At 35.9% G+C, this 115,000-nt stretch overlaps 5 protein-coding genes across 12 annotated transcripts in view; 4 read left to right on the forward strand and 1 right to left on the reverse strand.

Moving 5' to 3' along the window:
• The first annotated feature begins 8,366 nt into the window (after positions 1-8,366).
• On the forward strand, positions 8,367-20,751 carry LOC125659521 (P2R1A-PPP2R2A-interacting phosphatase regulator 1-like). 2 transcript variants are annotated; one of them, XM_048891204.2, is made up of 9 exons: positions 8,367-8,994; positions 11,065-11,155; positions 12,138-12,220; positions 12,397-12,448; positions 12,926-13,063; positions 14,635-14,726; positions 15,243-15,292; positions 16,662-16,758; positions 18,016-20,751. In XM_048891204.2, the coding sequence occupies exons 1-9, from the start codon at positions 8,741-8,743 to the stop codon at positions 18,278-18,280; spliced, it is 1,122 nt and encodes a 373-aa protein (XP_048747161.2). In that variant the 5' UTR covers positions 8,367-8,740; the 3' UTR covers positions 18,281-20,751. The 2 variants fall into 2 exon arrangements, with proteins under 2 accessions (XP_048747161.2, XP_048747162.2); XM_048891205.2 differs by having other exon boundaries at positions 8,425-8,994; positions 18,019-20,751.
• Positions 20,752-23,804: 3,053 nt separating this feature from the next.
• Positions 23,805-27,206, reverse strand: LOC125659522 (BTB/POZ domain-containing protein 6-like). The gene is made up of 2 exons (XM_048891206.2): positions 27,048-27,206; positions 23,805-26,661 (listed from the first exon to the last, which is right to left on the reverse strand). Exons 1-2 carry the CDS (start codon positions 27,062-27,064, stop codon positions 25,590-25,592), a joined length of 1,089 nt encoding a protein of 362 aa, XP_048747163.2. The 5' UTR covers positions 27,065-27,206; the 3' UTR covers positions 23,805-25,589.
• An 18-nt stretch (positions 27,207-27,224) lies between these two features.
• Positions 27,225-57,713, forward strand: LOC125659526 (NACHT domain- and WD repeat-containing protein 1-like). Its single transcript, XM_056148976.1, has 17 exons — positions 27,225-27,636; positions 28,706-28,791; positions 30,224-30,340; positions 33,221-33,448; positions 35,240-35,360; positions 37,100-37,210; positions 38,404-39,789; positions 40,305-40,540; positions 40,639-41,106; positions 41,953-42,136; positions 43,015-43,201; positions 43,811-43,944; positions 45,152-46,088; positions 48,298-48,488; positions 49,214-49,339; positions 49,996-50,066; positions 53,240-57,713. The coding sequence occupies exons 1-17, from the start codon at positions 27,537-27,539 to the stop codon at positions 53,921-53,923; spliced, it is 5,367 nt and encodes a 1,788-aa protein (XP_056004951.1). The 5' UTR covers positions 27,225-27,536; the 3' UTR covers positions 53,924-57,713.
• A 2,359-nt stretch (positions 57,714-60,072) lies between these two features.
• On the forward strand, positions 60,073-89,815 carry LOC125659519 (kelch-like protein 26). 7 transcript variants are annotated; one of them, XM_056148989.1, is made up of 5 exons: positions 60,073-60,106; positions 61,944-62,472; positions 79,659-79,701; positions 87,206-87,353; positions 88,155-89,815. In XM_056148989.1, the coding sequence occupies exons 3-5, from the start codon at positions 79,667-79,669 to the stop codon at positions 89,784-89,786; spliced, it is 1,815 nt and encodes a 604-aa protein (XP_056004964.1). In that variant the 5' UTR covers positions 60,073-60,106; positions 61,944-62,472; positions 79,659-79,666; the 3' UTR covers positions 89,787-89,815. The 7 variants fall into 7 exon arrangements, with proteins under 7 accessions (XP_056004964.1, XP_056004966.1, XP_056004963.1 ...); XM_056148991.1 differs by lacking the exon at positions 61,944-62,472 and having other exon boundaries at positions 60,090-60,106; XM_056148988.1 differs by lacking the exons at positions 60,073-60,106; positions 61,944-62,472 and adding an exon at positions 62,630-67,782.
• A 14,017-nt stretch (positions 89,816-103,832) lies between these two features.
• Positions 103,833-115,000, forward strand: part of LOC125659520 (uncharacterized) — a 12,480-nt gene continuing 1,312 nt past the window's right edge. Inside the window, exons 1-3 of the mRNA XM_048891203.2 lie at positions 103,833-104,631; positions 104,861-104,955; positions 111,534-115,000. The exon at positions 111,534-115,000 is cut by the window's right edge and continues 1,312 nt beyond it. Coding sequence (XP_048747160.2) covers positions 111,541-113,481 — 1,941 coding nt within the window. The 5' untranslated portion in view covers positions 103,833-104,631; positions 104,861-104,955; positions 111,534-111,540 and the 3' untranslated portion in view covers positions 113,482-115,000. The remainder of the gene's footprint in view (positions 104,632-104,860; positions 104,956-111,533) is intronic.

Below are 115,000 nucleotides of genomic sequence, written 5' to 3' on the forward strand. Positions count from 1 at the left end.
CAATGTATAATTATACCTGAGCCACTCATATATGTAACGGGACATGGTGGATGGCCGTTTTAAACTGAAAATTAATATCGATAAATATCAAGTTTTGTATTAGTACCATTATAGATAACGAATAGTGATTTACGTTACTACACTGCCAAATTGTACATATTTACAATATACATGAGTGTAAAGAAAAGTGCAAAATTCTTTTTGAAAATTGGTATACGGCACAGGTTTGTGATCAGCTGAGCACGTCCTCAGAGGTGAAGTTCGATTTATCTCACCCGGATGAAGCCACTCGGAGCGAAATGGCTGACAAAGCTCTATGATTACATGCGAACAAATCCCGAATTCAGAGAAGTAGGAATATCATCCACATTGCGATTTGATTATAATTGCGACAGTAACTCAGAAATCCTGTAAATCGTTTCATTGACTGAATTTTTGCATAAAAAATTAAGAGTTATACGTACAAATGCTGGCTTTTCCCCAAATCCTTCATAATTTTGAATAATCGTGAAATATATTTTCGCTATGGCTTTGAAATAGTGAAAATTTGATTCGCGTAAATTTAAAATATACTGTTTTCGGTTGTCATTCGCGGAAAAAAACATGACGCGGAAAAAAAAACTATTATACGGTATACGGTAAAACACTACATGTATATTATTGCTCAGCGATTGAATTCAATTCCTGCTCTTTTGGAGGGAAAACTTGTCCTCATTAAATTACATGTTAGGCATTAGATGAATTGCATTCGGATGTTCTGGTCTCCATGGCCACTGTCCGGCTTAGTAATCCCGCTTGGTATGCGTTGCTCATTTAATGTATTGCGATATCTACTTTCTCCCTCCTTCAGACACTAGAAACGACTCCTGTAAGATTAATTAGAAATTGCATCTAACAATAGTTCATACGGCCTTCACCTAATACATAATTGTAATCTTTAGTCACCTTGTATAAGTAATTTAAAAGTTTTATCTAAAGTCGGCACTATAACACACTGAACAAGTCAACACAAGCTCTGTAGAGCTTATATCAAAGGCAAGAGACACATAACATGCAGATATATATATAGATATATATATATATATATATATATATCAAAGATTATGGCGTGTAAAACGTTGCAATATTCTACAAATCTTGATTTATATGCGAAAATATTTGACTTATTTTCGATAATCCTGATATTTATTTGCGAAAAGTTTGATCTATATTCGATAATCTTGATATTCAGAGGCGACAATTTTGATTTATATGCGATAATGCTGATATCTATATGCGATAGATCTTGATTTATGTGCAGTAAATATTGTTATATATATATATATATATATATATATATATATATATATATATATATTTGAAAATCTTGTATATTCGATAAAATCTTGATTTATATTCATAGAAACAAAATTATCGAATATGAATAACAAGATTATCGAAAGTAAATCAAGATTTATCGAATTACAAATTATCGAATATAAATAACACGATTATTCAATATAGATTAAGATTTATTGCATATAAATCAAATTTACGGCATATCGATATCAAGATTATCGAATATGAATTAAACTTTTAGCATATACATACCAAGACAATGGTATATAAATCAGGATTTTTGCATATACGAGGACTGTTTGATATGTAATGTGTATTGTACCACAGCGCGATCACGCTTTGCACGATTTCATGGATGATGATACTCTTGAATAGCGCTATTCAATACCTTTCCAACGGTATAATCACGAGCCTTCAGCTCCATTTAGTCATTTCAGTAGAGCCAGTCGTTGACCACTGTTGTAAAAATGGTTGGGAAACGGGTTGAGAATATTGAAAGAAAAAAAAATAGGGCTTATATAAAAGTTCGCACAAAACTCGGTCATTCGGTTATGCAGATTTTTACTGAATTGGGGGAAATTTATTGGTTTGATAAGGTATCTTATGAGATAGTTCGTAGGTGGAGAAAAAAAATTGTGACTGGCACAGAGTCCGTCAAAGATGCAGCAAAATCTGACCGACCTGTGACTGTAACAGGCAAGGCAAATGCCTCAAAAGTCAGGGTAATAATTGAAAGTGATGGCAGATACACGATTCGTGATGTTGCCAAAGCTGTTGGCATATCGCTGTCGCGGGTGCATTTCATTTTGAAGCGTATTTGAAAGTACGAAAGATTTCAGATGGATACCGCATACATTGACAAATTACCAAAAACCGGGTACGAGTACAAACCGCTAAGCAATTGCTCAAAATTCAATCAAAGACATTTTGCAAACATTGTTACTGGTGACGAAACATGGGTTCACTATTTCGAACCAGTAAGAAAAATTGGAAACAAAATATGGCTAACTAAACACGGTAGAAGGCCTATAGTTGCCAGAAAGAACCATAAGCACAAAGAAGGTTCTTTATTGCATATTCTTATCATGTGATATGGTATAGCCGTACAAATTCCAGTGTCGAAGAACAAAAGTGTTACAGTTCAGTATTACCGATATGTTATACTAAAAAAGACTTCAGAAATATTATCATAAACGACGCCCTGTGTCAGGATTTGGGCATGTTCGTCTACTTCATGTTAATACTCCACCACTTACATCTGAGCTTGTGAAGCAATTTTTGAAGTCGGAGAAGGTTACCGTTAATTGCCACACCCACCATACTCTCCAGATCTAGCCCCATGCGACTTTTTCCTTTTCCCAAAACTTAAAAAGTTCATATCTGGTCCTCGTTACAAGTCCCGACAAGCCCCTGGCTCAGCCATCAGGCAGTGCCTCAGAGGTCTACGTACCTAAATCAGCGTACCGTGACACATTTCAGAAATGGATTCAGAGATTGAAATTATGAATTTCGAACTGCGGAGAATACTCTGAAGGGATGTAATGTTCATTTCACTATTTGAGTCAAATGCTTTAGAGATATCGTACAATACACATTACATATCGAACAACCCTGGTATAAATCAAGATGTGTGTAATATTGCAATGTTAAAAATACACGCCAAAATTAATAAAAACAAATCAAAAATCATGCACCATTTACACTATATTATACAAACAACTCACTAGCTGCCTAAAATATACCTAAACAGCAGATGCTAATACATTATAAACCGGTACATACAATGCAGGAGGAGACTTTTAGGATGGGGTATCAGAGCGCCCCTCCCGTGTCCGATCCCCTTCATACAGTAAGTCGGAAAGTAAATCGTTTATCATAGTGGCATGTGCATAAAATTTTACATAATACATAATCACATACAGTATATGATAATTAAATCAACCCAGCCCATTTGACTTGTAAGTCACTCTTATATTTCAATTTATATATACATACATATCAAATTATTTATACTTATGCTGTTTTTGTGCTAAAAACAATACAAAAAGAAATGTTGTGGTTTGTCTTTGATAATAACTTGCATTAAAATGTTTAGATTGATATTTACTTGTACATTTTTGTCTGCACTTATATACATACAAGTACATTTAATTAAATATTACATTCTATAGATAGGATGTAGAAACTGCATGTATTCTTAATCATGCAACTTTACTAACCTTCGTCCGAGTCTTATCCGGATTTAATATAGAAATTATATGCGCATGTCCGCCTATATTCTCCGTAAATTTATTGAATATATTACCTTACATCCTGAACGGTATATATATGATTGTTTAACGAATTATACTTCAAGCAGTTCATAAAATTTATATATGTAAATCAATTATCCAAAGTCATGTTGGTATAAACTTTAATCATACAAGTACACGCAGAGCGTTATAAATATAGAGTCAATGCAAAATATACTCCGAACTATAGTACAGAAAGCACCATATTTAGCGAGGACAAATAGGGATACGATTAAATACTTCGCAATCGCTTGCAAAATATATGAACCATTGCCTTCATCTTGTTCCATGCAGAGAAGGGCGACAATGTTCGGTTGGAATCTGTCAGTATAACATTGGGTTGGTAATTGTCGGTACAACATTTGGTCGGTATCTGTAGGTACAACATTTCTGTCGGTACAATATTTGGTTGGTATCTGTCGGTACAATATTTGGTTGGTATCTGTTGGTACAATATTTTGTCGATATCTGTCGGTACAACATTTGGTTGGTATCTGTATTTGGTTGGAATCTGTCGGTACAAAATTAGGTTGGTATCTGTCGGTACAACATTTGGTTGGTATCTGTCGGTACAATATTTGGTTGGTATCTGTTGGTACAACATTTGGTTGGTATCTGCATTTGGTTGGAATCTGTCGGTACAAAATTTGGTTGGTATCTGTCGGTACAACATTTGGTTGGTATCTGTCGGTACAACATTTGGTTGGTATCTGTTGGTACAATATTTGATCGGTATCTGTCGGTACAACATTTGATCGGTATATGTCGGTACAACATTTGATCGGTATATGTCGGTACAACATTTGGTTGGTATATGTCGGTACAACATTTGGTTGGTATCTGTCGGTACAACATTTGATCGGTATCTGTTAGTACAATTTTTATTTTAGGTCTATGGTCTGCCAGATCCCCGTCCTTTGCTGCTAATCCCCCATGTCCAGACACATTTTAAGCAATGTAAAGGGTTGTTGCATGGTGCCTTCTGACGCGCGCGCGCACACACACACACACAAACCCCAAACGCTCTTTTCTATTTCGTTAAATTTTGGAACACGAGGAGGTGAATTAAACTTTTTCAACAATTTTTGAATTTTCAAGCCACTATATTTGGGACTGAAAGATACCATGCATAAGCAAATTTGTGTTTAGAACATATCGGTATCTAAGATAACTCTCCTAAGATATATACCAATAAAGAATACCAAAACATGTAGTGTTGAGTTCAGTCTAGAAACAATTTATTTTTTCTGCACTTGATAAGTAATATACTACGAAAGCCGGATAAGCTCATTTTTGAAAAGTAAAAATAAAATAAAATCTAACTCGTTATAACGAGTTAGTATCTCGTTATAACGAGTTAGTTATCTCGTTATAACGAGATAGTTATCTCGTTATAACGAGATAGTTAACTCGTTATAACGACTTAATTATCTCGTTATAACGAGTTAGTATCTCGTTATAACGACTTAAATATATCCGTTATAACGAGTTAGTATCTCGTTATAACGAGTTAATTATCTCGTTATAACGAATTAGTATCTCATTATAACGAGTTAATTATCTCGTTATAACGAGTTATTTATCTCTTTATAACGAGTTAATTATCTCGTTATAACGAGATAATATGTCGTTATAACGAGATAATTATCTCGTTATAACGAGATAATTAACTCGTTATAACGAGTTAGTATCTCATTATAACGAGATAATTAACTCGTTATATAGAGATAATGAACGCGTTATAACGAGATAATGAACTTGCAATATCAAGATATATTATGGAAACTTTGTAGGTCCTTCTCAAGATTGTTCCTGAAATCTAAGATTAGTTTTTAAACAAGTCGTTGCAATAATACAATTAAATGTACTTAAAGAAATAAAAATTAACTATTAAGAGAATCTGAAATGTGTTCTTAATCTAGATTTTTCAGAGTTAAAAACACATATCAACTTTGTAAATGTTGGTAAAAATGCGTGTATGCTGTAAAAGTAAATCACCACAGTACCCTGTATATTAATTTACCGATGTTTGTAAGTAAATATATTACTTATCGGTTATACCTTTTTATGGTGATATAACATAAATAAATCCAAGCTGCTGTTGGCTTGGGTCTATTAAAAGCATGAATTTAAAGTACATGTAGTATTAATTTTCTTTGCAAGACAGGTGTGTCCTGCTACCTGCTCTATCTTCATGAAAAGGTGAAGATAACGAACAATGATCAATCTCATAACTCCTATAAGGAATACAAATTTTAAAAATGGGCAAACACGGACCCCTGCATATACCACAGGTGGGATCAGGTGCCTAGGAGGAGTAAGCACCCCCTGCCGACCGGTCACATCCGCCAAGAGCACTATATCTTGACCAGGTAAACGGAGTAATCCGTAGTCAGAATCCACGCGTCAAGAATAACCTAACAATTGGTATGAAACACATCAGACAGCATTTGACCCATGAATGATTCTATTATTTATTGGTGGATTGATACTTCAAGCACGTAGAACTGTTTTCAAAGTGAGAGAAGTGATCGGGGAAATCTTCTGAGAAGTTGACGTCACAATTGTCTATACATGTTATTCTTGACAAGCAAAATCAAATAAAAAAGAATGAAAATCCAAACTTTAAAATCCGGGATAGGGTGGGGGCAAGTGAAAGCACACCCACAATATTGTAAACAGAGGGGATGGGGGCGGGGTTTAGCAAGTATTCGTCCTTTTCTACATAAGTTCAATTCATTATATCAATTGGTAGGACGTTCTTTACATAGTAATTTCAACCACGGATTACTTGTTTACCTGATCATTAAAACATTGTTGTGAGGTTAGTTTTTTGTCTTGACAGTACTTTATTTTTCATACTGTACTGAACATAGTCCAGTATTATTAAGAGCAGGCCAATATTATGAGAAGTACTGTTTTAGAATAGATAGAACAATATTTTAAGTAAGATACAAGACTCCGATAGTCTATTATGTCAGATACGGGACTGATCACTCGCCGCTACGCGGATCGTGCCAGTCCCGTATCTGACATGATAGACCATCGGAGTCTTGTATCTCTTACAGATATAGGGTTCACGGCTGTGTGACCGTCAACGTTCGTTACCTCTACTTGTTCAAGCCTACATACTCGATACTACTTTGAAAAAAGGAAATAAAGGGAGAATAACCCAAACTATCTTACTTTGGATTGCAAAGAAAGTTTTTAATGTAGAAAATAACGGTAAATCAACGCTGTTAAAAAGGGGGAAGGGGACTTTAGTTCTTGTACTAACAAGCTTGCATAAGATGTATAAATATATCTATATTCTCAAAAGAATCATCAGCATCTAGGCTGGCTGATTTTTGCTCAAATATGAAATTAGCTCAAACATTTTGCCCACAGGGGCTAAGCCCGTTTTGGGCCCGAACTCTGTGATACCATAAATATATAAATCTATATTTATGGCATCACAGAGTTCGGGCCCAAAACGGGCTTAGCCCCTGTGATTTTGCCAAAGCATTGTTGTATTTACTCGACTTGTTATCAAAACGACACAATTTACATTTATTCTTGACAAGGGAAAGTAGGTATTTTTGTTGAATAGAAAAAAAATGAATCATCACATGTTAATTTGTTTGAAGCAATTATAAACTAACATTTTATTGTCATCTTTACGACAAATAAAATCTTGTACAATAGTCATTATGAAATAATCATATGCAATTCAGATAATTTCTAATCAGTTTGTCGAAATTTTGGAAAGTACAGGCCCTCCATAAATACTAATTCGTTAAAACAAGACACTTAACTCATAATAACGAGATAACTAACTCGTTATAACGAGATAATTATTTCGTTATAACGAGATACTTAACTCATTATAACGAGATACTGAACTCGTTATATAACGAAATACTAACTCGTTATAACGAGATACTAACTCGTTATAACGAGATACTAACTCGTTATAACGAGATAATTAACTCGTAATAACGAGATAATTAACTCGTTATAACGAGATATTAAATCGTTATTACGAGATACTAACTCGTTATAACGAGTTATTTATAATTTTTTTTTTTTACTTTTTCAAATATGAGACTAGATTCTATCCGGCTTTCGTACTATACTAATCAGGACATTTTTTAAAGATGAGGAATCCTCGAAAAATATGAACTTGTCCACAGCCATAAATAGCTAATCTTAATCCTCTTCCTTTTCTTCCATCGTTGAATGAATGCCTATTAGAGTGGACGTGTGAGTAAATGGTAGATAAAATATCCGGTACCCCCTAGTCAGGTGGGTTTGTAAGGGCATGATGTTAAAACCCTGACTGTCATTACGTGAATAAATGTTGTGTGAACCTGAAAAAAAGCAAATCTTGTAAGTAGAATTATATCAATAGCTCGGTGTGTTATTCAAACGGTGTATTAAAAATTTATACATGTAACGTACCTTACCAAATCGTGTCGACATCTTTATCAAAACTGCATGATACTTCAAAGGCGATTCTAATTTTATCTATTTATTTTATTTTCCACAACCCGGAAGACAAGTCCCTGTGCTGAAGTACATGTAGCAGGTGTCATGCAAAATTTTCTTGATATCCTTGATAAAATGATCAAAAAGCTCTAAAAGATTTCTTGATGTTATTGATAGTGATTCGTGGTCACAACGAATAAGGAATTGGACGATTTAATGAGATAATTTCTGGAACTAAACATGGGTTTCATTGGTTTATTGGAGCACTTCCGTTTATGTAATAAATTGATATTCATTGTGAATTTCTTATATTCTTTGAATTTATATAATGAAAGTGTCAAAGTTTTATTTTATTACCACCAGAAATTTGCGACATAAAGTGTCCTTTGAAAATGATTTTTAGATGAAACGCTGACTTTACTCTTGTCACGGAGTAGGCTATTGGCCAATAAGAATCTAGCTTATGTCGAGAGACGTTGTTTTCTCGCTTGACTAACTATTTATTGGAGCGTGCAATACAGCCGCAAAACGAGCAAGATGGGGAATTTAGGACTACATACTGCAACATCTGTACCTATTTTATCGTTTGGAAGGATGTAAATCATGTTCCTTCGTTCCGAAACTAGGACACTGCGTCTTTGTTGATGCTTTTACTGACTGGTAAAGAACAGAAGCTGCATGTTCAAACGTCATATGGGTATCTTTCCTCAACAGCTGATTTTTTACTCTATCTTTCACGAATGACTATGGCTTCTTTGCAACGTGAACACAGCATGGAAGTGGACCCACCATCGTCAGGGCCAGCTAACCACCCAGTTTCTACAGCAAGTGGCGGCTCCCTGAAGCGGTCCAACAGTGCTCCTATGATCAATGTCTTAGTCTCCCAGCCAGAAATTAGGTACATTCTACAGTTTCGCTTTATCTAGATGTCAATGCATCTTACAAAGGGCAGTCACCAGTGTATGTTTAGTTGTATATAAAGTATTGTTTAAAATCCATGCTGCTTAAATGAAGTTGACATGTTTTACAAACTATACATGTCTTGCAGCTGCAGAACAGTTTGTTCTTTGGAAGAAAATTTTGATAAACCATAATTTCTGTGGAAACGAAGAGGTGATTTATAATCAGTCTCTCCTGCCCCCGTCATTTCTGTTCTGTAAGTATAAAGTATGTGGGAAATGTATACCGCATTAGTCGTGCTTCAGTTTGATATTATTTCAGGTTACATTCGATATGAATTGTCCAAGAACTTGCCTAAATCAATCTCTGAATGGTTTTTCCACAAATAAATCCAATTGACACTATTCAATTCCACATTTAATCAATGAGAATCGTTGACATTTCATATAATAAATCTTGACTTTTGTGCAAGCGTCAAATTATTTTGCAATTTTCCAGATATATATTATTTGAAATGACAATGTTTATCTTTGATTTAGAGTGGATTTGAATAGTGTCAGTTGAATTTATTTGTGGAAAAATTATTTGGAGACTGATTTAGGCAAGTTTTCGGACAATTTATATAAAGTGTAACCTGGAATAATATCGAACTGAAGCGTAGCTGATGCAGTAAACATTTTGATCGCACATACTTGGGCAGAAACAAAGGGGACAGGAGAGATCAAATAGAAATTACCCCCTTGTTTTCACAAAAATTAGATAATCCAGAGAGCTACTCTTCCATATTTTATACAAAGCTATGATTTCTCTGTGTTTTTACATTGCCACATAAAATTCTTGAAAACTTTTGAAGCAGGCCACTAGCTTTAGACCTCGCACTGAATTGAGAATTGTAAACTTTCAGAATCTATGATACATTTATATGCAAAACAGAAACTTAAGAAGTTGAAACAAAATATTAAGAAGGGTCAGAATATTGAAGAAAATGACTCTTGAAGATCCCTATGACTGATGATAATAAGAATTTTGACAGCCCTAGAATCACATCTCTGATATTCATAAGAATTTTTGTGGGCGTCAACTTGTCAAGATTTTGATATTAAAGGATGCCTAATATATTTTCCCACTGCGTTTGTGTCGTCAAGACATTTAATAATAGATTGAAACCCCATAGGAATTATAAATGTTCGCATCACTGCAATTAATTCTGTCTGTTTATAAAGTAGCTATGTTAGGTTGCAAGTCAATCTGAACCCCATTAATTTCCATAAGATTTGTTGATTTCGATGCTCTCTTTACATATGCGGGTAACTAAAGTCTATGGCTGGGACATTACCACACACCTGAACTATATATAAAATTAATATTTACAGTAATTAAAAATGTGATACCTTATCAAATTGTTTGTATTATAGGGATGGCCAAATTTTAGTAACTGTAAACAAAGTCTGTTAGATTTATTGATACGGGATATCCTTTGGTCTATGTTAACTATTTTCTCATATGAAATTTTTTTCGTTTAGGTATTTTAGGTGAAATAATTCCAGTTTGGTTAAAAAAAAAAGGGTCATTGCATAAAGAGGTATATATATTGATTAAAGCCCATTTCCCCCCGAGGAGCCTCAGTTCTGCAGCTTACTACCCCAAACACAGTTCTCAGAAATCGGCCTCCACCAGCCAGGTTCTCCAAATTACTGAGTGCAAACGTCCTGATGCATTTTGAATTTTAATGCCTCCGAGTTTTCTGTCATTACCCACATGCTTTTAAAACCAATCTGTTCCGTTCTGATTGAAGGCCAAAATTTCTATAAAATTTTACTGAAATCCACTCACAACTTTTGATAATTTCTTGCAGAAATTAACGAAGAAGACGAAATTTTAATTCCTAAATGGAGGATAAATTTCACTCAAGCATTTGCAAGTGTAGAATAATTGTGTCTGTGTTCATGTATTTATTACAAGTTTTATGAAAAGGACTTATCGTGCTTAAGATATAATGTTTGTTGGTTAAACTTAGTACCCTTAGGGTGCAGTTTTTAAAAAACTCTTTGTACATGTCTTTTGTTAGCCCTCCAACCAACACTTTCAAAGTGTCTGAGAGCTCAAGACTCCGGAGATTCAGCTCCAGCTCGATGTCGCTGAACCAGCCTGGACCAAGTGTAAGAAAAAACTCAATTCAGTGTTTTACATTTCTTTCATACCACAGCCAACCTTCTCACTATTTTCCCCTGGAGCTTTGATAGAGGATGGTGGTATGTACAGATTTTTAGATTTAGAATACAGAGCTGAAATTTGATACAGAACTGTGGTTTCTGAAAATTTGGTATCCTCAGTTGAGAAACATACTTTTGATACTATTTAGCCCAATTCAACACTGCTTAGATGTTAAACTAATTACTTTGGTATCCAAGAAAAGAATTAGTGAATATAATCCAAAGAACATGAGTGATCAATTTATTATTAGTACAAAACCAGAAATATATAATTGATCAATTACAGGGAATGAAAATTGCTTTGCTGTAAGCATAAATTCATTATAAGCATGTTCGCAGTAACCATAGTAACCATGTTTTACTGTATGTTATTGATTGATTTAAACATTTATTGGTGATGCTAAATTATAGTACATCTACAAATTGAAAAAAGTCCAGTAATTACTCAGGAAAATGAGTAGGACTTGATAAACATTAAACAAGATGCATATAGTAAAGAATTTGTCTTGAGGGAGATTTTAATATTTGGGTCATCTGTTGGGGAAAATACAGGTGAAAATAACAAAGCGACGAGTGCAAATGTTGAGCACTATCATTGTAACAATGATATTATTCGATCACCAAATGTTGGTGAATATAACTAATTTTGTTTGCTTAGATAAAACTGACGAAACAAAGTCTTTGAATCGTTATGAAGTTACATACATTGAAAAAGAAATTCTTAAAGCCTTGTCAAAAATGTTGTCTAATTATATAGAACAAAACAGGTTGGTATCCTGGTGAGAAATTTAGAATAAAACCATGAGGTACCTGAATGTTGTTGAATTTGAAACCCTGCAATGCAAAACCCATATATCTATCCTTATTGACTGGTACATATATCATGATATATATGAAAACATTAAGATACCTGTGTTGCAATTTTCAGACACCTGTAAAAATCCCGGACAGAGTCAACAGGTTGAAAGATGAAGAAATTCACATTGTGGAGAAGGAAAAAGAACATGAGAGGTACGACAGAGTGCCTCAGATATTGGTTATTTGAAATTTTGCCTTTACAAGGACATTGTGGTCCATTTTGGGGTCCGTATCACTGGAATATGTCTGAAAAGTCTCTGATTGTCTGTAAACTGTTTCCATGACTATGTACATGTATTTATCTTATAAATGAAAAATCTTTTTTACAGAGATGTCAGTTCAGCAATAAAGATGTCCAGTTCCTGGCAGGATTTCACCCTGGTAAGTACAGGCCCTTAAGCTTGCTGCTACACCTCCAATGCGTTCTAAGCTTCAGGGTACTAAGTAGGTCTGATAACTCAAGAGTTATAGTTACCTCTGGCTCCAAACATGAACACAATTATTTCTTTTGGGTTTGTTCCCTTGTGTGTGTGTGTTTGAGGTACACAAACATGAATGTGAGTATTCTTTTAGGTTCGTTCCCATGTATGTGTTTTTGAGGTCCACATACAGAAGTAGTAAATATTCATAAACAAGTGGGTTAGGAAACAAAGTTTAGCTACTATGTAAAGGTAGTTTTTCGACTGAAATTATACATCCTGTAAGTTACATATTATTCCTTTAAATTATTGAGTATTAATGTACCTCATAAAGAAAGAACGATTATTGACTTGCACGTGTTTACTACGTGTTTTGTAGGAAAACTTTTTAAAATTGAACTTATTTATCTTTAAATGTCCTTGACCCTGGTTTTTTCAGGAGGACCCCCATGAGGCCATGTTGCCTGATCCCCACAGAAGGCCCCGTTCCTTCAGCGAGTCTCTCCATATCAATGTCTTTCCTCAGCCGACCATGCTGGTTGGAATGCCTTCTCCCACGAGAGTTGTACACCGTAAGGTAGGCACAATGGCAGAAGGTGTGGTAGAAAATAGTCATCTGTGAATTCATGTCTCCGGGTCCAAGATACTCTTGGATATGGGTTACAGGTACTCCTGCATTAAGAAGTTTCAGTTGCCATTGGTAATATTTTTTATGTCAAGGGGTCTGCTCTGAGTTCTTTTTTAGCTCACCTGAGCCTTCAAGTTTGTTCAAATGAAGGACCATGTTTCAAAGGGGAGATAATCACAAAAATGCAAAAATAGTGTAGGGTCATTTAAAAATCTTCTCAAGAACCACTGGGCCAGAAAAGCTAAGATTTACATGAAAGCTTCCTTATATAGTGCAGATTCAAGGTTGTTCAAACTTGTCCAACGGGGGTTGGATGGGGTCACAATAGGGGATCAAAGTTTTACATACAAATATATGATAAATCTTTAAAAATCTTCTTCTCAAGAACCACTGAGCCAGAAAAATTGAGATTTACATGAAAGCTTCCTGACATAATGCAGATTCAAGTTTGTTAAAATCATGGCCCCCGGGGGTTGGATGGGGCCACAATAGGGGATCAAAGTTTTACATGCAAATATACAGAAAAAATCTTTGAATATCTTCTTCTCAAGAACCACTGAGCCAGAAAAGCTGATGTTTACATGAAAGCTTCCTGACATAATGCAGATTCAAGTTGGTTCAAATCATGGCCCCTGGGGGTATGATGGGGCCACAATAGGGGATCAAAGTTTTACATACAAATATATAAGGAAAATCTTTAAAAATCTTCTCAAGAACCACTGAGCGAGAAAAGCTGATATTTACATGAAAGCTTTCTGACAGATTTCAGTTTGTTTAAATCATGGCCTCCAGGGGAGGATGGGGTCAGAAGGGGGGGGGGGGGGGGGGTATCAAAGATATGCATACAAATATATAGGGAAAATCTTTAAATATGAGCCAAGTGACTCAGGTGAGCGATGTGGCCCTTGGGCCTCTTGTCTTAAAATTGTAGCACAAATTACACATGCATTCATTTTGATTGTTTATTTACAATGGTTAATTGAAATCATCAATTCACCTTTCCTCTCGACTGATTATTGATACACCAAAATTTCTTAGTTGCTAAAAGGCTTGCAGTGGTAAAGGATATATAATTTGATTCGCATAGGAAAAAATCTTTTCAAGAACAAGGTAGCAATCTGTCAAAGCTAAAGGCATTATGCTACAAAGATAATCATGATATGATATTGTAGATCCAGATATGTTCAAAGTCGATTCTCAGGGTCAGGATTGAACCAAAGTAGTGCCCAGTTTCACATACATTAGGATTGTATACAAATAATCTTCTTTAGGTACAAGAAAATTACACATGTACAGTTAGTGGAATCAATATGAATATATTTTCATTAGTTTTTGTCTGAATCTCAATGTCTAAAAGTGATAGGAAGACATCCTTCTTTTATGTAGGTTTGTTTTTAAGAAAAAAGAAATTTTGCATCATGATTGTACATGAAATCGATTAGATGAGATGTTGAGGCCCCTAGAGGTGTGTAAATTTTTATTGTGCAGTCATTGACTCTGATGAGTTTCTTTTTTTACAGCAATGTTTCTCACCCTCCATGCAGATGCCAGTGAAGAGTAATTCCTTTACTCCTAGTCCCTCACCAAGCCCAACCAGGAAGTCATTTATGAGGTAAGAACTCATTATCTTAACCCCAAGTCCATCACCTAGTCCAACCAGGACGTCATTTATGAGGCAAGTATCCATTATATCTTCACCCCTAGTCCATAACCAAACCAAACAAGGAAGTCATTCACAAGGGAAGGATTCATTATATCTTCACCCCTGTTCCCTCATCAAGCCCAACCAGGAAGTCTATTCTTCACCCCGTTCTGCTCTTGAACCCCTATCCTCATCACCCAGTCTAATGTAGTGTAGACTGATGAACTGAGTTATAGAAATGGATAGCACTACGATGCAATACCTTGGCTTTATGTTACAATTGATGTTCATGTTTGAAGTTGTGTATACTCCTCATAACATTTATAATTATCTATCAGTGTTCATGTAAATATCACTTTGAAGATAAAAACTATAGGAGCTGGCCTCAAATGTACAAGAGATTAAACATTAATATGATTATTGCTGATGACAGAATTATAATTAATGAATTGGTCTTCTTGTTCATTCATTGGATCTTTTTTCCAGGAGTTTGAGCCCCATTGCTGTTCGTCCGAGCCCAGTGGGAAAAAGAAAATGTAAGTAACTGTGAAGGGAATTCCAGTAAAATTTACTTTATACAGAGATAACTTCAGGCTTTTTATTAAGAATGGTAGCTTACTTAAATGTTTTGTTTTTATGCACATTTATGATATAAAACGTTCTGAAGCTTATATTTTGGAGAGAGTCACATTCTAAGGAATTTTCGTTGAAGAGTAGTAATGGTTTGTGGAGTAGTGGTGGTTTGTGGAGTATTGGTGACAAATTTTCCTTCACCTTTTTACTACTTCATAAACCACCAATTCTATTTGAACTACTGCCATACAATCCACCACTACTCCACAAACTACAACCACACCACTGACCACCACTACTCTACAAATCACCACTAATCCACAAACCACCACTAATCCACAAACTACAACCACACCACTGACCACCACTACTCTACAAACCACCACTAATCCACAAACCACCACTAATCCACAAACTACAACCACACCACTGACCACCACTACTCTACAAACCACCACTACTCCAAAAACCACCACTAGTCCACAAACTACAACCACATCACTAACCACCACTACTACATAATCCACCACTACTCTACAAACCACCACTACTCTACAAATCACCACTAACCACCACTACTACACAAACACCACTACTACACAAACCACCACTACTACACAAACCACCACTACTCCACAAACAACCACTACTCCAAAACCTACCACCACACCTCTGACCACCACTACTCTACAAACCACCACTACTCCACTAACCACAACTACTCTACAAACCACCACTACTCCAAAAACTACCACCATACCTCTGACCACCACCACTACTCTACAAATCACCACTACTCTACAAATCACCACTAACCACCACTACTCCACAAACCACCACTACTCCACAAACCACCACTACTACACAAACAACCACTACTCCACAAACAACCACTACTCCACAAACAACCACTACTCCAAAACCTACCACCACTACTCTACAAACCACCACTACTCCACTAACCGCCACTACTCTACAAACCACCACTACTCCAAAAACTACCACCATACCTCTGACCACCACCACTACTCTACAAACCACCACTACTCCACAAACCACCACTACTACACAAACCACCACTACTCCACAAACAACCAATACTACACAAACCACCACTACTCCACAAAGGACCACTACTAAACAAACCACCACTACTCCACTAAACACCACTACTACACTAACCACCACTACTCCACAAACCACCACTACTCCACAAACTACCACTACTTTTCAAACCACCACTACTCCACAAACCACCGCTACTACACAAACCACCACTACTGTTCATCCATCTGGCACACTCTTTACTGTTCCTTTTTATTTTACTTTTAGTGGAACCAGACATGGAGAGCTATCTCAGTCCTCCCAAGAGATTCCAGACCGGACCCAGTACTCCAGACCGGATAATGGCTCATCCCCTTGCACACAGGTACAAATCATGAATTACATGTGCCCTCAATATCATCAAGCTTACTCCCTAGCTACTCTTGTGTGGATGAATAGGTTAAATCATTTGTGGCCCAGGGTATGTCTTACATATATATACCTATAAGATCCAACTGTGAAGATCTACTCCACATTTGAACTCTGGGACATTAGTCCTTTGTTTTATCATAATTTTATCTCTGTATATTTTTGGATATGGAGTGGAAAGTGTTTTGTAGATTAACTAAATACAAGGTAAGGGCTATTCCAGAAATAAATACATGGGGGGGTCGGGAGGCACCTTTTGTATATACCAAGCACCCATAAAAAAAAATAAAAAATAACCCCATGACCCATCAAATTAATAAACTCATTTTACAATGAGCCATCTAATAAAAAAAAAAAACTAACCAGACCCACCACAAAAATATTTTTAAAAATGAAAACGGTACAAATCTCGCGAGGTTTTCGGGACAAACATTCTAGTCAATGACGCGGTAATGCCTGTGCGACATTGTATCACAGTAGTTCTAAAGAAACGATGTCACATCAACAATCAAAGGCATCTATGGCGGGAATGTTGGAAAGATTGGGAGTCCAAACGATGCTATTATCATGAAATGGGTATGGATATGTTTTTCCACGAATCGTTCGTCTTCTAATGGAGCCCGCGCCCGGAGGCCTCTATATCACCATCACACCGACTGATAAATATAACGCATCGGTACCCTCGTATAAATCAACTAAGGTTTGCCTATTTTTATTAGAAAACGGAATACCTATTGGTTTCAAAATATTCCCAAAATCGATGAACAGAGTTCGCCGCCATCACGTCCAAAGGGACCCTATTAAACGCGCCTCTAATTTGAAGAGTGCCGTAATGGAAAGTTATGCGCTGCAAAGAGCGACAACTCGAATAGTTCTATGTTACTTTCGATTTCGAAAGCAGCATTTCGAAAGCACGTTTTCAATTTTCCCTCCGACGTTTTGTAACCAACACGACAAGAGTGACAATAAAAATATTCTGAAAACTCAACACCCACGTGGCACAAAATAAAACAATAGAAACTACCCACTACCCATAATAAATATTTTATTAACAATCCCACCACGGACCAATTAAAATATGAAAAAATATGACCACCCACACAAAAAAATATCATTTGCCGCCCGACCCCCCCATTTTATCATTTCTGGAACAGCCCTAATACAGAAAACACAATTTTGTGAAATATTTATGAGACAGATTTGACATTTTCAGCAGTATATCGTCAAGTAGTTTAGAAGATGGAAGTCCGGAGCAACTGGTTCCCCGTGTTGGAAATGTGTCAGAAATTCCGCACCCCCCTCCCCACATGTACGGCTTCATGCCTCTTAAAGACAATTCAAATGACATGCAGACCACGGATTCTGAGACGTCAGACATCACGGATCATTCTGCGGATATTTCGGATCAGAGCTCAATCTCCATCTCTGGAAGTCCGAGCTCAGGTTTTCAGCCCATACGACAGACTCATCACTTATGACATATGGAGTCAGTTTATTCACATTACACCTGTATATAGTGTCATCATCCCATACGATTCCTTACTGGCAAAAAAATAGTCATTTTTGTATGCAAGTTTATGAGGGAAAACGGCATTAGTGAAAAAAACATGTTGCTTGTGCCTTTTTGATGAAGTAGAATTTTCCCATTGATTAATGTATATTGGGTAACTTCGCTGTTGGAAATATTTGAGCCGATTTTTTCCCCCCGCAAATTTAGAGTTTTCACTTTATATTTTGGATTCTTGTTGAATTTGGTTCTATTATGTTATACTTGTCTGAAATTAACAGAAATGGTTGTTTGGCACTTTTCTTTTTAGCCTTTTTTTTTATATACCAAAAAAATCTACATTTTCCAGCTTTCCAAAGTTATCTAATATATACATATTATAATTTCATGCAACTTGGGTTAAAGGTTACATGATGCTGTAGATAAGAACTGGAAGTGTAAAACATAAGGAATCTGTCAGCCATTTTGTATATAATGCATTCATTCACATCATACAAACACTTGATAGAAATTATTTTTTTTCGTATCTTCATATTATACACGGTACGCTAAAGCTATGTCTTTCTCTAGCTCATTGTGTTGTATATTTCCACAAAAAAAAGGTTGTCTAGGAATCGTCATACATCATTGTGTAAAGAATTTCTTAACAAAGTGCTTCATGAACACACCATCAGATTGATCGCAGTCCTATTTAATCAGTTTGTCTTTGTATTAAGGTGCAATGTCCCTTTTGATATCGGAGATAACTATTGAGAAATTTGTTTATTAACAGTTTCTGTCTTTAATGGGCGAAGCAGAGACCAAAACAACTTGCGGTTTGATTTTAATGTGGGTATATTACATTATGGATGTCCAGAGGGATGTTGTCCTTGATGAGATTGTTCTCTAACATTAACTGTGCTTTAACTGACTTGCCTGTTGTCGGAGTTTATCATCCAACACCCTTTGAAAACATTAGAATTTCTTGCCAAACCCCTCCCCCCCTTTCCTTCTCAAATCGCCGATCCCATCTTCATTTGAAATCGATGACATTTTATATCTTGCTGTAATCATAATTGGCCTACGTAACAGTTTCACAACCCCCTCCAAGACTTATATTTATTTGTTTACCCGATTATAATGATGTTTAAGTTTCCAAATTATATTGAAACAAAATCTAGGAGAGTGGGAATCAAATGGGGTAGCTTAATCGCACTGACGGTAGCATAGCACGATCACGTTTCATTGTACAATGTATTGACACACAAGACATTAGAAGGCGTAAATCTGAAGGAATTTCAGTGTATATAATTGACACACAAGACATTAGAAGGCATAAATCTAATTACAGAAGGAATTTCATTGTACAGAATTGACACACAACAAGACATTAGAAGTCCAATGTGTAAATGTCTATTTAAAACACAATATGGTGTGAATGTGAGAGTGCATGATAATAAACTAATGTACATACACATTGTATTAGGTGTGAGTGTATACAGTTGTTTGGTTATTTAATAAATATGATGAAGTATTCAACGTGCTATTTAAAGTCATTTAGAATTCTTTACTTGTATATAACAAAAAAACAACTTTCGATCATTTTGTTGTAGAGAGGTAGCTTTGATGCACAGCTGCATTCTGGGGTATAATTATAGTGTTGTCCAATTCATGAATTCTTCTTTTGGAACTTGTTATAGTACATATGTACGTCAGGGATTTTCTTAAGCAAGTGATTTTTTCCTGTGGAGTGTAAAGGGTACATGATGTGCTGGAACTCCATTGATTGGTCGATGGAGAACATCTATGTTTTATTGTGTATGTTAATAGTTGAGTCACAATAAGGCCATATTGCTTTTGAAAAGCAGGTGCAGTTAACAACTTAATTTGCTCTCTTTAACTTACTCATTTAAATTGCAAGATACATAAAGCATACTGATTGTTCTCCAAATCTACAAAATTTGTTGGGACGAGTTGTTTGTACTAGTATAACTAAAAGCAAATAAATTGATGCCTGTTATTGTGGATAGGCCCACTTCCACTGTGCATATGTGTGTGTGAGGGGGGTGGGGGTGGTGGTAAAGTTATGGACTGTGGTACAAAGAACGTTTGTACGTAGTCCAGTCTTGCCAGCTGCATTTTATATTGATGACCTTTATACAACAAATTGCCAATGTACTATATCGCACCATTTTGTACATTTCAAAAATATCGTCTCACTGGTTAACAAATTATATCTGTACCAAAGCAAGCTAAGCTCTCCTTTGGAGATATGTGAATCTGATGTATGCTCTTTTTGTACAGGTTTATATATGTCCTTTACAGTATTTGTTAATATGTCACAAAATGTGCAATCTGTTAATGATATACCATCATCTTTACTGTATTAAATCATTATGTTGTAAATACTGTGTAAATAAACATGTATGTCTGTTCAGTAAAGAAATCAGAATTCAGACAGAGGTGCTGTGTTGTTTTCAATATCCTGACACGGAGGTGGGGTTTTATTCACCCAAGTCGAATCGGATGTATGGGAATTTTTTTTTCCGTAGGGGCAAGATCAAATAGAAATGTAAATTCAAATAGTGTGGGGGAAAGGGGGGGGGGGGGGGGATTAAAAACTCCCATACAATTACACACAATTTTTTGAGACTAAATTAATTTTTCTGATGTACATTTTTAAGTGTCATTTATTTATTTGTCAGCAGCAACCATAATACATGTGGTAAGTTTGATCTCTCAAAATACTGAGTATGACATTTGACCTCATGACTTGAAAAGCTGTCTATTCTTTAAGGTATAGCTTCCAGTGTCCCAATTTTGATGTCTGTCATCAAAGGGTTTGCAAGATATTGAGTGGACAGTATATTCCTATGTTTAGAGTAGTTTGACCATTTTATGACCTCAAAATCATTATGGGTCATATACTCTGTAAGTAAAACCAGTGTACCAAGTTTGATATTTGCCAAGCAAAATGTTCTAAATTGAGCAGACAATATCTTATTGTCGTATTTGACCATATGACCTTAAAATTGTTAAGAATCTTCTACTCTTTTATGGGGAACCAGTGTACCAAGTTTGATATAATTACCAAAAGGAAAGGGTTCTCAAGTGCAGCGGTCAGCCAAGTTCGATGGCCAGATGGCTCAGTTTGTAGAGCATGTAACTGGAAATTTAAGGGGCCCGGGTTCGAATCCTGGCCTGGAGGTTATAAAACTTTTACTGTACTCGTACTCAAACTCGGCCATATTTGTTTTGAGTACAACTCTGAGCAAACTTCGAAACATACTAAAAAAATCTTGAGCATGTACTGTAATTGAGTGAGAATGATTTTATAAAAGTTTTACAACCTTCACTTTTGAGTATGAGTACAATTTAGAGCATGAAAATGTGCTGTGACCAGGATAAAATGTAATAGGAAGGGAGAAAATGCATCAGACCAGACCGGAATTCAAACCCGTGTCCCCTGAATCTCGAGTCAAGTGCTCTACCAACTGCAGAGCTATCTGGCCACTGGCAATTGAACCTGTCTGGCCACTATACATTCCTCCCTCATTAAGTGTCTGCCCCCAAAGACTCAATATTAACCCAGATTCTTTTTGTTTCTGGCAGGACTTTCACCTGCAAGTCCAGGGATGGTCAACGGCCCCAGATGTAACAGGAAAGTAGAAAATGCAACAATCGGAGCCAGATTCGAACCAGGGTCCCCTGAATTTCAAATCAGATGCTCTACCAACTGAGCTATCTGGCCACCGGCGATCGAACCCGGCTGACCGCTACATCCCTCCATCCTTAAATTGTCTTCACACTTGAAGACATCAACCCAAAATCTTAATCCTAGCTGGTCTGGTCCGTTGTATTTTCTCCCTTCCTGTTACACAAAGTATACCTATGCCTTACAGGTCTTCTAGCTGCATCTGATATTTGGTGTCTTTGTAATTAAAATAGGATATAACTAGGATGATATGTATATTTCTCGGTTTATGAAATATTGTAAACCAACTTATATTCGTATGCGCAAAATATTTTCGTGAGGTTCGCGATAACCTCTTCATTGCGAATATTTCTTGCTGCGAACCAGATCGCGACCTTTAATGTTTCTTGTATATATGTTTAAGATTATCTTGGTTGCGAAATTTAATTGCCACAAACCAGTTCCCCATGAGTATATTGTAAAATAATTTAAATTAAGTCATCACGAATAAAAGTTAGTTTACAGTATAGGAGTACCATAGAAACAATTAAGGAACGTTTTATAAATGTTGTAAGACTGTTTCAAATGCTCCAAGGAGTTTGTACATGCATGTACGTCATTACTTTGCTGAGAGCATCTGGATATTTGTTTATTGTTGGGACAATTGACCAGTTAATGACCCGGTAACACTTCTTCATGAAGGATGTCTCAGTAATTAATTAGGATGACTTCTGTTGGTATGCAGAAAAAATAAATTTATTAATGCAAGGTGAAGATAACGAGCAGTGATCAATCTCATAACTCCTACAAGCAATACAAAATTAATTTAAACAAATTGTACAATTCTAACAGGATTTAAAAAATGAAAATCACAACAAAAACGTTTAAGGTAATTCCACCCCTCTAGAATTATAGGTTCAATCTTATATTTGATTGTTGATTATTCAAATGATATATATATCTTAGTTAGTAACAAATAAAAATGATAAAATATGTATGCAGGGGGTATATATTAATAATTTTTTTTTTTAATCAATTAGCACATGCATATGCATGTACCTAGCTGTTATCAATGTCAGAAAATTGCCTAAAACAGTTTTATCAAAATTTCATAGAAACTGTTTAACAATATAATAGTATCGACATAACAATTTCATGAAACTGACACTTTCTTTAAAAAATACAATTAAAAAAAAAATTAAAAGAGAGTTATTGGCCTTGGATTCAATAATTTGAAAGTTGATAATTATTTATGATTAAGATTGACTTTTGAAATATTTTACGGTTAACGATTTTTTTTTTTACAATATCTATTGAAAAAGACTCCAACAAAATTGATGTCCCTGACAGGCCGTCATGCATAAATTTTATCAAATCATTGACTTTGCAAAATCTTATGATAATTCGATCACAGCAGGGTGGAACTATATACCTTAAAGTATGTGCACCAATTTATCCGGGTTAATTAGAAACTTAGAGCAGGTCCTCAGTACACCTTGCTTGTAGTATAAGAGGCGACTAAATGGGGCGGTCCTTCGGATGAGACTGCAAAAACCAAGCTAGGCCCGGTGTCCCAGCAGGTGTGGCACGTACAATAATGATCCCTGCTCAAAGGTTGTAAGCGCCTAGTTTCTGTGGAAACGAGGGGGTTATTTATATTCGGTCTGGAAAGACCGAATATAAATAACCCCCTCGTTTCCACAGAAACTAGTAAGCGCCGAGCATAGGCCTAAATTTTGCAGCCCTTAACCAGCAATGGTGACGTCTCCATATGAGTGAAATATCCTCGATCGGGACGTTAAACAATATTCAATCAATCCAGTTATCGGTTTGCACAGGTTATTTTTATTTGTGAAAAATCATTATTGTATAACAGTAAAAGATGCAGAGAAATCTTCCAAATAAACAGTTCCCTTGCCATGACCAACATTTATACACTTAGCCTGTGGTAAATCACAGGAGACCTACGTTTATCATGTTTATGAAGGCTGTTCGATATGTAATGTGTATTGTACGATATCTCAAAAGCATTGAACTCAAATAGTGAAATGAACATTACATTCCTTCAAAGTATTCTCCGCAGTTTAAAATACATAATTTCAATCTCTGAATGCATTTCTGAAATGCGTCACGGTACGCTGATTTAGGTAGACTTCTGAGGCACTGACTGATGCTTGTTGGGACTTGTAACGACGACCAGATAAGAACTTTTTTAAGTTTTGGAAAAAGGAAAAAGTCGCGAGGGGCTAGATCGGGAGAGTATGGTGGGTGTGGCAAGACGGTAACCTTCTCCGACTTTAAAAATTGCTTCACAAGCTCTGATGTATGTGATGGAGCATTATCATGAAGTAGACGAACAAGCCTAAATCTTGACACAGGGTGTCGTTTATGTTAATATTTCTTGAGCTTTTACAGTATATCATCTCGGTAATACTGACCTGTAACACTTTTGCCCTTTGGCACCGGAATTTGTACAGCTATACCATCACATGAGAAGAATATGCAATAAAGATTCTGAACCTTCTTTGTTCTTATGGTTCTTTTGGCAACTACAGGCCTTCTACCATGTTTAGTTCGCCATATTTTGTTTCCAAGTTTTCTTACTAGTTCGAAATAGTGAACCCATGTTTCGTCACCAGTAACAATTTTAATGTTTGCAAATTGTCTTTCTTGATTGAATTTGGGAAGCATTTTGAGCAATTGCCTAGCGGTTTGTACTCATTTTTGGTCATCTGTCAATACATGCAGTATCCATCTGGCATAAATCTTTCGTACTTTCAAAATTAAATGCACCCGCTATAGCGATATGCCAACAACTTTGGCAATATCACAAATCATGTATCTGCCATCGTTTTCAATTATTTCCCTGACTTTTGAGACATTTGTGTTGTCTGTTGCAGTCACAGGTCAGCCTAATTTTGCTGCATCTTTGACAGACTCTGTGCCAGTCAGAAATTGCTTTCTCCGCCTACGAACTGTCTCGTAAGATACCTTATCAAACCCATAAATTTCCTCCAATTCAGTAAAAATTTGCATTACCGAATGACCGAGATTTGTGCGAACTTTTGTATAAGCTCTAATTTCTTCAATATTCTCAACCTGTTTCCCAACCATTTTTACAACGACTGGCTCTATTGAAATGACTATAAGTTTAAAACTATGTGGAGCTGAAGACTCATGTTTATACCGTTGGAAAGGTATTGAATAGAGTTATTCAAGAGTAGGCTATCATCATCAACGAAATCATGCAGAGCATGATCGCACTGTGGTACAATACACATTACACATCGAACAGCCCTCGTATGCAGTTAAGCATTTCGACATTTTCAGCTTACTGTCATAAATGTTGTGACACAGTATGGAACCACATTTCATTAAATATGCAACTTGTGCTTCATTACACATAAAAATAAGAGACTTAGAATTGCAAACTTTCATTAGTTTGTAAACACTGTTGTGGTTGATGAAAATGTGACTATAATTAATATGATCATGCAATCTCATAAATCCTATAAAGAATACATAATTTACAGTAAAGCAAACATTGACCTGTCAGACCCGCATTAAAGAAAATATGAATTTCAAAATAGATGATGTAGGCTGAATTTCAAGTCTGTTGTACACAGTAGAGGAGAAATGGAAACTGTCCAACATCGTGATTCGTACCATTAAGTCCAAGGTCATTTGGCAAGAACTTGAATTTGACGCCGTCCTCCTGTAGTTCTGGGAAACCATCCACTCCAAAAAAGGTCACTCCTTTTATGTCAATATCCAAGATCATATCATACCTCCTTCCAGCTCGGATGTCCAATGGAGGATTCATATCCAGTAAAAATACCCGAGAATCTCCATTTGTTAATACAGGCTGATTAGACACAGAATATGCCTCACGTTGTCCATTTTCTAATATCTTGAAGGTGACTGAAAATTGAACTGGTTTTTGATGGCTGCCATAAATGTAAACACCATGCAAACTGATGTTTTTTGACACACTAAATGTCACAGAATCGGGGCAGTTTTTGGGGTATGATTTCCCTGCTAAAGTTGCATTAAATCGATACAGAACTGACTTATCTCTTGGGGCTTTGAACCAGAATGGCAGTGGTACTGTTCTAGAGGTATCGTCCTCTAACAGCCCTGCAAAGGCATCTGTTGGGGCTGTCAATTCATTGTCTGAATCATCTGAATCACTGGATGACGGAATAATGATATTGTTTGACTGCCCAGCCGGCGAGCGTGCATTTCTCGTGACCAATTGCTGATACACCTCTATGATGTCATCTACACTCAACACTCTCTGAGCTGCCACTTGGTTATTAAAGAATTCTACAGACATATTTATGTATTTGATTTTCTTCAGAATATTGCCAAGAATCAGCCTCTTATTTTCAGGAGTTGGATCTTTGGACGTAAGTGCACACTGACATTCGGACCACTGGATAACCACATCGTATATTTCCTCTTGGGAGAGGTTGATCTTGTTGGTGACGATCAGTTCCAGAACACACTCACGCGGCAGCTTGATGAAGCCTTTCATGAAATCCCGTGCCTGCGGCAGAAGATGGGAGTGGGCATAGAAGAAATTCATGGCACTCCGCTTTGTCCTGTCATTGTTGTTTTCATAAGCGTACCTCAAAGCCTTGCAAACATTTTGTATGGTCAGCTGTTTCTTTTGATCACTGCAATGAAAATCGGTGTTCTAAATTTATCAATAAAACAATTGAATTTCATGTAAAATATATATCTTTTTGCATTTGATGGTAATTCTGCAGAGGTCTTTGATCTATGATCACGTTGTGGTATTGCTACATAGCTAAAAACGATAGAACAAGTGTAGCGGTCAGCCAGGTTCGATCGCCGGTGGTCAGATAGCTCAGTTGTTAGAGCAACTGACTAGAGATTCAGGGAGCCCGGGTTTGAATCCCGGTCTGGTCCGTTGCATTTTCTCCCGTTACACAAGAAATCGTCCGGGTTGAAAACGAAAGTAGATTTTTTAAAAAGTGATTTCAAAAAAGGAAAAATATTCATAAAAATTTATCATTATTGAGATTTCAGTAAAAATTACCTGTTCACTGACGTCATGATAGGCCTTTGTCCTCTTCAACACGGGAATGACAGTTCGTCACAACAGCCTGATTACCTTTTGAACAGGTACCGACGCGACCACCGTGCAGACTTCCAATGAGAAAATTCGGTCTAAAATTTGTGTAATTAGCAACTCGTACGTGAAATTTGTCGAATTTGAGAAAAAGAAATTAGAATTCTTTTTATACATACACAATAGATATCTTCAAGTAGATAAAGAAATTTCGGTGGCAATTTATGCGATTTGTGATTACGGATCTAGAGGGGTGCGTTGCATTCCCTCCCTCCCCTTGGGCCGAAATATCGATGTCCAACTTTTGGGCCTAAATTCCAGTATAAATCATGTATACACCAGAAAGACTCCGAAGAGTAATTTACGACAACCCGAACGTTATATTGACATTAGTAACGATGGCGCGAGGGTGAAAGGTTTGCAGTAGGCCTAGGCTAGTGTGAACGGGAGACAGAAATGGAGACCCTGAATCGGCGAGTTTTAGAGGGACGTTTGGACAGTCTCCCTCCGGAGGATAAATCAGACATTGCTGTCTTTGTTAGCTCAACATTTACAGGTGCGTGCTTTTGCATTTGTGCATTTATACCAGGGACCTACAGTTAGTATATAGGTCCCTGATTTATACATGTATTTTATAATCGGATTGAAAGCCAGGAAATTATATATAGGTACCAGCATGCAGTGTGTGACTGAGCTGATTAACAATGTTAACATAGTTACTTGTACATTATATAACCCGTTTGATTTTTAATGAAGAAAAGCATCTATTCACTGCTAGCAGCAACACAATTTTTCATTCATCCCCCTCTCTCTCCCTCTTTCTCTTGTATGTACACGTACATTATCACTATAATAAATTCATGAAAGCTTTGATATCTAACAATTTAATTATGTAAACAAGTATATGAATATATATGAGGCACCGTTTTTGCCATTTAGTGCTGTTTTCAATATTAGGTGATATCACCTGGTCTATTCAAATCACACCAGGTTTAGTCCGAAATATCTGACGTTTTCGTGGCTTTTTTATGATTTTAATTTTTACTTTTCCTGGCACGGTAAAAATTAAAATCATAAAAAAGGCCACGAAAACGTCAGATATTTCGGACTAAGGTCCTAATATTTCATTGGATGATATCATTTGTTTGAATGGTTGATCAATGTATTAACTATTCAATCTGAATTGGTTATGATATTACATTCTTTGAATATATAGGAATATATCTAAAGTGGTCCCATGTATTATAGGATTAAACATTCTTTTTGAAGAATTTTCAATGTGTATAAACTCTGGACATTTTACTCACAAACTGAATAAAAATGTGAAGCACTTTTATGTTAAGTTTGTGAGTAAAATATCCAGAGTTTACACATCAATAAATTCTTCAAAAAGAATGTTTGATTCTTATAATACCAATTCCAATTAGTTCCTTGTATTATGAATTTGAAAAATTTGAATAGTTTCCCCGCACAATGTTATTCGCTTTCAGGCGCGTATGTATATATAGCGTTTTTGGATTTATTGATGTGTAAATTCTCGTTTAGATTTATTTTTGTCCAATCAAAACAATTGTAATAAATGACATTGGAATTATGAAAAAGTATCAATGAACATTCCCTTACAGATATGTCAGTGGAGAGAAATTACATCATGAACCTTGTGACCTCAGAGCTTGATAAGTACTGCTTGAAGAAAAGGCTGTCCTTTAGGGTATGAATAATTTAATACATATATATATAATATGTTGTACGGTGTGACCTTTGAGGTGAGCGAAGCCCATTAGTTCTTGCAACACGACTTATAAGCATTTTATCCGCCTCTTCATTTAACGCGGGAAATATAACGCGGTGGATGTAAACAGTTACATTGTGACGTCATATTAGCTGCAATGTTTTTCTTCTTCTCTCAAACCAAGCAAAAACAAAATGTTTGAAGCTACGAGAAAGCTTAATCGTCTGAAATTTAAAAACGTTTATGGTACTTTCTAAACAATCTAATTATTTTAATTACGGGTTTGTCAATGATGTATACCGCAGTGACGGCGACATTTTTCCGGAAGCATTATGGGTAATACTCATCTTTTTTCAGCTGATGAAGAGCAAATCATGTGACTCATATGTGTAATCATTGGAGCGAGCTCGTTGCGACGCGAGCTTTGCTCGCTATCAATTATCATTTAAGCTTGATAAATATTGCTTGAAGAAAAGTGCATTAGTCATTATATGTCTCCCCTCTTCCAGGGGTCGGGTCGAGACATATTGTTTTTGTTCTTTCTGTCAGTCTGTCCATCCATCTGTTTGTCACAAAATCTTGTGAACGCTTCTCCTATATATGGCTTATCAGATAGACTTGAAACTTTGTGCAATGCTTCATTGCCATTTGTAGATGTGCATATTGTTGGGATGGGATGATGTATGAAATGGTGAATGACAATTTTTCTTCAATCACTTAATTAAATTTGGTTTGCAACATATATTAATTCTTATGATTACGAAATCAAATTATCATCAGTTATTGACTTTATTGTTCAAAACATACAAAACACAAAGTGCAAATGAGATTTGTATCAATTTTCTCATTATCAGTTATGACGTATGAAGGTATATCGCAGAATGACCACTGCATTCCCTAGGTAGAATTACTGTAGTGACCAGATTCATATTTTAGCTTATCAATATGAGTTAGGAGTAGGTGGACAGATGAGTAAAGTATCAGATTCATTGATTGTTTGTTTGTTTTACATCCTGTTGAGAATTTTCACTTAATATATTGAAACGTCACCAGCTGTAGGTGAAGTACCACTTTAGACCTATGTTTAGCACTTAGGGTCGTAGCAGTGAGGGTTCTTTAATGTGCCAACTCCTGCCACAAAATGAGACCCCATTTTCAAGGTCATATCTGAAAGACCCGTGATTCTCACTTCTAACTGCTGAGCGTTTGGCGAAGGAGCAATCACTATCTATGTTAATGTCTTAAATTAGGTTTAGCCACCATGGCATGAGTGAGGTTTGAACCCACGACCTCCCAGTTATGAAGCAAATGCTCTCAGATAGTATGATGGATCTCTTAACTGTATGAAATTTACTGACCAAATTTCTACATTTGATTTACTTACCGAGTCTTCCAACATTTCTATTTTCAGTTTATCGACATGAGATGGGGGGTGAGGGACGAAGCATCAGTTGATCACATGACAGAGGAGATTGTTCTGGACGCCGTCCGCACAGCGAGGGACGACTCCAGAGGGCCATTCTTCCTGGTTTGTAGTCTTTTTAAAAATTTGTTTTGATAAGTGATCATGGAATAATCATAAATGTTATTGTAAAATTGTGCAATCAGATTGAATGGAAATTATTACAGATCAAGTTATAATTTATGCAGAATTAGGAATGGCTTAACATTTCCTCTCAGTTACTGATAAAGTTGGAAAGTTTACTAGGTTCATGAATGAGATTAATTGTACTTCACAATCATATAATTACAACTGCGCATATGAATCTTGATAAATATCATGAATATAGTACATCTATTTTACCAGTTAGGAATTCTGTCAGAATTAAAAGTATAGTCTAAGAATGTAAATTTATATTAGGATACTAAATTGTTTGGCTTTAAAAATTCTAGTTAATACTGAAATTATTGACTTTCTTTAAGGTTTGATGAGAAGGTAACAATATTGATATCAGCTTCTGAATATTTTATATTGCTAATTATAGTTTTATTAGTACTAAATTGAATGCCTGCATGTGTCAGTACATCTAATTACTTAATGATTGATTTAATTAATTGCTCAGATTGTTGCTGTGTATGTCAAGCATGTCAAAACTATATGCATGATAATGTAATGTGACAATATTAATGTACAAAAATAAAATTATATACTTGATGTAAATGTAGCTGTAGTGTGAAAAATTTCTTGCTAGTTGTTTAAGCTGTGCATTATTATTGTCTGCGATTATTGTCTGCGAATTAAGAATTAAATGGAATTTATTATAACCATTTCTCTGAAAATTCAATGTTAAAGCTTAGAAAACTTAATTGTTTGTATTAGTATTAATTCATGAATGAATAAAATTTTTAGTTCTTTTAATTGCTTATAAAATTAAATGTTAATTGACATTGTAATTTTGCATGCATAATTGTACACACATTATTGTGACAGTCATATATTTAGTTCATTATTTCATACATCATCATGGGATGATAAATCTAAGTTTAATCTTCTTAAGGGGTTTAATAACTGCTACTTTTTCTCATTCATGATCAGTAATTGATGAATACTCCACATTAATGAATTTATTTTGACTGGCATGATGAGTAATGAGACCATCGTGTCCATCTATTGTAAACCTGTACACTTTCAGAATGCAGATAGCATAGCCTATTTTCAGAAATAGGAATTGAATTATTATATCTAAGTAATTACATGTAATTAGAAATTAAATGTATCTGTGTTTATGTAATTTAATATGTAATAGTATTAAAATAGGATATTTAGGCCAAAAATAAAAATTGATTTGTTTGATGTACTCCGACTAACCCGTGAAAATCGTCCCTACCCAATCATTTTTTTCAGTACTTTTAATTTTAATTTTTTTTTATTTGGTTTCCAGGGAAATAGACATTGTTTCATTTTAAAGGTTTATATTCTCTAAGAAACTTTTTTGATGAATGTTTTATAGCAATAATTATTAAATCTGTCTTGTCCAATGTTTTATGAAAAAATTTCTAAGTCTGCGTTTTTATGACAATAATCAATTTTTTCGATACTGCAAAAAAAAAAAAATACCTACCTACCTACCCATCTTGAAAAATGTGGGTCGGAGTACATCAAACAAAAATATTTTTAATGATGGCCTTATATACATATCACATGCAATGTAAGAATATCATATCTTTATCAATTACATGTTGTATAAAATCCATATAATTACATGTTATATAAATTATTACATCTACAGTGTATATAATCATGATAATTACATCTCATATAAAATTATTACTTCTATATTGGATTATTTGTAATATATAGTAAAATTATTTCATCAGACTCTATATAATCACAATTGCATGTGATATAGAATAGTTATATTTATATAAGAATATTTGTATATATTTACATGTATGTAAATAGTCTAATTACATATTACATTTTATATCTAATTACATTTACTATGAAAATATTATGCATATCTATCTAATTACATGTCATATAAAATGTTCTACTATTTCATACATGATATATGCTACAAAAATATTATATGTAATATTACATGTTGTAAATATCATATCTAAGTGTAGACTACTTCACTTACTATACCTATGAATATTACTATACTTATGTTATGACTATATGAATTTAAATATCATATCTAGTAATGGGAAAATATTTCTATGTAATTTTATGTGACAGAATATTGTCCTATATATGTAATTACACGTAATATGAAAATAATTATTCAAAGAACAAGAGTAATTTTTACACATTTATACGACATTTCTAAAACGTTACAATTACCACACTTCCAATGTTGAGCCATGTCAAATCTAAGACGTAAACATATTTTCTCCTTTGGCAAACACTTGACAACTAGAAGTGAGGAGTACGGGGCATCTACAACTGGTGACATCTTAATAGAAGTGAAAAATTCTTGAAGGGACTTAATGATACAAACAAACAATCCATTATGTTGAGTTTTAAATGGTGAAGGAAAAGCTAGCCGCTAACCTTTATATTTTTCAGAAAATGTTATAATATTTGATCTAGTAGTAGATCAGGCCTTGATGAAATTCAGACGCTCTCAGTCTATGCAGACAAGGATGATTATAATTTTTGCATTTATTTTAAAAGGACAAGTGAAGGAGTTTTACTATATATAAAGACATATTTATCAACTTACTGATACACAGTGCAGTATCAGAGTTTAGAGACTGCAGGAAAAAAATCATTCTAGTTTATTATGTGAATACACTTTTACTTGAAAGTTGAAGACAGATGGAAAAAATTAGGACAAAGAATTGATGAAAATATAACAGAATTAACCCTGTTTATCCTCACAATACAATTTTTTACTGCAATTTTGGTCTTTTCTTCAATGTGGTTTGCAGGTTGTGTTGAATTTGGTTTTTGATTTTACAGTGTCTCCTTGGTGACAAGTACGGAAGCCGTCTGCTACCTCACTACGTGAATGCATCAGAGTATAAACTTCTGCGCAGAATCGCCATGAGGCGTGGTTATGACATCAGCATTATGGATGAGTGGTTCGAACGTGACGATAACGCAGAGCCACCAGTGTATCGCCTGAGATCAATAAATGAAATTCTCAGTCACTATGACGACCATGATAATGAGGCTCGTCAGTCCAAGGTAAGAAGAGGTCACTCCCAGGAGGCAGGAAAGTTCATCATAACTGTTGCAGAATGCTTAATTAAGTCCAATATTCTCTTGTTATTCCCCTTTTTATACCCTTCACAACCAATGTTTTGGGGTACATAGTGATCATCTGTCTGTTTGTCTGCATGTTATTACTGTCTCAAGGCCTTTAACTTTGAAGCAAAAAGACAATGAATGCTCATATATCTTACACAAATATCATAATCCAAGGGTGTGTCATATGAACTTTTCCCAAGGTCATTTGATCCAGACTTATATAGAAGGTCAGGGTATAGGGAGAAAAAGCTTCAGATTTGTGTGGCGCCATACCAAAATTTTGTTAAATCAAGCATTAGAATTTTGAAGTTTCTTTTTGAACATCCTATTAATTGCTCTATAACACAGATGTGACGTGCAATCACACATTAGGACAATTTATGTGCATGTGCACCCATTTTGTGTAATGAAAGTATGATTCAATAGTTATCCATTATCACTAGCTGTCTATAATGTTTATATCTCTGAATTTATTTGATACGCAAGAGCTTGTTCTGTGTATGATCAGTTTTTGAATCGAGGTAGGCTACTGATAAACAAATTGATGTTACAGGGGTTTCAACAGTCTCGTTTAAAAGTCAGCATTTCACAAATTCTATGGTCATTATAGCGATCTAGTTTTTTAAAATACAACCTGTCATTGGGTCAAATGCATGTCTGATGTGTTTCATACTGATAATTAGGCCGTTCTTGGCACACTGGTTCTGACTACAGATTACTCCATTTACTTGATCAAGATATAGGGCTCATGGCGATTGTGACCGCTCGGCAGGGGATGCTTACTCCTCCTAGGCATCTGATCCCACCTTTGGTATATCTAGGGGTCCATATTTGCCCAACTCTCTATTTTGTATTCCTTATAGGAATTATGAGATTGATCACTGTTTGTTATCTTTACCTTTTCATTTAAAATTGTCCAAAGGAGAATTTTTTGCTGCTTATATACATTCATATTTACAGATGATGTTTAAAAATGAATGCTATTTTAAGAATTTGATATCACTTAGATGTTTTATCCTCTATGTATATAACATTCTTGAGATTTTGTACTTATACATTAGAATATATATCAACATGCAGTATTTGATGCTCTTTGGCTTAACATGGAATATGTGTCCCGAGGGGTGTGTTACAATACAAACAGTCCTATGCTCATTCCTGAGAAAAGTTTTCTTCTAAGTGGAGGGTATCACACTTTCATTCTCATGAGATCCAAGAGTTGCATGTCACTTTGTCTTAACTTGCTATTTGAACCTTATCATAACTTTTGAACTTCATGAATATGAAATAGACACTTCATACCTGCTGAAAGGAACATTATTGATACAGTGTTTGTGATTATCAACAAAGTTATTGATATATGATGAAAAGTCATTAGGTTATCCATCGTAGTTAAAACCATGCTCATTGTGATTCAAAAACACCTTGTTCTGGAATAAGGTCACACAAAGAAATTCAAGGTTGCAGGGTAAAAAAGGATGAAATGATGTTATGGACCTGTGTCACAATTCTAGACCAGTATGCGAGTAACAGCTAGTATTCAAATTTTGCTGTTTGGTAAATTCACCAATGTGATAAAGTCACCTAATATCATACTTAGTTAAATGGTGACCACTTCATTTATCATCACAATGAGATACCTTAGTTACAGTTACCACAGAACTGAAGTGTTCAGTGTTCTGTCCAAGACAATATAATCATTCATGATTTCTATCTGCTGCTGACCAGGATAAGGAGAAATGGAATCAAGTGCAGGACAAACTGCTGACGATGTTCCGAGCTGCTGCAGATGAAGCATACTCAGACGGACTGATCTCCAAGGAAACACGACATGTCTACTTCAAATCAGGTCAGTGTGTGTAGATTATCAATCAAGTGTGACATTCCTATTTCAAATTAGGTCATTGTATGTAGATTGTTGATCAAGTGTGACATTCATACCTCAGATCAAGTCAGGGTATTCCGATCGCCTGTGTTATTGTGTATATTTGGAGGGTATGGGGCGTGTCTCTGTATTGCAATGATAAATTTTATAGTTATACCCCCCGCAACAAGTTGTGGGGGGAATACTGGAATCGGGTTGTCCGTCCGTCCGTCTGTAGATGCAATGGTTTCCGGGCTCTAAAGCATTATCCTTTCCACCTACCGTCACCATATCATATATATGGACTACTTATGGGATGAAGATGTTCCCTATCGATTTTTGGGTCAAAAGGTCAAAGGTCAAGCGCACTGGACATCGAAGTAGCAATATGGTTTCTGGGCTCTAAAGTGTTATCCTTTCCACCTACAGTCACCATATCATACATATAGACTACCCATGGGATGAAGATGTTCCCTATCGATTTGGGGTCAAAAGGTCAAAGGTCAAGCGCACTGGACATCTAAGTAGCAATATGGTTTCCGGGCTCTAAAGCGTTATCCTTTCCACCTACAGTCACCATATCATACATATGGACTACCCATGGGATGAAGATGTTCCCTATCGATTTTGGGGTCAAAGGTCAAGGGCACTGGACATCTAAGTAGCAATATGGTTTCTGGGCTCTAAAGCGTTATCCTTTCCACCTACAGTCACCATATCATACATATGGACTACCCATGGGATGAAGATGTTCCCTATTGGTTTAGGGGTCAAAGGTCAAGCACACTGGACATCGAAGTAGCAGTATGGTTTCCGGGCTCTAAAGCGTTATCCTTTCCACCTACAGTCACTATATCATACATATGGACTACCCATGGGATGAAGATGTTCCCTATCAATTTTTGGGTCAAAAGGTCAAAGGTCAAGCACACTGGACATCGAAGTAGCAATATGGTTTCCGGGCTCTAAAGCGTTATCCTTTCCACCTACAGTCACCATATCATACATATGGACTACCCATGGGATGAAGATGTTCCCTATCGATTTTGGGGTCAAAAGGTCAAAGGTCATGTGCACTGGACATCGAAGTAGCAATATGTTTCGGTTTGTCATGCCATTTGTTTTTTACACTCAGAAAAGAGGTAGTTTATACCTATTACCAACACCCTTTGGAAGATTGGTGTAAGCGGGGGGTATTCTTAATGAGCATTGCTCACAGTACCTTTTGTTTTATCAGTATTTATTGATTTATCAGTGATTCGTCACAAAACAGCTCTAAACCAGACACTCACATGGCAGTATTCCAGGAGAGCTAGCTCTGAGTTAGCTCTGAACCAGACACTCACATGGCAGTATTCCAGGAGAGCTAGCTCTGAGTTAGCTCTAAACCATGCAGACACTCACATGGCAGTATTCCAGGAGAGCAAGCTTTGAGTTAGCTCTAAACCAGACACTCACATGGCAGTTTTCCAGGAGAGCAAGCTTTGAGTTTTGCAGAAGCAGGATTACACTAGTTATCACTGAAATTTTTTAAATTTCTTAACATTCTCGAAAAAAATACATGCATTTACAGTACATGTATATTCATAAAATGAAAAACAGCCATGGTCTATGAATTAGGGTTAGAGTAAATGAACGAGAGAGATGAGGCTGAATGATGGATAGACCGGTTGTATAGAGATAATGGTAAAATTTAATTTACCTGGTTGTTTTTCTATTTATAGTAACAGAATCAGAAGTGGAGGAGGGTGTAGTGTATCAGGACCCGGTCAGGGACAAGGTCATCGTGTATTTCCGAAAGTTTTTGGATATTAACATTGAAGATGCCAAGGCAGGTGAGGGAAGGATCGTTGATTTCTTTAAGTTTTCATGATTCGCTTTGAATTCTTCATTTAATACTAGTAAAAGCAAGAAAATTTTTCTGATATGTAGGTTAATTTTTGTTAAATTATCTTGCTTGGCTCTGATTTTCATTTTACCATAAATCTGGAAAGTTTTGATTAATTTTTAGCAATTTTGCACATCTGATCAATTTACTAAATTAACTTTATATAATATATATAAAAAAAAAGATATGTTCACATGTAAGTTTTAAGCCAGCACAAGGACAACTCATCATACATGTAAATGTGCATAGGAGAAGGGCAAATGTACACACAAATATCCGTATACTATACCAATATATATACATGTAGATTACAATAGACTAAGTAATATATTTATATACATAGTTAATCCAAATGTACCTGAGAAATTTAATAAGTGGAACTTATGTATGACAATTAATTTTGCAAAAAAACCCTCAGTTTTAAAAAATTTATGCATGACGAGTCAATTAAGGACAGCATTGAGAAAATTCTCTACTAAAATTTTAGACTTCTCTCCTGTTCAAGAAAAGTTTTTCTGGATTCTTTACCTAAAAGTATTGTGAATGAAGTATTAGAATTAATTAATAACCAACATAATGAGAAAAGAAATGCATGTAAAAGTGAGCAAAACTATAAGTTTATAAGAATGGAATGCCAAAAACAATAAAACACTTCTCTAACCTTGATTTGAGGGAATCAAAAGTATGTCACTTTAGATTTATAAAAGCAATAAAACAGCGGATTCTGTTGCAGTGTGATTTTTAATGAAGTTTTTAGTTGAGAAAGTTTTGTATATAAATAAATGCATATCTTTTTGATTGTTTATCTTATCTTACACATGCTACATACATGATCATTCTTATTGAAATGGAGGGGAAAAAATAGTGATTTTAATTTTCAGCTGTTTCAGTTTTAGCACTGATATTAATTTGCAAAAATATATAACACAAAGATAAATCTGTAATATTTTCTTCTAATTCTGCTAATTGACAAAAAATTTCAGTTTTATGGTATCATCGACTTATGGAAAACAGAGGGAGCTGGTAATTGAATATCAGATTGAGTTGGAAACTTAAATTGTATGTTGTAGTATATACTTTAATTTTCACACACTACAAAAATTTTGAGGTAGCTTAACTCAACCATTTTTACTTTTTCAGGGAGGTTTATTGATTTAAAAGATAGAAAAATTGATTCTGAGGCAGAAGAATTACGAGAGAGACTAAAATTAGCCCGTGTTCAGCCCCGATTAGGTCCCTCACAGTTAAAGAAATTCCATCTTAACTGGATGCCAATCGGAATTGACGAAACAAATGAACAACATAAAGAGTACTTAGATAATTTGATTACAGACATTGTAGAAAAACTGAAGTGGCAGGTCGACCAATGTATCAAAGATGAAACATATCTAAATTTGACCCCTCTATACAAAGAAGTTTTACACCATCTTCATTTATGCAAAAAAGAAACTCAACTATTTGCTGCAAGACGGGATATTTTAGAGAGTTTGAAAGAGAGGATGTTTTTAGTTTACAACAAAAGTGGAAATCTGGTTGAATTGACAGAGGAAATTCAAAATTATGCTACTTCGAGATTGCTCGACTCTGAACTAGAAGGAAAACTCTCCAATAAGGATGCTGAGAAACTTGAGGCTGAGTACCAGCAAATCCAGGAGACCCTCAATAAGTTTGGCTGTAAGTTCATCCACAGCGGCTTTTTCCAAAACAAGGACACAGATCCAAATGTGAACCAGAAGGAGCTGTTCACCCAGCTTCCAGATTTTCAGTATTACTCGCGCCCTGTTGTGCTGTTTGGGTCGTCCGGATCAGGGAAGACCGCAATGATGGCGAAAGTGGCTGAGGAGTCCCAAAACTGGTTCCCAAATTCTGTCAGTGTAATACGCTTCCTTGGGACCTCTCTGCTGTCATTTACCATTCAGGAGGTGCTGGTGTCAATCTGTTCTCAGATAATTTCTCTGTATAAGCTGCCTATTCCTACCTACATTGACATGGACAAGGACTATCAGTTTCTGATCCAGTTCTTTAATTCACTGCTTTGGAAAATTGATACGAATTCTCGTCCATTGATCATTGTTCTAGACTCGATCGACCAGCTCAGTGATATGAACGAAGCACATACAATGGACTGGCTTCCCGTAAATCTGCCAGTGAATGTCCACATGATCGTTTCAATGATCCCCAACATCAACTGTTGCCTTCAGAACATCCTGGGAAAAATGCCATGCAGTGAGCAGTATCTAGAAATTCCCACAATGCCAGCGGGTGTTGCTGACGAAATGATCAGCATCCGTCTGCAAAATAAATGCCGGCGAGTCACGAAGATTCAGAGGAGATTCATTCTGGAGAAGTTTGAACAGTGTCCCCACCCCCTGTACATGCGTATGATTCTTGATCAAGCTGCAACCTGGCGATCATGCACTGTGACTTCTGACCTTTCCGTGGGTGATAATATCAACATGGCAATCAATCGATTCTTCAGTGAGCTAGAGAGAATACACGGGGAGCTGACTGTCAGGAAAACTCTAGGTAGGATACCTCTCTCATTGCATTCCACTGATATTGTCTAATGGTAGAAGCATCTTCCTTGTTGCCTTTGATTGATTTTGTCTCTTGTTAAAAGCATTTTCCACATTGCATTCCATTGATTTTGTCTCCTGATGTACGGAGTCGGGATCAGTGTTTTATCATATTTTTCTCTAGACGTTCAGATTTGGGATCAGTGTTTATATATTTTCTCCAGATGTCTAGATTCGGGATCAGTGTTTACATATTTTCCTCCTAAGTTCAGATTCGGGATCAGTGTTCATATATTTTTCTCCTAATGTTCAGAGTTGGGATCAGTATTTTATGATATTTTTCTCCTGATGTTCAGGATTGGGATCAGTGTTTTAGTTTCTTTTTTCACTATGTTTTAGATGGTATGTTCATACTATTGACGTCACAATTTATCATATTTCTCCCATTATTTTAGATAAGTTATCCTTCTCATGTTATATGTCATCGTATTTTATTTCATTGATCTTTGAGTCATCATCTTTCAGGCTACATGTCTGCGTCCCGAGACGGGATCAGCGTGACGGAGCTAGAGGACCTCTTGTCGCTCTCTGACGAAGTTCTCCAGGACACCTACATATATCACCTACCCCCCAACGACCGACACATTCGGATCCCCCCATCTGTAATATCACAGATGATGAGCGACATCACACCTTATATCATCATCAGAAAGGTTGGACCCTACAAGATCCTCACATGGTTCCATCGCCAGTTTAAAGAGGTCAGTTGCAAGAGTTGGCTGATATTAACTGGGAAAATTAGCTCCTGCTAGGATCGCATTGTTTTACTTGTGATAGTAAAGTCTGCGTCTGTTTGTAGGTCTGTCGTGCCCGGTTTTTACCAAAAGATTGGATCCAATCTGTCCACAAAGAGCTGGCGGACTACTTCCAGGGAATCTGGTTTAAGAAAGTCAAACCTTTGACTTTGTATAAGGTCAAAAAAGGGGAATTTCCCAATGCAGACAGAGGAGTACGTGAGCAGAATATCAGATTCATGAATATGTACAACGTTCGCAAACTGTCAGAGCTGCCCTTCCATCTTGTTAAGTCTCATCAGTTTGAAAAATTGCGAGATCTGTGTATGACAAATTTTGAGTTTCTTCAAGGGTTGGTGCATGTACTGACCATAGGCAGTGCTATTAAGGTATTAAAGATAGCACTGCAGACAATGGATGCTATAGGAGAGATTGAATCTCCACAGGTGTACGAGGACTTGGACAACGTTTACCAAATTTTGATGAAAAGCTCGGAGAAAATTCGTAAAGATCGGAACAATCTGGCAGTAGAGGTAAGGAGTTGACTGAGTGAATTATTTATGAAGGTTGGGAGTTGAATGAGTGAATTCCCAGGTTGGGAGTTGAATGAGTGAATTATTTATGAAGATTGGGAGTTGAATGAGTGAATTCTCAGGTTGGGAGTTGAATGAGTGAATTCTCAGGTTGGGAGTTGAATGAGTGAATTCTCAGATTGGGAGTTGACTGAATGAATTCTCTATGGAGATTGGTAGTTGACTGCATGCATGAGTGAATTCTCTATGGAGATTGGGAGTTGACTGGTTGAATTGTCTATGGGGGTTGGGAGTTAATTGAATACTGCATAGAGGTATAGGAAGTTGACCAAGTGAATCATAATTTAGTTTTTTATGGCAGTGAAGCAAGTAGTTCAGTTTATGGCTACGGTAACATACCAGTATGAATATGATAGATAGCAATAGTGCTCATTCATGATTATGTCAAATCATGCAACAACTCCCACTTCCTCAAAATTTTTGATACCCCATATTAAGTACACATACTGTATTCCCTTGTATGTAATTTACTGCTAGTCATTGTACAAAACAAAAGGGTTACTTCTTTTTCAGATCCATCTGATAATATTCTGACTGTTTGTAAAATTCTTTTTAACCTTGAGAAACAGTATTTGAATTGATCATAATCTGTTAACAGACATACATGTAACATTGAATCTCCACAGTGATTAACCCCCCCCCCCCCCCCCTCCCCCCTGAAACTTTTTCATCTGAGGTTGCATAGCTCAATTCATTGGTAAATTATAGCATTTGTATGTGTAATTTTATACCTAGAGTGGTCCATTGCTCAGAATAAGTTGATTAATTTATTTTTCTCCCTTTCAGATTATCGCCCAATTGGGACCTACCTACTCGGGGTCGGCCTGTCTGAAGTCTCTAGTTGAGGATGCTTTGACCTTTCTAAAAGAGACCGACACTGCTGCCTTAATGCCTTTAAATCGTATTGCTCTGGGTCCTGGAAGTGTTTTGAAATTCTCCATCACAACAGAGGTGTTCAGCAAAGACCCTGGTAATTATATGTCAAGCTGTTATAATGTTCATCCTCCAGGAGATCATGTTTTTCCCTTTTGTTTATCTAGTATTTGTTAGTTTGTTAGACCGAGTTGGTTTCTGTGTTGATTTTCCTGCCTTCATTCAGTCAAGAAAGGCATATCTCAAAATTGTTAGGGAAATGTCGGACAATTTACGATTCATTTAGAGAACTTTGTGAAGACATGTACATATGATATTTATAAGTGCTTAATTCCCCTCCCCCCCCCCCCTCCAGTGGAAAAATTTAACTTGAAAACTGAAATCAATAAAAAAAAAATTTAAACCTAAATTCCAGTGTGGCAAAACGAGAAAATATGCAACCAGGAGTTTCACGCCATTTCTTGTAATTTGATGAACTACAAATGAAGCATTTTATCATCTGGAAAACTGAGAGATCTGACTGTGTGGTTGTTGCAATATAAACCAGAGACTCCAGTGAACTGTATATTTGCATAAGCACAATAAAACTGGGATACTTTTTCATTAAAAGTTTGAAAATCCAAGAAAAATTGTTCAATTTTCAAGTCATATTAGGATCACCAGCATTTTCTTACATTAAAGTAACATATATTATGTCAAAAAGCTATGCATACATTCTTTATCTTGCATTAAAGAATTGAAATTCATTTCAGTGGGCTAATTAGGCTTTAATTATAGCCCTAAAGGGAGCCTATAGCAGACATGTTGCATTTCTGAACACTCTTGCTGTGTATTTGTTTTTATCAGTACAATAATACAATTGGTAATCAGACTAATCTTGAGATTGCCTTGCAGGAAACACACAATAATAAAGACACAGACTTTTCCTTTAAATCTTGCTTTATTTTGACATATATTTCAAATGAATTTATTTAGATGATCAGAGCAGGTGTTATGACCATGTTTTCTGTGTGGATGAGAAGCATTGCGTCCTGAGATGTATTTATACTGTGGAAGAGCAGCGCTACCTGTATGTGTTGTGTCTAGAGAGTGATGGGACGGTCAAAGCCAGACGCAAGATAAAGACAGAGATTCAGTCGGTTCAAATGGCTGGAGGAGACAGGTAGGGACATGCTGACTGTTTATAAAGAGGGGCAGATTAGTCGAATGGCCGGAGGAGACAGGTAGGGGCAAGCTGATTGTTTATAAAGAGGGGCAGATTAGTCGCATGGCAGGAGGAGACAGGTAGGGGCAAGCTGACTGTTTATAAAGAGGGGCAGATTAGTCGCATGGCCGCAGGAGACAGGTAGGGGCAAGCTGACTCTTTATAAAGAGGGGTAGATTAGTCAAATGTCCGGAGGAGACAGGTTAGGTAGGTTATTAAGAGGGTCAAATCAGACTTAGTTTCAGTGAAGTGGTTTGAAGACATTGATCATTTTTCCATTTTTTTGTTTCAATTTTATGTTGGCACTGCTTGATTGTTTTCTGATCCATTAAGTGCTTTGGGTGTGATCATTCTAATGATATAATTTTGTGATATATAAGCTGTTAGAGATGAATTCGTTTTTTCAAAAGCATTTCTGTAGATGAAAAAGAAATTATTTATCTGTTCATATAATTATGATTGTTAACAGTTCTAAATGAAATTAATTCTTGGGAAATTAGCTACTTTGCTGATTGAATACTGTTACACATCAATTCTCTGAATTATATTGATTTTCCTGCATTACAGATTCATTATACTACAGAATTCAGAGTCGACAGAGCTTTATGAAGTAGCATCCTGGACAGTGGCACCATTGAGATATAATCCTGTTGACTTTTTGGCGGTATCCATATCTGGGAGAATATTAGCTTACTCTTCAGGTAGATTACTAGTATTGCCTTTAGATTGGACTTGATTTCTATTGGTTTGTGAGAAAGGAAGTGATTTAAGAATTAAAATTCACTTTTGAAAATATATGAGGGTATGAACTGCAACGCTTCACTCCAGCATAATTTATGAAGTGTGTTAGAGCTTCATAAAAAGTATGCCGACTTGAGGAGTTGCAGTTCATTCTTTCATGTATTTTCAAACTGAAATTTATTTTTTACATTTTACTTTTATTTCTTTTGGAATTCTCAGCCTTCAAAATAGATGTACTCTATTACTTGCATTGTTCTCAACCGCATCATGTTCATGAGGAAATGACTATCATTACGAATGGGGAGGATATCAAAAGCAAAAACATTGGAAATGTAAATATATGCCACACTCCACAATTTTTCAGTTATATGGTGGCGCCCAGTTTTTATTGGTGGAAGAGAGAACCCAGATACAATGTACCTGGGAAGAGACCACTGACCTTCCGAAAGTAAACTGGGAAACTTTCTCACTTACCGGCGCGAGCGGGATTCGAACCCGCGCCGACAGAGGTGAGAGGCCGTGTGATTTTGAGCGCAATGCTCTAACCACTCGGCCACGGAGGCCCCTAAATGTAAATATAAATGTCATAAATGACATATTGAAGTTTCATTGTAGGTCCTGTGTAGGTAACAACAATATACCTGAACTGTCTTTAGAAAATGATTCCGAGGGGATCCGAGATAGAATAGGTCCTCAGTACCCCCTTGCTTGTCGTAAGAGGCAACAAAATGGGGTGGTCCTTCGGATATGACTGCAAATTCTGAGGTTTGCTGCCCTTCACCGACAATGGTGATTTCTCCATATGAGTGAAAGATTCTCGAGAGGGACTTTAAACAATGTACAATCAATCAATCATTGTTATACCAATTGGAATACCGTAAGTTGGGAATGAAAATATCAAATGTTGGTGAGATGCAATGTGTGAACAATGCCTTAAACAAAGCATCCAAGATGTGCCACTTAACCAAGCTGCATTCTACACAGACAGAAACCTTATCCATAACCACAGTGACAGCCAGATGAACATATAGACCCATTGATTTTTTTTTACAACCCCAAAGGACCAAATTTGCCATATACCATACCTACTAATCCTTTATGAATCCAAACTTGGTTGATTTTCATAATAGTAAATGTAATTGAAGAGGATTATTTTCTTTTTTTTAGTTTTGAATTCGAAAGTGGTGGTTTGCCAGATTGGCGAGACAGTTACAAGCTTGACTGCTCTCTTAATTTTGGATTTAGAAAACATCCTTATGGTTCAGATTTCTCAGGATGACCAGTTTCTGGTTGTCATCAATGATAATATGGACCTCTCTACTTACAACATCCCCACGGCTGAACGACTCTACAGAAAGGAATCACAAATAGACAGGAGGGAATTCCCCAACCACAGTGAGATAAAGAGGAGGTTAAGTAGTACCATACAGATAACAGCAGACAACAAGCTGGTCAGATCAGATCCCAAAACTTCAGCAATCTGTCTGATTGACTTGGTCAGTGGCGAGTGTATTTACAATCTCTGTCACTCTGAACACGGCTCAGCAAACATCATTTCTCTGCATTCCTCTGAGAAGTTTTTGGCCACAGTTGACAAGACAAAATCAAACACCATGGATATATGGAGGGTTTGGGATCTGCAGAGAGGGACACTTCTGTCTTCCCTGGGCAATGCTGGGGAATTGGATGTAACAGGAGATAAGTCCTGTAGTTCACTTGGCTGTGAATCTTTGTGTGAAGGTGTACAGAAAATGCTACTGTTTGGTCCTGCAGAGAGCCTTTTCCTAGCCACTTTGGAGAGTCAGAACTTGTCTGTGGTGAAGGTATTCTACTTAGGTTCGGCGACCTCTCCCCTGGCAGTGGCAGCACCATACTGTAGTCTGATTGGTCATCACCAGAGGATTGTCCAGATGTGTACAGCCATGAGGGAAACTTGCTTGGCCACAGTTTCACAGGATAACACTATCAAAGTCTGGGACCTTCAAAAAATGGTGCTGAACTTTACGGATAAGTTTGACAGTGACCCTGACCCTCAGGAAGTTAGAAGCTACTTTGACAGACAAGTGATGACCGAGTCCACCACCACAAAGATGGACATCTCAAGGTCAGTATGAGTTATATGAGAAATTAGACTCAGCTTATGAGTTACACTTGTAGAAACCTTCAGCTAATACCAAAAGAATTAGAGGAGAGCATTTTGTAAACTGAATTGGCAAAGTATAGTCACATTTAAACATGATCATGCCATTCATTTCGAGTAAACAATTTGTATGCCATGTTCAATGCTGGTTTAGATTTTTAATCACTATAGTCAGTGTCACATCATTTCTGTTGAAAATGTCTGTTGTTTTGTACCTCACTGTTCATCTGAAAATCTGAGGATTAAAAGCTTGCGTCTTCGACAAGTTCAGAAACTTTTGAAATGTTTCCTCAGAAATTATGTTCAAATGCAACTGTTTTGTAATCTGCAATTTCATTGGATCATAATGAGATGGAAAGCTTTCCATTGTGACGTCATAATAGAATGATGCAAAATACATAATGTCAAGCATAAACATTTCTTGCCATATTCCATTTCACTAAAAAAGCAAAATGTAACAAAATAAGACATTTAACATCAAATAAAATGCATAAATTGCATAAGAATGAGAGTTCTATCTCCTCATTATGTCTCCCTTTTAAAGGAGAGACATGTTGTTTTTGTCATTTTTTTTCTTCTTCTTATTCTTCAACCAAATTTTGTCCAGGCCCTAACTAGAGAATCCTTTGACTTTAAGACCTCAAACTTGGAACATAAGGAGATGGTATGGAGGAAGGGTGCCCGCCTCCAAAACTTTTTACCTTGATCCACTTATAAAGTCAAAGTCAATCTTTTACGTCAACATATTGTCCAGGCCAATAGCTGAGAACCCTTTGACATTACGATTTCAAACTTGGAACGTGGCAAGAGGACATAGATACAAGGTGCACTGCACCAAAATGTTTGACCTTGACCCCTTTCTTCATTCAAGGTCAAATTAAGAAAAACATGAATAGACCATAACTTAGAACCTTTTGACAATAAGACTTCAAACTTAGAATATGAGAAGGGGGAATGAGGAAAGGGGGAATTCCACCAACATTTTTTACCTTGACCCATTTATAAAGTCAAGGTCAATTTTTTATGTCAAAATATAGTCCAGACCAAAAGCTGACTTGAAAACCATTTGACATTAGAACTTCAAACTTGGAATATGGAGAGATGGTATGGAAGAGTGCACCAAATGTTTTTACCTTGACCTCTTGGAGAGGTTATATGGAAGAGGGGTGCACACCACAAACATTTTTGACCTTCATCCACTTACAGTGTCAAGGTCACTCTTTTACATCAAGACTATAACCTGAGAACTATTTGACATTAGGATTTCAAACTTACAACTTAGAAAGCAGATACTAAGACAAGATGTACTGTACCAAAATCTTTGACCTTGACCCATTTCTTCATTCAAGGTCACTCTTTTACAACAAAGTATAGTCAAGACTATAACCTGAGAACCCTTTGACATTAGGATTTCAAACTTACAACATGGAAAGCAGACATTAAGACAAGATGTACTGTACCAATTTTTTTTTACCTTGACCCATTTCTTCATTCAATGTCATGTTGAAAAAGACTTGGTGATTTTATAACTAAGATTTGTTTGACATCAAGACTGCAAACTTGTATGGAAAGGCAATATTGAGGAGGGGGTGCACATCACCAACATTTTTGACCTTGACCTACTTACATTGTCAAGGTCACTCTTTTACATCAAAGTATAGTCCAGACCATAACCTGAGAACCCTTTGAAATTAGGGTTTCAAACTTACAACATGGAAGGCAGATTTAAGACAAGATGTACTGTACCAAAATTTTTTACCTTGACCCATTGATTTTGATACAAGCCGTTGTTATTGCCTCTTATGCTTGCACTCATTATTGTTGCCCCGGTTATTAGACAATCAAACTTTGAAGGGGAGACGTCTGGGGTTTTTTTGTGTAAAAAACAATACCCACTAGTTTGTTATTTGTGACTGTTAATGCGGATTTAATGGTCGCTAATATCCGTTTTATCGGCGACATGGTAAAACTCATGTTTGTAATCATTAAATTAGTATTAACAGTTGCAAGTTACAAATGAAGAGATAGTTATTCCCTAAAAGTTTGTCAATTGGCAGTGTCAAAATTTGTGCAATTTACCTTGAGCTGGTGATGTTCCTAAACATGTGTGATAAAAATATCTAAATTGGATGTAAAACAACAAATAAGTAAAACATTTGGAAAATTATGACAGAGATGAGAAGAAGGCTTTCATTACAACGACATCGGGTCAGCTGATTGTCCATGACCTTGAAAACAACATGCTACATCACAGCCATAAAATCGAGGGTGACCGCACAGACTTCCTGCTGGTGTCATCATCAGGACAACTTGTTGTCATGGCAACAAGCAAAGGAAAAATCACCATTTTGAGTACTGAAAACTGTAAGAGATTTTCATTTTTCATCTTTATTGATAATTTTTGTTTGTTTTGTTTTAGCCATCTAAAGAAATAGACAAGGGGTGGTGTCTTAACTTCTTTCATTGAAGAGAGTTCCAGATATGCAATGTCCATTGGTCACTTGATAATTTACTTAGTATTGTATGAAGTTTTAGTAGATACAAGTATATTGAATCAGAGTCAGCAACAATATACATTATTGATGTGTTTGTGTAAAATTGTTAATTGTTAAGTAGGTGGGATTTACCAAACCAATTTTGATTAAGAAATTATGAATTTTCTAAATGTGAAGTCTCATAGAACTGTATACTCTAACATTATTCTTTAAAAAACTGTCTGGCTTCAGACAGTAAGGATCTCACATTAAGTGTAAAGTTAACCATGATCAAATTAAAATATGGAATGAAAATAGTTGTCATGTATGCTCCGTGATTGAAAATTGCCTAAAAAGTTGATATGTCACACTGTATTCAAAATCAAGCAATTATTCAGTTGGGTGAAAATTTATTTTCCTTAAAAATCATTTCAGTGTGGAAATTGCTGAATATCAGAGCATACTTTTAAGATTTTTTTTCCTAGCAAGATATGACTGTTGCATAACACCATACTTAAGTAGGAAAAGCTTAATCATGAAAGAGATACATGTAATACCAGTTCAATACTTTGCAAAGGTGTCACAGTATACAATGTAAAGAATTTATTTTCATAGATGATGTCAAGCACATCTTAAACCACTGGAAACCTAGAATTGATTGTATGGCAGAAAATAACAACATTCTCGTGGCTGGGACAGGTGAAATGGAGGCCAAAGGATCAGTGTGGAACATTGAATCAGGTGAGGGGGAGGGGGCTATAAGGGGCATCTGATCAGTTGTGGAGCACCATGTGGAAAATTGAATCAAGTGGATAGTATCATGTGGAACATTGAATCAATTGGATAGTATCATGTGGAACATTGAATTAGGTGGATAGTATCATGTGGAGCAATTAATCAGATGGATAATATCATGTGGAACATTGAATCAGGTGGATAGTATCATGTAGGGTATTTAATCAGGTGGATAGTATCATGTGGAACATTGAATCAGGTGGATAGTATCATGTGGAACAATGACTCAGATGGATAGTATCATGTGGAACATTGAATCAGGTGGATAGTATCATGTAGGGTATTGAATCAGGTGGATAGTATCATGTGGGACATTCTATCCTGTGGGGGTATCATGTCGGACATTTATTTAATCAGGTGTGAAGTATCATATATTTTTATTCATGTATCTATTTTTTGTACTATATCTTTGACTTTTGTCATTTTGATATAGAGGTATCTTACTATCTGATTCATTTTATGTTAGACTGACTGAAAGTTTGACATTAATATTTGGGGAGGGGGGGGGGGGGTAAGCATAACCATAACTGTGTTTGACTGTCCATCTTTCTTTGTGTTTTATGCACTACATATCATTACTGAATTATCCCCCTTTGTTGTAGGTGAACTGCTGAGAGAATTTGAGTTCCTTTACTCTCTTCATGTGGTTGCTCTCACCTCCACTGCTGACAAGGTGAGAATTAACACTCCCCACCCCCCACATCTCAATAATTCACTGTATACAGACAAGGTCACTTTGCTACTTGTTGATATTCACCTAAATACTGCTGAAGCACTCTTTGTCATGTATTAAATGACCTAGGACTTCATTAAGACTGAAGGCTTTTATAGATTTGTGACATATCTAGTTGATAGGATTCTAAGTTTTAGTTCACCTGAGCTGAAAGCGCATTAAGTGAGCTTTTCTGATCACCCATTGTCACCTGTTGTTTGTCCGTCTGTCTGTAAACTTTTCACATTTTCGACTTCTTCTCCAGAACCACTGTACCAATTTCAAAGAAACTTGGCAAAAAGTATCCAAATGGTGAAGAGCTTTCAAGTTTGTTGAAATGAAGAGCCATGCCCCCTTCAAAGGAAAAATAATCACAAAAATACAAAAATAAGGTGCATGGGGTCATTTAAAAATCTTCTCAAGAACCACTGCGCCAGAAGAGGTGAAATTTACATGAAAGCTTCCTGACATAGTGCAGAAAGTTTTATAAAAGCATGACCCTGGCCTGGGGGTAGGTTAGGGCCACAATAGAGGATAAAAGTTTTACTTGCAAATATATAGGGAAAATCTTTAAAAATCGTCTCAAGAACCATTGGGCCAGGAAAGTACAAAGTTACATAAAAGCTTTCTGACATAGTGCTGACTTGAGGTTGTTAAAATCACAGTCCCTGGGGGTAGTATGGGGCCACAATAGGGATCAAAGTTTTACATAGAAATATATAGTGAAAATCTTTAAAAATCTTCTTCTCAAGAACCATTGGGCCAGAGAAGTTTACATTTCCATGCAAGCTTCCGGACATAGTGCAGATTTAAGTTTGTTAACATCACGGCCCCCGAGGTAAGGGTGGAGCCACAATAGGGGATCCTATTTTGAAATACAAATATATAGGTAAAATTTTAAAAAATCTTTTTAAGAACCACAGGGCCAGAACAGTTTACATTTACATGAAAGCTTCCTGACATAGTGCAGATTCAACTTTGTAAAAATCATGGCCCCCAGGAGTAGTTTGGGGCCACAATATGGATCAAAGTTTTACATGCGAATGAATATACATGTAATGAAAATCACAATGTAATTAAAATACGCTATTTCCGAGTTGCCCAATAGTTCTTTCCCTTTGTGGAACTCTTACGCACAGTGAGATGCAAAAAATACTATTATCCATATGCGGTAGGTACAAATGCTGCCTTCATATATTGCCTAAAGGCCAATTATCAGACATGCAACCACCCGAACTGCAGGGACACATGCACAATATTAGTAAGTTTATTAGTATTTTATAAAATAATAAATTAGTTCAAACAAAAATCGATAATCACCATTTCTCTTTGATTAAAATACCACCCGTGCAAAAGAGGAAATAAAAGATGATATCATATTTAATCTAATGGCATAATTCAATCCAATTTTATTCTTGATATGATCAGTGTGTAATGTATATCAATGGCTGATATATTACAAATTTTACACTTTCCTTACTTTTATCTGTATTTACATTGCTATTCTATAGTATATGTATACATCTTGTACCCATTCAACAGAACACTGAACATACCTCTATCACAGAAGAGCTGGTATCTCGGAAGTTGCGTATTAGATCCGCTCACGTATATTGCTACACAAGGATCTAACGAAACCTCATACGGAGGTAAAATCCTGTCACCAATCAGCTAAAAAATGAAGGTGTAAACTCGGGTCATTCAGGCCTGGAGGTTATAAAACTTTTTGAGCACATTTTCATACTCAAACTTAAAAATCTGTGTTCCAAATCGTACTCAAACTCGTACTCAAAAGTGAAGGTTATAAAACTTTTATAAAATCATCCTCACACTAAAATGGAGTACATGCTCAATATTTTTCTAGTATGTTTCAAACTTTGCACAGAGTTGTGCTTAAAACAAACATGGCTGAGTTTGAGTATGAGTACAGTAAAAGTTTTATAACCTCCAGGCCAGAACACTGAAATCTTACTAATAGCTGCTGAAGTATTCCGGTAATAATAACGTGCCAGACACGCCCAGGACACCTCAAAGAGTGTATAGTTTGACGAATATTTATTGTTTGTGTGGATATTCATTTGTTGTAAGAGAGACCGACAGTGATGGGAACTCCCAAATCAAGAAGTTATATAAATTGAAATTAAAACTCACAGAGGAAAAGGTTGATGTGTTTCGACAGGTGATTAGTTTATTGCAGCGCGTGGAGGGTAGGAAAAACTGTCATGCAATCTTCATTATTCAGCACGACTATCAACACATCTTTCCGTTCCTCTTTTAAAGATTGAATCTTACAATCTTTCAAAACCTATAACATGCACCAATATTAGGTCGTCATATTTGTTGTTTTCCCAATCTTTTTGTTTACTGAATGCAAATGATAAGAGTTCTTTGATTGGATTGATTGATTGATGTTTTCCGCCACACTCAACAATTTTTCAATTATCTGGTGGCGCCCAGTTTTTATTGGTGGAAGAGAGAACCCAGATACAATGTATCTGGGAAGAGACCACCGACCCTCCGAAAGTAAACTGGGAAGCTAATTCTCACTTACCGGCGCAAGCGGGATTCGAACTCACGCCGACAGAGGTGAGAGGCCGTGTGATTTTGAGCGCAATGCTCTAACCACTCGGCCACGGAGGCCCTCTTCTCTGATAGGATGAACATATCGATGAATATGCATGATTAAAAGGTCACTAGATTTAACCTCCATAGGTGGTTTCGTTAGATCCTTGTGTAGCGATATACGTGAACGGATCAAAGAATCTAATTTTAATCTTTAGATATGGGCCAAGGTGACTCGGGTGAGCGATGTGGCTCATGGGCCACTTGTTACAACACAGGCTGTTATTTAACATACACAGTCCATTCTTAATCATCTTTTTTCTTTGCTCTTTACACTGTGCACTCTGACGTTCTGTGTTATCAGATATTTTGTTTAATCCAATTCAAAATTTATCTCCTAACACTTGGCAGATTATAAAGGATTCACTGTACTTAATTCCTTTAAATTTCTTGAAACATTGATAAAGATTTGAAATGTTTTGTCTTATCAGTCCATTAGCAGCGTCTGTAGATCTTTATTTTTGCCAAACATTGTTTCCCTTGTTTTGTTTTATTGGACATTTGTGTTTTAGATTGTGACCTCCTTCTTCGACTTTCCCGTGGTTCTGACAATGGACAGTGACCACAACACAATGGACATGACACAGGTTGATACTGTGATGGCTAGTGCTTCCTGTATCGCCATTGACAACGCTGACAGCCGTGCTCTGATTGGTTCTTCAGATGGACAGATCCGGGTCATTAACATGGCGGGAACATATGAATTCAGACTAGGACAGAACTCCCCTGTATCTACCGCAGCATTCTCACCAGACAGGAAAAGAGTGGTATCTGCTGGGTATAAGAGTTTATTTGTGTGGGATTTGAACCAAGCCAGACTACAGTATAAGGTAAAAAAACATGACAGCTTTATCACAAAAATTTTGTTTGACCAATCTGGGAAGGTGATGGTGACCGCCTCGAAGGACAAGAAAATCATTATGTCGGACATGTCCTATGGAATGTCCATAGCGACTTACTATGGTCACAATTCCATGGATCAGCTGAAAATAACTTTTGATGGTGGCAAGGTATTGTTTATACCAGATGTAGTGAATTATATTGGTGTCCTGGAGCCCAATCCAGCTCTGAGAAAGATGATGGGTGGAGACCGAGCAGTAATTAGAAAATCTCTAATGAAGGCCAAGGCCATGGCACTGTCGTTTTCCAGTCAGAAAATAGCACCACACACATCTCAAGCTTGTAGCATCCTGTAAAGCACAAAATAGCATCACACACATCTCAAGCTTGTAGCATCCTGTAAAGCATAGAAAATAACACCACACACATCTCAAGCTTGTAGCAACCTGTAAAACATAGAAAATAGCACAACACACATCTCAAGCTTGTAGCATCCTGTAAAACATAGAAAATAGCAATACACACATCTCAAGCTTGTACATGTAGCACATGTAAAACACAAAATGGTAACACACATATCTCAAGTTAGTAGGAATCTGTAAAACATACAAAATAGTACCATGCACACACATCTCAAACTTGTAGCACCTGTAAAACATAGAAAATAGCACCACACACACCTCAAGATTGTAGCAACCTATAAAACATAAAATAGCACCACACACATCTGAAGCTTGTAGCATCCTGTAAAGCACAAAATGGTACCACACACATCTCAAGATTGTAGCTATCTGTAAAGCACAAAATAGCACCACATACATCTCAAGTTTGTAGCAACCTGTAAAACATCACAAGCCTCCAACATACTATAAAATGTATATTACAAGCTAGTAATATATATATTATCATGTATTTTCAAGCTAATAACCAAGCTTAAAAGTCTGTAAGATATTAGCAAGCTTGTAACATCCTGAAAAATATCAAAAGCTAGTAATATCAAATAGAACACTGTAAGATTGTAATGTAACATACAACATCACAAACGTCTTATGTCACATCAATGATTTAGCGTTGTAGCTTGCAACATCATGTAATCCTGTTACAATGTATATATACTTTGAAAAATATCACTAACTTCCAACATTCTGTACAACATCACATGTGATATCTTGTACCACATCACAACCACAGGCAATTATATCGCTTGGGTTCAAATGTACTGTTTAATATAGTAAATTCAAACCCTAACGATACAATTGCCTGTGATCACAACATGTAACATCTTTTACATCACAGCATTTAATATCTTGTACAACATGTGACACAGCATTTAATATCTTGTACAACATGTGACACAGCATGTAATATCTTGTACAACATGTGACACAGCATGCAATATCTTGTACAACATGTGACACAGCATGTAATATCTTGTACAACATGTGACACAGCATGTAATATCTTGTACAACATGTGATACTGCATCCAATATCTTGTACAACATGTGACACAGCATGTAATATCTTGTACAACATGTGATACAGCATGCAATATCTTGTACAACATGTGACACAACATGCAATATCTTGTACAACATATGACACAGCATCTAATATATTGTACAACATACCCAAACTAATAAACATATCATAATTCATCACAATCTTCGTTGTGTCATTTTAATATCAACAAGCTCAAGAGAGAAATAACCGTTTGTTACATTGTGTTGAACTCGATCTGTACATGCATATAGAGTATTTTTTTCAATACCTATCAGAAATGACTGTTAGTCTAAGAGTGTGTTATAGTTTTAAAAATGCATAATGTATTTTTTATATATTTTATTTTCGTATTTCATTCAACAGATATTATTCAATCTTTTATTTATTGATAAATCGCTTTTTGATTTATTTTCTCAATGTATGCCAGTAGATATTGAATACCGTACAAGTGGAATTTTTAGCAGGACACGAATTTAGGGATTTTCCCATAAAATTGGGTTTACATGTACATGTATAGCGAGAGCTAATTTTAGCGACTTTATAATTCAAGAAAGACAACTATTACCTACGATACGGAATAAATTGTAAGCGATATTAATTTTTAGCGAACTCAACACCCTCGCTAATAATACCAGAATTAAATCCCCGCTAAAAATTCTGCTTATACAGTACTTGTTAGACTGTAAAACCAAGAAATGATATATGAATTGATGGTTGTTTGAGCTGATTCTGTGTGCATCTCATCTACAGTTATTCAACAAGGAAAACTGTTTCACCATTATATCAATTATCTGAAAATTTTACAGGAAAAATATTGAATCTCAGTCATGTATACTATGATATTAATACTTTGTTTGAAATAAAACAGATATTTTGTATGATTTATTTTTTCTAGAATTTTACTATGTAAACCATTTGCTATCATTCATTTGTTAGTTTCATTATTATTTATGGTCAATAAATGCAGAAGTATTATCACGGCAGACACTGCTGTACTCCCACTACAAGAAATGCCCTTTCAAAAGATGAAATTCTTCAAAACCATGCTTCAGTTTTAGGCACATTTGGTATACCAGTCAGTGGGTCGAATGAATATGAGTTACCGCCCCTATTCTGGATTCCCAAACTACATTAAAACCCTTACAAACAAAGATACATTGCTGGATCCAGTAAGTGCTCTACCAAGCCCCTATCTAACAGCTAACAGCTTTGAAGGAGAAACTTCAGACTTACTTTGCAACTACAAATGCCAGAAGTGGTGTAAATCAAATGTGTATTCTAAAAAATATGCTAGATTTCCTCATTGACAATATTTTTGTGGTCTTTGGTAATCAGGTCTTCCAACAGTCTGTCGGAATTCCCATGGGCACGAATTGTGCTCCTTTGATAGCTGACCTGATTTTGTATTCGTATGAAGCAGAATTTATTCAGAAACTTCTACGTGAGAAAAAAAAATCTCTTGCTGTGGCCTTCAATTGGACATTTAGATACATTGTGTATATTGACGTTTTATCTATTGACAATAATAGCTTTTACTAATATGTCGATTCAATATATCCCTGCGAGCTCGAAATAAAAGACACCACAGAGTCGTCCACTTCTGCTTCATACTTAGATATTTTATCGCAAGTAGATATTAACAGCAAACTAACAACTCAACTTTATGACAAACAGGATGATTTCAGCTTCTCCATCGTCAACTTCCCATATTTATGTAGCAATATTCCATCATCACCAGCATATGGAGTTTATATCTCTCAACTGATTCGATACACAAGAGCTTGTTCTGTTTTTGTCCCCCACCTCAACGCGGAAGGGGACATAGAAATACCGGTGTCCATCCGTCTGTCCCACTTCACTTTGTGGACGCAACTCCTCAGAAACCGCTCAACGGATTTTGTTAATATTTTGTAGGATTGTTAGTCATATAATGCCACCATTTCGATTCGACAATTTTTACAGGAGTTAAGGGACTTTGTTGAATTTGTACGTGCTACACTATAGGAACACTTTGTGGACGCAACTCCTTCGAAACCGTTCACTGGATTCCATTCAAAATTTTGTAGGATTGTTAGTCATCATATGTTGTTGATCATATTGCGCCGTCATTTTGATTCGCTAAATTTTACAGGAGTTATGGAACTTTGTTGAATTTGTACATTCTACACTATAAAAACACTTTGTGGACGCAACTTCTCCGAAACCGCTCAACGGAATTTGTTCAAATTTTGTAGGATTGTTAGTCACCATATGTAGTTGATCATATTGCGCCGTCATTTTGATTCGACAAGTTTTAGTACAGGAGTTATGAGACTTTTGTGCTTCAACTTTTTTGCAGTGGTGGGGGACATGGCTACGTGTAGCAGCAAGCTGCTGACATACAAGTTGATGGTACAGGGGTTTCAACAGTTTCGTTTAAAGTCAGCATTTCGCAAATTCTATGGTCGTTAAAACGATCTAGTTTGCAAATACAACATATCGTTGGGTCAAATGCTGTCTGACGTGTTTCATACCGATTGTTAGACCGTTTGTGGCACACTGATTTTGACTACGGATAACTCTGTTTACCTGATCAAGATATATGGCTCATGGCGGGTGTGACCGGTCGACAGGGGATGTTTACTCCTCCTAGGTACCTGATCCCACCTCTGGTGTGTCCAGGGGTCCGTGTTTGCCTAACTTGTGTATAGCTTATGGGATTTATGAGATTGATCACTGTTCGTTATCTTTACTTTTCATACTACACATGTATGTTGAGCAGTGGAACCACATTAAATATTATGCATGTGTTAGGCATTAGTACATGTACCACCACTGTAAATTTACACCTCCTTGCTGGGCAGTGTTACCACAACTGTATATTTTCACCTCCATGTTGGGGCAGTGATACTAAAACTGTAAATTTACACCTCCTTGCTGGGCAGTGTTACCACAACTGTATATTTACACCTCCGTATTACGCAGTGTTACCACAACTGTATATTTTCACCTCCATGTTGGGGCAGTGATGCTAAAACTGTAAATTTACACCTCCGTGCTGGGCATTGATGTCACGCTTGTAGATAATACATGTGCACGTCGGGCAGTAACTTATGTATGTATTACTTACTTACTTATCCTCTTCATCCCCGGTGGGACATAAGGCACCAACAAGCTTCCTCCATTTGTCCCTGTCCTTTGCCAAGTGCTGAGCCTGCCCCCAGGTGTAACCTTCCTCTTGAAGTTCCGCTTGGAGGATTCTCCTCCAGGTGGTTCGAGGTCTGCCTGGCTTTCGTTTCCCTGGTGGTGTCCAGTGCAAGGCAGTTTTTGGAATCTTCTCACTGGGCATTCTCAGAACATGACCTAGCCATCTAAAGCGCCGCTGTTTTATCTGTGTATTACAGTGTTAGATAAACTGGTGCATGTCCTCACTTTTGACAGTATATAATATAGCCACATAAAATAGCTCAGACGATGTAGATCGCTCGCCTCATGAACTTCAAGTTGTGAGTTCGAATCCTTTCTGATACGTCCATGTACATATAATTGCTGTATATTGGTTATGATATGAGGTGTCTGTCCGCTATCTTTTCTGTGTCTGGCTAAAACGGTGGTATTTTTAGCCCTCGTTTGATGGTGCCCCTTGAGAGGGAGTGCAATTAACAAGGGTGCACCAATAAATCCCTGTCCTGCTCATTATTTGTCTAGAATGGTCCTGCCCTGTCAGTAGATGCATCATAGGAAGAAGGTGTATTGCAACCTAAAACTAGGTCGCTGTGACTTCCTTCAAGAATAACACAACCAAATCTACAGATAAATCCTATTTGTGTTATAACAGAAATACTGTAAGGTTTAGAATATCAGGATTTGTTCTGGTCAGACTGACATTGTCCGGCCCATGTACATTGTCTAGCTCGAAAACCATGAGGCCAAAAACACAAATGCTTAATTGTTTTCTAAAAGCTGTCAAATGTGTTCTCTCGGCAACTCCGTACCAAGGAACATTTCCTGTCGGGCTATCACGCGCAGTGGCTTTAAAGGGACTGATTCGCGATTTTACCCAAAATTTTGTTTTTCACCTTTAATGATCAAAATCTACTGTCTAATGTGTGTTTTCACATGAAAATTATGGTTATACATTATCACAGAAGCTCATTTTAGAGAGTTATTATTTGTTTTGTAAACAAAGATTGCGGTATGCTATTGTTTACAAAATTTTCAAAGGAAATGGATATCGATCTAAGTTTATATCTTTCACGTTTCAAGCATTTTTGGGGGTAAAATGTGTCATCTAAAAGTTAAATTTGTGACTAGACAAAATTAAGATGCATTATATTTCACTTGCTTGTTTGTTTACATAAAAAGACTCGAGTCATTGTTTACACAACATAGATTTAAGGCTAAAATATTGCTTTCAGTCTTGCATTCAGAAGGTCAAAATTTGGCTGTCAACATTAAATGAGTTATATTTTTAATGTTTAACATCAAAAATGAAAAATATTTAAAAAAAAAAAAAATCGTGAACCAGTTACAATGTACGACTTCATCAAACTTGCTTTGTGGGGGGTGGGGTGAAAAACGTCACGTTCCTTCCCCATTGCAAGTCCAGCTAGGATCCGTGCCTCTTCACACGGTCAAGAGTTTGCGATTCGCATACAGACCTTTGATCATGTTGATCGCAAGTCCAGCTAAGACCTGTGGCTGACTTCACACGGTCAAGAGTTTGCAACCCTTGACAATGTGCAGATGTCATTGATTAACTGTAATTAGTTACAGTATTGTATAGTTGAAGAATCCTATAAAATCACTATGCGTCATTTTTATTACCCATATGTTTGCACAATCTCGTAATTTTTTTTTCAATGCATGCCATAATTAAAGTCACGATTTTTAGGACTCCATAGAAACTTCCTGTCTGAAATCTGGATTTGTATGACCTAGAAACCTACTTGCTATGAATGTAAACACAATATTTTTCAAAGTGTCATGCATGTTTTGTACTAACAAATAAACAATTTCATTGTGAGAGAAAAACTGCATGTATAAACACTGCTTGAGGTAAGTTGTGTTAACTAATTTCGTAAAAATTCGACATGAACAAAACACAATTTTTTATTTGAAGCTGAATTAATTGTATTTCATTTGATTTTCAAAACAATGACAAAAGTTTATATTCTCATAACCGTGTGACAGCACAGAGAAATGATATTTTAAAACATAAAGAAGTTTACAAACGGTACTGGAATATGTTCAAAGGCTTTTGCCTTAGATATCTTTACCAATTTATAAAACGATTGGTATTTGCTCATGAATGTGGTTGTTTGTTTGTACATTGTTAAAATACCGGTGAAGGGTTGCAAAATTTAGGCTTATGCTCGGCGCTTACAGCCTTTGAGCAGGGGAGGGGATATTTGCTGTAACACGGAGCCTCAGTTTTTGAGGTCTCGTCTGAAGGACCGCCCCATATTTAGCCGCCTTTTACGACAAGCAAGGGTTATGGAGGACCTATCCTAACCCGGATCTCCACGGGACCCTCATGAATGTGAATGATGTGTGTATGAAATATACTAAGTACATGTAGGACTATTTTAACGGCTGGGAATTCCAATACAAAATGAAAGAAAAATGTAAATACAATCTATAAAAAATAAAATTAATTTTACAAAATACACAAGGGTACACACAGCAACATTTTTTATGAAGTGGTGCGCTAACGCGCTTCAAGAAGTGTACTGGCGTGAAGCAGTGCAGTTAAACGAAAAGTGAAGATAACAGTGATCAATCTCATAAATCCTATAAAGAATACAAAACTGAAAGCAGGGAAAACACGGACCCCTGGAGATACCAGAGATGGGATCAGGTGCCTAAGAGGAGTAGCCATCTCCTGTTGACCGGTCACACCCGCCGTGGGCCCTATATCCTGATCACGTGAAGAGAAGTAATTCACAGTCAAAATCAGTAGGTAAAGAACGGCCTAACAACTTACACGAAACGCGCCAGACAGCACGCGACCTAACGACAGGCAGCATATGCAAATTAGATCACAACGACCTCAGAACATGCCTGTAAATGACAAAAATTATTTCGTTGCTAGGTACTTCAAACTATTTTTAAAACTTTTTCACTAGGTATTTTGTGTTAGAAATTCTGAGTTTATAAAATCTATAACTTATGCCTTCAAAGGTATTTTAAGTAGTTTTCTAGAAATAAATGTTACTTATACTGTATCTATATTCAAGATATAGACCTATATATCAGTTTTCCACTTTTGATCAAAATGCTCCGTAGATCTACGTCTATTTAAAAAAAAAACCACCACAGCTTTTCATAGCAGTGTTACAGAATTCTTGATTTTGCCAGACATGAAAGACCACAATCATCAATATTTTCTTCTTAAAGTTGGCCCAAAGGATGGAGTACTCTAAAATCCAATTTGACGTGATTTTACAATGTTACCCCAAAACCTTATCACCCAACCCTTAACTTTAATCTCAAAAAAATGTCTACCAAATTCACCATAAATCATAAGATTTGGAACTGATCTATTCGATTCTAATATTTGTTCACAAGATCCTTAATGAATCTTTTCAAACATTAAAAAATGTATGTGACTCTCTATGTATACATCCCAGCTATGAAATAAATTTGATTTTATTAACAGCTTTTTAAAAAAAATGTCAATGTATACTTTAAAAATATTTTAACCGAAATGCACGGATTTAAATAAGAATTGAAAGCATCATTTAGCACTTCGTAATAATGGAGTTTATAAGTATATTATATGTATAATGTTTTGGAAAATGTCAAGGCTATAAATGATTGACATGAAATCTGATACGATACATGTAAACAGAAACAGGTAATTAGCATTATAATCTCTTTACTTTTTATCTAGACTCAGGCCCCCATCAGAAGCGGATTCTGGAATTTTAAGAAGATCTCGGAGTTCAGGGACGAATGTTCCCAATGTCTGTAATCTCGTGCATTACCGGTGCCTGTGATCTCGTGCATTACCGGTGCCTGTGATCTCGTGCATTACCGGTGCTTGTGATCTCGTGCATTACCGGTGCTTGTGATCTCGTGCATTATTGGTGTCTGTGATCTCATGCATTACCGGTGCCTGTGATCTCGTGCATTATTGGTGCCTGTGATCTCGTGCATTACCGGTGTCTGTGATCTCGTACATCATCGGTGCCTGTGATCATTTGTTTTTATCGCTTCCTGTGACCTCGTGTGTTACCGGTGCCGGTGGTTATGTGCATTACCGGTTCCTGTGATATCGTGTTTACAACCGGTTCCTGTGGTCACATGCTTTGCCGGACCCTGTGACCACATGTCTTTGTGAGATGATAAGTTAAATGATTTTATTCGGAATTACACTTAAAACCTGATAACTCAGGACCAAGATATGAACTAACTTTGAGGTACAGTATAATCAACATATTTAATTTCAAATATTCAATACAATGTGCTGACTTTCAATATTGGTTGTACAATAAAATTAACTTTAAAGAATGTTAATTCATAGTCTCCATGTGTATGTTTCAAAATTCGAGAAAATGGCATTGCGCTTTATGGAGAATAGTGGATACTGAAAAAAAGAAACCATTGCAATACTTTTAATGCAGGGTTTATAACGATAGTTTTAGGGGCGAGATCAAAAGATCGTTTTCGGATAAAAATCTTAATTGAAATAGTTAGGGAGAGGAAGGGGGTTAAAAGCTTCTGCAGGTTCCTGTCATCCGACATCAATTACAATTTGGTGGAAAAAGAAAAAAGCCAAGTGACTTAAAAACACATAATAATGATACATTTTAATGAACATTTAATGATTTTAATTTGTACACTTTCATTTGAGAATGAACTGTAGAAAAGGTAAACAGATTATTATTTATACTTGTTAATCGATTAGTCTCAACATTCATCATATTTAGTTTTAAGGGGGTGAAAACTATATGAATTTAGTTGTTTGTTTTTGGTCAGACATTGAACTTTTGATCTCGCCCCTTACGTATTGTACATTTGATCCATGCTTACTAAATTCTTGCATTTTAATCAAAAGTTAAATACACATATCCATATAGAAATTCTAAGCAATAACATGAAAATATTGAAATCAACTTTCTGATTGACTAAGAATTGAGGGGCACTTATAATAGGAAAATTTGTAACACAATGATATCTAGGTATTTGAAAGAAATACGAACTAATGTATAAAATTCAGAATATAAAACAATTTAATGTTCCATTAGATATCTATTTATATTCCGCAATTTTGAAACAGAAAAACCCATATACGAACAAAAACTCTAGCATTTCGTAGCTCAGGTTTTGTTACCATGATCAATGAAGCGTCTAATGAAATAACACATTTTAAGTAAACATGTCGTTTATTATCATGATCAAACAAATGACGTAATAAACCGAGTTCAAACAAAATTTGCTGGGACAACTTAATACAAACAACCGTTTACTAATGACTAGGTTTGCAAATGAGCAAATAAACATGTAAATTACACAAATTGATCCCAGCCAATATTCATATAAAAACACTAATAATATCAAAAAAGGCGGCGCACAAAAAGACCACAAAGCAATGAGACATGCGAACAAGTTGCATGTAAGTTGCTGCGCCACCCAAGGAATGGCGGTTAAATCACCCGAACCCAACATGACATTGTAACGGAAAATTTGAAAATATGAAATAAGTTAAATAAATAAATGAACAAGACAAAACCAGACATACACATATGAAGAAACTGAGTCGACTTAGATGCAACTTGTTCGCATGTTTCATTGCTTTGTGGTCTTTTTTTTGTACGCCACCTTTTTGATATTATTAGTGGGGTTTTTACATATAAAAGGTGAAGATAACGAACAGTGATCAATCTCATAAATCCCATAAGCAATACAAAATAGATAATTGGGCAAACACGGACCCCTGGACACCCCAGAGGTGGGATCAGGTACCTAGGAGGAGTAAGCATCTCCTGTCGACCGGTCACACCCGCCGTGAACTCTAAATGTAGCGGGTTGACAAGGTCTCTGAATACGGTTTCTGTCATGAGCTCTTCGCTTCAATAGCATCACTGCAGTCATGTTTACAAACTTAGAATGATCTTAGAACAAGAGTTTTGCTGCCCTAAATTTAGGACGAACTTATGGCGAGGTCTAAATCTAGGAAAGCTTCGAGAACTTGACTTAAGACTATAAGACGTGTCCTAAGACATACTTAAGACACGTCTTAGTCCTAAGATAGCTTCGTGAACATGCCTGAAGATCATTACTAAACAATGAAAATAGAAAAGGTGATAAATTTACCTCTTGTCCGATACCAACATTACAAATGAAACATTCGGACACGTATTCACTTACTTGTATCTTTGATTTAATACTTTTTTGCACATTTCTGATGAATCTAAAACATTTTCCATCTTATTTTGTTTTTAAAAGATTTGGCCCATGTTTCCAAAGATATCAAAGGCCTTCTTGAAATCTACCAAACTACAGATTTTCTTTTTTGATCAATGCAAATTTTCAAGAAACATCTATAACAAAAACAACGTCAGTTGTATAATAAACTTTATTAATTCCTATTCGGTTCATTTTCTTCAAATAAGCCATGGTTATGCAATGGAACATGAGGTACAAAAAATATTGAACAATATGATTAATGGGAGATACATGTATATAAACAACAGAACTAAAAAAAAAACCCAGTACATATAGATAGACAAGTTACTGAGAACAGGCCAAATAATAGATTTTAGGAAAATACATTTTATATCATTTGTTTATATCTAGCTTCATGATCATAAACTGAGAATATACAATACAAATATGTATATATTCTTGCCTTGTTAAAATTACACGAATACTTTATTGTCATTTTGAATCCAATTTGAAATATCTCCAAATGAATTTAATTGACTCATAAATATGAATGACAATACTTTTGGTTCAAGTAGTTTTTCCGTATTTCTGACAAATCTTTCCACATTATATACAATGGTGTGTGGCTTGGTTTTTTTTTCTTTTTTTTTCTTTTCTGAATCGCCATTCATACACCTGTACTCCGTTTGAAAATTCATTCATAAAATTCTGTCTCGTTTTCAAAAGAAATAAAAAAAAAATGTTGTTGGCCTTACGTTATTGAAACTTATATGACGGGCAAGATTTTTTCAATGGACCACTGTCACCTAGTTTTAGGCCATGATAAACCTTGATTTTATAATAGTATCTATATTATACAGGAAAACAAAACAAGGTTTGACAATATTCACCTTTTCAAATGGTGGTGTTATAGGGTTTCTTCTTTTTGTCTTGACTTTTTAGACGTAAATCAATTTTTTTTTTTATCTTTCTCCCTTTCGACGGACAAAGACTCATTTCAATTTTAATTCTTTCTATTCATAATCATTCCTTTTTTCAACGACGGAAAGCGGTAGCATTAAGAATGTATTCATTGAAATATAATATGCCCTCGTTAAAATAAAAATTGTTTTGCGCACCAAGTTTAACTGAATAGCAAGGACAATAACAAAAATATATATGTAAACATGGATTTGGTCCTTGCGACTTGTAGTATATCGCTACAATACAAATCAAAACGATGGGTGGTAAATGGAAAATAAACAGTACAAAATACATTAAGATTTATAATTATATTCATTCATTTATAAAAGAAAAATTATTTATGTCATTCATTATTTTAAATATCTATTCGTTCATTTTCATGCGTTTAAATAATGTAATTGATATGGGTTTATTTCTCCACTGATTTATTTTTGGAAACTATTCATAGCATGTACTTTCATTTAGCGTGTATCTAATTTATTATAGGATTAAACATTCTTTTTGAAGAATTTATAGATGTGTAAACTCTGGACATTTTACTCACAAACTGAATAAAAGTGCGAAGCACTTTTTTGTTAAGTTTGTGAGTAAAATGTCCGGAGTTTACACATCGATAAATTCTTCAAAAAGAATGTTTGATTCTTATAATTCCAATTCATTCACTTTACTAACAATTGTAAAAAATTGAATAGTTTCCCCGCACTATGATACTTGTTTTCAGGCGTGTATGAATACATCGCGTTTTCGGATTTATTGATGTATAAACTCTTGTTCAGCTTTATTTTTGTCCAATCAAAACAATTGTAATAAATAACATTGGAATTATTTAGATTTATTCATTTATTTCAAATAATTGTGTATGATATTTGTATTTATCCATTGTTTATGCATGTACACTCACCATGTAATCAATGAATCAATGTGAAGCTGACCCCTCCCTCCTATATATAAGGAGTGTAGTGTGGTCAGTTTGACCCCCTGCCATCAGGGTGTTGTTTTCGTCCATATTGCCCGGTACATGTACTAGTTTTCTTATCAAAATCCCATTCTCAGAATACTTTTATCCATTTAATTATACAGTATACTTTGTCTGTGAAGAATCATTCAATAATTATCTACATGTATAATGTCCATAATTAGATCAATTACACTACAGGTGTATAGTACAATATGTCGTATAACGTAAAATTAGATATGGCATAACTATTTGGTAATACCCCAAAACAAAATTAAATAATATTGTACATTTGTATACATAAGAAAATTGTGCGTTGGATTTTTTCTTTCTTTTTTTTTTCTTTTTTTTTTTTTGTTTTGTTTTTTCCTGCATATATTCATTTTCTTATGTATTTTGTTTGTTTCTGCAAAAAATTCTTTTCGGGATTTATTCTTCTGGCACCCCCGGGTCTGAGAAGAAAACAAGAGGAAACATTTTCAACAGCTAATCGCGACACTGAATATATGTGCCGTATTCTATGAATTGATTTGAATGAAATTCTAGTATATACCGGTATATAGACTAGTAAATAAATGATTTACTGTTGGAAGGCTTCATAAAACAAAAACAAACAAACAAAAACAAATAAAACACAAACAAACAAAAAACCAATAAGAATATTTTGTTGCTTGTGTTGAACGCCTAGCTAGTGTGTTGTTTTATTTCTATTTTGTTTCCTTTTTCTTTAAATGATATTTATATTTAATATAAAGTTTAAAGAAATGTTCAGAAAACAACCGTAATTAAGTAAATAGTATGCTATCAAGCGGGCCACCTACAGATCTTCCCAAAAATGCGGTTTTGTACAAAAAATGTTGTTTACAGAAAAGGAACAATACAAACAGAGTACAAGGAAATGATAATCCTACCCGGGGCGCTCCCGTGCAGACGTCGGTGGTACGTGTGACCCCTGTCTGACCTCGACGTCTTATAACGTTTTGTCTGTTACAAAGGATGTGCGTCACTAGCTGTTGTCTAATTTGAATATGACTGCAAGGGGAAAATAATCAAAGACTTAAATTGTTAGTCTCATATGTTTTAAAAATCATTTTATATCTTTTAAATTGAATTGTATTCTTGCGTCGGCAGTTATCACCCTTTCTAACCTCGTGTGTTTCCTTCCCACGCTGAGGAGGCCTCACTCTATTTGAATATTTTTGATGAATGAAAAAGTGGTTCACGTAGTACAGATGTGTGTAAGAAAAAGAGCGCGGTTTTATATGCCAGTCCCATCCAACATGCAACAATAATCAGCACCTTCAAATTCATGTTTTAAGGGGAAAACTGTTTGGAAGCAAGATAGAACTTAAAGCTGGTCTCAATTTCTAAGGTGAAGCACGGTGATCTACCAAAACTTCCGGAATTTAACCACGTGTCGAAGGTACTCCATTCAAGTATTCCATAAATTTATTGAATGAGACTGTAGATATTTCTGTAGTATGTTACCGGTATGGTAATACATATTATATACATATATATATATTATATTATGAGATTGATCTGGTTTTTTTTATTTTCACCTTTTTTCATTGATTAAAATTCTATTTCAATGTTGATCAAAACAATGCACCGTAGTGACGTCGACATTATATAACTTACCAATCTTCAGAAAAAAAGACATTAAATGTTCAAAGAGGATAATAAGCCGACTGTGTAACAGCTCATCATATTATATTGTTTATTCCCCAAGAACCACACAGTTCAAAGGTTTAACGCACCTGCATGATGTAATTTACAACTAGTACAAAAATGTATAATCATTTCCAGCATGACATGATATATATATATATATATATATATATATATATATATAGCACAAACAAACAATTATAACACCCAACCTTACGTTTACCCCTAGGATCTAAACGATACATGTGATAATCAATTAATTAATATATAAAGCACTAAATAATCACAACTAGGTACTGAAAATTTTCGCCCCATTAGTGCTTTATATATATATATATGATGTATTGCAAATGTTCTAATCTCGAATAAAATGAAATCATACCAGACCAACACGATAATTACAACAATGATGACCAGTAATGATGATGTGGTTATAATGATGATTTAATGACGAGGATGATAATTAGTATCATAATGATGATAAGGACGAAAATTAATATGATAATAGTGATGCGGATGATTATAATTTGATAATTATGAGGATGAGGATTAATATGACAATATAGTGATGAGGATGATAATATGATAATAGTGATAATCAGATGATAATGAAGATTAAATTTGTATGAACTAAAGTCCAAATCTCAAATGAAATGACTGAAAAAGTATGTTTGTCCTTACCGTGCCGGTATAGTCTATCCATGAACCACGCGGTCTATGAGTCTACTTACATTTTTATCTTTTATCATTTAGGATCAGGAATAGCAGGCAGCATTAGAAATCTCCTTAATTAACAGAGGGAAATTCATCACCAATACTATTGCAATCGCATATTATACATGCCATCCTTAATTATTTTTTCTCTCAATATTATTCTATCTACCGGTTTCTGCTGGATGGCGATGGTTACACGTTCGCAATCTAGTAAATGTTATTTTGAAATCTCTAAACGAAAACACATTATATCAACTCTGACCTGTACAATTAAGAAATAAATTTCATTTTTGAAACATTTATTAGGGTACGAACTGCAACGTTTCACGCCAACGTACTTCACGAAGCAGTAACCTTCACGCCAGCATATTCATGAAAAGTATGAATTTTCAAAACTGAAATCTACTTGTTATATCTACATAGTACATGTACTTTCATTTCTGTCGAAACTCCCGGACGTTAGAATAGACGTACTATATTTATCAAGATTCATACGCGAATTGTTCACAACTGCAGCACGTTCATGAGGAATGGTTATCATTACATTTTGTAAAGATGTCAAAGACAGAAACATCGAGAATGTAAATATTTTTTTTTATTTGTTGTAATTTAAAAAAAAAAATGCACTTCCTGTACTAGTACTATTGTATTCTGAGGGAAAACAAGCGTGTAAAATCTTAATTGACCTGGGAATACATTTGCAAATGTGATGAGCATTTATAGAGTTGAGTACGGTAAGCATCAAAAGCTCTAAATTTGAATTTAAAGTAAGCCGAACTTAAGTGAAATTTGCCGTGTTTATAGAGATGAAACTTGATATGTTACATTGGGTTATACAATTAGATATTGACGTCTTGCAAATTTTTTTTCTGCAAATCTCCCAGAGAGAGAGAGAGAGAGAGAGAGAGAGAGAGAGAGAGAGAGCGGGGAGATGGCTTGTTGATACTAAAACAAAAATAAAAAATAATAGATTTTAAAAAAAAAAAACCAACAACAACAAAACTAAATTAAAACAAACAAACAAAAATATAGAAAGGAGAAAGAAAGAAAAAACCCGAAATTTTTCCCACGCAAATGTACATGTATACAGCTAATTATTTACAAGCTTTTCAACAGCTTCCTATAAGAGAAAAATGGACGAATTGTGTCATACAGTACAATCATTAGTTTTGATATCAATTCAAGTAGGTTTATGATATTCATCACATATAGGTTTATAACATTCATTTATCATGCAGTTTTGTGATATTTATTTTGTAGGTTTATGATATTTATCTTGTAGGTTTATAATATTTGTCTTGTAGGTTTATGATATTTGAAGGTTTATGATATTCTATCTTGTAAGTTTATGATATTTATCTTGTAGGTTTGTGATATTTGTAGGTTTATATTTATCTTGTAGGATTATGATATTTATCATGTAGATTTATTACATTGTATATTTATCTTGTAGGTTTTAATTATATTTGCCTTGCAGGTGTATGATATTTGTTTTGTAGGTTTATAATATTTATCTTGTAGGTTTATAATATTTGTAGGTTTATGATATTTATCTTGTAAGTTTATATTTATCTTATAGGTTTATAATATTTATCTTGTAGGTTTATGATATTTATCTTGTAGGTTTATGATATTCATCTTGTAGGTTTATAATATTTGTACGTCGTATAGTGCAACAATTTACGTATGATATTTAAGGAGGGACAGACAAAGTAAACAGTCGCTCGACATATAGTTCTGTTATTTCCCATAATTGATGCAACCTTCGATATTTTACATTAGCACACATACGTCGCATTTATCGTTTCAAACAAAGAAGGGAATTAGTAAACGTAAGTGGATAAATGATTTATTTTTAGTGATATGTGTAGTAAATACATATATTATGGACCTAGATATATACATGAACATAACACCTGGCCAAATAAAATTACAGGTCACTACGATGAAAAAAAATCACTACGCGTAGAAAGAGTGGGGTGTTGTTTATTTCAGAGCTGGATTTGGTCTCCAATAGTATGTCAATGGAAATTACATACAACATTAAAATTATGATGATCAAATAGATATATAGTTACACTCTTCATCAACCATGAAAAATACATAATCAGGTACGAAAACTTGTACACACGTGGGAAAATTTAGACGATATTCTATTACATGAAGTTGTACAGATTTTTTATGTCCATTTTTATGAATTTATGTTCGGAAAATCCATAAGCTGGAAAGCATATGTTGATGGCATACTGAAGAATTAAATGAACGTGATTATAGACTGAATTGATATTGCATTTTAAGAAGAAATTTGAGAAATAATTTTCATATTTGTAATTACACGAGGACGTTTGACGTCGGGATACTTCGTGAAGTGCGTTAGCTTCTTGAAAAGTATGTCGCAGTTCATACCCTCATGTATTTTCAAAAATGAAATTTACTTTTTCATTCACAATCTATTGTCATTTCTGTTGGAATATTTCCAGCCGTTAATAGACTTACTATATCAAGATTCATGCGCAAATTGTTCAAAATTTCAACGCAGTCACAGAGTTATGAGGAAAGGGCTATCATTAGAATTTGTAATGATATCAAAGGTGGAATAGTGGACGAGTAAATATTCAATAATGGCATTCTATTACAAGACATTGTACAGATGTAGATACACTGTATCATCTTAGAAATGTTTATTTCTGTAAAATTATCTTAATGAACCGTGGATGTCCAAATCAACCGTGGATGTCATAATCGACTGTGGATATCTTAATCAACAGTGGGTATCGTAATCAACACTTGAAGTGGATAGCATAATCAACAGTGGATATCCTAATCAACCGTGTGTATCCTAATAAACCGTGTGTATCCTAATCAACCGTGGGTATCCTAATCAACCGTGTGTATCCTAATCAACCGTGGGTATCCTAATCAACGGTGGATATCCTAATCAACCGTGGCTATCCTAATCAATCATAAATACCCTAATCAACCGTGGATATCCTATTAACCGTGGCTATCCTAATCAACCATGGATATCCTTACCAACCGTAAATATCCTTCTCAACCACTGATATCCTAATCAGCCGTGTATATCCTAATCAACCATGAATATCCTTATCAACCGTGGATAACCTTATCAACCGTGGATAACCTTATCAACCTTGGGTATCCTTATTAACCGGGGATATCCTAACGAATCGTGGATATCCTTATTAACCGTGGGCAACCTTATCAACCGTGGATATCCTAATCAACCGTGGATATCCTTGCCAACCGTGAATATCCTTAGCAATCATTCACAAACATACAAGTTCTAAGCATACAAAAATAAAATAACTGAATAAATCATTGTGACATTTTGTATATTTTTATCGTGCTAATTGTTCTAATTCGACTTTACCCATACCACAAGTTGAAGAATTCCATATTTAGCATCACACAATGCTATGCACAAAAGGAAATGGTCTCTCCAAATAGAGAGACCTTGGGAGTGACGGGGTCGTGACACTTCTGTTTGTCTTTGTGATCTATGACTCGAAAGAAAGAGTCATTGAGTAAGATAACAAAAGAGAAGAATCTCCTATTGTATAACCACGATCCCATTCATAACACGCATATATCTAGCATGTCACCTGGAGTTAGTTTTACATAATTTGTCAACAACCTTTTCCCGATTTTCTAGAAATGTGTTGTTCTGTGTTTAAGGTTTACTTTTTCAATTATTATTTTTTAAAACAACTTGATATACTACAACAGTGTATTGTTAAAGCCATCTGTTGTGTCATATATAAACTGAAAATATGTTTTGTCATGCAACAAATCACTGAAGGTGTTAGCACGGGTGAGTCTTTTAAAAGTATATATATATTTGCATTTCCAATGTTTTTGTCTTTGATACCTTTACAAATTATAATGATAACAATTTCCTCATGAACGCGAGCTGCAATAAACAATGCGGGCATGCATACAGAACTACTTGATCAATATAGTATGTTTATTTAACGGCTGGGAATTCCGACAGAAATGAAAATAGAATGTAAATGTAAGAAATCAATTTCATTTTTGAAAGTACATGAGGGTATGAACTGCAACGCCTTAATGCAGCTACACTTTTCATGAGGCGCTAGCGTGCCGTGGGAAGTAGGCCGGAGTGAAGCATCGCATGCAGTTCATATCCTCTTGTATTTTGAAAACTGAAATGTATTTCTTAAATATTTACATTTATTTTGTATTTTCTTTTATAGCGTAAGCAATTAAAACGGAAGGTTATTTTCTCATACACTTTCACTTTTACGCGGTCTCAGTGTTAGAGCGTTAGCTTTGTAACTATGGGGTCGTGAGTTCGAGTCCCGCTTGTGCCATGGTCACATCAAACCTAAGACGTTAGTAGTGACTGCTTCTTCACCAAACGCTTGGCATCTAGAAGTGAGAATTACGGGTCTTTCGGACATGACTTTAAAAATGGAGGATCCATGTCGCGGCAGTCGTTGGCACGTTAAAGAACCCTTACTGCTACGGCCGTAAGCGCTAACATGGCAAAGAATATGTCTAAATTTGATAGTACCATTTCTTCATAGAATGTCCAAAGTACAATGTAGAATGAGAAGTACTCTTGAATAATGTAAGTGCTCTTGTGAATATCCCTGTTACAGTCGAAATATTGTTACATTGTAAATGGTGTCAATGGTGAATCTTTTAGTTGTAATTCAAAAATATTTGATACAGTTCATTCCTTCATTGAAAAAAGTAAAATATTCAGTATTTAATGCTGTTGTTCAAAGTATATGTACATGTACTTATGTACTCGTTCAATACTTCACTGTATAGCTAAACACATTTCTGAATGAAAGGTGAAGTTAACAAACAGTGATCAATCTCATAAATCCAAATTATTGTATGTATTTGTTATATTCTTACCATAACCGACACGCAGTTGTTTATTATTTATAATTATTTCATTCTTCTCTCTTATTTGTAAACTACTTCTTTTTCTTTTCTTCTTCAATCATTTTGTTTATATTTTCATGTACTATATTAATTATACTCATAACTGACCTTTGACCTATGGAGAGGGCTTTTACAGGCATTGTGCCTGCTGCCTAATCCTATATAGGTATGCATTTTATATATATACATGAATAAAATAGTATTCAAATCAAATTTGTGGTACTTCACATACAACTCGTGACGTATCGATATGTGTGAAAGATTCTCGACAGGACGTAAAACAAACTTTCAGTTTTACACACGGATTTTTTAAATATTATCAACTAGGACGTCACAATCAAACTGCGGAATTTTCATCGCTATTGATTTTGTTATTGATTATGAAGTCACAAGTAAATGTTTTCAAAAATAGCAAAATGAAGTGCAGTCAACGCAACTCATTATGTTACAATAGCAAATGTAAATATAAGAAATGTCTCAGTTTTTGAAGGTTTTGATATTTCTCAAGTCTCTTCACACCGCAGTATATTTTACTTGGAGCATTAATTCGTACGCTTAAAAAAAAAAAGACGTTTCTCAGACATATGAAATATTATATATAATATACAGATGTTGAACATGTACATTAAGGAAACATTGCATACTATATAAATAGACATAGATAATGTATTATATGTACAAAAACACACACGTGTAATGGAAGAAAGGCAGTTTTATTTTTTACTTTGATGATACTATGATTCACCAAGTCTCTTTTAAGTAACATAACCTTAAAAGGCAATCCAGTTTTAAAAAGACAGACTTGTATATTTCGTTCCTCTACACTTCAATACAAATGTGTTGTGTGGAATGCAATACGCATATACATGTACAAGGTTAATTTCATTTAGACTTCATTCATTTAGACTGCCATATAAGGTTTCGAAACATTTTCTTTTTGGGAAACACAGAAATTCGTTTTACGGAAGTGTGAGTATTTGTTTGATAATTTTTCTATTAGCAGGCATGTTAATTTCTATCCTAGAATTACAGAATGCAACAGAAAACTATACACGTGCCCTCTACTTGTATACCAGTTACTCGTTTCTGCATTCATAGTCCTCTACATTCCGAGAATTCTTTTTTGTGTCATGGTTCATTGAACAGGTTATTGATATATCCAAAGGAAGAAATGCAGTGGGTTATCTTGGTTATATTCTATTTCAATTTTTTAAAATTCATATGTATATATAACTCCCAACTCACATAAAATTAGTGAAATACACTGTCCAATTTTTCCCCTTTTATAATCATAATCAGTGAAGGATCGTGCTCCTTGCAAACACACTCCTTGACCTAGTTCTGGTCAGCGAACACACTCCTTAACCTAGTTCGGGTCAGAGAACACACTCCCTGACCTAGTTCTGGTCAGCGAACACACTCCTTGGCCTAATTCTGGTCAGCGAACACACTCCTTAACCTAGTTCTGGTCAGTGAACACACTCCTTGACCTAGTTCTCGTCATCGAACACACTCCTTGATCTAATTCTTGTCATCGAACACACTCCTTGACCCAGTTTTTGGTCATCGAACACACTTCTTGACCTAATTCTGGTCAGCTAACACATTCCGTGACCTAGTTCTGGTCAGCGAACACACTCCTTGACCTAGCTCTGGTCAGCGAGCACACTCCTTGACCTACCTATGGCCAGCGAGCATACACTTTGTCCTAGTTCTAGTCAGCGAAGATATTCCAGGACGGTGCCTATTGAAGACACCTTGATTGATGACAAAAGTATTTGATCCTCCTCAAAACAAACAAGTCTATAGCCCGTGAATTCATAGTGATTTAGAAAGAGAGAGAGAGAGAGAGAGAGAGAAAGAGAGAGACGCCTTCTCAAATAATTTTTTCGTCCATATTTTTTGGTTTAGTATGATTCGCCTGATTACTCCTTGTTACATCTAACGCTAATTTATTTACTGGATAAATATTCTGTAGAATTTGATGGCAATAAAATAAGTTTTCATAAAATCTTAAATCGGTCTCTGTAACTCTCGAATGTTTTAAGTCCCTAATGCATGAAATTCATGTACCAGTAGTCTATCAAATACACAAATTCTTGATATTTGATTGCGTTATCTTCAAATGTAACCGCTTTATGAAAAACACCACGTCTGAATGATGCTTGAAACACAGCGACTGGAAGCAGGTGCGTTACAATTTGCAATTGCAAGAGATTTTAATGTTCCACAAAGCACCATATCTTGCCTTTGGAGCAGATGTCAACAGCCTAATTCAACAAATGATGATTCTAGAACGTAGACCACACTTGACGTCAGCAGCACAGCATCGCTTCATCCGATTGCGTCATCTTCGTCCAAGATTCACTAAAGCGTCATCAACAGCTTCTGCCATTCCTGGGATTCGTAGAAAATCAGATCAGACTGTTCGCAGTCGACTACAGGATGCTGGGATTAGAGCGTGCAGACCTGTTCGTGGCATTGTCCTGACTTCGCAACATCACTGGAACCGACTTTAGTGGTCTCAACTCATACAATGTAGTATGGTCGCGGCAACGCTGGTGGACAGTTTGATTCAGCGATGAATTTGGATTCCTGATGGAAGACTCGGAGTGTATAGACGCCAAAATGAACGTTTTGCGCAAAATTGCATCCAGACGACTGACTTATGATGTGGGCGGCAATATCCTACATGTATACAGGGACATCATTGGTTCACATACAGGGTACTTTGACGACTTAATAGTATATTGATCAAGTTTTACGGCCACACTTCGATCCAATAATGCAGCAACCCGGGCCAACATGACAACGCCATACCACATACTGCTCGTCTAATTATCACGTGATGTTCTGCAAAGACACACTATCCAGGTTCTTTCCTTGGCCGTCCACATCGCTAGTAGCTATCGAACAGGCAATGAACTGGATATAGGCGCATCCGCCAAAGATTGATTGATTAAATGTTGTTTAACGTCCCTCTCGAGAATATTTCACTCATATGGAGACGTCACCATTGCCGGTGAAGGGCTGCAAAATTTAAGCTTATGATCGGCGCTCACAACTTTTGAGCAGAGATACGGGACCTCGGTTTTTGCGGTCTCATACGAAGGACCGCCACATTTAGTCGCCTCTTACGACAAGCAAGGGTTACTGAGGACCTATTCTAACTCGGATCACCACGGTAAGACAACCGCAGCCTCAGACTCTATTACAACTGGCCCAAGATTTGCAGTTAGAGTGGAACAACACCATCCCTACACACTTTTTAGAGACTTATTTGCGTCCATGGGAACGCGTTCTCATGCAGGTATTGGTGTCCGGGGGGCAAACCAGATTGAACTTGAGTGACCTGGAACCGTTAATGACTGTAATTATCATTAGTGATTGTGATACTTTAATTTTTAATCAATCGTTTACATCAGTGTTGTGTTATCAACAAATCAACTGGTAAAGTATTTACCATATATTTGAAAAAAATGAATATGAAATTGGTACAATGCGTTTCTTGTTTTGACCAGTGTACAATGTACGTAGATACACAGGCTGGGCCAATAAGGCCAGTGGTGATGATCACGCAATAGGCAATATTTTAGAAACTTTTTTTTATAGAGTCAAAGAATGTATACTTTTAAAAGAGCATATACTTATTCGAAAGATATAGAAATCATGATGTTTATGAAAAATTGGCGATTTTCGCTAAAGAAATAAATCCATTAAAACAAGTCATTACTTTTCCTATTTCAGAATAAATATCTATGCCTAGTACAGTGTGTGCATGCATATACTTAATTTTCCTTTGACATATCTATAACATTTTATTTTGCCTAGGACTAAAATGATCCTCCGCGATTGGATATTTTAAAACGCGTCACGTGATTGTCGTGTACATGCCGTCCGGAACGTCTTTCTGTTTAATATTATATATCTTTCTTATGCATATTTACATATAAAACACATTGGTCCTTGACAAAAGAAAACATTTATTAGGTTTAATTGTTACTGTCTAATTAGCTCAAGCTATAGGAGCTGTACTACTGACTACGAACTTATTAATATCATATAAAAAATAAATTTACATTCCCCTATCTCGTAATTACGAGAAAAGATCTCGTAATTACGAGATAATTATCTCGTTATTACGAGAAAAGATCTCGTAATTACGAGATTTTCTCGTAATTACGAGATAATGGAATGTAAATTATTTTTTTCCACATGATACTAATAGGCTTTCGTAACTGACGGTAAATAAAATGAAATAAAAGAAATAGAATTTTTATTTCAATTGAATATACACATGTATATAATCAGAGTAGATCTGAGGCAATTAACCCGACAATTTATATAATTAAATCAGTAGAAAATATCGATGGTACTTCCTGTTCGTAATCACTGATCAATGTGCATTGATTTTCGGTAATATCAATTTCTCTGGTGTAGCATACCTCCTTTAAAAAAAACACCCATTCTTTGTATGGATTCCTCATACATGAAGATCAAATATGACGGAAAATCGTTCAAACCAAGGCCAAGACGTATACTTTCTATTTATACCCAATTTAAAAGCTGAAAGGAGAGTTTTGTTGCACAGCAACGTGTAGGTTAAAGATTCCAAGGCTATATGCACTGTCTTTCCATGCAGATTTCGGGAAAGCAGTTATATACCATTACATTTACATATTCATTATGAAATTAATGAATAAAATCGCTTCTATGTCCTTCTCTATCTCGTACGTTTGTAAATATTGTCCACTGTTCAAAACAGATCTATATTAGCACTTCTGTAACAGAAAACAGATATTAAGAATTCTGTGACAGAAAACATATACATTAGCACTTCTGTGACAGAAATCAATTGTATTAGCACTTTTGTGACAGAAATCATAGATGTTATGGTATGACCTCGGTCTCAGCAACCCGATTATCATTATGTTTGCGACGCTATATGGCAGATTACACGAAACGCTCATAGTAAGCATGCTCTTAATTAAGCAATATTCCCTTGTTTACTTTGATGATTTTTTTTTTTATTAGAGTAATTAATTATACTAATAGGTATTAATTAGTGCATGCTTTGGATAGGTGATCTATTATATATCATAATGATTGTCAATTATTATTTTATTATAATACACGAGATGTGAATTTTAAAGCTTTAGATTGATACTGATTAAACGTTTGTACGAATATGCTTGATGTATTATACCACTGTTTAAAAAAGTTGCATATATACATGTATTTCTATAAATAAATGTTCAAATCAAATGTAAAATACAGAGTAGTTCTAATTGATAGGTTATAGATGATCACGATTCCGCAGTAAAGTATCATTACTTTCTTAGATATAAATGATAATTGTTACATACTATAAAAATGATAACTGTTACATACTATATATAAATGATAATTGTTACATATTATAAAAATGATAACTGTTACATACTATATATAAATGATAATTGTTACATACTATATATAAATGATGATTGTTAAATATTATATACATGTATAAATGCTGATTGTTACATACTATATATAAATGATAATTGTCACATACTAAATATATTTCAGCAGAATGTATGCGGTATATCCGAACCATTGATCATGTTTTGTTAAATTAATTACAGTAATCAAATATGAAAATGGAATATATAATTTAATGTGTCACAATACACAGGGATACATTGTGCAATTTGCGGTTCAAATTCTGGATCACAGACTCGATAAAACCTCGGTCATATAACGCCAGTGTCAGTGTATTTCTTTTTATAATTCTTTTAAAATTATTTCACAATTCCAAACTTATCATTTCATTGCAATTTATATTATCTGTATAGCAATTCATTTAACACATTATTGGTAAATTATAGATCCTCAAAAACTTAAATGATCACCCCGCATTCACATGGAAACATATATAAGGATGTCATATATGACATTTCAGATCTAACATCTCTTCCTTTTTCTCATTTCCAGGTCAACCGATGGAGAAATCAGGAGAACTCTCCCGTTTGAGGAGGTAAGAAATGATTATTGAACTCCGAAGAACATGCGAATCATGTGGAATTTCACAACATTACTAGAGCATTAGAGTGACGTGAACTTGGTTTGATTTCAGTCAGAAATATGTTTTCTTTTGGATTTTGATTGTTTGTGATCGTCTGTAAAGTTTTGAACATTTTCCACATTTCTATAACCGCTGTCATTCGACAAGAGACGTGATGGCTTGTTGACCTAATTATTCTCAGCGATCGACCTTGACAATGCCCCAAATTATTACATCTCGAAAGTTTTAGAACGGTGCTGGAATGCTACAGAGGTAGGTTGCGAGGAGAGATTTTTCCTCATTTTTTTTTTTTTATTGTGTGTGTACTATTGTCACGTTTTGTGGGCGATTCAGGGTGGAGGGTTTCTGGTCCACCCTGTAGAGAATCTCGCACACTGATTGGTGGAGGGATCGCCAGACACGTTCATAGTGGGTTACGCCGTCTAGGTCGTGTAGTTATAGACGAAGATTGACCTACATTCTCGATTTTAATGTCATTCATTCCATTCTGTTCCATGTTTTGTATGTCAGAAGATTATTTATATTTTAAGAATTGATATTTGTTTTTTGTGGCAGTTGTCAGGGTAGACAAAGTGAAAAGGGAGGAAGGCGATAAAGGACTTCGAGTGCAAAGAGTGTGGCATACTTTTAAGTCAGGTGTTTTTGGTGTAAACAAACTTTTAACAGACGATTTCTGCGTTTATATAGTTTTGCTATTTTGATTTAAGCTTTTAAAGTTTGGGTTTCTTCTAATTTTCGTTGATATTAAAAATAAAATTAAAAAAATTAAGGAAAGAATGTTACGCCAGAAAAATTTATGGATGAAAAGTGGGGGATAATGTAAACAATATTTTGAAATGGAAAACTTTCAAATTTACCTTATTTAGTGAAAAAAAAAATGCAGTTTAAGTTGAAAGCAATGTGGAAAAAAAATATGAAACCTGCAATATATGTAATTCAGCTCATCTACTGATCGAGCTACTCAGCTAGGTAATTAAATCTAAAAGGAATATACAAATATTGCTGATATTTTTATTTTCATTCATGTTTTAAAAGGAAGTTAGCCATTATGACGATGTAGAGTACATCCTTAAAGTACAATATTCTGACAATCTGCAGTTGTGCAGATGCCACATACACTAGACTCTCTCAAGACTCCCTGAAATGATTTCTCCTTTTGACTTTCATCATAAACTGAGGAGCTAGTCCATCTTGGATCTACCAGCTTGGTATCTAAAATTTCAGACATGCTGCTTTATAAATTAAAATACTGGTATGATATACATAGTTTAAACTGTAAAAGGAAGGGAGAAAATGTAACGGACCAGACCAGGATTCGAACCCGGGCCCCCTGAATCTCTAGCCAGGTGCTCTACCAACTAACCTAACTGGCCACCAGTGATTGAACCTGGCTCACTGCCACATTCTTCCCTCCTTAAATGTCTTTACACTTGAAGATATTGACCCAAATTCTTCATGAGAGAGGAATTGATATAGGTGCATATATAATGCACTTGTTTCATAATATGAAAAAAAAATTCAAAAATTCTAATGATGTGTACAGATCCTGTTTATTGTTTCTTGAAATAAATACAGTTTAAACTAACCCAAATTCTTTTTGTCACTGGCAGGACTTTCACCTGCAAATCCAGGGGTGGTCAATGGCACTAAAAACAGGAAGAAAATGCAATGGCCCAGACAGGATTCGAACCCAGGTCCCCCAAATCTTTAGTCAGGTGCTCTACAGTGTACCAACTGAGCTATCTGGCTATCAAATCTGGCTGACTGCTACAGAACAAATGCATTACATGATGAATATAACAAGACAAAGTACCTGGTCACATGTGCTCACTAATTTGAAAAGCATTTAATATATATTGTGAAATTTATTATATTCAAAGTTGATGCATGAGCAAAACCAAGCCTCTGATTTTATACCTGTTATCCTTTTGATCAGACACAGTCTGTATATTTTTCCCAAATAGGCAGTCATATCTTTGAAAATGGCCATTACAATTTTAGAATGAATTGTGTCCACTGTTTTATTTCTAATCACCAGATTGATTTGTGTGTGTATGGATCGGTGTAACTCTATTTGACTAATTGCATGCATGGCAAACAGAAGTGTTAAGGTTACCCGAGTTGATATATAAATTTAGTCAAAATGACACCTCACAAATCTGTTACTATGTCACCAAATTCACGTGGATATGTAGATGGTCATTAGTTAGATGAAATTGGAAATATATGATATACCAGAAAGGGACCCCTTTTGAATGTCACATGATGATATAAAAGTCACCTGACATGATATTTATGAATACATTCCAAAGTTCCTGCAATAAATTGCTTCAATTACAGGGTTTGACACTAAGGCACGTCCGACCGACTGAGTCTACTAAATGATAGGTCTGGTCGGGTAAAATGTCGATTTACTAGTCCAACTGGTCGTGTTGAAAAAAATAAACAAGAAAATTTACTTTAAACCATAAGATATTTTATTCTTAACTAAAAAAGAGAGTTTGCGAGCAATTTTGAACCGCATGATGACAAAATCTCTATTTTAGTTCTAATAAATAAATAAGTGATGTTTTACGACATCTACTCGATGTTAATGTGTGTAAAGTTATGTTTTAGATGAATTTATTTTCATTTAAAAAAAAAAAAAACCCCAGTTTATTTGAATCAAATATAAGAAAGTGTTTATCAAATTAATAAATTACATCGTAAACATCCATTTTCGGTGTTGACATATGTGCGGGAATGTCTCTATATTCAAATACGACTTCTCGTCCTCAAGAAAAGATGTCCCAAGAGAAAAGAAGTAAAAGGTTGGGAAGAAACAAAGCATGACTTATGAAATAGAGATTAAAAAAACGGTTGTGGTCATTTTATTTTAAATGGACTAGAGAATTTCCGTGCCGGGTAGAATCTAAAGAAACAAAAAATGTGTTTGATAATGAAAACATTAAATTGAATGACGAGACTAAAGCTCTTTTTTGGAGACAATTAAGTACGTTTTAGTTCATGCAAACTTTATGTTTGTCATTTGAATTAAGTACATTTAAATATGGAGAAACTATCATTTTCTTGAAAGTTGGTCAGGGCTAGTGGATTTAAGGTCAGGTCTAGCAAAAATCATTTGAAGTAGCCCGACCGGTCTAGTGCTCAAAAAAGTAAATGTCAAACCCTGAATTAAAAGATCCCACAAGTGTAGTCAGATCATTTACGTGAAAAAGGCTGCAGTATATGTCCAAAAAATTCCTAGCTCATTCTAGCATTGTTAATATTTGACCAAAAGTGTCCAACATCATGATGTTTGAAGGTATATTTTACAATGATTGATTATAACAGTTTCCTCCACCAAGATTTGCAGAGATCCATGTTTCCTCTTCTGGTATCAACTATCCTCTGTCATCTTTAATTTCTACCAAGTTGTTGTTTACGCACATTTGATTTTCTTATTCCAAATGCTTATGCATAATAGGGTGATTCCAAGTTATGTAACATAATGACCCCCTAGTGCAGAATTCGTGCATTAAAGGACCATATTGGAAAAAAACTTTTGAGTTTTCATGGGTTATCTCTGGTATATATGATAGTATACATGTATTTGAATGCATACCAAATAAATATGTAATCAAAATTACCATAGCACATTTTTATATTAAGAATTGATGACAAATATAAAATATGGAAGACAAGTAATAAATAATCATTTCACAAGCATATCTGACAAGCAGCAGGCATGTTATCGAAGGTTTCCTAGGAATAGTCCTAGGACATGACTTAAGATATCTTAGGATGGTCCTAAGACATATCTTAAGATGGACATAGAAGTTCTCTTAGGACTATCCTAACTAGGATAGGTACTTAGAAAAAGCCTTTAAGAATTGTAACACTACAGACCAATGGACGATGATATCAGAGGCTTAAAACTTAAACTGTTTTAATGACTTGTAAAATTATATATAGATCATACAAGGTAATATTATTAAATTTTATTTTTAAAATCAATTTCTTGAATAAGACCACACCCGCACACACACACTGGAGAGAGGCCTGAGGAACAAAAACCCAACTACTTCCGTCTCATAGATTACATCACTGCAAGACTCTAAAAAATATGCATAATTTCTAAAAATCTACCCATCACTTTTTTATTGTTACATATAATAGATATACATGCATAGAAAACGAATAAGATAATTCAACTTTATATATATTTTCCCATTTACATATATATGTGTTCATTGGTGAATGGCAATTTGATTTTAACATGAGTACAACAGGGCCGTAAATTAACCTTCAATTTGGAGGAGGCAGGAAATTAGGCGGGGGCCTGGGCGGCCCCCAGACGCTGAGCACATTTTGTGCACACTGAACACATTTCGTGCAAAATCCTTGATTCTAGGGCCTTCTAAGATGTTACTTGACTAACTCATTCTAAAAGAAAGATTTGGAATGCTTTTTAAGGGAGGTATCATGTTCTTAGTTATTGGAAACAACATAAATTCTAATGAACTTTAAATTTTAATTTTATTTGGCTCAAAAGTTGGAGGAGGCAGCTGCCTCCTCCGCCTCCATGTAATTTACGGCCCTGGTACAATCTATTGCTCCAACAATGTTTGGAAAATGAGAAATTTCATTAGTAAACCCTTTTTTCATTTGGCTTAATTCTTTAACATCAACTGGCATATGTATGTATTGTTTGGAAATTCCGACTAAGCAATTTGTAACATCATTAATATCATTTCCTGTGCTTTGTCTTGAAATATTGTGAATGTCTACGACAATCTCCTGAAAATTTCCACTGACATAAAAGCGTAGAGCTGCCATTATTTAGAGAGACACTGAAAGTGAACGTGACCTCATTGTTGGCCGGTGAAGGTTGTTTTCAAACTTTAAAGCACATATATTATGGATCATTGGCCGCGTGAGTCGGAATTTACTCACGATGCTGTGCTTGGTCATCTAAGAACATTTAGTCTTGGTCATAATCTCTTCAGACACGGTCACTCCGAATTCCCTTCCCTTGCACACACAGATAGGTGCATGCGCGGCAGCCACATTTAAGCATAAACGAAGTTACCTGGTAAGAATATCTTAAGTTTATCTTAGGACGGGTCTAGTGATGTTTTAACTTTAGGATAAATCTTAAGTTAGGACGGATTTGATGGTCTCACTTAGGACTAAGATACATCCTAAGTTTATCTTGAGATATGTCTTAGTCCTAAGATGGCTTCCATGGCATGCCTGCAGATTTACAGCCTAACATTTGATAGTGGTAGTAAATAACAACAAAATATTACATTTCCAATGATACGACCATAGACCTGTACGCCGTGACACACTTTTTCATTGTGATTTCATAGATTGAGAAGTGCACTGTTGTGCATTTATGTATAGCTGCGGAGTCGTGTTGATGAGGGGGCGTCGGCCAGTCTTGGCTACTGAGTCGTGTTGATGAGTGGGCATTGACCACTCTTGGTTGCTGATCATGTTGAAGAGGGGGCGGGGCGACGACCAATCTTCATTGCTGATTCATGTTGATTAGGGGGCGTCAACCAATCTTGGTTGCTGATTCATGTTGATAAGGGGGCGTCGACCAGTCTTGGTTGCTGACTCATGTTGATGAGGAGGCGTCGACCAGTCTTGGTTGCTGATTCATGTTGATGAGGGGGCCTTGACCACTGTTGGTTGCTGATTCATGTTGATGAAGGGGCGTCGACCAATAATGGTGGCTGATTCATGTTCATGAGGGGGCCTCGACCAATCTTGGTTGCTGATTCATTTTGATGAGGGGGCGTCGACCAATCTTGGTGGCTGATTGAACAGATTCATGTTGACGAGGGGGCGTCGATGGGTCTTTATTGCAAATTCATGTTGATGAGGGGGCATCGACCACTCTTGGTTGCTGTTTCATGTTGATGAGGGGGCATTGATGAGTAAATGTCAACGAGTTGCAGTTACTGACATGTTGATGAATGGACGTCGACCACTCATGGCAACAGAGTTGTGTTGTTGAGTGGATGTCAACCACTCATCGTTACTGAGTCATGTTGCCGAGTTGAGGTGGGATGATGTACCGATACATTACAAGTATCAATATTTCTTATCAAGATATTAAGCTTTTTGATGCAGGCATTGTAATATCGGTACAAATTAAATGACACACAACCTCCCTATAAAAAATTGGAATTGGAAATGAAAGTAGATACAATACAAGATGCATTATGATTTGTCGATCCAGTCAGAATCCTTGTCCTTTGTTATCATTAGTGCAAGTATGGAAAGGAGCTACAGGTGCAGAAAATGATCAATGCTTGCTTGATATTGAGAATGCACCGTGTACATATAAATCAGAGATTTAGGAACATTATCAGTTTCAAAGCAAATGTGAATTGATTTTTATTATTTTTTGTTGTTGATTTATTGTCAAAAAGATAAATGCTTATATATTATTACAATATTATGATTTGTTATAATATCAAGATGCATGTACATGTATTGTATAATGATGTATTGAGATATGTATCATATTTGTAAGGTCTTCATATTGTCCTATCCCTATTGATGAGAACACGTGTGACCCATTAGTGAGTGAGTTTACCCATATACAGAAAGCCCTCTGTTGGCATGCCATTGTTAGTACAATTGTGGCAATTAGACAAGTTTGGTCAGTGGTGGTCAGATACTGATGGCTCAGCTGGTAGAGAACACAAGTAGAGATTCGGGGGGGGGGGGGGGGGGGGGGGGGCCAAGTTCAAATCCCTGATTCATGGGGCCGGGTTCGAATCCCTGGGTCCGGCCCATTGCATTTTCTCCCTTCCTGTTACATGTTGTGCCATATAGACCAGACCCTGGAACTAACAAGTGAAAATGCCTGCCAGGGGACTAAGATCCTGGGTTGATGTCTTCAAGGTGTGAAGACATTTACGGAGGGAGGAATGTGGCAGTCAGATGGGATTGATCGCCAGTGGCCAGTTTGCTCAGTTGGAGAGCACCTGACTAAAGATTCTGGGGCCCCCGGTTCAAATCCCTGTCTGGTCCATTGCATTTTCTTCCGTTACACAATGAAATTTGCCATCAGCATTCTCTGTGACGGTTTTCAAAAGCTATGGGCATGATATATTTTAAACACAAATTTATCCTTGACCTTGATTCTATGTGAAATTTCTTGAAAAAACTGAAAAATGTTTTTAAAAGAGCATAGGGGAGATTTCCACCCTTCCAACCATAGAAAAAGTACACAATGTATGTGAAAAATAATATTGTGATTAGTTAATCACAGCATGAAAAGTGATGGAGTTATCTATGTTGTGAGGGGTTGAATTGAAAGAAAATGGTGAAAATATATCCCTGAAACATGTATACAGAGTTGAATAGTTTTTCAACTCTTTTTATATGGACTGTAATATTAAACCAAGAGGAAACATTTTTATATTGTATAAACTTTCACTGTGTTTCTTCACAGCCAAGGACAAGGCAGCAAGCATGGCAGGATGAACCCACGGAGTAAGTCAGAGGGCTATGGTGACAAAGTGATTCAACAACTCAATAACCTTAGGTCACAGAATGAGCTGTGTGACTTTAAGGTCTCGGCAGGGGAAAAATCATTTCAGGTAATTATACTGAACTCTGTAACTTCATGTTTCAACAGGTAATTAGACTGGAGTCTGTGACAGCTTGGACAAGTCATTTTAGGTTATTAGTCTGAGCTCTGTTTTTTTAATGTTGCTGAAGTGGAAAAGTCATTTCAGGTAACAAGACCTTTCACAATGGTCTGACTTAAATTCTTTAAGCATTTGTGGAGTTCATTATCAAAAATTGCACAAAAATCTTGTACAAACTTTCGTAACGCGCCTTCTGGTGAGAGAAAGCAATGCAAGAGAATAAGATATGTGAAATTTTTGACTTCAAGAAGTTAATGATTACTTTAGAGTCAATGTTGGTTGAGGTAATCTGTTAGAACTCTCTTTACAAATATGCCATTCCTTTGCGTGTAGAGGGCGGGTCAGTCGAAGTTCGACCGTGTTCGTCTCGGGAGGTACCTGTTAATTAGTTTGAACTATAACTTCCGGGTTAATAAGTCCACTCTGTATTTAGTCGAAACTCTGATGAAGGGAAGTTTATTCGGGTGAATTAATCTCTTTCATGACTTCAGTGTCCCCATGAGGCCAGTGGCTGTCTGTAATTAATATTAACTCTGACCTCGGCGTGTTCTTATTATGCAACGTGCAGGGCGGTTCATGCAGTTCACCATAACGACACAAATCATTGAAGTCTCCAGCAATGCGATACCATTCCATTATATATTGTGAATCAAGTAAACCCAAACTGAAGTGCACGCTGCATTAAAACTCTTAGGATTTTATTAATGAAGTTAAATAGTTATTAACTAAGTAGATTACATCTATTTTTAGGTACACAAGGCCGTGCTAGCCGCCACGAGTGATTACTTCCGGGTCATGTTTGGGGGTGGTATGGCGGAAAGTAAGCAGGACTCGGTGGATCTAAAAGGTGTAACCGCAGACGGCTTACAGATGATTATTGACTTCATCTACAGCGGGGAGCTGCCATTGCAATACGACAACCTGACTGAAGCTATTAACACAGCTAGTCACTTGCAAGTGTCTGCCGCTCTCGATATGTGCAGCGATTTCATCATTTCCCTCATGACGTTCGAGAACGCTCAAGATTTTTTGTCTATCGCCAACACGTATTCGCTGGACAGAGTTTTAGAGCACTGGGACAGCATGATCCTCAGCAGTTTTGCCGAGTTCTCGGAGACGCAGAGTTTTCTTAAGATGGACTCTGTCGCTTTGGTTAAGTACCTGTCATCCAATATGCTACGGGCTAGCTCCGAGTTCAAGATTTTTCAGTGTTTGGACAAATGGTTTAAATACAACCCCGCACGAATATCCATTGACTGTATCACTGTGCTTACACACGTGCGGTTTCCATTGATGTCGGAACGTGAGCTCGGATTGGTCCAGGAGAGCGACTTAATGAAACGTTGTCTGGGTGCGCTACATTTAGTGACTAAAGGGTTCAAATTCCACCTGGACTGTCGGGAAGGCCACCCTGTGATCGAGGAACGATCCAACATCCGCACTGAAATCCCTACCCTTGTCCTCATCCAACCTCACAATAGTTCCTCGTATGTACCATTTCAAATTACATCACACGATCACGTGACCGGCATATTCTACCGACTCTTTTCCGACTTGAACGGAAGTCGAGATTGTCGATTGACCGTCATAGACAATTTCATTTACGTTTGTAGAGTGGTGGATTTCGGGGGCGGATCCCTTTTGAGTTCACTGTTCCGGTTCGACCCCCGGCATCTGTCTGGACAAGAGTTACGCCCGATGCGGAGACTCCGTATGGATTTCGCTTTAGTGGCCCACGGGAGCTGTCTGTATGTCTTCGGAGGTTCCACCGAGCAGTTCACCATTATGGACTCTGTTGAGTGTTATAATGTGGAGACCAATTCGTGGGTGGAGTTACCGTCCCTACCGACGGCTCTACATTCCCTTGCAGCCCTTACAGTCGAAAATAAAATCTACCTCTCGGGGGGCGTGTCTAGTCAGGACCGTCAACCCACGAACTCGTTTACAATATTTCATCCGCAATACCGAACGTACGAGACCCTTCCGGGAATGTTTTACGCCAGAAGACTCCATGAGATGGTATTTTTTCAGAAGAAGGTATTCGTCCTTGGCGGTATTCCCCGTCAGGGGGTTCCTCTTCATGGACAAATCCCCATCGAGTGTTATGACACGAGCGCCGCCCAGTGGACGATGCTATCCTCCACTCTGAGCGGTCGCTCCGTGGGCCACTACCTCAGTTTTCAAGGACTGATTCTGTCCCTCGGCCATGAACACCATAACGCTAAGGAAGATGAGATCTGGACATACGACCCAGTGCTTGATGATTGGACAAAATACGCGAAAGCTCCGCAGCGAATGAGTTTGATGTCCGCCATTTGTTCTGCCATCTTTGTGAATTTTTACGACGAGAAGGTGGCGAAAACATTTCTTAGAGACAAATAAAAGAGTTGTTTTGAATTGTTTTTAAATAATCAGTGTTTTCTTGGTTAGTGAAGCTTGGTAGGGGAGTTTAATATATGGGGTCTCTCTCTCTCTCTCTCTGGAAGATATATCTCAGTAGTATAGAATATACATTTGCCATCATGAGTTCCAGCGACTGCAAACTTTCCGTTGTGATTGAAATTGGCTGTCGTAATTAGACTGGAAACCTCGTTCCACATAGCAACTTCCTTTTCCGGGAAACTTAACATCCAATGATCTGCTAAGGAAATATAGCCATCATCCTAAAAAAGAAAAAAAGTGATACAGTACATAAAATTAAGAACAGAACCATGATAAAACTGACCGCTCCACTGTTGCACGAATATATAAATATTACATGAAAAATTTTACGTCGACAAAACTGTCACTTACTTTTTATTTAGTTCCGTTCGTAACATAGATCCCACACTGCTGTTCTCCATCTTGTTCTGTCAACCGAGGCGTAAAAAAAAAATCCACGAGGGCTACGCCTTGGTTGACAATGGTTTTCTCGAGGTGAAAATTTTCAATGTTATCTCAACTACATGCAATATTTGTTTTTATTATACTGAATATTATATTAAGAACAACGCAGGAAGTCTTTTAAAATTTAGTATTTATGTTTCCCCTCTTCCAGGGGGAAAGATTGTTAGCTCACCTGAGCTGAAAGCTCAATTGAGCTTCTCCTTATCACCTGTTGTCCTTCGTCTGTCCGTCTCTCTGTACACTATTTACGTTTTCGACTTTTTCTCCAGAACCACTGCGCCAATTATAACCAAACTTGGACAAAGGCATCCTCAGGTGAAATGCTTTCAAGTTTGTTAAAATGAAGGGCCATGCCTCCTTCAAAGGGGATATAATTGCAAAAATAGGGTGGTCATTTAAAAATCTTCTCAAGAACCACTGGACCAGAAGAGCTGAAATTTACATGAAAGCTTCCTGACATGGTGCAGATTCAAGTTTGTTAAAATCATGACCCCCGGGGGTAGGAAGGGGGATCAAAGTTTTACATACAAATATGTAGGGAAAATCTTAAAAAATCTGCTCAAAAACCACTAATCCAGAAAAGCTTATATTTACATGAAAGCTTTCTGACATAGTGCAGATTCAAGTTTGTAAAAATCATGGTCCCCAGGGGTAAGATGGGGTCAAAATTTTACATACAAATATATAGGGAAAATTATTAAAAATCTGATGAAAAATCACTGGGCCAGAAAACTTTAATGAAAGCTTCCTGACATAGTGCAGATTCGAGTTTGTAAAAATCATGGCCCCCGGGAGTAGGTTGGGGCCACAATAGGGATCAAGTTTTACATGCGAATATATATGAAAAATCTTTAGTTATGAGCCAAGGTGACTCAGGTGAGCGATGTGGCCCATGGGCCTCTTGTTTTTGTCCGTCTTTCACAAAATCTTATGAACATGTCTCCTATATGGCTTATCCGATCGATTTGAAACTTTGTACAATGCTTCATTGCTATTTGTAGATGTACATATTGTCGGGACGGGAGGATCCAATTATTTTCCTAAAAGTTATAGTTGATCCAAGAGGGGTGGAGGATGTAAAATAGCTTGTATACATACACTTCTCCACCTCTATGGCTTATCCAATAGACTTGAGAATTATGTCTCCCCTCTTTCAGGGGGGAGACATATGTTTTTGTACTTTCTGTCCGTCCGTCCTTCAGTCAAAATCTTGTGAACGCTTCTCCTCCTATATGGCTTAACGGACTTAAAACTTGAGTTGTTGATTTCTTTAAAAGAATTAATGAGCCAACGAATTCCTCAAATAAAAACGTAAATAATTAAAGATCTCTTCAATTTAATTAAACAGATCATCAAATCATTTATACCCAACTCAAAATAAATTTTTGAGAGCAATATTTCCACCATATTGATGCTCTCATGCAAGTCCCGGGCATGTTTCACAAGCATGTGTTTGACAGCAGCCGATTGTTTACATTTTTATTCGATCGGTAACTACAGATAAAGAGCGAGGGTATTCCGATTCAGGGCCGTGTTTGTCTGTGGCGTCCTCTAATGGAAAGATAATCGGAGCTGATTCCTCATTGAACTGATGAGAGGAATGATTTAATTGATGTGTGCATTAATTCATTTCACGAGAGCAATAATTGATTTGATCCCCGCATTAATTCAAATGATGAGAGCGATAATTGAATTGATGACATCTTCAAATAATTATTTAAAGATATCTTCAATTATTAGAGTTAATGTTAATTTGGGTATTACAGCATTCTTATCGTCGAACAGACTCAAAGGCCTAGAGGAAGCATGGACTACTGGAAATGGTATATTACATGCGTTTCATTTGAACTTTTATTTACACAAGAACCGTTGCCGTCACACCTACACAACGAAACTCCTTACGAGCAACACACCTTCGCACCGTCACGCCAACAAGCAACGCGCCGTCACGCCAACAAGCAACATGCCTTCGCGCCGTGTTGCTTGTTGGCGTGACCACGCGAAGGCGTGTTGCTTGTCGGCGCGAAGGCGAGTTGTGTTAGCGTGAAGGCGCGTTGCTTGTTGGCGTGGGAGTGTGACGGCGCGTTTCTTGTCTACGTGAAGGCGCGTTGCTTGTTGGCATGAGAGCGCGAAGGCGCGTTTCTTGTCTGCGCGTTGCTTGTTGGCGTGCGATCGCGAAGGCGCGTTGCTTGTTGGCGTGACGGCGTGTTCTGACTAACGCGCAGTCACGCTTTTGCAAATGGCCCTATCCGGACACCATATTTATGAGAGTTAACTATCTCTCTTGTTGTTTGTTGTTGATGTGGTGTCTGAAATACCAAGTGTATTTTGTTGTGGTGTGGGCATGGTAGGTCAACGGAAGACAACTCGTGGATGACAAATTATCGATTCATGTCAAAAGATATCTTGATTAGGACTGGTGATATCCAGATTTGGAACAATTAGCACGTTGATGTTAACTTTCATTTATCTAAAAGGTTAAACAGCCTATGTTCGATTCTTTTGTTGAAACCTGGAAAGATGAAATATATAACTCATCCAAGTGTTCTAATTATAGGATATACAAGACATCTTTTGGTTTTGAAAATTATTTAACTATACTACCACAAGATTTACTGTATACTTTTTGTCGCTTCAGATGCAGCCATATAAATTACCAATTGAATCTGGTAGGTTTTTAAGTATTGATATGTCTGAACGATTATGTACTCTTTGTAACAAACAAAAGGCGATGAATTTCATTATCTGTTCAACTGCACTAATTTTCTTCATGAAAGATGTAGATTCTTGCCAAAACGCGTAATTGATTGTCGAAATACTATTAGCTATAGTGAATTAATGAACTGTAAAGATAAATATACCATGATTGATTGAATATTGTTCACGTCCCTCTCGAGAATCTTCACTCATATTGAGACGTCACCATTGCCGTTGAAGGGCTGCAAAATTTAGGCCTTTGAGCTTACGGCCTTTGAGCAGGGAGGGATCTTTATCGTGCTACACCTGCTGTGACATGGGACCTCGGGTTTTGCGGTCTTATCCGAAGGACCGTCCCATTTAGTCGCCTCTGACAACAAGCAAGGGGTGATGCACCTATTTCAACCCGTATCCCCACGGGACAAGTTAGTACTGTCCATATTTTTATGATATTACCTTCCTATTGTGTTTCATTCATTGTGTTCAACATTGTTGTTTTTGATGTTACCTTTTCATTTGATTGCTTCATAAACTTTATGATATCCCTGAAATTTCAGTCCCCATAAAATATAATAATTTCAAATTACCTAAAAATTATTCTAATCTTCGAATCTTAATTAAGAATATATAAATATTCATCTCTTAATACAAGTTCATTCTAAATAGTGTATGTACAACAGTAAATTCATAGGAAAGATTTATTTCGTAAAATTGTTTTGTGAATATATCAGTAGAGGTTTCAAATGTACATACAATATGTACAGTGTGCAGATTGGTGACTAGCAACAGTACAGTAAAGCATCCATAGCTTATCAATATATCATATCCCCAAGTCATCTTATCGATAGACATGCTCATCATATCCCCAGTCATCTTATCAATAGACATGCTCGTCATATCTCCAGTCATCTAATCAATAGACATGCTCGTCATATCCCCAGTCATCTTATCAATAGACATGCTCGTCATATCCCCAGTCATCTTATCAATAGACATGTTCATCATACCCCCCAGTCATCTTATCAATAGACATGCTCATCATATCACCCAGTCATCTTATCAATAGACATGCTCATCATATCTCCAGTCATATAATCAATAGACATGCTCGTCATATCCCCCAGTCATCTTATCAATAGACATGCTCATCATACCGCCAGTCATCTTATGAATAGGCAGGCTCGTCATATCCTCCAGTCATCTTATCAATAGACATCCCCAGTCATCTTATCAATAGACACGCTCGTCATATTCCCCAGTCATCATTTCAATAGACATGCTCGTCATATCCCCAGTCATCTTATCAATAGACATCCCCAGTCATCTTATCAATAGAGATGCTCATCATGTCCCCACCCATCTAATCAATAGACACGCTCGTCATATCCCCCCGTCATCTTATCAATATAGACATGCTCGTCATATCCCCAGTCATCTTATCAATAGACATGCTCGTTATATCCTCCAGTCATCTTATCGATAGACATGCTCGTCATATCACCCAGTCATGCAGATGCATCCACAGCTTATCAATATATCATATCCCCCAGTCATCTTATCAATATAGACATGCTCGCCATATCCCCAGTCATCTTATCAATAGACATGCCCGTTATATCCCCAGTCATCTTATCAATAGACATGCTCGTCATATCACCCAGTCATCTTATCAATAGACATGCTCATCATATCCCCAGTCATCTTATCAATAGACATGCTCGTCATATCCCCAGTCATCTTATCAATAGACATCCCCAGTCATCTAATCAATAGACATGCTCGTCATATCCCCAGTCATCTTATCAATAGATATGCTCGTCATATCCCCAGTCATCTTATCAATAAACATGCTCGTCATATCCCCAGTCATCTTATCAATAGACATCCCCAGTCATCTTATCAATAGACATCCCCAGACATCTTATCAATAGACATCCCCAGTCATCTTATCAATAGACATCCCCAGTCATCTAATCAATAGGCATGCTCGTCATATCCCCAGTCATCTTATCAATAAACACGCTCGTCATATCACCTAGTCATGCAGATGCTAACATTATCAAAACTGCATGCATGCAGTGTTTATATCTCATTGTACACCTTCACATTTTCCTCTAGATATAAAAATCATTTTCACTAGAACATCATTTTGACTGCTACATGTAAGTTAAATATTCCTTCAATCCTTAATCAATTGTTCATTTGCTCAACCTTAAGCCAACTTTCTCTCGATCTGCTTCTCTCGATTGAGCTGTTGACTGAATTCTTTAATTTCATTGGTTACATAAATCATGAAAAGGTGAAGATAACGAACAGTGATTAATCTCATAGAGAGTTGGACAAACACGGACCCCTGGACACACCAGAGGTGGGATCAGATGCCAAGGAGGAGTAAACATCCCCTGTCGACCGGTCACACCCGCCATGAGCCCAGTGATTTCTCACATCACAAGGATAAAAAAAACGCAATTCTGAAAAAATGAAGATGTATAGCAAAACAGTTACAGATTGGGTTCTAAGACAAAAGCAGTTGTGTTTGACCCAAGTACGGATCGGTTGCCCTGAGCCTCAGATTGAGGATAACAGACCCATTCCTGGGTCAAAGAAAACTGCCCTTATTTGAGAACTGTCAATAACTGTCTGGTTTTACACCCATAACATTATAAAAGATAGATTTAAATGTGTCACAATGGGCAGGAAAATGAAATGTTGGAAGCTATGTCAAAATTACGAATGTCCTCAAATATTGAGAGCCATCTCAAGAAATAGGATCTGATTACGATATATATATATATATATATATATATATATATATATATATATGTTTGTTTGAAGAGAATTGTTGGAGCGTTATTCTAGAGAGTTACATGTGTGGATATTATTTTGAAATAGAAATAAACAAAACTTCCTACTGCCATAGTACAGTCAAGATCATAGTCCACCTCCTGTTAGTAAACATAACACACATTAAAACGCCATTCTGGGGTGTCTAATTAACTCTCTATAAAATGTCTGATGTTGTTCTGGGGTGTCTAATTAACTCTCTATAAAATGTCTGATGTTGTTCTGGGGTGTCTAATTAACTCTCTATAAAATGTCTGATGTTGTTCTGGGGTGTCTAATTAACTCTCTATAAAATGTCTGATGTTGTTTTGGGGTGTTTAATAAACTCTCTATAAAATGTCTGATGTTGTTCTGGGGTGTCTAATTAACTCTCTATAAAATGTCTGATGTTGTTCTGGGGTGTCTAATTAACTCTCTATAAAATGTCTGATGTTGTTCTGGGGTGTCTAATTAACTCTCTATAAAATGTCTGGTGTTGTTCTGGGGTGTCTAATTAACTCTCTATAAAATGTCTGATGTTGTTCTGGGGTGTCTAATTAACTCTCTATAAAATGTCTGATGTTGTTCTGGGGTGTCTAATTAACTCTATAAAATGTCTGATGTTGTTCTGGGGTGTCTAATTAACTCTCTATAAAATGTCTGATGTTGTTCTGGGGTGTCTAATTAACTCTCTATAAAATGTCTGATGTTGTTTTGGGGTGTTTAATAAACTCTCTATAAAATGTCTGATGTTGTTTTGGGGTGTCTAATTAACTCTCTATAAAATGTCTGATGTTGTTCTGGGGTGTCTAATTAGCTCTCTATAAAATGTCTGATGTTGTTCTGGGGTGTCTAATTAACTCTCTATAAAATGTCTGATGTTGTTCTGGGGTGTCTAATTAACTCTCTATAAAATGTCTGGTGTTGTTCTGGGGTGTCTAATTAACTCTCTATAAAATGTCTGATGTTGTTCTGGGGTGTCTAATTAACTCTCTATAAAATGTCTGATGTTGTTCTGGGGTGTCTAATTAACTCTCTATAAAATGTCTGATGTTGTTCTGGGGTGTCTAATTAACTCTCTATAAAATGTCTGATGTTGTTCTGGGGTGTCTAATTAACTCTCTATAAAATGTCTGATGTTGTTTTGGGGTGTTTAATAAACTCTCTATAAAATGTCTGATGTTGTTCTGGGGTGTCTAATTAACTCTCTATAAAATGTCTGATGTTGTTCTGGGGTGTCTAATTAACTCTCTATAAAATGTCTGATGTTGTTCTGGGGTGTCTAATTAACTCTCTATAAAATGTCTGATGTTGTTCTGGGGTGTCTAATTAGCTCTCTATAAAATGTCTGATGTTGTTCTGGGGTGTCTAATTAACTCTCTATAAAATGTCTGATGTTGTTCTGGGGTGTCTAATTAACTCTCTATAAAATGTCTGATGTTGTTCTGGGATGTCTAATTAACTCTCTATAAAATGTCTGATGTTGAGTAAACAAACATTTTGCAGATGGATCATTTCGCACATCACTATATTGTGAATGAGATAGTACTGTTCTCTGCAGTGTTCACTACACATCACTGTTCTCTGCAGTGTTCACTACACATCACTATATTGTGAATAAGATAGTACTGTTCTCTGCAGTGTTCACTACACATCACTATATTGTGAATGAGATAGTACTGTTCTCTGCAGTGTTCACTACACATCACTATATTGTGAATGAGATAGTACTGTTCTCTGCAGTGTTCACTACACATCACTATATTGTGAATGAGATAGTACTGTTCTCTGCAGTGTTCACTACACATCACTATATTGTGAATGAAATAGTACTGTTCTCTGCAGTATTCACTACACATTACTATATTGTGAATGAAATAGTACTGTTCTCTGCAGTGTTCACTACACATCACTATATTGTGAATGAGATAGTACTGTTCTCTGCAGTGTTCACTACACATCACTATATTGTAAATGAGATAGTACTGTTCTCTGCAGTGTTCACTACACATCACTATATTGTGAATGAGATAGTACTGTTCTCTGCAGTGTTCACTACACATCACTATATTGTGAATGAGATAGTACTGTTCTCTGCAGTGTTCACTACACATCACTATATTGTGAATGAGATAGTACTGTTCTCTGCAGTGTTCACTACACATCACTATATTGTGAATGAAATAGTACTGTTCTCTGCAGTGTTCACTACACATCACTATATTGTGAATGAAATAGTACTGTTCTCTGCAGTGTTCACTACACATCACTATATTGTGAATGAGATAGTACTGTTCTCTGCAGTGTTCACTACACATCACTATATTGTGAATGTGATAGTACTGTTTTCTGCAGTGTTCACTACACATCACTATATTGTGAATGAAATAGTACTGTTCTCTGCAGTGTTCACTACACATCACTATATTGTGAATGAGATAGTACTGTTCTCTGCAGTGTTCACTACACATCACTATATTGTGAATGAAATAGTACTGTTCTCTGCAGTGTTCACTACACATCACTATATTGTGAATGAGATAGTACTGTTCTCTGCAGTGTTCACTACACACACAATATATAAATAAACAACCATTCTCTCCGAGTCTACACACAACAGACATCACCTTGGATGCACATTTCTTACTTTCATAATTCTAAACTATAAGTAATAGACACAAATGTTTAACACTGAACAAGAACTAAACAACAAACATGACTGCATCAACTAAACCAAAGGGGAACCAAGCAGTATATAACATTGTAAACCTGTGGATAGTCCAGCAGTTTATAATACTTTTGAACCTGTGGGGAGCCCTGCAGGTCATAACATTTTGAACCTGTGGAAAATCCATCAGGTTCTCGAAGAACACTCACAAAAACAATTTGCATCTATGACGAATAAATCCCCATCACATCAATTTTCACTGCCATTCCCATTTGACCTACCTTATAAATATGCTGTATGGATCTCAAACACTTAACACAGAGCTACAGGACACTAACGTTGGAATAAGTTTCAAACTTCGATCTCTTTGGACAGAAAAACAAACAGCTAGACAATGGGGCAATATTACTACAATGTATTGGTCAACAGACTGCGAGAAAAAACTGACCGTATGAACACCACTCATGTCCTGCAGCATTTTAAGCTGATTAAATTCTTTGGTGCCTTTATGATGAGCTTTTCAGCTAAAAAATAGAAAACGTTCCCTATTATATACATTTAGAATGATTTGACAAAAAACATCATACAAGATTTATGAATTGCAATGATATATTTCTCAAGGCGATTACACATAGACAATGTAATATACCTGAAAAGGTACAAAACGTACTCTTAAGTTTTGCACAATTTGAGGTTTTTCTAAATTTTTGTAAACACTAAAATTGAGCAACTAATACTTTTACGGGTCTCTCATTTCTTACAATTTAATCTTAGTGACCTTGGACTTTGCTGAACTTGAAGATTTTCCCACCATCATTGACCTACTTCGTTGCCTGTTTCATCTCGATGTATCACCGAAAAATATCAAAATAAATCTACGTTCCCAAGATTGCAAATCAAGGGACCAATTCGTCTTAGTCAATTCTATGTCGTTCAAAATGGTTCAGATGATATATCATGGAGAAATCAAGGTCAAAACACCACGTGCCTTGGCTGAGGTTCTCCAATACAATTCTTTCCTAGGAATGTTAAAAACTGTTAAGGATACCAATGTTGCTAAATTCTGCAGTTGTAATGCTCCCTGATGTGAATGTTCATTAAGCATTACAGCCGTACACATCACCTAATTATATCACTGTATCATTGTAATCACAATACCTAATTATATCACTGTATCATTGTAATCACAATACCTAATTATATCACTGTATCCTTGTAATCTTAACACCTAATTATATCACTGTATCCTTGTAATCACAACACCTAATTATATCACTGTATCCTTGTAATCTTAACACCTAATTATATCACTGTAATCACAATATCTAATTATATCACTGTATCATTGTAATCACAACACCTAATTATATCACTGTAATCACAACACCTAATTATATCACTGTAATCACAACACCTAATTATATCACTGTAATCACAACACCTAATTATATCACTGTATCCTTGTAATCTTAACACCTAATTATATCACTGTATCCTTGTAATCACAACACCTAATTATATCACTGTAATCACAATACCTAATTATATCACTGTATCCTTGTAATCACAATACCTAATTATATCACTGTATCACTATAATCACAACACCTAATTATATCACTGTATCATTATAATCACAACACCTAATTATATCACTGTACCATTGTAATCACAATACCTAATTATATCACTGTATCATTGTAATCACAATACCTAATTATATCACTGTATCATTATAATCACAACACCTAATTATATCACTGTACCATTGTAATCACAATACCTAATTATATCACTGTACCATTGTAATCACAATACCTAATTATATCACTGTATCATTGTAATCACAATACCTAATTATATCACTGTATCATTGTAATCACAATACCTAATTATATCACTGTATCATTGTAATCACAATACCTAATTATATCACTGTATCATTGTAATCACAATACCTAATTATATCACTGTATCATTGTAATCACAATACCTAATTATATCACTGTATCATTGTAATCACAATACCTAATTATATCACTGTATCCTTGTAATCACAATACCTAATTATATCACTGTATCATTGTAATCACAATACCTAATTATATCATTGTAATCACAATACCTAATTATATCACTCTATCCTTGTAATCACAACACCTAATTATATCACTGTAATCACAACACCTAATTATATCACTGTATCCTTGTAATCACAATACCTAATTATATCACTGTATCATTGTAATCACAATACCTAATTATATCACTCTATCCTTGTAATCACAACACCTAATTATATCACTGTAATCACAATACCTAATTATATCACTGTATCATTGTAATCACAACACCTAATTATATCACTGTATCATTGTAATCACAATACCTAATTATATCACTGTATCATTGTAATCACAATACCTAATTATATCACTGTATCCTTGTAATCACAATACCTAATTATATCACTGTATCATTGTAATCACAATACCTAATTATATCACTGTATCATTGTAATCGCAACACCTAATTATATCACTGTATCCTTGTAATCACAATACCTAATTATATCACTGTATCATTGTAATCACAATACCTAATTATATCATTGTAATCACAATACCTAATTATATCACTCTATCCTTGTAATCACAACACCTAATTATATCACTGTATCCTTGTAATCACAACACCTAATTATATCACTGTAATCACAACACCTAATTATATCACTGTATCATTGTAATCACAATACCTAATTATATCACTGTATCATTGTAATCACAACACCTAATTATATCACTGTATCCTTGTAATCACAATACCTAATTATATCACTGTATCATTGTAATCACAATACCTAATTATATCACTGTATCATTGTAATCACAATACCTAATTATATCACTCTATCCTTGTAATCACAACACCTAATTATATCACTGTAATCACAATACCTAATTATATCACTGTATCATTGTAATCACAACACCTAATTATATCACTGTATCATTGTAATCACAATACCTAATTATATCACTGTATCCTTGTAATCACAATACCTAATTATATCACTGTATCATTGTAATCACAATACCTAATTATATCACTGTATCATTGTAATCACAATACCTAATTATATCACTGTATCATTGTAATCACAATACCTAATTATATCACTGTATCCTTGTAATCACAATACCTAATTATATCATTGTAATCACAATACCTAATTATATCACTCTATCCTTGTAATCACAACACCTAATTATATCACTGTATCATTGTAATCACAATACCTAATTATATCACTGTATCATTGTAATCACAATACCTAATTATATCACTGTATCATTGTAATCACAATACCTAATTATATCACTGTATCCTTGTAATCACAATACCTAATTATATCACTGTATCATTGTAATCACAATACCTAATTATATCACTGTATCATTGTAATCACAACACCTAATTATATCACTGTATCCTTGTAATCACAATACCTAATTATATCACTGTATCATTGTAATCACAATACCTAATTATAACATTGTAATCACAATACCTAATTATATCACTCTATCCTTGTAATCACAACACCTAATTATATCACTGTATCATTGTAATCACAATACCTAATTATATCACTGTATCCTTGTAATCACAATACCTAATTATATCACTGTATCATTGTAATCACAATACCTAATTATATCATTGTAATCACAATACCTAATTATATCACTGTAATCACAACACCTAATTATATCACTGTATCATTGTAATCACAACACCCAATCAAACTGAACTGCTTGACTGAGAAACCCGTCATATATATCGCTGTGTTATTCATGTACATGCATATTCTATTAAGCAGCTCCTAGGGGCTTGCTAATTGGTACTAAATTTGGAAATAAATGAATTATTTTTATTTATTTTTTCGGATTTACCAACTCGCCCGTTTTCAATATTTCATATAATTTGTAAGAGTTGTAGAACTTTGTTTACGTGGCGTCATCGTAAGAACGTCTGATGTAGCTGCAGAACTGTAGCTCTCTGAAAAAATATTTTGACATAACAGAGATATGTCAAAATATTTTTTCAGAGAGCTACAGTTCTGCAGCTACGTCTGATGCTGCTATTTCTTTGCTAAAGGGAATGTTACCTTATACTGAAGTAAGTTTTTTTTTTACCGTTTCCCATCTGTTTAGCATCTATAAGTCGTTGAAATACGTCGGAAGATAATGGTTCTGCTTTTCTCGTTTTATTGCCAAGTCCTCGGGATTTTAGATTTCAGAAATCGTTTTAAAACAGTTTTCTACATCAAAATTGCTGCAAATTAACATTTTATCTCCATTAGGACCGGGAATTTCTGAAAATGCTTCAGAGTCACCCTCCATAATCCTCCTACTTATTTCTGTCGCCTAGAACATTGATTGTTTTGAAATGAAGTTAAACGTGTTATTGTTCTAAATAAACAGTTGTTACTTGGGTTACCCCCCTTTGCTTAGATACTCGCTACAATTTAGCGCAGTTTTTGAAAACGTTTTTATTTAATTCTTCTGCTTAAATTAAATTTTGTCGTGGAAGAAAGTATTATATTTGAAAAAAATTGTGTCTAACATCATTTTTTCATGTAGTTATGTTAGATTTCAAAAGATTAAAGAAGAAATAGCCTTTGAAATTTGAGGGCGAGACAGCCCCTTGACAACGGGCCGAGACAGAGATATCTCGGCCCTTAGGGCGAGACAGCCCTACCTACTTGCAGCTGTCTCACCCTAGCCAAGATAGGTGTATCAGGGCTGATACACTACTAGGTATATGATATAAAATGGTATCATTAGACAATGTGATTTTAATTTCAACAGAATCTAAAGGTATTACAAGACATGTGGTGATGTTTTCTTCAGAACAAAATGAAAGTAGAACTCACATGCTCCAATGTTGTCCTTCAAATGGCAGACATTTTAATTTATACGACATTCGTAATACTACCCCAATCTGCAGATGTTTTGAGTTTATCCACATTTTTCTTCATCTTCTTTTCCAGGACTTTGTTAAACTTCAATCTAAAACCCCAAAATAAAAAATCCTTTACTTACCGGGCATACATGATCGATGAAGTAACTATTTTGGAATATAAAGAAAACGAAACGGTAGGCGTGACTTGTATACTTTGTGAACGGTCCACCCGAAACGGTAGACGTGGCTTGTATACTTTGTGAACGGTCCACCCGAAACGGTAGACGTGGCTTGTATACTTTGTGAACGGTCCACCCGAAACGGTAGACGTGGCTTGTATACTTTGTGAACGGTCCACCCGAAACGGTAGACGTGGCTTGTATACTTTGTGAACGGTCCACCCGAAACGGTAGGCGTGGCATGCACGCTTTGATTTTGTCCGCAGTATTCGGTTCTTCCTGGAGGTGGTATAAACACGAAATCATTTTAGTATGATGATAATGTTTTTGATATTGAAAGGTGAAGCTAACGAACAGTTATCAATCTCACAACTCCTATAAGCAATACAAAATAGATAGATGGGCAAACACGGACCCCTGGACACACCAGAAGTTGGATCAGGTGCCTAGGAGGTGTAAACATCCCCTTTCGACCGGTCACACCCGCCTTGAGCCCTATCTCTTGATCAGATCAACGCAGTTATCCGTAGTCAAAATCATAGTGCCAAGAACGGCCTAACAATCGGTATGAAACACGTCAGACAGCATATGACCCAATGATAGGTTGTATTGGCAAATTAGATCGTTATAACGACCATAGAATTTGCGAAATGCTGACTTTAAACGAGACTGTTGAAAACCCTGCACCATATTCTAATCTAAAAAGTTGAAATATAACTGACAATGATCCATTTTAAAATGATTATTCACGGCCAATGTGTTAAATTGCTCCATTTAAATATACAAAAACAAATCATTAAAAAATCAAAACTTTCATTTGTTACTTATGTGTCCGAGTAGTTATTTTGTTCGGTATTCTTTTGTTTAGAGGTCACGTGATTTGGAGATACGTATGAAAGTCCGCGCACGCACGCTGTTCTCTCATATGCAGTTCGTCAATGTGTTGACTATAATGATACGCCGTATGTAATCATCAGATTTACATGAGTGAAGCGGTAGACTGGTAAGTATATACTATATAGTAATACAGTGTTCATAATATTTTTATGACATTACCGATAGACTGGTAAATGTATGTATATTTATACAAATAGAGTGTATTAATTAATTATACGCAAATGTATCAATTAAAAGTAATTTGCTTCTGATATTGTCCTGTAACGTTAAAATAGTGTACTTGGTGAATTAAAGCTAGAGTAAATGTTATGTATAGATATGTATTTATGTTGTAGGTTTAGATATATACAGATATCTACAAGCCAGTCCATGGGGTTTTATTTCTACCTACATGGGTCACACTTATTGATTCAATGACTTACTAAAACAGGTAACAAAACACGTTAAAATAAAGAAACCAATATTTTTAAATTAATATTTTTGAATATGAAATTATATTTTGATTTTTTAAATGACTTTGTCGATAATAGAAGAGAAAGATTTTTTTAAAATATATCGTCACGGAGTGTTAATTATTCATTTTGCATTGTATACGATTTATAGTCTATCAAATGATGAAAATCAAATGGTCGCGACTGTTTCGTGATATTTATACATTGAATCTGAGTGTCATTAAAAAATACATATACAGGTACGATTTCGTCTCATATGGCATGTCAAACGTTGCAATTATTTGTATTGTATAATTTTCCTTATGTAATGTATAATTTTCCTTTTGCATTCTATATTTTTCATTTGAATTGTACATTTTTCCATTTGTAGACTATATTTTCCATTTGTATTGTATAATTTTCCATTTGCATTCTATATTGTCCATTTGTATTGCATAAATTTTCATTTGCATGGTATAATTTCCATTTGTATTGTATAATTTTTCATTTGTATTCTATATTTTCCATTTATATTGCATAATTTTTCATTTGTATTGTATCCCAGGGATTGTTTATTTTGATTTGTTATGAAGGGTTTCATTAGTAAACGTTGCTTTGAGAATTGTTCACTGATGTACCACAAATGTAGACGTGCTTAGCGCACAGGGCCGTAGCAATGAGGGTTCTTTAACGTGCCAACACCTGCCGCAAACAAAGGATATTTGTTTTTAAGGTAATATTAAATGACGAGTGTTTGGCAAAGGAGCAATCACTACCTATGTTTATGTCTTAGGTTTGATGCGGGGACCCGTGACATTCACACCTGATGCCGAGCGTTTGGCGATGGAACTGCCACTACCTGTTTTAACGACTTAGGTCTGTCGCAGCCGGGATTCGAACCCCGGCCTTCCGCATGCGGAGCGAACGCTCTAACCTTAAGGCTACCGTGGCGGTTGCTATATAAACAAACAAAATATCTTATTTGTGAAAGGAGGAGGGGGGTCGCCCGGCAAAAGATTCGTCATTGCTAGCTACATGTTTGTTGAACTTGTCCTATATGGAACCGGTCGCGGTAGTTCAGTGAATGATATACTCTTTGGTTCGTAATCGTGAGGTCGCATGTTCGAGTTCTACTAGTGTCATGGCTGCATCAAACCTTAGACGTAAATATAGCTAATACTTCCCCATACGCATGGCTATTTAAAAGTGAGAATCATGGGTCTTTCGGATAATGTGACCTTAAAAGCAGACATCCCCTGTTGCGACAGGCGTTGGCACGTTAAAAAAAAAAGCCCCACTGCTACGCCACTGTTCGCTGAGCATAGTAAGTCTTTATGGTACGTCTCCTAGACAGCTGGTGACGGCTAAATATAAGTGGGACCTAAACTAATGAAATCCTTCGTAACAATCAAAATAAACAATCCCTCAGATACAATACAAATGAAAGATTTTGCAATGCAAATGGAAATTATACAATGCAAACGAAAATACAAATGGAAAATTATACAATATGAATAAAAAATGTAGAATACAAATAAAGACATTTACAATGCAAATGGAAATTATACAATGCAAATGGAAAATTATACAATACAAATGGAAAAGATCAAATATTGCAACATTTGACATGCCATACGTCACAGCAGTTTAGTGGTAGAGTGTTCATTCGTAACCGGCAGGTACAGAGACATAGAGTTCGAGTCCCGCTTTTGCCATCATGGCCGCGTCAAACCTAAGACGTACATGTAAACATAGGTGTCGATTGTTCCTTCGCCAAATACTGAGCTTTTAGAAGTGAGAATCGAGGGTCTCTCGGATTGACCTGTAACCTTTATAGGGGAATGGACACGATTTGAGCTGAATACTTTCAAATTTTATTTTTCCATTTGTTAATGTTTAAAATGCTTAATTAAGGTATTTCTAATGGTTGGCAGAAATTTGAATGTCGGTTGTCAAGGTACATGGGAGGTACAGAACTCACAATTCTTTGTTAAGTAAACAAGGCTCGTGCCCTGTTTTTGTTTACATATAAAGCTAGATTTACCAATAAAAAGTTCGTTTAAAGCAGATTTTTCAATTTACAAGTTAATTCTGAACATGATTTAATAGTTTATAGTGTTTAGCACATCTCATTTTGTTTTAAACGTGCTGTTTTCTATCAAGCAATCTATATGTAAACAAAAACATGACACGAGCCTTGTTTACATAACAAATAATTGTGAGTGCTGTATTTCACTTGTAACTCAAAAACAGATATTCAAATTTTGGTTGACCATTAGAAATACGTTAGTTAAGCACTGTAAACAATAAAAATGGGGAAAAGTTTTTTAAGCTCAACCGTGTCCATGCCCCTTCAAAACGGAGGTCCAATGTCGCGGCAGGCGTTGACACGTTGAAGAGCCCTCACCTCTACGGTCCACACCGGTAAGCATGCTATACATGTACATGTAGGTCTGGGGGTACTTCACCTAAAGGCTGTGACGTCTCAATATGAGCGCGAAATTCTCGACGGACGTTAAAAGAACAACCAGCCAGTCAAAGATAGAAATTGAATAAAATATACATGTACGTGTTTGACAAAAGATAAAATTAAATGAATATCTCATCTATGTGCAAAACATATTGTCGAGAGGGCTCATTTATACATGGACATCGTACTAGTCAGTCGACAAGAACGTGCCACCTAAGAAGGATCCACGCAAAAATATCAATAAATAAATTAAATAGATAAATAAATCTATTTAATAGATAAGTAACTAAATTTAATATATAAATGAAAAATAATGATTAACTAATTATTGAAAGCAAATCAACAGGTTTTTAGTATTACGATTCGAGGTTTTAGTTAACATTACGACTGCACTTTAATATTAGATTGATACAAATGGTAGAATTTTAATCGTAGTTGTACATGTATTTCTTGGAGTACTATCAGTCAATGATAATGACAATATCTTTATTCTCTTAAACTGGATTAGAGTATAGAGAAGTTTACAGAATGAACATAATATAGATGTATGGGGTGGGTAAAGGTACAATTTGGAAACAAACTAGAATATACATGTGATGTTGTCACGAATGGATTAACCTGGAGAACATACTCTCACAGAAATGATTTTGAGGAATTTACTTTAAAAATCGATTAATTTACTTCTGTTTTTGTGTATTAAAAAGTTCAAATTTATTGATATTTGGATTTTTGTAGTAATCGCTTGCCATGAGCAATGTTTTTTATTGTTTTAAATAATCATTATTACAATAGAATAAATAATGAAATCCATCTCCTATTAGAGTCAGATTATTTTTTCGAGCAATTTTGAACATCATATACATGTAGATGACGCGTACAGTATTGGGGGCGGTGTTACGTCAAGAAAGTTTCAAAATAGCGTTATTACTCAATTATCTAATGCTAACCATTCAACGTCTAATACGTCTAAGTTTTAAATAATGACTAACCATTGAATGTGACTCCAGTAAAATAAGTTTTTGTAAACATTTATGCATTGCACCTTTTTACACGAAGTTTTGAACAGTTACTAATGTATGGGAGCATTGCCAAAATTCCTCTACATTGTTTCATCTAAAATTCTTAAAAAACCAATCGTTTAGCAATTCTCCCACATGACCAACGCCATTATGAATAGTTAGTTCCAAGCAAATATAGATCTACAACACTAGCTGGTATCCTGTTGATAAGTTCCTAAACCAAGATATGTTATTTCTGTACACCAAAATAGCGTCCAGCCACTACTTTATTTCCGTGTGTAAACGGCACTCCCCAATATCATCGGTTCCAGTTTTCCGCAGTACGGTGATTTGTAAGACGCGTTTAACATATATAGAAAGGATACTTATTAACATAAGCTTTTACGGCACAATAGGTACCTATTAATATAAGTTTTGTAGTATCTATTTTTCTTCGTCTTCCGTTATATCCAGCTGGTTTTTCATTACAAGTGTCGGAAATTTTCCAAGTTGGTCATAGTTAATTAATTCAGTGTAATAACCCATACAACAGTTGTCGCAGGAATAACAATATACATATAGTTCTCATGGTTGTAGAACACCGTTTTTTCATGAATCCTCCTTTTTTTCTACTGGGACGGAAATATCGATATCGGTCTCGATAAACAAAGTCGAAAAATTGAAAGGTTATTTAAAAAATAAATATAGGTTTTGAAAATACAGGAGGGCATGAACAGCAACGGTTTATGCCGTCATATTTTTCATGAAGTGCGTCAAAAATGAATTTTTTTTAATCATTTATTACATTCTACTTTTATCAATGTTGGAATTCCCAGTTAAAATAGACGTACTATATTTATCAAGATTCATACGCACATTGGAAACGTAAATATACATGTATTTCGGTAAATCAGTAGTATGGGAAAAGTACTTTGGGGAAACTCGGAAGAAATGACACGCTGTTTGTATGATTTGGGATGCACGAATAATTGACAAATCCGCTTGTTTTTTCTCATATAACCATTGCTATGTTTAGGGATCACGTGCTTGAGACGATTTCTCCTTTTCTTTTTTTTTAGGTCACCTGAGAAATCGGTCTTCTTCCGTCGTCGTGCGTCGTCTGTTAATAATTTTACATTTTTAACTTCTTCTTGAAAACTACAAAGCCAATCATTACCATTTTTGGTTTGAAGCATCTCTAGGATAAGAGGAATATAAATTGTGGAATTTATGACAATACCTCCCCCTGGGCCTCATGGGCGGGGTCAAATATGCAAAAAAGTCAAAATTTAAACAATCTTCTCTCTTCTTGCATATGTGAGAGAAAAAGTAAAACCAAAGTTATGATGCCCATGAAATCTACTAAAATTGTGAAATTCATGGACCTTGGGTGAGGGGTTCAGGCCATGGGGCGGGACCAAAATAACCATGTAGCGAGCATGTATTAAATCTAAGATAATGATCTTCTCTTCTACCATATATATTTGAGAAAAACTAAATGCATGTTTGTGATGTCCATGAAGCCATTTGCGTAAAATGTGAAATTGATGGTCCCTGGGGCAGGGGTTCATGCCCTAGGGTAGGGCGAATATGGCCATCTAGTGAAAATGTATTAGATCTTAGAAAATCTTTTCTACTGCCACATATATTTGAGAAAAACTGAATGATGATTTGGATGTCCATGAAGCTCTCTACCTGAATTGTGAAATTCGTGGTCCCTGGGTCTAGGGTTCAGGCTCTAGTGCGGGGCCAATAAGGCCATAGAGTGAAAATGTATTAAAGCCTAGAAAATCCTCTTCTCTACTGCCATATATATTTGAGAAAAACTAAATGCATGATTAGGATTATGTTTATGAAGCTCTCTACTAAACTGTGAAATTCATGGTTCCTGGATCAGGGGTTCAGGCCCCCTGGCGGGGCCAATATGGTCGCGTAATAAAAATGTAGAAAAATTCATTTATTCTTCTCTACTTTCAGTCATGTGAGATAAATTAAATGCATGATATGTCTGTTACATCCTTTTTTTAAATTGTGAAATTCATGGATTAGGGTTTTGGGGAATGGGGGGTGGGTGGGTGGGGGATGTCAAAATGATTATATGTTTCAAACTTCCATTTTCCCTTCTGTAAATGAATAAGGCTTGTGTGCATATTGTATTTTGAAAGATCATAAACATGTGCACAAAGGACTCCATATTGAGACTTGCATGTAAATGCATATATGAGACTCCCTGTATGGGTTTTCATACTCAGGTGACCGTTAAGACCCGTGGACCACTTGTCTTTTTTTTTCTAGAGGGGACTGTGAGGGTTGCAAACCTCCCCATCCACCTTTAACGGAATATTTTTAATAGATCTCTTTTTTCCAATTTTGGGTCTTCACCTCCGCCCCTTTTGAGGGCGGAAAAGATACAAACTTGGGTCGCATCCCTTTTGAATTTTTTTCTGGACCCACCCCTGATTCCGATTCTTTTTGCCGATGACAGATGTTGATGCCATAGTACTACAAGGTCATATGTGGTACTTACGACAAAATATCTTTTTGCAGATTTCCAAAAAATAATTTTTTTTTTTTTTGTTTTTTGGGTGTTTTTTTGAAAAATTTTTTTTTACACAAAATGAAATGAAATTTACTTTGATCGAAGATTATTTCCCATATCAACAAATTTGAAATATAATAATTTTGGTCGTACAACATGTATCTTGAAGATGTAAATAAGATAAATTTGAAAGGAAGTATCTACAGTGTATCATTTACCTTGATTATAATCCTGGCATTAATACCAGCAGCTTGTGTGAGAATGCTACGTTTTCCCAATTATATGTACATGTACAACTATACAAATGGCTGGTCTAATTTTTCTAATACACTACTCTAACTAACAGTTCCCATCAATCACATGTTTCACTTAAATCAGAATCAGATGAAATGGTGGATTTAAAAAACAATTGATTTAAAATATTGGATAATGTAAACATCTTGAAAAAATAACATAATTATATTATCTATATATATAATATACATACACATGTATTGACTGGAAGAAAACAGCAATTTAATATGTGACTGCAATATTGAATCCACAATAAGAATTTTTTACTTTCTTAAGTTACAGGATGGATGACATTCCCCGTGTATCAGAAGTCTTGTACGTGGGTCTGTGTCATAAGATAGGGACACCGACAGAAGTGACCGTCAGAAGGGACGTGAAGGACATGGACGAAATGATAATGAAACCTAGACAGATATATAATGGAGAGATACGGATGTTAAGTGGTAGTTATAGGGAGGGATTCAGGTTTGGATCATCGGACAGGGACTATATGTACTGGCATTGTCACCATAAACTAATAAACGATATCTCACAGGCCAGGCTTTACGATAGAACAAAACACGACATTATACTGATGGAGGACAGTGATACACCGCCTGGGTTTGTCAAACTACAGATTCTAACATGGCCACGAAACAATTGCACTGCATCATCAGCTGTTCCAGTCAGTGACAGGGTTTACATGTCAAGTTTTCTACAGCAACAAGAAACAATCGGAATATTTAATGGGTTAAAAAGTCACCAGAGAGTCACTAGTCACGGTCCTTGTGCTAACACTTATGTCGGATCTACTGAATATGACCATGTTTTTTGTATTTCTGGGACACATTGGCCTGAATTGACACTACCTTGGATTGAAAGATGTTTCCGGTATACTTGGCCTCCTAAACCTGTGCTTGAAGAAATTTTAAAAAATGGATATCACTGTGTTCCAGTAGGAAGTAAAATTGTTTCAAGTGGAAACCTATTAGAGTGGAGATTGTCGTTCTCTCAAGCCGAACAAAAACTAGTGTCTACCATGAATCATACACAATTTTTGGTTTACGGACTTCTGAAAATATTTCTAAAGGAGATAGTCAACCATGGCGTGGAGGAACCATTACTGTGTTCTTATTTCCTGAAAACCACCCTGTTCTGGATGATACGGGAGGGATCTCTTGAGTGGCGCCCTAACAATTTACTGAATTGTTTCTGGAAGTGTTTTAAATACATCATTCACTGCGTTTATCGTGGTGTGTTCCAGAATTTTTTCATCCCACAGAACAATATGTTTATTAACAAAGTTGTAGGTGCTGCTCGCACGGCCTTATTGGAACAGCTTTATGATTACTTCAATGTGGGCGTGTCCTGTCTCCTGCTCAGTCCAACCCTCAGGTCCATCTTAGAACCAGCCCTCAACAGTCTGACCTTAGTGATTCCCTCTGCTGAAGGATACAATAAACCTGTTGTAGATTTGGATGCCAGCGCGTGGAAGGAGATACTTACAACGTCGGTTTACGTTGGGAAGTTATCTCACCTTTTCATTATATTGTCAACAGTAGACAATTTATCACGCTTATCACTCTCACCATACCAAGCATTAACATTACAGTATTCTACAGCTGAGGTACTCGTTCACATGGCCTTCATGATGGTAAATAGCACTTCATACAACACACATAAAAATGTGTACAATTTAGACAGAATTGTCTGTAACATGTTGAAACTGACATCAAGGATAGGCCCTGTGTCCCATTCACTGTATCTCGCCCTGTATTACTATAGAACAGGTAGATATAATGAAACACTCCGTGTGACTTACCTCACTAAACAAAGACTCTCAGAGCCCTACATCCTGCAAATTTACGGTTATGTAGACAGCCAGAGATACAGTGAGGCTGTAGGTAGTCTGTCTCTGTCTAGGAAAATGAAAACAGCCTGGGTAGACAATGTGATGTTAAGAAATGCAATCCAGTATATTGATGAATTAATCTTAGAACAGGAAGTGGGTAAACAAAGCGATCAAAACGTCTTATACATTCCCCCCTTTGTGTTGACAGACATGCTGTTGGTGTTATCTCACTACAGAGTAGGTAACAGATCCCAGTATCTACAGTCACTGACAGACCTACACACCCTGCTGCTCTATGATGATGGCAGATATGTACCGTTACACTGCAGGGACCTGTCCTGGCAGATACTGGGGATCTGTCAGCATGTTGTGGGGGACTTACACGGGGCGTGACAGTCTTATCGAGAATCACTCAGACAAGAACAAATCCACAACATAAAGACAGCTACAGAAAATAGAATAGTGTTTGTTGAACGTCAATTACACAGGAATAGGCAATCATAAAAGGATGTAATCTACAAAGAAATCAAATAATGCATATTTCAGTTTGCGTTTCATTGCGGCCAGATCGTAGTTCTATAAACAACCTTGTCTACACAATTAAATTGACACAATCTACATTAAAAGCAGACCATCAGCACATTGGGATATCATTTCATCTACATGTATCACCAGATGTTGTTAAAGTTTTGTTCCCTACTGTGACCCATCATTCCTGTACATTTCTTAAATCTTCCGAAACAGAATGTTCAGTTGTGATGCTGTCATCATGTAAATATTTCTGCACTTCTACAAATAGTCTAATAGAAAGTGACAATTTTCAATGCTAACAGTTTATTTTTAAATGTGAAAGACTCCAATACATGTATATATATATATAAGACCACCCCCATAGACCGTTACAATATATATGGTACAAACTCTCTAAACCATAGTCAGTAAACACGCTTTACAACGAAACCACCACCATTTTTATCACTCAGTACAATAGTGTATCACTCTTGTCACCAATGTAGTTTATCGATACTTGTCGTTTTTGCGTGTTATTTGTTTATGTAATATATGTCTCTTGATAAAGACGCGGGTTGCGTCGAAAATTTGAGTTTTAAATAACCAACAGTGTCGTGGCCTATTCAGTGCTTTTATATATATATATATATATATATATATATATATATATATATATTGTAACGGTCTATGGGGGTGGTCTTATCTTTCGTGGTAAGGCTTGCGTTACACGGCTCAACCTGAGCCTAGGAGGGCTTGTGTGGCACAGTGGTTCAAAATTTAACACCCTTAACTTCCTATTTCGCAACACTGAGTTATCTCCCTTGAATCATCAATTTTTGATTACTTCTTATTTTTTTTCTTCTTTATGTACTGCACTTAAGTTTTGTGTTTAAAGTGGCATATAGGCCCGATGGGCCGGGTGTTTGATTTATGTTTACACTGTCTGTTAACATAATGTTTGTGAATATACACATGTCACTATAAATAAATAAACTACTACTACTACTACTCAACTCTATAACTCACCACTGCCTATAACCAATACCTCCTATTATTTACCCGCGCTCTCTAAGTTACACTAAATTTATTAATAAACGAACTCTCTTAAATTCTCTTCTCTGTTTGTCAAACTTATTAACACCTATATTGTAAGGAAGTCACAAAATTTCCTTAACACTCAGTATCTTCTGATTCGATTCTTACTCTTTAATATCCCGCATTTCCAACTTGGTTGGAAAACCCTCAGTTCTAGAAAACCTTGTAAATCTCTGTATTTAAAATGAGACAAAATACAATTTTACAATTTATTAAAATGGTAAAATCTCTCAAATAAACAATCAATAAATTCTAAACTCTGTCTCAGTCTGTCTCAAGTCACCTAAATCTGTCTATAAACAACTTT

This window comes from Ostrea edulis, chromosome 9 (assembly GCF_947568905.1).
Source record: "Ostrea edulis chromosome 9, xbOstEdul1.1, whole genome shotgun sequence".
In the NCBI taxonomy this organism is placed as follows: domain Eukaryota; kingdom Metazoa; phylum Mollusca; class Bivalvia; order Ostreida; family Ostreidae; genus Ostrea; species Ostrea edulis.

Bases quoted from the DNA above. Each gene is read 5' to 3' on its own strand.
- LOC125659521 (XM_048891204.2), top strand. From the start codon at position 8,741: ATGCTTTTACTGACTGGTAAAGAACAGAAGCTGCATGTTCAAACGTCA. The intron at 8,995-11,064 runs GTACATTCTACA...GTCTTTTGTTAG, and splicing joins GTCTCCCAGCCAGAAATTAG to CCCTCCAACCAACACTTTCA. The intron at 12,221-12,396 runs GTACGACAGAGT...TCTTTTTTACAG, and splicing joins AAGGAAAAAGAACATGAGAG to AGATGTCAGTTCAGCAATAA.
- LOC125659526 (XM_056148976.1), top strand. From the start codon at position 27,537: ATGGAGACCCTGAATCGGCGAGTTTTAGAGGGACGTTTGGACAGTCTC. The intron at 27,637-28,705 runs GTGCGTGCTTTT...ATTCCCTTACAG, and splicing joins TGTTAGCTCAACATTTACAG to ATATGTCAGTGGAGAGAAAT. The intron at 49,340-49,995 runs GTGAGGGGGAGG...CCTTTGTTGTAG, and splicing joins AGTGTGGAACATTGAATCAG to GTGAACTGCTGAGAGAATTT.
- LOC125659519 (XM_056148987.1), top strand. From the start codon at position 72,546: ATGCAACAAATCACTGAAGGTGTTAGCACGG. The intron at 72,577-79,658 runs GTGAGTCTTTTA...TCTCATTTCCAG, and splicing joins CACTGAAGGTGTTAGCACGG to GTCAACCGATGGAGAAATCA. The intron at 87,354-88,154 runs GTAATTATACTG...ATCTATTTTTAG, and splicing joins CAGGGGAAAAATCATTTCAG to GTACACAAGGCCGTGCTAGC.